Raw genomic sequence first — 138,460 nt, 5'->3', positions numbered from 1 at the left:
AAGGTTGCTTGGTGGCTTGCAAGCACGAGTCTAGATTCTTCTTGGAATTCTCTACCAGGTTGTGGATTTGGGCTAGCTAGTGATTTGGATCTTGTGAGATCTTGCTGAACTTTTATTGTAATTGTTGATGTATTTGGCTATAACCTAGAAGGCCTTATAGTCGGGCATGTTGGATAAAAATCTTATTATAAGAATTGGCATTGTGTTAATCTAAATCTATGTGTTATTGTTTATATTCCACTGTGTGGTTGTTTGTTGGGGGCTAGGACATCTTCTTTGGGGATTCTCATGTCTTGCACTGCACTAGTTGATTTGTTGCAAAGGGTTTGCAAAGATCTTGGAAAATGTCTTTGAGACAATTGGACCTTAAGGCTATTGAAGATCTCTGTGATGTTGTGGAAGTGAGGATCTCAGAGAAGATTAAAGAAGAATTCATATATGAGCTAGCGTTGATGAAGAGTGACATGATTGTTGAGATCATAAGTTCTATAGGTGTTGTATCTCAGCATATAGGTACCGAAGATGGTTATGAGGAAGTTGTCGAAGACTTTGAGGTTGTTGGATCGAGTGGTGAAGGTAGAATTGATTGAGTTGAGAGGCTTATCAGAAATAGGGCTAGTTAGTTTGATAGATTTGGATCTCAGTTGAAGTTGAACCATAAGATGGAGGTTTCTAATTTCTTAAGTACTTTGAATCCTGAAGACCTGATTGATTGGATTGGTGAATTAGAAGACTACTTTAAGTTAGAGGATATTAAAGATCCACTCAGAGTGAGGTTGGCACAAACTAAGCTGAAAGGACATGTTGCTTTATAATGGAAGGAATTACACCGAGATAGAGAAGAGGAAGGTTAAATGAAGATCACTAGATGGACATTGATGGTGACTAAACTGAAGGCTAAGTTCATTCTTATTGATTATGAATTTGAGTTGTTTAAGAACTTACAAAATTTGAAGTAGAAAGATATGACTGTGAAAGATTTCATAGAGGAGCTTTACAAGCTGACTATTCAGTCTGGGCATAGAGAGTTGTCTAAAGAAAAGATGGCTCAATATATTAATGGTTTGAGATTCAATATTTAGGATGAGGTTGGTATGCTGAATATTGCTTTGATTGAGGATGCTTATTAGTATGCTTTGAGAACGAAAGAGAGGATGAAGGAAAGACATCAAGGTAATCCTTGAGGGAAGGAGAAAAAGGATCACTTGGTGAAGAACAAACAAATTGTTGAAGATGAGCCAAAACCTATTGACCAGACGAAGATGACAGATAAAGGTGCATTTAAGGGTACTTTCTACGGATGTGGTGAAGAAGGTCACAAATATTTTGAATGTCCTAAGGTTGGTGACAGAAGAAGTGTTGTGGTGCAAGAGGTCGAAGACTTGATGAATGAACCTGAGTAGGATGGGGATAATTTGTTGATTCTAAGAGTGTTGCTTGGTAAGAGGGCATTGGAGCCTTGTCAAAGAAGGAATTTATTCAGACTCTTTGTAAGTCTGGTGGTAAAATATGCAATGTGATTGTGGATGGTGGTAATACTGATAACCTAATTGCTAAAGAGATGGTTCAAAAACTTGGTTTGAAGAGGGTAAGACATCCTTGTCCTTATAGGATTGGTTGGTTACAAGATGAGCATGCTTTGAAAGTGAGAGAGCAATGTCTTATTGATTTCTAGATTTGGCAGTATAAGGATAAAGAGTTGTGTGATATTGTGGACATGAGTAGTTGTCACATATTACTTGGTAGACCTTGGTAGTATTATTGTAGGGTTGTGCATGATTGTGCCAAGAATGTGAGTCCTTGTCCTATTGAGAAGGGTGGCAGGAAGTATTCCCTGATTCCTTTGCAAAATGGAGAGCTCAATAAAAACTTGAGTTTTGGTAGCTAACTTGAGTTGGGATATTTTGAAAGGGTTAGAGATCAACGTGGAAAGCAAACCAATTGTGCACAGAAGAAAAATGTGAAGACAGTTGCAGAAGAAGGACAAAGGCAAGAGTGCACAAGTTGATGTGGTGGACATGTATGTGAAGAACCAGTTTGGGGTTTATGTGTTGAACCCTGAAAGATGTTCTTCCATTTATTAAGAACACCTTTTCTTCTCACCTAGGGTATTAGATGTAGGAGCATCCTAGGGAAGTCAATAATTATGTAAGCAGGGCTTTGTGCTTAAGTTTGTGGAGTTATGATTCGCATAGTTGGGGATCTGTTCGAGGCATATTGGGGAACCTTTCCTTAAGTCCGTGTGATGTTTGGAGTCATCATCTTGGAGTTAGAGCCATTTTAATAGTTACTGGTAATATGTTCCTATTTATGAGTAGAGCTTTCAAGATTGCATTTGTGAGCTTCAATCCGAGGGAGTTGGTGTGTGCGCTCTTGGATTTGGATAGTTGTTTGGCACATGGACCAATGTCTAAGTGTGCATACTCTTATATTGTCATATGAGTTAGTTATTCATTGTAAACTTAGGTCCTATCCTAAGTATTTAATTTACTTTCATGTATTTAATATTTGTAGCCAAGCTGACTTGTGGCTTGAGGGTGTATTTAAAGTGAGTGTTTATCTAATGTAAGGGTTTCTAGGCTCGCTTGTGGCTTAGTTTAGTTTAAGTAGAGGGTCTTATGGAGTCTAGAATCATTTTTCAACATGGAGGAGATGAGTAGTTGAGAGGAGCAAAGTTTTGATAGAGCTAGTAGTTGTGGCTTGGGAAACAAGAAGGTTACTTGATGGCTTGTGAGCACGAGTTTAGATTCTTCTTGGAGTTCTCTACCAGGCTGCGGACCTACGCAAGCTAGTGATATGGATCTTGTGAGAACTTGATGAACCTTTATTATAATTGTTGATGTATTTGGTCGTAACCCGGAAGGCCTTATAGCCGAGCATGTTGGATGAAAATCTTATTATTAGAATTGGAATTGTGTGGATCTAAATCTCTATGTTATTGTTTTTATTTCATTGTGTGGTTGTTTGTTGGGGGCTAGGATTTCTCCTTTAAGGATTATCCTACCTTGCACCGTGTCAGTTAGCTTCCTCATAAAACAATTATTCATTGTATAACTATTCCACTTACCCAAGAAATGAGGAGAATGGTTTAATGTAGAGGATTGTAAGTAATAGATCATAAAAATCAGCACCTTAATGTTTAATTTAGATATTAAAATGGTTTTATTTCATTCTATCTCTAATGTGTTTTTGCCTGTGAAATAAATGAGAAGTCTTCGATGCATACACTTAAGAGCTTTGAAATTGTAAGAATTTAAAAACTTGAAGGTTTTTCAAGCAAGATTAAGCTTAGATTGAAGCCAGCAAAGAAACGAAGATACTAATATTAAACTGCAAGCATAAAACAATAAGAGTTTAACTAGAAAGTTAATAGATCACAGTTCAATCAATTAATTAACTATTTTGATAGATTATCACATAGATAATACAAGATCAATAATATGATTGCATGGAATACAACATTCTTAAAACTTTGAAAATGAAATTAAATAAGAAACCTCAAACTTCTAAAGATCCAAGGAAATTAATCTAACCTACCAGTTGAAGGTGGATTCTGATTAACAAAAGGATATAAAAGTAAATGCACATAGACTAATGGATCACTTAGCTATATTCTATGATTTAACAAAAGAAAATACATCATTGTGTATTATGAAACTGATTCATTAGCATAAAAATGGGAATAGCTCAACCTGCAAATGCTTAAGAAGTTTAATGAATTTGAATAGCTCTATGTCATGTTTCATAAGTAACTTTTTAAATTGTCGATAGCATTAGATGCCATGTTATAAGGTTTATCAACAAAGATAATACCTAAATTTATCATAATACTGAATATTAAACTTTCTCCTCAATGCTTCAAACTTGGTCTCATTCCACCTAGCCTAAACTTTTAGCGTCCTAATAAAGAATCATCTAAGAAGTGATACTGACTAAGTTTTAGCTTAGGCATGAGATTGTCTTTCATCAGAAAGGAATGGAACATGAATCTAACACTACCATATCAATAGCTTCACTATTGTGCCATGAGTAGTTCTTAAATAGAGAGGTTAGTTGTGTTGTTTATTTTATAGACCAGTATAGTATAAATTGACCGATAGCATAACTTCTCTCTTTATTTATGAGTAGAAGATAAATATATGGATCGGTAACTAGTAGTTCTTTCATTTTCATTAACAATTAATAGGTTCTTTTTTACATTTAATCTCTAACAACAATCTTGGACAAGGAAGAATGCATGCAAGCCTATTTAAGTGATCAAACAAGGTGTATAAGTCTATCAAACAAAGAAGGTTATCGACTAGCTTTAAGTGTCTGCAAAAATATGTAATAAAAGAGGAAAATTCATCAATGTAATCAAGTTTGTAAATAAATGGGAAATGCCTTATTGATAATTTCTATAAAAGAGGGAATGTTTTTATTTATAGTATGCAGACTTACAAGTGGATGATAGTCCGGGCAAAATTCCGCTCTTTTCTACTAGTACTCGTTTTAGTTTTTCATCTAAAAATTATCAATTCAATTATTTATCTATATATTATAGCTTTCTATTTCTTTCTTTAAATTAGACTTGAAAGTGGAAATAAATACTTTCATACAATTCATCTTACAATAATCTATACAACGCATTGCTAGATATCAAAACCATAAAAATATTTCATGCTATTGAGCCTTATCTTATTGAGATCTAGCTATTTGTGAGACTGAGCGAAATTGATGGTCTCTCCCTTCGATTTTTCAATGAATTATTACAGAACTCACAGATACAATAATCTTAATTGACATTTTTTTCTTTTTCTTTTTAGATATTGGTATTTAAGTTGCAACTTGGCAAGCCATGAAGTTCGCTTCGTTTGCAAACTTGGCAAAAAAATCATTATATCCATTGAAATAATATTTAATTGGATCCTTAACAAAACATTGGACAGCATTGGACTCACGTTCAGTGCAATAGAAAATAAGATCGAAATCTTTTAGGAAAAATAATAAAAAATTACAAACATTATTATTATTAAAACTCTGGAAAGCTCCAGCAAGCTTCGACAAGAGCCATCCACACAATAAATAACTATTCAAGAAAAGTGAAATACAGAGCATTACCTAATCTGATAACATCAATTGAAGATGAAATATACCACACCTTACAATACATAAAATCTACCAACTTTAAAATAAAAGCAATTTGAACTTAAAAATATTAGCATAAGAGTATTAGTCATTTCTATTTGGGATTTTCTGTATCCCTAAGATTTACAAAATATCTGAAAAGAACCTTTTGGGGCGTTGTTTCCATGTCAGGTGTAAGACTACTGGTAAGTTCAAACAAATTAGCGGGATTCCAGTACTTAAATTTGATGAATAGTTTTATCACACTATGCCAAGATATACTCATTATTTCTATCTTGTGCTCTTCATATTTTTGTTATTTGATTGATCGTGCAAGTATTTACCTCCGTTTGCAACTTCCCAATATCTTAAAAACCCCTCTTCACTATTTTATCAATAGAAGAGTTTCGCCTCAGTTTTCCTTCTTCCCTTTTTCCTTTATTGCTTTTGCAAAAATGGGCTTATTTAATCTATCTAGTGGAAGAATTTTGACTATGTGAAACACAAGTGCAACAACACAAAACATGGTTTGTTGAGGTATTGTCAAGCTTTCATGATGGATTTAATTATCATGCTCAAACAAATTTAATTGACCATCGTTGTATGAGAAGATCGCATAAAGGACAAGATAAATGTATACCACCCTTACATTTTGTCGGATAACAAGTGTGAAACCATTTTCTTTAAATTATATATATCCATACAAAATCTAACAATTGCTATTGATTGTGAAAATATCCACCAATAATTTAATTCATATTGTACTAACTACATTCTCAACTTTAAATTACATTATATAAGTTGAATTAGAGTATTCTAATGTATGGTGTCAATTTATAGCTTTACTATTTAGAAATCATTTTCTTAAGATAAAGTTATGTGTTACTATCAATCACAATATATAGTCAATTACATAAACAACTCTGTATATAAAGTGTTTCATCTCTCCGTTGAAAAATTGCACTCTTCAACAATTTATAGTCAATCTTTACATTCCATCCCTATCATTAATTGCAATTAATGAAGCTTGTTGAGCAAAATTGTGATTGCTAAAGAAGCAAAATTAATGAATAGGGATGTAGATCCATTTCAAAACCTTAGAATTTATGTACTCCATATTGTAGTGCCTACCCCTAGTTCGCATTTATGTTATCATTGTCAATTTGCTTTAGGTTGATTTTATGCATTGATTAGTTTTAGAGATATTGGATTTACAATATTATGATATTATTTCATGTTTTGGATTACATATATACTTGTTGATTTCATTTCATTCATGTGTTGTTAATGATATCTTAATGATTCCCAATTAGTAAATGTGGTTTCTTTCATAAAAATGTTAACATGATGTCTTTAATGATGATTATGTTGTGTTGATAGAGATGCATTATTATATGTACGCATTTGATCTTAGATTTGTGATTTTATACTTACCCCATACTTGCATGTGTATGGTGCGCGTGTTTATTTTATCTTTCTGTCTGAAGTGTTTGATGTGGTTAGGGGAGGGAGTCGTAGTCACCTGCTAGTCGGGATCTACATGATGAACCACTCCCTGCCATTGTCTGTTTAGTTTAGATATATTATATACATGTACATGCTTGTCTTTTATGCAGGTTGCAGGAATCGGGCATCGACTTCCCTGAATTGCCAGGATGAGCGTGCCCTATTACAAATACTCAAATAGTGAGAATGGGAAGATAATGATCAGGTCCAATCCTAGCCATAAGCCTATAATACTTGTCCTACAAGGAGGACTCGTAACAAACTGTCTACCCTTTTTAAATCCGTGAGTCCTTTGTGCGTATGTTGTTTTGTGAGTCTTTGATGAATTTCTATTAATTAAGTCTAATTATTAGATTAAATTAATAATTTAATTTAATGAAAAATTATTATGATATTTTGAATATTTAATTATATTTAATTAATTGAGAAATTAATTAAATATAAAGAATTAAATTGAAGATAAAAGTTTTAAGATTAAATTTAGAACATGATAATATTTATTTAATTTAATAATAATATATTTAGAGTTCATTTTTAAATAAATGCTAAATATTATTGTTATTTAAGTTAATAAATATTTATCAAATTAAACGTTCTAAATATATTAAAAAGTTAAATAAAGTTTAAATTTAGAACGTGATTATATTTATTTAATTTAATAATAATATATTTAGAGTGCATTTTTAAATAAATGCTAAATATTATTGTTATTTAAGTTAATAAATATTTTATCAATTAAGTTTCTAAAAAAATGAAATTAAAAGTGAAAAGATATTTAATTATCATAAAGATTATAGTTCGCATGATTTATGCATGAGTTGAAAATAAAAGAGATTAATTAAAAGATAAAATATGTGAACTTAATAAAGATATTCTAAGCAAGTGTGCATGAGATTTTAAAAGGTTATTAAATTAACTTAAAAGTAAAGTGGAAAGTTAAATAAAGTAATTTAACAATTTACTTAAAGTGCATGAAGGAATAATAAAATAATATTTTAATTTAAAAAGAAAATTAACTGTGCATGAATGAATTAATTAAATAAAATAATTATAATTTTTGATTTGTGGAGACAGAAGCCCTAAAAGGTAATTAGATTCTATATTAGAGGGTTTTGGATCATTATTGCACACACAGGTTTGAGGGAACACACTTTTGGAAGGGGAACAAAGAAATCTTTGGAAGCTTTGAAGGGTTTGGATTAGCAAGGGTTTCACCAAATTGTTAGCATCAGATTAAGGTAGGGTTTGTGAACCATTGTAGAAATATTTTCGGATCTCTGTCTTCTTCATGCTTGTTGAAAATTGATTTCTCAAATTCCGTTGTATGAATCTTGCCACCCTTCGTTCTACATCTTTTGCTTTTTGATTCCATCTGTGAATCCGGATTGAAAAAAACTATTTAAATAACCTCATTCTGCAATTGAAAGAAATTGGAAATAAATCGGGATATGGGCTTTTGAATTAAATTGGGATTTAGAAATTTAAATTTAGAAAGGGTTTGTTGGTGGAAATGAAAATCTTATATTGAAAATTCGAAGGGTTCGATTTGTTTATTTATCTTCCTATCAGGCTAATATCATAAACGTTCTTAAAATATATATATATGGAAATTATTTAATAAAGTTTATATAATCATAAATCTTATAAAATAAATCAAACTCTTTATATAAAAAAAAAATGTCTTACGAAACTTTTTAATAAAAATAAATTTTAAAAAAAATACATATTATATATGTGGGGGGGGGTTTTGACCACCCCACCACCTTCCTGTCCGCCGTGCGTGCGCAAGCTGACTGTTGCCCGCGGCAGCAGTTAATATTGCTGCCGGCGGCAGCAGACAAGCCTGTAGTTACGCAGGCAGCCGCACGGCTTTGCCATTATGGCCGACAGCTTTCAAAAAGCCTTCCAGTGATTTTTAAATCGCTCAAACCAATCTTTTTGTATTTTAATATATATTTTAAAGTTTAAGTAATATTCTTTAATTAATATTTATTATTTAAGAAATATTATATGTTATGTTTTAGTTTATAAAATAATAATGAATTATTATTATTAATTTCAATTATGTTTTAAATGAAATTATTATCATTATTATTTTTTAATAAATTATTAATTAATCAACAAATTTAAATTATGGTAATATTTAATTTAAAGTCTTAATTAGTGACGAAATTAGAATTAATGTGAATGTCTTATATTTTAATTAATTTAATTAAATATAATTTAATTAGAATTAATTAATATTGGAATTTGTCCAATTAATTTTTAGATTTATTTAATTATTATAATATTGATTATAATAAAGAAAAAGAGAGTCATAGATTATATCTTTGAGAGAAACAGCAAGTATTAATTTAATAATTTAAATAAATTATTCTTGGATTGTTTTTAGGAAATTGACTTAAAACAGTAAGGGTAAATTTAGAGTTAGAGTGGGTTAACTTGTAAGGGTGAATTCTGAAACATTTTACTTGAAAACGTATGTTGAACTGAAACTATAACCTTCATTTAACTCAGCTATATGCTTTCAAATCAAATCAACTGTGACACTATGATGTTTTCTATGTACCGTCTATCCTTCGTGAATTTTCGAGTTGATTAGATGTTGACCAGTCTAGGATGTACACCAGAGGTTTTGTGAGTTTTCTTGGATACTATTTATGGGACTAGATGTTGTGATGTGTTTTGTGATTCATATTGGAGATTATATCTATGAGGTTTATCTTGTGGAGAAATTATGTGTACTTGGGTGGGAGAACCATCTTGTTATTAGGTTGCCTGTTAAAGAACCGAGTTTGATCTTTATGAATGTTGTGGTATGGGACACAACTGTGTTTTTATGTGCTTAGGAGAGGTTGTCTAGGTACGTGACTTGGGAGTGGCTTGCATAGGGGTCCGGGACCCAAAGTGGTCAGTACCAGGGTAACCTAATGCAAGTTATGTAATAAGTGATAATCTAGTAATTAAAATTTATGGTGAGGAAACACACTAAAAAGATAAGTTAGAGATTTGATCCACCCATGCCTTGAGTGCTTGTATAGGCTAAGGATGGGAATGAGAAGAGTGCCTCGTCTTCTTGAGAGGGCTTTCTAGTTTTCATATGTGTGATGTTGAGGGTCCGGGGTTCAAAGTAACCAGTCCAGGGTAACTCAACGCTTGAGGGTCCGGGGTCTCTTAAGAGATCAGTCCAGGGTAACTTAAGCAGCCATGTGATGACACTCCCTAGTATGTAGCTGAGTCTCCTCTGTAGATTTTGTGTATCTCTGGTGGTGTACTTATTGTTGGATGTGGTGTACTTATTGTTGGTGGTGTATCTATTGTCGGATGTGTTTATTATGGTTATTTACTTTCGTTGATGATGATTGGTGATTCATGAATGTTGTACTTTTGACATGTGGCTTTTGACTTGAGATGATTATCTTTCGTTGACTTTATCTTATGATCTTGGTATTTGGTTTATACTTGGTTCGTGTATGATGTTTGGTTATGTGGTGTCGGTATTGGTTTGAGTGTTCTTATTTTTGGATTATTTTATCTTCTTGAATAGCATGTGTTATCTTTGAGGTAGTTTTGGCTATTAGGGGTACCTTGCCTAGGAATGTTTTATGTTTGATAGTCGTATGTGGATCGTTCATTATCTTCCCTGCACGGTGGGAGTGGAAGCCTGACTAGGTAACCACGCGGTCGGGAGGTAGTGCCTTCTTACCATTTGGGTTCCCCCTTCACATTGCCAGCTGTTGGATGTTCGTTGCAGAAGATGTACCTTTATCATTCTTATTTCTTATCTTAGAGACTTCTTTTCTGATGATGTATATATGTTATCATATATCCTAGTGTATTGTATCTATTTTCACATACCCTGCGACATGTGCAGTGGATGTTATTTAGTGGATGTACTTTCATTGTATTAGATATACTTATGCTTTGCTTATGCGATTATGTATCTATTACTTCTTTATGATCTTGAGACATTGTACTTGGAACTTAAACTAATTAATTCAAAATTATTAAATGTGACTCAACGTAAAGGAACTCTTGAGGAATTGAAACTGTATCTATATTTGCATATGTGTATTTGATGTGTATGTTCATATTGCTTCCGCATTATTGTTATCTTGATATTGTTTAAAACTTTTTTTAAAAAAATAGTTCAGTAAACATTGTAACATGTTAGGTTTAATTCTCTTGGGTTCCCGAGCAGGGCGTTACACATATTTTTATCCAACTTTTAATTAAAAATATTTTTGTGCTACTGTCATAAAAATTGTATATTTCTCATTGGTTATCATTCTAATGATATGAGACATAGATATACCGGAGAGATGGCGATGGAGGTTCCCTAGCTTGGTTGCAGTTTTGCATGTGGGGGTTTTATGGAAGTGTTTTAACAGCAGAGTAGTTTTTTGTTTATTGCAGTAGTTTTTGGTTCTGTTTGGCGTCTGCAGGGACTTTTTCAATTTGCTGGCACTTGTTCTAGTTTTTGTTTATTTTTCTGGCTTCCATCTTTGCATGGCAAATATTTCTATGGCATCAGTTGTGGATCTTTTTCGCATGGACAAAGCTCATAATGGGTCCTCTTCAAGAAGGTTAATGGGTGTCTTCCTAGAACCTAGGATCACCCAGTTTTGGTCATTTCTCTTGATTCGGTGGAAGAAGATGTCTCATATTGGAGTAGACATGCTCTAATCTGTAAGTTTCTTGGTATTCGCATTCCTTTGTCCACTCTCGAGGCTTGGATCCGACATTCCTGGCAGATTGAAGGAGATGTGGACATTATGCTTGCAGCAAATAGCTATTTTATGGTTATTTTCTCAAATATGGCATATTGCAATAGAGTTTTTGAAGGTGGCCCATATTTTTATAATCGAGTTGGATTATTTATTAAAGCATGGCATGCAAGTTTTAATTCAGCTAAAGAGATGCCTTCTCAAGTTCCTGTTTGGGTTCGTCTACCTCGCCTCCCCTTGGAGTTTTGGTGAGAAGACATTTTATATAAAATTGCTAGTCTCTTAGGAAAGCCTACGACAGTTGCTACACAAACCCTTGATAAAAAGGTGATTTCTTTTGCCCGAATTTGTGTTGAGATCTAAATAATCCCCTGCCGGATTCAATAGAAATTTGTTTAGGATCTTCATCATGGAACAGTTAGATTATGAATCTATACCTTTTCGATGTCGGTTTTGTCATGAGTATGGCCATCTCCTACGACATTGCCCTAAAGTTTGTAAGGAAGCTCATTTCCTCTCTTCGACACCTCCTCCTCTGGATAAAAAGGACAAAGGGAAAGCTCCCATGATGGTTGAACCTCAGGGAAAGGACAAGGAAGAATTTGTACCTGTTAAAACTAAGGCTAAAGGACGAGGTTAGAAAAGGCCATTCAAGGATAGACAGACAGATGGAAGCTTTAACAGGTTTGAGGTGCTCGAGAATTTAGCTTTGGAAGAAGGGGCCCCGCATGTGGTCACTTCTAATAGTGTTGGGGTCAGTATGGAGGTTGTACTAGCTCTTGAACTAGAACCAATTCAAGCTATTCAGGAACAAGTGGCTCACGTGACTTTAAATAATTCCATAGAGGATGACATTGTTTTGGTAGATTTAGCTAGAGAAGTTTTAGTTTCTTCTCAAAATAGGGTTCATCTCATAGATTGGGAGCGCAACAATGACCCCTTAAGAAAGGTCCTACTGATAGCTCCTTAAAAGGGCGGAAGATAGACCTTGAAAAGATAAAAATGATTGGAGATCTGTTGGTGGAATCTGGGTTTGTTAAACCTATTGATGCTCACTTTTCTCAAACCCCTCAATGATCATTCTCTCTTGGAATGTGAGGGGTTTGAATAGCACCTGTCGTCAAAAAGCTATTCATGATTTGATTGCAATTCATTCTTCGGATGTCTTTTGCGTTCAAGAGACTAAGGTTTCTGTTGAGGTTATGCATCAGCATGCTCCACGCATTTGTATGTTGGTCATTGTCAAAGTGTTGGCTCGCAAGGAAATTTTGGAGATTTGGCTCTGTTCTGGGACCCTCGAAAGATTTCTCCCCTTTGGTGGATTTCTAGTCATTATTCAATCTCTATGTTGGCTACTGCCTTGGACTCTGGTGAGACTATTCTTGTGACAAATTTTTATGCCCCTATTAACATTTGTGGGAAGATTCATCTCTAGGATCACATTAGGTATGTGTGTTCTTGTGCTCCTTATTTTCCTTGAATTTTATGAGGTGATTTTAATTCTATTTTAAGTCTTGAGGAGAAAAGAAGAGGTTGGCCTAGGCTTGGCCTTGCTTCTAATCTTTTTCAAGTCAAGGTGGATGTTCTTTCTATTATTGATGTTAAGCCTTCAAATGGGGTTTTCACTTTGAATAATAGACGGAGTGGTCAGGAAGCTATCTCAGAACGTTTGGATAGGTTTCTTGTTTCATGTTATTGGGTCGGCGGTGGCCTAATTCCGAGTTTTGAAATTCTTGATTGGAGAGGTTCTGATCATTGGCCGATTAAGTTCTCTTCTTCTCTTGTTGCCCTCCCTAAGAACCCTTCTTTTAGATTCCAACTTATGTGGCTCTGAGACTCATCCCTTTATGATTTGGCAGCTAAGTGGTGGAGAGAGGGTGGCCCAGCTTATCGCATGACTATGTTTGTCTTTGAGAAAAAACTTAAATATGTCAAATATCATCTTAAGAGATGGAATACTTCTTGCTTTGGGAACCTTCAGTCTAGAAAGAGGAATACTCTAGATCATCTTACAATGATTACTTGCCAAATTAGGGACTCTAGGTTTACAGAGGCTCTTGGCAAGGTAGAATCCCAGGCTATGCAGGATGTGGAAGAATGGGAACTTCGGGAAGAGATTTACTGGAAACAAAAGGCTTGCATTGATTGGCTATAGGAAGGGGATAGAAATATTGCTTTTTTTCATCATTTTGTTTAGGTTCGTCCTAATAAAGGGTATATTTCTTCTCTTGTTACTACTAAAGGACTTCAGATTTCTTCTCAGTCTGCTATGACCAAGGATGCCCTTCAGTTTTATTCTAACCTTTTTATCAAGGATTCCCAGCCTGCAGCTAAGGAGGAGAACTTAATTCTTTCATGCATTCCTTCTCTTATCACCAATGCTATAAATGATTCTCTTCTTTGTCCAATTTTGATATCTAAACTTGAAGAGGTTGTGTTTGGGATGAATAAAGATAAAGCTCCAAGCCTAGATGGCTTCCTTGTGGAATTTTTTCAAAAATTTTGGGAAATTCTTAATATGGATCTCTTTAGGTGGTTAAGGAATCCCTTCAGAATAAGAAAATGCTTCGTGCATTGAATTGCACTTTACTGACTCTTATTTTCTAAGAAAGAAGGTGCTAATAATCTTGACTCCTTTCATCCCATTGGTCTTTGTAATGTTGTGTATAAAATTATCAGCAAACTGATTGCTGGCAGACTCAAGATATGCCTTCCAGTTGTGATTTCAGAGGAACAAGGCAGTTTTGTGTCTAGTAAGCAAATTCTTGATGGAATTGTTATTGCTTCTGAAGCTATTCATTCTATGCATACATCAAAAGAGCGAGTTATGTTCATTAAGTTGGATATGGCTAAGGCTTATGACAGAGTCAAATGGAGTTTTCTCCAAAAGATCCTCTTGGCCTTTGGTTTCTGCCAACAGTAGGCGAATTGGATTATGAGTTGTGTTACTTTAGCTTCTTTTTCTAATTTTGGTGAATGGTGTTCTTTCAAAGCCCTTTGGTTCCTCTAGAGGACTTCACCAAGGGCATCTTATTTCACCTTATCTCTTTATCATTCTAGCTGAGGGTTTGGGCCGCTTTCTTAAGCTTCGTGCTCACCAGGGTTTGATTCATGGGTAGAAATGGGGTGCTGGCTTGCCTCCTATTTTGCATCTTTAGTTTGTGGATGATACTTCATTTATGGGACAAACTCGTCTTTAGAAAGCTACTTCTTTTAGGCATGCTTTGGATGTGTATCTTGCAGCTTCGAGACAAAAAGTTAATGAGAACAAATCCTCCATTTTTTTCTTCAATACTCCCCAAGCTATTTAGAGGCATATTGTTGCTATTTTGAGGTTTTAGATTGGGTCTCTTCCCTTTGTTTATTTGGGTATTCCTCTTACTATTAGTAGATATACTAGATCTTCCTGGCAAGTTTTGCTTGATAAACTACAACAAAAGGTTAATCATTGGACTCATCGATGGCTATCAACTGTTGCTCGCCTAACTCTATTAAAACGGTTATTCAAGCCCTTCCTATTTATAAATGTTTTGTTCAGGCTACTTCTATGTATTCATGAATTTGATGCTCTGTTCTGTCAATTCCTTTGGAGTGGGAACCTTTCAACTTCGAAATGGAGTATGGTTAAACGGGAAATAGTGTGTAGACCTCAGAAGGAGGATGGCCTTGGCTTACGATCAGCTATTTTAAATGGATAACTTCTCGTTGCAAAACTTTATTGGCATTGGTGTACTAACCAACATCAACTTTGAACTCATATTCTCACCCATACGTATTTTTCAGATATGATGTGGTTGAAGTTCACCACCTTCCTCTAGAAGGGAGAGGATCCATGATTTGCAATACACTAAAGTTTGGAGCTCAATTGGTTAAAGAGGATCTCTTTTGGATTTGTCATTCGAGATCACAAGCTTTATTTTGGCTTGACTCTTGGGATGGGCACCCTCCTATTCTTACCACTCATCCTCAATTACATGCCCTCTATCAAACTTTTAGTGCTGCTAGTTGGGACATAATTGATTTTTATAAGATAGGGTGTGTTAGAAGTTTGGCTCCTTCCTTTTGTTGGAAACACCCTTCTGAATGGCCTCCAAGAGGATCGAAGGAGGATAGAAAGGAGTTGTTTCAGATTTTGTAGTCTCGTGAGTGTACCACTTTGGTTGGTAATGATGTTCTTGCTTGGGACAACAAAGATTTGTCTAGAAAATTTTCAGTGTCTGCAAGATATGTTGAGCTTTTTCGACAACGTTGGGGGACATTCAGATGCCTTGGTGGAAGCAAGTCTGGTACAAGTTTTCTTGGCCCAAATTTAATTTTTTTATGTGGTTGGTGGTCCATAGCCGATGTCTTACGTGGGATAATTTATGCAAGTGTGGCTTCTAAGGACCCTCAATGTGTGTTCTATGCCGAACTAGTGAAGAAAATATCTCCCATCTATTTTTCCAATGCTCTTTCACTAGACATATTTGACACTCTTGGTGGAATGTGTGGTACCAATCCTGTTGGCATGTTTCCTCACTAGTAGAATTCATTGCTCGCTGGGGTAAGGCTTCTGTCAAGACTTCATTTCTTCAAATTCCCCGGACTCTTGGACACTCCTTTATTATTTGGCATATCTAATTGGATAGGAACCGTCGTATCTTTAAGGATGAGTTTTTAGAGGTTCCTCACTTATGCTGAAAAATTCTCCATTCTTTGGGGAAGTTCTTTTTGCAAAATGTGACACTTATGAGGCCATGGAACCAAGGGAGGATATTTTCAATAATCATCCGAATATTCCTCCCTCACATGGAAAACTGCTAAGAAAGATGTGTAAACATCCCTTGCGAAAGATAAATAGGGTGGGGAAGTGGAGTGCCCCCCCGCAAGGTATTCTTAAAATCAACACGGATGGATCTTCCAAGGGAAATCCAAACTCTGTTGGCATTGGTAGAGATAGTAAGGAGGATGTCCAATTTGTGTTTTCTAGTTATAAAGGTCATCACACTAACAACTTGATGGAGTCCATAGCTATTTTGTATACTGTGAAAAATGCTTGTGACCTTGGTTGGAGAAGGCTTATCTGTGAATCTGACTCACAAGTAGTGATGTCTATTAAATCAGCAACATTCTGAAGTTGTTAGTTGGAAGTTAGCTTTGATTGTGGACCAGATTCATAATTTGTGTACTTCTTTGGAGTCTGATGCTTTCACTCATATTCTTAGGGAATGGAAGTGTTGTTGATTGTTTGGCAAAATGGGCTTCTGACCATATGTGTAATTGAAACATTGTTGATAAGCCTCAACTTCCAATGAGCTTGTCCCATCAACTTGATCACTTGGTTGATCTTGATAGGGCTGTCTGATGCCCTTTATCTATTTGTTCTTATTTCTCTTTCAACTTGAATAAATTTTCACCCAAGAAAACAAAAAAATACCTGACATTCAAACTTGGCACCTATTTGTTGCTAGTAAGATTTTCCACTGCTGATCCACTTGCTTTTTCTTAATGGAAACTTCTAAATTCTATTGAGAAGTGCAGCTCAAATCCAACACACCCTCTAGAGTGCATTCATGTAGAAAGCATTTCGTAATAAATTATAATTTTCGGACATTGTATATTTAATTGTAATTAATTTTAACCAGGATAGAATTTCAGCTATAATAAATGCTTACTAGTTTTACTTGCTTTTAGCACTTCGCAACATAAGTTATTTCATTGTGTGTATGTTAAAGATAATATACAGCTTCCGTATTATATACCGTATCATTCACCGTGTAATCGAGGATTTGAATATAAAAAATTCTCACAAATTTTTGCAATATTTAAAAACTACTAGTGTATCCATTGAAGGATTTATTGCATAATAACTACACTTACATAAGCATACAAGTACTGTAATTTTAATACATTTTGTTGAAAATTTAGAAAACAATTTTGATGATTCTCTACTTATGTTTTTGTTTAAAAAGAATTATAAATATTATAATTTACAGGAAATTTTTAATAGTTCCGTTTGTCAACCATAACAAGATTTGAGTTATTGTCAACCTGACATGATCATGCCATTATGCTCCACCACCTGCTGTCACTGTAAATTACAACTCTTCATGTACTTGTACAAAATAATGCATGACCTTTCCCTCTTAAATGTCATGTTCAACCTCTCCAAATGATAGGAGACAATAATGTGTATCAAAATTGGTGGCACTGCAAAAATCACAATAGAATAGAATAGTGTCGTAGTATCTTGAATGTGAATTGCCGATATCTAATACTCCCAAGAGATTCCGCCAAATGAAGCAAAACCAGAGGAACAAAAAGCATTTCAATTAAGAATAAAGTGAGGTTGCACAATAAATGGCGATATCCTGAAATTTAATCCATCTCATATCATCGAGGACAACTGAGTAAAGATGCCGACAGTCAAAGCTCCTTTATAACTTCAAGAATGATGGATGTGGTACATCTGTTTTTTTCTGTGATGACTTTGGTCCAACTTTTTCCTTTGCCAGATCAAGCTCAGCAAAGACCTAAATAAAAGAGGCAAGCAATAATTCATAACCTACAGAATCTAACTCTTGAATAATATTAAAAGAAATTGTATTAAAACAAATAGACCTCAGAAAGCTCACTACCTTGGATGACTTCCCATAATGTGTTCTAGCACGTTTTTGATCCTTTTGTTTACCATTTTGATATCCTTTCTCTTCGTCACCACCCTTATGATGTATCCGCCTTTTCTTCTCAACTTCTTTGTTTGCTTTCACAGCTATACCGCAGAAGAAAAATGTGTCAGACATATTTTCCTTATCTGTTATCTGACTCACATAACAAACATCACATACCATACTTCATATCAAATACCTTTATGCTTCCGCTTCTTCTTTGCTCGCAAACGTTTTCTATCCTCTTGGGTCAACTCAGCTTCTTCTTTAACAACCCCTTCCCCAACAAACAACTCCTCGGGTGCAAGCATAGATGCTTCTGATACTGCCATAGGAGCAACCTGTCCATAAAAACAAAACAAAATGTTAGCACTATCATAGACCATTAACTCCTCTCAGATACTTTCAGCTAGGAGAAATAATCGGCAACCTCTTCCATTGCAAGTGCAGGAACATTTGCTTGTACAGACATATCTTCGATCACCTGTCCAACAAGTAATTTGCATATTAATTTATATAGTAGATATGTGTATCCTTAAAATAAGTAGGAGATAATTTCCACAGCTAGTCAAATTGTGATGTGAATATCAGGATTTAACTGTGTGATTTTTGAGTCAAACTCGATGACCCATGTTTCATGAGTAGTGATTCAACATGAATCCATCTCTCATGAGAATAAATGGAACACTTAACACTCATTGGATCTAGGTGATGCTCACAGGGGTGAAGCACCGGGACTTCCCGGGAGGTCACCCATCCCAGTACTACTCCAGTCTGAGCGCGCTTAACTGCGGAGTTTCCTTCACAGTTAAACCCAAAGCTTGCAAGCTTTGGGTTTAACTGTGAAGGAAACTCCGCAGTTAAGCGCGCTCAGACTGGAGTAGTACTGGGATGGGTGACCTCCCGGGAAGTCCCGGTGCTTCACCCCTGTGAGCATCACCTAGATCCAATGAGTGTTAAGTGTTCCATTTATTCTCATGAGAGATGGATTCATGTTGAATCACTACTCATGAAACATGGGTCATCGAGTTTGACTCAAAAATCACACAGTTAAATCCTGATATTCACATCACAATCCTTAAAATAGTTTCAAGAAGTTGCTAACGAGAAGCAAACACACAAGGATAGCATAACCTCGTGGATGTTGAAAATTATATCTTTCTTTCATACCGGTTTTGGTGTAAACTGGAAATGAGAAAGTGCATCCAACTTCACACATAACTTCTTAAACAAAAGAGCTGCCTGAAAATCAAAACAGCACCATTAAACACCTATATGCAAAATATCTACTTCTAGAGCGCCAATTACATAGATTAAACCATTGAAAATCTTACACAAATTAAATGAATGAGCCCAGGGTATAAACAAGCAACCAACACGTTTCCTCAAGCATTCAAGTTCACAGCAAGAAAGCTGGTTTCCTTTTTTACTTACAACTTCAAATCCACAAAAAGGCATATAACACGGATCTTTCGTAGTAGCTTGAAGTCATGAAAGCACCAAAAGTCAATAATTTACAGGAAGAAAACCCCCACGACATACTAAAATATTAGTGTTTGCTATGAGTACCAGACAGCAAAAGATTTCTAATGCATTAATCTGGGAACCTGTAGCCCACAGAAAACTTCCAGAATGGCAAATCATTGGTGCATTGAGGACCTCGAAAGCCTCCCTTGTCTAATAATTGTTGACAGTGCAGGTTTATTATTCACACTTTACAGACAAGTAGAAGTTGGGATCTTAACACGAATTGAAATCCTTAACAAGAGGTAAGTCGTTATCTATTTTAGTGGCCAACAAAACCATTAATAATGTAGAAAAAACATGCTAACATGAAGAAACGTGCAAAAATTTGAACTCCTGGTGATCTGTGAGAATGCCTAAAGGTAGTAATAATAAATAATTAAATAAGATTTCAACCAATGAATTATGTTGCCAACATTTCAAGTGGGGTACACTAGATTCAATACATAATTAGTGGCCAACAAAACCATTACTAGTGCAGAAAAAAGACTAACACGAAGAAACGTGCAAAAAATTGAACTCCTGGTGATTTGTGAGGATGCCTTCAGGTAGTAAAAATAAATAATTAAATAAGATTTCTTTTCTACATTCTTGTCAATACCTGACAGGGTTCTTTGGCCTAAATTACAGTGAACAATTGACTTGTACAATCCAGCTCACTTCATAACAGAGACACAAAATAAACCCAAATGATAAATAAATGGGCTCTCCAAGTCAACAAAAATGCAACATACTAAATAGTTAAGGAATGTCCGCCAAAGAGAAATGAGAGCATTTATTTAAGAAAATTGCAGGGAAGGGTAAGGTCCCACGAAGAGAGCCTTCCTAAAACATTCAGTGGGCGTTGCTGAGATTTTTGGATTATTTTAAATTAGGAAGTCCCATGAATTTTCCAGTGGAGTTCCTGCTTAAATATCTAAGCTCCGCAATTATGGAAGCTGGTGATGTCATCAATTTTTTATTTAGCATACTGCATTCAATTGTCTAAATCAATTTAAAATAGGAAGAAAAACAATTAATAACAAGATTTTATTATTTTCATATGATTAATAAGTGGCAGGAAAAAGCCTATAAAGTGTGCAGCAAGCATTAGCCCCCCACCTTTCAACCCACTAAATATGCAGCGAAAAAGTAGAAGCTGCTACTTTTGTGGAAGAGATTCAATTTAATCCTGTAGCAATATTTTGTTTTAGACTTTTAGTTGACAGGAACTCCTGCTCCATAAAAATAAATCCCAAAGTCCCCCCCTCATGGGACCACACCCTAAGTCAATAAATCTCAAACATTCAATAAAAGAAGCAAATATTGAACTTGGGGACAATTGTAATGGTATGATCATAAAAGCTGGGGAAAATATTACTCTTTAACCATAATTTAAATTTCCTTCCAATGCTCAAATATGACTAATATATCATAACATTGTACCTGCTAGCAAAATTGTATTATCGTTTTTTTGAAAATTCAATAACTATAAATTGTGCACATAACAGAAGTTATAGTTATGAGCTCGGACCGTGTTAAAAGGCTAGGCAAGTTCTAAGATGTAAATTAAAAAGAATCCATAGATTTGCTTTGAGACTATCCAGAGTTGATTCTGTCTCTGTATTTGTTCCCAATTTTCTAGTGGCCAGAATGCTGCCAAAATACAGGTGAAGAAAGAATGTCAATTTCTCCGGTAGCAGAGGGAACAGCTGATTGTGTAGCATTAAAATTTTTGCTTTCCCTAGTATGTAAAGTCCCAGTTTCTTGGATTTACTAAGAATGTAAATGTCAGTTGGATCTAACAATTAAATCAGATATCTTGGCAAATTCTGATCTCATGTAATTAATTTTATTCAAAGAGATTTCAATGTATATACAGGAAATATTATTCTAATTGAATTTCTGATATCAATATTTATATTTCACTCAACTGTTTTACCACAGAACTGAGAATGGAAATATTACAATATAGCAAAAGATGCACCTGTTCACTGTATCTGGAATTTAACCAAACTCGTCCTGCAATTCCATCCATACTGCTATCTTCAGTCTCAGTTGTTGTTTAGACAATCATTGAATTCTGGTATTCTCTCTTCCGCTAACCACAATTGAATATATTTCCACATACGACAGCTTTGACAATAAATATTGATATAGATGTGCTCGCTCTCTGATTCCACTAGGTCAGAAGGATCTGACGAAAGGAATAATTTATTCACCACCTTAGCAATCGAACTTCTCCAATTCCATTCCCATAATCATGCCTTCCACCTTCTTGGCAATGCCTTTATAAGGGAAGAAATTCCCGTAATATAACTTCCTCCAAACAATTCTTATAATTAATGATTTAAATATTAATTTTTTATTTATTAACTAATATTAAATAATAATTAATAATATTAGTTTATAAAATATTAAACTAATATTAGATAATTATCATTATTTATTCCATCTCTTAATTTAGGGACATTACAAATCCTCCTGTCCCATGATTGCTTGTCCTCAAGCAATCGAATTTCTGAATCTATTGTTTTCTGTACCAAGATACCTGGTATGCACTTCATTGTAGAATACGCTATTAATCATGCAAACTCCAGAATCCCAAATCTGAACATCATCTTCAGAATCAATCATCCAGAGGATAGGAGAATCGTCATTCATCAAAGTTTCAACAATGAGCATTTCATCAATTATCCATACCTTGTAATTATTTGTGTAATCAGTTATCCTCAGTAAATCTATGTATGATGAAGTTGATTGTTTTAAGTCATAGATCATCTTATCCTTCTGAGAATGAAATCTGGAAAACTCATGGAAGTGTGATATCTGTGGTACCACATGTACCGAAATCACCAACACTGTCTGAGACACTAACTGTACCAGTAATTCTGATTGTTCAGTTTTTGACATACTATGATGATCACAAGTCTCAATCTGGGCATTCATCTCTTGCTCTTTGGAAGCTACCTGGGATTCAATTACACATTCCTCATGTAAGAAATTGTTCTTTAATGCCATCCTTTTGCTGCTCTTCTTCCTTCAGGAAACACTTAAGCTTCTGTTCACATTGACTGAAGACGTTGCGCACCAAAGTATATGCAGATGAAGAAATTGCACATTCCTGTTCCAACACAGCACGAAGCATAGATAAAATAGACTGGGGAGTTGTTTCACTTTCCTGGATGGTTAGAACCATAATATCCTTCATAACTGTATTGATCTCTTTTCCGTGTGCCCTTTTGATTGTCGCTAGGAAATAATGAAACATATCATAAATCAAATTATGCAAACCCAAATCCAATAGTAGATTACTTACTCTAACTTCTGCAAATATTTTTAGTATAGCCAATCTTCTTGTAGCATGAACAATACTGACATCATCAAGTCCCTGAAAACTTTCAACCATCAAACCCAATACCTTCTTCATGGTAACATCATCATAGGGAATGTGTGGTGCGAAGATTCTCAAAACTTCACAGAGGCTTGAAGTAACATTTAATCTAATTCCTGTATCTGAATGCATCAACAACCAGTCTTGCTTCAAAGATATTTTCACAGGAATGAGAGAAGAATATAACAAGTGTGAAGGTGATTGTTGCATTAAACTCAAAAAACCATCAAGTTCATTTAAATTGTCAAAAACAGCATTTCAGGGTTGATGAGGGAGTAGCTTGTCACTGGCTTCTAGCAATTGCTTTAACCAACCAAGGTCTTCCTTCCGATTCCATACTTGTTTTCATATTTTACTTTTATACCATGTAAAATTCCTAACCCAGAATTGAAGTTGCACGGCAATGACTACCTTTAACTTTTTAATCTGTTCCTACTATTCCAGAATTTATTTATTCAACATTGTAGATGGGCCAGTATTGAAATACTCCAAACTTGACTTACTCCCGTAATACTCCAAACTTGACTTGCTGGAAGTCTCTTCGCTGAAGGTATATGGTCTTCTTGGATGTTCTTGTAAAATACCGGAATATTTTCTGAATGTCGGTTCAATCTGAGTTTAAGAGACTTCAAACTTAACTCATCCGATGCGTGATTGTTCTCCTCCTATGTGACAGAAGGTTATGACCAACCTCTGAAACTGCCTTTACATGCAAGTATCGATGCTCACTGGTTTTGTAACCAATAATGACTTCAATTACCTCGTGATTGCTAATTTGAATTTTCCGCAATATTCCTGGTGCCTCCGTTGACACTTGAAATGGATGGCCGTCCAGCCTCTGCCTACAGTGAATGTCAAACAATGTTCCTGAGATATCTGCAATGATTCCTGGTGCCTCCATTGACACTTGAAATGGATGGCCGTACAGCCTCTACCTCACATGAATGGCAAACAATGTTTCTGAGATATCGTTGATATGATTTATAACAAGATTATTGAAGCCCACCGGTTCTTCTCCTTATAGAATACCAATTTTCTGTGATGCGTCTTCCTCTCCTGCCGCTTCAGACAAACCGTATATTCTGAATTTCTCCCTGAGATATACAATAACTCCAATCACCATTGATCAAACTTCCCATCCCCATCCATATAGTTACAGTTCTGAATGAGATGGATGTGTTTGGATCGTCCAAGGATACACTACTCTGCGTTCCAATAAGTCAACTGAAAGTTGACAAAAGGAAATAAATAGACTACCTTCAACAAATTCTAGAGATTCGATAATTCACCTCCCTTTGTCGTTTCTCTGTCTGAAAAAAGGATTCCAGTAGTTATTTCTTCACCCATAGGCCAAGATTGATTTCAATTTCCAACCCGAGAGGATTTCTTCAGTCTATTGACAATTGTAACCATCCAATACAAAAGGATTTCTCCAACCCTTGATAACCACCAACTCACGGTCTCCATAGATCCTTTACTTCTCAGGAATACTTTATGTTTGCTCAGTATTGTGATTTAATCATCTTTCGATCCACTAGGTCAACATTGGTTGACGAAAGGATTTATTCACATCAATTGTTCGATCTTCAAAACATTCAATTCTTTTTCTTTTCTTTTTTTCCTTTTTTTTCCCGTTTGGCATATGTGCGTTTGTACCCATGGGCTGGCAAGATTGAAAGCTCTGATACCACTGTAAAATCCCAGTTTCTTGGATTTACTAAGAACGTAAATTTTCAGATGGATCTAACAATTAAACCAGATATCTTTGCAAATTCTGATCTCATGTAATTAATTTTATTCAAAGAGATTTCAATATATATACAGGAAATATTATTCTAATTGAATTTCTTATATCAATATTTATATTTCACTCAACTGTTTTACCACAGAACTGAGAATGGAAATATTACAATATAGCAAAAGATGCACCTGTTCACTGTATCTGGAATTTAACCAAACTCGTCCTGCAATTCCATCCATACTGCTATCTTCAGTCTCAGTTGTTGTTTAGACAATCATTGAATTCTGGTATTCTCTCTTCCACTAACCACAATTGAATATATTTCCATATACGACAACTTTGACAATAAATATTGATATAGATGTGCTTGCTCTCTGATTCCACTAGGTCAGAAGGATCTGATGAAAGGAATAATTTATTCACCACCTTAGAATCAAACTTCTCCAATTCCATTCCCCTAATCATGCCTTCCACCTTGGCAATGCCTTTATAAGGGAAGAAATTCCTGTAATAAAACTTCCTCCAAACAACTCTTATAATTAATGATTTAATATTAGTTTTTCATTTATTAACTAATATTAAATAATAATAATTAATAATATTACTTTATAAAATATTTAACTAATATTAGATAATTATCATTATTTATTCCATCTCTTAATTTAGGAACATTACATAGTACAACCCATTAACTTTCTCTTTTCTTTCCCATGTAATTTGTTTAATTAAATTCTGTTGGTTTCCTATACAATTCACAGCATATTCACAAGGTGCCCCTAAAAGATGCAAACAAGGACTCCCATATCACAGCACATGTTGTAGCATACTGAAAAATCAAATTAAAAAAGTGCACTTTTGTAACTCTTTATACTTCTGAATCTCATCCACCTATTTGAGTCATTTGTGGATATCAACATTAATCCTTGTTAAATGGTAGCATCGATCAGATTAACAGTATATATGTGTGCATGTATACCCGTTCGTCCTGCGAACTAGTATACATACACACATATATATACACTTATATGTATCTCTCCTTAATCTGCTTGGCACAAGTATGACTATTCTTCTCATGAATCAAAATCAGACCAGCACTATTATGTCTGCAATCATAATGATAGTGCAATGATCTTAGAAGACTATTGGTCATTTAAGTCAATTGTGATTTGCCATAATCTGGGCAATCTTATTCACCCGATCCTCATTAGGAATATTAAATGAAATTACTATAAACTAATCTTGCCTCTTCACACAAGTCTCTTCATCCAATAGACACATCTATTGATATTGTGCCCAAATTGACTTTATATAAATGATGATCGAATTCTTGAGAAGAAGCATGGAAATCAATTAATGCATTCTTCTTGGTTGGGCAGTTACAGACAAAACTACTTCAGTATTGGCAATCAAGTCTCACAGTAATATTAACTGTTTAAAGACCTGAGAATCAGATACAATACAGAAATCAGAATATACCTTCTGCATCAGCCTGTGATAAAGAATAACACTCAGCTAACTCTGATAATAAGTTTAATTACAATAACAATCCTTTTAACTTAGTTTAATAATATTTGGCTCCGAATGCTGTGAGTACTTAGCTGACTCACCGCAACTTGCTGTGCCAAGTCAAGTGGAGAGCTGAGCAATGTTCCCTGTGAGTCAACCAAGGTTTCAAATGATATAACTTTCTGGTGCAAAATTGCACGGCAATATGTTGAAAAAAAAAACCCGTATCATTTCACTTCATTTTTTTGACATTTATGATGATTTATCTTAAAGACTAAGTTGCCGAATCAGGAATCAGAACCGGTACAGGTACTTGGGTACGAAACGCTGGTACAGCAAAAGTCTGTGGAGGGGGGTGGGTACATCTTTGGTACATTCATACAAATATATGTGTGTGTATGTGTGTGTGTGCGCGCACGCGTGTGTGTATGTATGCATCTATATATAGTATATACAGATTGAAAATATATTAAATTTAGAATGCCATATACCTATAGATATGCTAAACAAAACCAATACAATTCTCAAATTTGAAACATATTCATTCTAATTTAATTGAGGTTTCTGCATTAAGAAGATCAAGCCAGAATCTCATGGTAGATAAGTTCAGAGTTCGTTAATCAGCAGACTATCTTAAAAATATCTAAAATATCAAACAAGAACACTAAATATTTTAGCATTTAAAAACACAAATCCCAGATGTGTACCCACTGGAGATTTGCTTCAGAATCAGATTCCTGTACGTTTTGTATCCAGAAATGCCCAGAAAAGTCTCATGATTCAGCAACTTAGCTTAAAGACTTACGTTGTCTAGTGGAATACATCTTCAACCTCCACATAACAAGAACATGTTGACAGAAGGGATTGAGAGAATTATAATTTGGTTAGAAATAGTATGGACTTGGTGTTGGAGAAAATGGCAATGGATTAAAATAAAACCCATGTGATTTTCACCATTTCATTTCTTTTTTTTTGACATTTATCATCATAAAGACTACATTGCCTAGCAGAAGACATCTTCAACATCCACATTACAAGAGCACATTGACAGAGGGGATTGAGAGAATTAAAATATTGTTAGAAATAGTGAGGACTTGGTGTTCGGGAAAGTGGCAATGGGTTAAAATAAAACCCATGTGATTTTCACCATTTCACTTCATTTCTTTGGCATTTATCATCTTAAAGACTTATTTTTCCTAGAAGAAGATATCTTCAACATCCATATGACAAGAATACACTAAGAGAAGGGATTCAGAAAATTAATATTTTGTTAGAAACGGTGAGGACTACTTGTAGGAGAATATAGTGATAAAACAATGAAAGATGATGTGTTCTAGCAAGGTCCATTTGGTCTCAAATGCCTTAAATTTGGTATTGGTGGAACACATCAAGGTTGCTTCCCCACACCCCATTAGGGTCACTACCCCTTGATCCTAATGGGTAAACCCCTACGAGGGACTCTGCCACTCAACCCCACTAAGACTTTGCAGCCGAACCTTCCCTTGTGGTTGTCCCCTTGTTCTCCATAAATCCAAGTTGTCGGTCTCCCTGTTACAAGCATCCCAAATTATTATTCATTGATTTAAGGGTCATATAGCTTGTAAGATTTTAATTATGACAAGTTACCGAAGTGATTAAATTTGTTTTCTAAATGCATTAGTTTCTATTTCTGTGTGTGTAATTACATCCTTTTTGCCAAGGTGCAAGTTCAATTCAAAATTTTGGATTGCCAAGTCTATGCTATGTCCAAGTTTTCAAACTATTAATAGAGTATCTTCATAAATAAATACTCACAATTGAAGAAGCCATCACCAAAATTAAAGAAATTGAAGAGATTATCTCTAAAGTAGTTCAAATATAGGCAAATATTAAAGCACATAGGTATGAAAGTATTCTCTCAGGATCTCTCTTTACTGAACCCTGGCATCTTCTAGAGCCTAACCATTTCAATGTGGAGCAAAGGACTAGGTTGTTTCACAAATTAATGCAAAACGGGAACCCCATCCACCATGTTTTATCAAGATAAACTCCATTGGCATGTCTAAAGTAAACTTGGGATCATCCAAGACCAGATGTGTTTTAAGGTATAATTCGTTGCAGCATATAAGAAGCTGCCAAATGGAACAAATAATGAAACTCAAGCCCAGTGATTCATCCTAGGCCTTCAAATGGTTTCTTTGAGCAACTCTATAAAGGCGTGCATTGATGCATAAGCTATGATTGTAATTAATGCAGCCAAGAAGTACCCATCCCTAGATTGGAAGATTAATAACATTCTCCAATAAAACTAATTGATTTTGGATTCTTTCAAAATCCTCTATATTCAATACTACTTCAGAAAGTCAAATCCTGACTATTTTTTGTCTAATCCAGGTATTGAGCTTAATTCAAATATTAAGGTAACAGATTTTGTGCACCAATGAGAAGAACTAAAAAACGAATTCAAGATGACTCTTCTCAGTTCTAAGTATTAAATGTTCATTCCCTCCCGTGAGACATGGTTCTCTAACTTCCACAATGGAGCCATTTTTTTCACTATATGTGGACATCAGCAGAAAATTTACCATGGTTCAATCAGAGAATCTATAGGTTAAAGAGAGGTTTTGATAATCAGACCAACCTGGTGAAGGATGCCACCAAGGATATCCGAGGTCATGATTACAGCAAGATGCTAATAAAAAGAAAACTGAACTCCCAAATTGTTTCTTCTGCTGGTGAAAAATAGGGCCATATTTTAAAAAGTTGGGGATTCTTTTTTTTTCTTGAGCTGAGTACTTAGGGTTTGGATGAAGATTTAGACTATAGGTTGACTGGGACTTTTCCTAGGATAACCTCCCCACTTCAGCATGCAGAATTGAAAGGTTCCTCTAACAAGGAAACTTTTGGAAAGCAACTCACCAAGCAAGTTCCCTAAGACCAATATTTCCTGATCTCTAGATATATAACAGAGCATGTCCTCAAGATATTTTCTCTAGATTTTACCAATGTCCGTGAATTTAAACAAACAATTTGCATGCAACTAATTTTCTTATTCATCCAACAGACTATTATATAATGTCTAAGTTGCTGGAATCTGGTACGGATGCAGGTTCAAGATTTGGGTTTGAAATTCACTCGATTATTTTGGGGGTTGGGTTCGGGTTCGTTTTATGTTCGTCCGTATAAGGGTTTAAAAAAAAATCATATATATATATATATATATATATATATATATATATACTAATATTAAAGCAACTTAGCAAAATATACCACCACATATATTAACCATTTAGTTTGAACAATGTTCTACTATCAAAGTATTCACATTTGGAATATTTTAATAAATGTGGTCAAATACTGTTGTAATACTGTTAAGAATTTCTCTAAGACTGGTTCTCTCAATTGTTCCACAGGGTTGTTGGCATACAAATGCTATGGAAAACTTCTTGGTAATATGATTGAATAATACAACATAGAGCTATGCAGAATAGAATATGTAGCAGCAGTATAAAATGGGAATGCTGGACAATGGCTATCGTGGATGGCCGTTCGACCACATTTATTAAAATATTTAAATGCCAATGCTTCAATAGCTTTGTTTGAGTATGCCATTTGACACATGGCATATTTAATATATGAATCGCCGCTTTAATTTGAGAACTGTCGACCTCAATACATACATGAAAGAGAATTAATTGCATCCATCAGGAACCATGTCAGATGTGAGACATGTCACTAAACCTTGATGCCACATTGTGCTTGCGCAGCAATACAAAGAAACAAATAAATAGGAAGGCAAATATATCTCCCGCACGAACCATAAATGGTGACTAGGATATAACCGATGCAGCAGAACATTAATGTAAAGTTTCTGCAAAATTCTTATCTCTTAATCAGACTTTTAATCCAGTCTTATATGCTGAGAATGATCTTCAAAGTAGTATGAATATTGATGAAATTAGTGCTTATTATAATGCATATACAATACTGAATATTTAACCTTTTATTGTGATAGAGAATCTCAGATATAAATTGCAGGATATAAAATGCTTATAGGAGCAGACTGCTGTAACTGTGTGTCCTATAATCTGCATTTACAACCTACTTATATATCCTTTCTAAAGGGTTATGTCCCTTGAGGGACATAACCCTTCCTAACTTGGCACCTATAGGAGAGATATATATATCATTAAATGCCAACATTAGAGATGTATTACTATTAAGAGGAAGTACAGTCTATACTGTCAGACCTGTAGGTTTATCTTGGTTAATATTCTTAACACTCCCTCTTAACCTGATAATCCGACAAAGAGATATTATATCTAGCAACACCAATACAGATGAATAAGCAAGAATTAATACTCTATATCTGTCTGTCTCTTCTTAGTATGTGGTATCATAGAACACATGATGCAAAGTCATATTACTAAACCTGTGATATGACAAATCACTGCCACTAGCGATATTATACAGGATAAATCTAAAGAGTAATCTCTTCATTTATCCAAGTTATGATTTCATAGAAACTGGTATTTCCATATCACAACATGATCCTGAGTTTTAAGATCTACCAGAATACAGGATAAACCTGGAGAATACTAAGATTCTTCCTTTATCCACTTTGTGACCCATAAACATAGCAATGTCAACATCACAATATGATCTTGAACTCATCTAGATCTTAAAGTAGAACTCTATTATTTAGCACATTATCTAAGAGATCGTCACCTCTCATAATGTTTTATACAAGTGTTCATTATTTTCAGAGATCATCACCTCTTAAAATAATGAATACAAATGGTGGAGCCCATAACAGTCAATAGCCTGACAAAATAAAATTATTTTATTAATAGTCAAGAGAGTACAAATGGATTACAACTCAACCATACCACGTCTCCTCCTGAAGTGTTCTACCTTCACTCTAGATAGAGGTTTGGTGAGTATGTCTGTTGTCTGATCTGCAGTGCAAATGTATTCCAATTTTACAAAATCCCTATCTACCATATCTCTTACATAATGGTAAGGAATTTCAATATGCTTGGACCTATCATGGAAAACTGGATTCACTAAGAGCTTGATAGAACTCTAATTATCACAATGAATAATCGTGGGATTCATAGCTTGCCCAAATAATCCCACACATAACTTCCTCAGCCATACTGCTTCTCGACAGGCATTGCTGTTGCAATGCATTCGGCTTCTGTGGAACTCTATGCTACTGAAGACTGCTTTCTACATATCCAAGATATCATTGCTGATCCCAAACTAAAACAACATCCTGAAGTACTTTTCTTGTGTTTAAGACTTCCACCCCAATCTAAATCAGTGAATCCATGTAAATCTACAGCAACTTTCTCATATTTGAGTTTGAGATTAAGAGTGCCTTGTAAGTATCTCATAATGTGTTTAGCTACAACTAGGTGAATCTCCTTCGGTGCACACATAAACTGACTTAAGGCATTAACTACATAGCAAATATCTGGTCTTGTATTTACTAAGTACATAAGAGACCCAATCATTTGTCTGTAGAGAGTAAAATCTATGGATGGTGATTCTATAGCTGCTTCCTTAAGTTTATGTAGATTAGTCTCCATTGGAGAAGACATAGGTTTGCAATTCCACATTCCAAATTTCTTTAAAATATCTTATGTATGCTTCCCTTGATTTAGTATGATACTGTCAAAATTATGTCGTACTTCCAGTCCTACGAAGTAATGAAGGAGTCCCAAATCTTTCATCTCAAATTCTCTAGTTAGATCTTTCTTGCACTGATCTATGAGATGATCATCACTTGTTATTAGTAGATCATCAACATACAATATCAAAATTACCATATCATCTTTATCTCTTTTATAATATAAATTTGGATCAGCTTCATTCTTGGAGAATCCTAAGCTGGTGAGATACTTATCAACTCTTTCGTACTAGGCCCTGGGAGCCTGTTTAAGCCCATAGAGAGCTTTCTTGAGCCTGCAAACAAAAGCATTAGGATCATGACTTTCAAATCCTTCAGGTTGCTCCAAATATACTTCTTCTGAAATCTTTCCATTTAGGAATGTTGTTTTCACATCCATCTGATGTACCTTCCATCCCTTTGATGCGGCAATTGCTAAGACTGCTTATATCTGGAATCAGGAGCAAAGGTTTCTTCATAATCAATGCCTTCTTTCTGAGAAAATCCTCTGGTTACAAATTTGGCTTTATACTTCTCAATACTACCGTCAACAGCATGCTTTATTTTAAATATCCACTTGAAAGAAACAACAAATTTTCCTTTAGGTCTTGGAACAATTTCCCAAACATCATTTTTCATGATAGATTGGTATTCTTCTATCATAGCTTCTTTCCAAGTTGTATGTTTAATAGCATCAGAGGGATTGGTTGGCTCTGTTATGGATAAATCACTTATGTTAGTTGTATAACCAAAGAATCTTTTAGGTCTTTTACTTTCTCTGACTATTTTGGAAGGTGCAGCAAAGTCTTGAGCTGCTTCAATTATTTGAGTGGCCCAAAGTGGTCTTTTCTTTGAATTTTCTTCAAGGTTCATATTTTGAATTTCATCTTTGATTTCCTCTAAGTTCTCCGTTTAGGACCCAGATTCACTATTTCTTTCAGAACTAGATAAAGGAGAAGGTTCATCACAACTTATGGCTCTTTTGAATGCAAGATCTTCTTCAAAGATTACATCTCTGCTAAGTTCAATAGTTTTCTATCTAAGTATGAAAATCCTATATGCTTTAGAAGTTTCACTGTACCCTACAAAAATACCTTTCCTCCCAGAGGGTTCTAACTTGGTTCTCTTTTCTTTTGAAACATGGATATATATAGGACATCCAAAAATTCTAAGGACTTACATTCGGTCTTAACTTATTAAATACTTCTTCAGGTGTTTTATCTTTAAGATAGGAGTGAGGACTTCTGTTTTGAATGTATACAACAGTATAAGAGGCTTCTGCCCAAAGATAATATTCTAGGTTTTGGTCAAAAATCATAGCCCTAGCAGCTTCTATAATTGTCCTATTCTTTCTTTCTGCTACCCCATTTTGCACTAGGTTATAAGGAACAATGTACTCCCTCTTAATCCCTGGTTCTTTACAAAACCTTTTAAACAAGTCTGAGGTATATTCTCTTCCGTTATCAGTTAGTTCTAAGGGATTTAATTTTATGTCCTGAAAATTTGTTCAGTTAATGCTTTGAATTCTTTAAATCTTTGTAGGATTTCTTCTGATTCTTTGCATTTTAAAAAGTAAATCCATGTTTTCCTAGAGAAGTCATCTATGAACAAGATATAATACTAAAATCCTCCAAGAGAAGGAATAGACATAGGTCCACATAAATCTAAATGAATTAATTCTAGTACATTATTTGTTTTCCTAGTACTATCATGAAAGGGACTTCTGGTGCTTTTACCCAGAGCACACCCTTTGCAAATACTAGGGTGGTCTTTATTTAATTTGGGTAATCCAGTAACCATCTTTTCCATAGTTAATAAAGTTTTAAAATTTAGATGCCCTAATCTTTTGTGCCATATTTCATTTGAATCTTCAGCTTCGTGGACTAGGGCTTGAATGGATCGACTAGATTTTGTATTCAATTCATACAAATCTGATGGAAGAGTTCTTAGCCCAAGTTAATACTTTGCCATCCACGAATGCAACATTGTGTCCATCATCTTCAAGTGTTGCAATTGAGATTAGGTTTCTTTTAATCCCTAGTACATAGAGTACACCTTTAAGAAGAGTATTTCCTGATTTTAGTTTCAAAGTACAATTTTCAATTCCTTCAACGGAGTGTGCTGAGTTATCACCAACGGTAACTTCACTGTTAACCTTCTTTGATGAAGAATCTAGAGTTTCTTTGTATCCCGTTATATGTCGAGAAGATCCACTATCAATTACACATGCTTTATTTGAAATTTTATTTGATAGAGAGGAATACAAAACACGGTTCTCAAGATCATAAGTATCTTCTTCTCTAATGACATTTGTACAATTTGCCTGTTGTTTGGAATTTTCAGGACAATAAGATCTATAGTGTCCAAATTTTTCACATTTGAAACACTTTATTTTAAATAGATCTTTCTTGGGCTTTCCATTTTTTTGATTTCCCTTGTTCTTCTTAAAATGCTTCTTCTTGCCTTTATAGGAGTTTGTATTAAGAACGTGAAGTTCTTCATCTTCTACTTTTGGTTTCCCTCCTTTCTTTAGTTTTCTGGATTCCTCTTGAAGACAATCATTCTTGAGTCTGTTAAAGTCTGAGAGCTGATCTCTGGCACTTATTCCTTGTGTGAATGTCTCCCATGAATCTAGCAATCCATCTATAGCCATAAGTGTTAATTTTGTGTCACTAATGATAGTTCCTATGCTTGATAGTTCATCTATAATGCCAGTAACTCTTAAGAAGTAAGAACTTATCAATTCTCCTTTCTTTATCTGAATGTGATTCAGTTGCCTTTTTAGTGCAAGAACCCTAGTTGCATTGTTTACTTCATAGCCATTTCGTAATGCATTCATCATATCAAAGGCAGTTTGATGTTTTGTAAGCATAGGTACAATATCATTTTTAACTCCATCCAAGATGATTTGAATAGATTTTCTATTTCCTCTATTCCAGATAGATTTGTGAAGTTCAACTGAGGGTTGTTTGGATGCTCCATCAATGAATTGTTGTACATTGTTCTCTTCAAGAATCATCATGATTCTGAACTTCCAGGCTTCAAAGTATTTTTTCCCATCAAACCTGTCCTCGGGTCTGATTATGTAAGCCATGGAAGATAGAAGATTGTTGCTTAATGTCTACAAAGTCTGATTACTGAAATTTAGCAGAGCCTAGGTTCGATTACCAGAGCTCTGATACCATGTAAAGTTTCTGCTAAATCCTTATCTCTTAATCAGACTTTTAATCCAGTCTTATATGCTGAGAATGATCTTCTAAGTAGTATGAATATTGATAAAATTAGTGCTTATTATAATGCAGATACAATACTGAATATTTAACCTTTTATTGTGATAGAGAATCTCAGATATAAATTGCAGGATATAAAATGCTTATAGGAGTAGACTGCTGTAACTGTGTGTCCTATAATCCGCATTTACAACCTACTTATATATCCTTTCTAAAAAGTATGTCCCTCAAGGGACATAACCTAACCCTTCCTAACTTGGCACCTATAGGAGAGATATATATATCATTAAATGCCAACATTAGAGATATATTACTATTAAGAGGAAGTACAGTCTGTACTGTCAGACCAGTAGGTTTATCTTGGTTAATATTCTTAACAATTAATATGACATAACCAACATAGAATCGCATAACATGATCAGGGCATGACACAATCATTTAAGGAGGCATATGAGCATATACAAAATGGTAGCCAGAAGCTTGTGTGGCCCCAAAACACAGTTAAAAAACTATAAAAATAAAAGGCCAAAACTTTATAGAAATTTCAAAACATTATTAAAAAGTCAAGTTGACCCAACAAGGGAACAGTAGCTCCAAAATTGCTGCCATTTGTTTTGGATTCAAATTGGGATTTCCAAATTCGACAGAAGTCATTAAAAAGTTTCAGGGTCCTGCTAACTGATCTGGCAGCAAATTACACACAGAAAAGCGAATTTGTAACGACTCTGAACTGCATATGAATTTTGACCGAACCGACTACTGAATTCAGGTTCAACATACGAATGTGGTAACTGAGCATAATATCAGACTGAAGTAGAGATCTGAAATATGAAGATAAATTATTGCATCCTCATTTTTCAAAATGATGTAAAATACCTCCATTACTAAAGTTTGTCTTCAAATAAGACTGCACAAAGTTGCCTAGCTGTGAACTCCATCGTGAATCTACCTCCAAAGATGAGTTGGGTTTTCCATCCAATCCACCAAGAAATTCTGAAGGTTTTTGTCCTCAAGTTTTCAAAACTGAAACCAAAGCTTCCCAGAATTCTCCAAGAGAAAACAGTAATCAAGCATAAACCAAGCATGCTGAGAATGAGCCTCTCAATGTTCTTTAATAACATATCCCTAAACTTCTTTGTTCACCTTCTGCCTATCTTTTGGTATTCCTCTTCTTTGTCTCTTTATTGTCACCTTTTATATTAAAATGACTTGATTAATTATTCACTAAGCTCCATTAAAGTCATTTTGACACTTAATTAAATAATTAAATAAAGTCATCATAATCTTGATATAATTTGACAACTTAAATTTTAAGACATTGCACACAAGCGCATATGTACGTATCCACACACATGTATCTAACAACTGATGCTGGAAAATAAGCCACTCAAACCATAATCAACACCCTTGGCACCCCAATATCCTGACAGGTATCCCACCCTGGGGCAATTCCCAGTTACTTCCAATGGCACTGTTCCTTCAACCTACAGCATTATCTATACAAATACATATATCTATATGTATGTACATACACACAGACATGTATATATGCATGTACACACACACATGCATATATGCATGTACACACACACATGCATATATGCATGTACACACACACATTGTATACAAATGTAGATATATGCATATGTATATATAACTATGGATGTGTGTATATAGATATATACATACGTATAGATATATGCATGGATGTAGATATATGTATAGTATATAAATTATTATTAAATACATATATAGATAAATGCATATAAATATATATATACATGTATATATGTGTGTGTGTATACATATATGTCGGTGTCTATATGTGTGTGTGTGTGTCACATTTATATGTACACACATACACACGCACACACATATATATACAGCAGTACCCCCAACTGTACCAAACCTGGGAGAAAATTCTACCATACCAGCCAAACTAGACCACCAACATGGAAAGGAATGCAATGTAGATGGTTCGAATCATCTTTATGTTAAAAGATCTGTTTCCCCCTTCTCTCTCTTTTGTCATAAGCGTTGGATTCAAAAGCAATTTTTCTATCATTTGCATTCAAATTTCAGTACTTCAAGACTGCACACAAGGATGTCAATATAGGTGACTGTAAGGCAGACCTATAAGAGTTTGCTACATGAACAAAATAGTCAGGATATGTGAAAAGTTGATTGAATAAGTAATTGCTACCTTTCATTGTAATATATATAAACTCCTGTTTTTTCATGAACAAAAAATGGTATTCCTCTTGAATATCAAAATTAGACTCACCTCATTTTTCAATGCATCTGATGCAGATGTTGGGGCAGCTGCTAAGCCTGTCCTCTGCATATACTCAGCCTGTAAAAATAGAAAGAAACTAGGAATGAAATTAGGAGAATAACATGTAAGTTTTGAAATTAGAAACCTCATTCTCAGCCAATATCCAACACAAGATTAGAAGAATATATAAATAGAAGATCACCGTGCATATCCTCACAAAGAAAATATCTGTCAAATATAGGGCATGACAGCTAGACCACTATAACTTCTGAACCTACTAGCTAAAGCTCTATAATTTCTAAATATTCTATCTCCTCATGCAATTCTTCAGTGAACAAACCTCATATAGTTCTGCAAGTCCCTTTTCACTTTTATTTTCATCCTGCACATATAAAGCCTTTTTCAGTGAACTAATAACATATGAAGAGAACAGATCTAAATTCATATCCACATATATAAAATTTGGATATTCAAAACGAAAAATATAGAAGCAAAACCAATCAAAGCCTTCCAAGGATATGAAGGACTAATATCCAATAGAAAACATGCAGTAAAGCCTTAGTTAGTTCATTACAATCTAAACTTGAAGAGCTTCAAGAAGATACCACATACCAACTCCACTCGCTCCCTTGGTGTTGTTGACGGTAAAGTGGGTTTCTTTTGCACATCATCAAACTGCTCCTGGAATAACAATTCACAAGCAAAACTACAACCAATTATTTGTAATCCCATTTGAGTTGATTCTAGCAAATAAAACATCTACTTCATCAGGCATCAAACATGAGATACACCACAGTAGAACACCTTTAAACAGTATAAAGATTAAACGTGGATGATAAATACATGAATGTATACCAGAACTCCTAATGAAATTGTTAAAATGACCACTTTAAAAGCCTATACTACCAAATACCAACTTCTCAACTAAGCTGGTGCTCTCTGTTGCATAAGTAGCTGCCAGATAAAGAGCTAAAAAGTACATGCTTGGTATTCAACAAGCAAAGATGGCTTAAATTGCTAGAAATGGTTGAAAACACATTTAAAGCAGATCTTAAACCACTCAAAGCACTATTTTACATGCAGACAAAAACGGAGGAAGGCATAAATTTCCAGTTGAGCATGATACAATGTCATCACAATATCCACGATATCAATCTAATTAACTTTAACATTGTTGTATTGCGTGGCTGAACAGTACTTCATCCATTATTATAATCTAATAAATTGTATCATTGTCGAACTAAATATTTGATCCATGCTTTTTACAAAGGACTGCAGTACCCAAGCCATCTACAAGGATAAAGGACAACCCATGATACACCTAAAGAAATGATTAGGAAGAGCAAAAACACAAACAACAAAGTATCATGAAAAGAAAAACCTGTGAGCAGTGAAGATAGCACATTTGACATGACAAACTCGTGTCAAAATCACTAGTTTTTGCAATTGACTTCACAAAACAAGTCGAAAACATGAAACTGTAACACCCCTTTGCTAAAAATAAATTAATTTGGTAATTGAGATATTTTAACTCCTTCGTTCACCAAGGTGGTGAGTCTGGTGACAACTCAATGTCATACAGTATGCTTACAATTGATAGCATTTAGCTTCCATAATTAGGGCCATCCCTAGACCCAAACCTAAGCCTCGAGGATTCACTCTTGACGACCCTGCCTGCGTACCCTCTCATGGGAAATCAGAGGCTTTATACTTTGCACTCAGAGGAAGTCTACTCTCTCCTCTTGATGAGATCCCTGATCTCTCTTTAATCCTGACTATTAATTAAGGGATTCTATGAACTGGGTCCCATCACAATGAAAAATATTGTTTTCCATTAGGTGTTGCTTCCATACTCATCATTTTCAATCATTAGTTTACTTAATTGTACATGCACAAGGTTCAGAGCACATATCACATACATAATGATTATCTCTAGCTTACGTCACATATAACAAGGACTAGCTCACACATATCAAAGGTACACAAGCTAACTAGCTTTTTCATGCATTGAATACACAGTGAGTAGTTCCAAGATGCATCACAAAAAAATAGTGGCTGAATCATAAATGAGTCACAAAGACAATTGTTATTGGCTAAAATAGAATGGTACCATCCCCTATCCGTAGCACATTGGTAGCAAGGTTGTCGCATTGTGCATTGCACTATGGGTCCCATTCCTTTTCTTGGTCATTTGCACCAATAGATAATTGGGACATGAAATCAATACACACTGTACTACAATGAGTATTTGTTTTGATCCAAAGGTGAAGTAAAACATTTCCAAATCAAGCTATGCCCAAAATCATACTATGAGGTTGGTCAAATTATCACCTACCTATTCTTCATTAGAAATTCTCTACCCTAGAGTCCATCAAACAACGAAGCAGTGAGGACATCTATTGCTGATATGTAGTTGGCCACCAGGCACACATCCTACCGGTGAGATCAGTCCAATTCCTTAGATTAATGTGGGTATCCCTCACCTAAATGCAACCGGCGGTAACCATCCGCTAGCTGGGTGATACAAATGACAATCTACACTCCTTGAATACGATCAATCTTGAGCAGATGAGCTTATTGTAAGGTCATAAGATTTATCCTCCGGTGATCACCTTGGATAGAGAGGACTAGCCTATGTGCTAGAGGAACACAAACCTCTACCTATGCCCTTGAAGGACCCAAACTCCATCTATTGCCATAAAAGTTGGCTTAGCATTATAACTAAAAGAGAGGTTCCTAATTTAAAACAAGTACACCACAATAGAATGATTGAGGACTACCTACACATTCCAATAAGTTTGGGATTAAATATCTCAAACACATAAAAATTACATAGAACCAACACATTACAGCCTCGACTCAACATGTAGCATTAAGTGGATACCTACTATAAATAGTCAACCCAATTCATTCCCTTAGCCTTTCTATTCAAGAATATAATGTATTAGATATTATTTATTAGTTTTTCTTAACTCTTCATAACCATTATTATTTGCTACGGCCTCAACTAAATACTACTATAGAGGAAAGGTTAAACAAGAAAAAACCTAATCCCTAGAGTTATCCCCTCCTAAATCATTTCTATGAACTTGAGGTCACAAGGGTATCCTTCACCCAAGTGCCACCTACATTCCAACTTCTAAACAGGTTGAAGTTACATAGTTCTCATTACAGGCTCTCAAAGGACCTAAACATAGGTTCCCCTAAACCTAGGGTTTCATAAATATTTTCCTTATTTCAAAGGACCTAAACATAGGCTCCCTAAACCTAAGGTTTCATAAATATTTCCCTTATTTCATAAGACTAATTTTGCAACTTATCAATCCCATGAATAACACTTCCTCTTCAAGATTATTAAGGTCCCGATTATTTTGAGGACATGGTTTAAAGAAAGATGTTCTCCTTATGACAAAGGATGAAGTGTATGAGTTGGAAGCGAATTGTATTGGATTCGTAAAGATTGGTAAATGCAAGTAAGCGATCAAAGGGGCCATTATGATGCGAAGTTGGAGATCTAGTATTGCGATCTGAAAGATAGTTGGTGCAGTATTGGCACAGCAAGAGGACAGAGCAAGAGTTTGAGTTGCTGAGATTAGTTGCATTTCTATTATTTTGAAAGCAATAATACAGAGGCCAGTTGGACAGTGAGTTCGGTGGTCTTGCCCCTAAAGCTATTTGGACAGTGGGTCCTTCTGTCTTCTACAAATCCTAACAGGGTTGGAATCTCCTAACAGGGATTCAAAGTCTCCTAACAAGGACTGATATGTACTGAATGTATTTCATTGACTCCTAATAGAATCCATCTTCTTACAAGGAACTTATTTATTAGTACATCATTTTGTGGGTACCATCCCCACCGAGGTTTTCCCTCTTATCAAGGGTTTCCATAGTTAACATATATGATGTTATTGTGTATGTGTATCTTCTTATGGTTGCTAATTATATTAATCACATGTTTATGGTTTAATAAAGTTGATAACAGTTACATTGATTAGATAACCGATTCACCCCCCCCCCCCCCCCCAGTTATCTTGGTGGGCTTTCTAACAATTGGTATCAGAGCATCAGGTCCTTGAAGGAAAGGCTTAACAACTTATGGAGATCAATGGCGGGTCATTTCAGAAAAGAAAGTCCTAAGTTTGATGGAGTAAACTATAACAGTTGGAAAGAGGAAGATGAGAAGCAAGATGAAGGTATGAAAATTTTTGTTTGTTCAACATGTAAAGAATTTGGTCATTTTTCATCCAAATGTCCTAAGAGAGTAAAGAAGACAAGAAAACCTTAAAAGTCAAGAATGCCTAAGAATTGTCCTTTTGATGATGAGATTTTTTTTTGCAAGATTAGAAGAATTCTTGAATGATAGTGATGATGAAGGTCATGAGCTTGGATCGGTTAACAAAAAGGAAGTAATGGAAGAGATAACTTTAGTAACTAATTTTGATGATTATAATTCTGATGATGAAGAAGCTAATCCTAAGCCTATTGAAGAAAATGTTGAGACTTTCTATGAGACTAACAATAATTTGCAAAATGACATTCAAGTTGTGTAATAGAGAGAGGAACCAAGATTTGAACCTAGAGAAGAAATAAGAATTGAGGCAGTAACACCTACACCAAACAAGAATTTGACAAAGAATCACCTTGCTGATCAGATTATTGGAAGCAAATATAGAGGAGTTATGAGAAGAAACAGAGTTCATGAAGAATTATGTTTGATTCCTCAAGTTGAACCAAAGAGTGCAGATGAAGCACATAAGGATGATCATCGAATTCAAGCAATGAAAGAAGAACTAGATCATATTGTGAAGAATGAAACATGGGAATTGGTCTCTAGACTTAAAGATAAGAATGTTATAGGAACTAAGTGGGTCTTCAGAAACAAGATGAATGAACAAGGTGAGGTTGTGAGAAACAAAGCAAGATTGGTATTTAAAAGATATTCACAGCAAGAAGGTATAGACTATGACAAGACATTTGCACCTGTTGCCGGAATTGAAGCAGTAAGGATGTTTTTGGCTTATGCAGCAAATAAGAAGTTTAAAGTGTATCAGATGGATGTGAAGTCAGCGTTTTTGAATGGGGAACTTAAAGAAGTCTGCACTGAGCAGTCTAAAGGATTTCTTTGGACAGAAAAAGGAGATATGGTATGCAAGATGAAGAAAGCATTGTATGGATTAGAGCAAGCACCTGGAACCTGGTATGCGAGGTTGGACAAGTACTTGGCAAAATTAGGATTTGCTAAAGGTACTGCAAATAGTAACTTATACCTGAAAGAAATTAATGATGACTTCTTGATTATTGTGATATTTGTGGACGACATAATATTTGGAGGTAATGATGAAGCAAGTGACATGTTTGCTGATGAAATGAAGAATGAATTTGAGATGAGCATGATTGGTGAGATGAAATATTTCTTAGGTTTACAAATTGTGCAGAACAGTGATGGTATTTTCCTATTAGAGACTAAGTATTTGAAAGACTTGTTGAAGAGATTTGGCTTGGAAAGTTGTAAGCCTGTTGGTACACCTATGATAACTAGTCACAAGTTATCTAGCAAAGATAAGACACTTACAGTTGAGCAAAAGAAGTACAGATCCATGATTGGAGGTTTGCAATATCTTACTCAAACAAGGCTAGATATAGCAAATGAAGTCGATATAGTAGCAAGATTTCAAGCGGACCCTAAGGAATCACACAATGCAGCAATAAAAAGAATATTCAGATATTTGAAGGGTACATTTGATTTTGGGTTATGGTATAATAGATCAAATGACTTTATTCTATGTGCATATATACTGATGCAGATTGGCTAGGCAGTATGGATGATAGAAAATACGAGTGGTGGAGCATTTTTCCTTGGAGGAAGATTGGTTTCTTCGCTAAGCAAGAAACAAGATTGCATTTCTCAGAATACAACAAAAGCAGAATATGTAGCAGCAGCAAACAATTACAATCAAATTATGTGGATGAAATAAATGTTGAAGGATATCACGACAGAGTTTTCAAAACCTGTTATTATACATTGTGATAACACAAGTACAATGAGTATGTCTAAGAATCCTAAGTTACATTCTAAGACTAAGCATATATCTATTAAGTATCATGCTTTGAGAAAGAGTTGCAGAGAAAGAGATTAGATTAGAGTATGTTAATACAAAAGAGCAAATTGCAGATATTTTTATGAAGCCTTTACCTAAGGATACATTTGAGTATTTGCAAGGTATGCTTGGGGTTATGCCCCTGCCTACTTCTGAATAGAAGATGTAGAGATTGCATCAGTCCAGTGGTGTAGAGTAATATTGTTTATTTGGACTGAATGTTAATGCTTCCTCAATGGGGAGGTTTCTGTGATTGAGTAGAGCCATGAAGGACTCTTGGTAGCTAATATTAAACAGTGTCTTTGGACACTTGAGCTGGTTGAAGACATTGAGTAGCTGATTGCCATAATGTTACTTTTAACATTGATGTCAATGGGGAAAGAGTGCATGAAAAACATCTCCTGAGTATTGAGGAGAGAATGCATGGAAAGATAAGTATACACAATGGTGGAGAATTATGAAGAAAAGATAGATTTGATGTCAATGGGGAGAAAAGAAGTTTATCAATGAGGAAGCAGCAGTTGTTCCTGAGAGTTCCAGATTTGATTGATGAAGAGGATTTGAAAAGATTAGAGCAGCAGCAACAGTAGTGTTGGATTTGGTATTCTTGGAGCTTAGATTTTTTTTATCTTTTGCCATCAATGCCAAAGGGGGAGATTGTTAGCATGAATGTTGATGATATTCCTATGGGGGAGTATTCTAGCATTGCTACAACAATGGAGAGACAGTTAGCATGATTGTGTGTTGCATTCATGACTATGTTTGTTATTGATGTCAACATACTATGAAGACTGACAGAGTAGCAGACAGAGAACAAGAACGTACGGATCGAGTATTGATGACAAGGTCAAGCGCAGTTGAGGATATGTTCTTCAGTGTGTCCTACTGACGTGGACAAGTGCGTGTGTAGAAAGTCAAAGACATATGAGTTATTTGTGATTTACAGAAGACAGTGTGCAGACGGAGTACCTAAGAAGTGGATTCTAGTGTTCGGATTGTATCTCCTAACAGGGATAGAATCTGGATAAGCGAAGTAAGACAGAGATAGTAGATTGCCTAATTATGACGTCAACAAGTGCACAAAGTCTGAAGTCGCACGTGTAAGAAGTTTTGTATACTGTGAGCCGACAGTGTTTTGTAACTGTGAAAAGATGAAATGAATTGTATTATCTTAATGAGGTCCTATTGTAATTAATTGGGAAAGCCTCAAGGCCGACTCAATGAATTACTTTGAGGACATGGTTTAAAGAAAGATATTTTCCTTGTGACAAAGTATGAAGTGTATGAGTTGGAAGGAAATGGCATTGGATTCGTAAAGATTGGTAAATGTGAGTAAGCGATCAAAGGGATCATTGTGATGTGAAGTTGGAGATCTGGTATTGAGATCTAAAGGTATTTGGTGTGTATTGGCACAAGAGGACATAGCAAGAGTTTGAGTTGTTGAGATCAGTTGCATTTCTATTATTCTGAAAGGAATAATACAAAAGCCAGTTGGACAGTGACTTCGGTGGTCTTGCCCCTAAAGCTGTTTGGACAGTGGGTCCTTTTGCCTTCAACAAATCCTAACAGGGTTCGAATCTCCTAACAAGGAATCAAATTCTCCTAACAAGGACTGATATGTATTGAATGTATTTCAGTAACACCAAATAGGGTTCATCCTCCTACAAGGAACTTATATTTTAGTGCATCATTTTCTGGGTACCATCCCCACCAGGGTTTTCCTTCTGATCAAGGGTTTCCCTAGTTAACATATCTGGTGTTATTGTGTATGTGAATCTTCTTATGGTTGCTGATTAGATTGATCACATGTTTAAGGTTTAACATGGTTGATAAAAGTTATATTGATAAGATAATTGATTCACCCCCCTCCCCCACTCAATTATCTTGGTGGACCTTATTTACTAAGAGGCGGCAACCTTCTTCATTTTTTGCCTACTCTCAGCCATTGACATTTTGCAGATCTAGGGAGAATCTCAATAGCAAAATAATGTTTTGAAGGGCTTTCGGCTACAAGACATGTACAATCTTTTCCAAGGTAGTTGATAGAATGACAGTTAACTTATTAAGGGAGCGTCTTAGATTATTTTTAGAATCCTAAGTTCTTGCTATATTTAGCTTATTATTCTAGAACCTTAGTTAATGGTCTTTTAGGCTTTCCTTTTAGTTGTCTTAATTAGTTATATTTTTAGACATCTTTATTTAGACAACTTTGCTTTTGACTTAACACTTTTTATAGGGTTTGTAAACTCTATTTAAGAGTGTGCATCGTTAATACAATCTATTCTGGTTTTTATTTAAGTTTCAGTAACAAGCTATTTCTACCAAAACTTATGTCCCAAGCTTGCTCCTTGCCCTCTCCATTAACATCCTATTCAATTTTTTAAAAGCTCAATTTTGTTAAGGGGTATATGAAATTGTCCTATGTCTTTATAGAATCTATGAAATTTTGTAGAACAAAATGGGTTTCCATTATTAGTCATCAAAACCCTAATCTTATTACCTATCTAATTTTCCAATAACTAGTTAAACCAGCTAAGTTTTCAAATTTACTCCTAAGAAAACATACCTTTGCCCTACAATCGTCATCATATAAGGTATGCATAATCCAAAGACTTGGAAGTGAAGGAACATTCATAGAGCCAAATACATCAAGAAAAATCAAAATCTAGCACGCCAAAAGATTTGTGAGAACTAGAATAAAGTTGAATGTGGGTCTACTGATCATATATGCAATTTTTGACAAAAGTCAAATCCATAGCACAATTATTCTACCTATCAAGAAAAGATTTATTTTACAGGGTCCTTGGACCTTTCTCATTCATATGGAACATTCCTTGGAGCCAAAGCATTGTTCCTTTGCAAGTATCTTGCATCCAATAGGACAAGATTGCTTGAGTACCCAAAAAGTACAACCATCCAACGTAGACACAACACTCCTATTCATTGCTAATTCCAATGGTCAAGGTGTAGAATTTACAAACCTATTCACTATAAGTAAAGAGTTGTTGCGCAAGATAGTACATGAATCTAGCTGATTAAAAGTGCTGACAGGAATGTGCTTAACAAGGCCAATAGCTCCTCCCACCATCCTACAATAGCCAATAGAGAAAACAAACTACACCTACATCATTGAGACAACAGAATAGTAACAAATTTTGTAGCTAACTAGAGATGTGCAACGTATCATTGATCCCCTTCACTCATCCATATTTCTCTTGCACTTGCCTATTGGAATTTTATTTTTTTCAGTCTTACAGCTACAAAATAGATTCACTTTCAATTGTTTTATTTGCAAAATAATCCTTTCCTTCATTCGCCCACACCCCTCTATTTTTTGCTTTTTCCACTCTCTTTATTGCCATATTTTCTTTTCTCTCCTCTACGCCACTCTCAAGTTCTCATTTTTTATTCAAAAGCATATCACCACCAACAAGTACCCAATTGTTGCCTACAACATACTTGTTCACAAGTGCTAATATGCTCTAATTCAATAAATTGATCGAGTAATGGGGTGGTGGATGGACCTCGTACCTTTGTATCTCCTATCTATGTATCAAACACCATACTGTCGGTACCATGTTGCTTCTTCCCTGTTAATCTTTAGATGTCTTGTGAGATTCGGTATGACTCGCATAATGAGTTCAAGGTCAATGTTACAAGAGTTTGATATCTTTTTGTAATGTCCCTTTTTGGACTTACTCTTTAATTGCTTCAAATTCTTATTTGGGGCTTCCCTGTTAATCTTTAGATGTCTTGTGAGATTCAGTATGACTCGCATAATGAGTTCAAGGTCAATGTTACAAGAGTTTGATATCTTTTTGTAATGTCCCTTTTTGGACTTACTCTTTAATTGCTTCAAATTCTTATTTGGGGTTTGGAGAAGATCATACCAATGCTGTTGAATATATTTTTTCTACATGAAAATATATTAAACTTGAATAATATATATTTGAGGCATACTTATTTCATATGCAGGACAATATGTATTAATATTATAAGTGTCTTTTAATAAGTTGACAACTTATAATATACTATGTTTTATCCACTATTATTTCTCTCTACCTTATTTACCATTTAATATTCATTTGGAATGCCCTTGCATATATGCCCAACTTACTTATTTACCCATTTAATGGCCTTGACTTATTTTGAATTATTTTGAATTCCTTACCTTTAGAATAAGCTACGTATTTTATGTTCTTAGCCTCTTATATCTATGGGCTGTTTTTGCACTCAAGTTATCTTTTTATCTCATATATATTGCTGCATGTTTTTTGGTTAACTTTATCTACTTTATTCGTTTCGATGCTTATATCTTTTATCTTATTTCTAAGCTTGTTTTATCCTCCTACAAATCTATCTTTTAATACGTGCTGCCTTATCTTTTCAAATAATCACCCTTATATTTCTTTATTTCTGCTGTATGTCCCCACTAGCAAGGACAATAATACCTACAAAATCAATGTTAGAATTTATACGATAATAAAATATATTTCACTATTCTACCCTCTATCCTAACCCAACCTTAAAGATGTCTCCACATCGAGATCAATAACCCTCTTGAGGATCCTTAGATCCCCGATTACTTCTCCATCTTCTATGAAGAGCTCCCTTTAAGGTCCTTCCTAAAAGAGACATTCTCTATCCAGGGCCCTTGACACATATGCATATGTTAACATCTATGGAATATTCCGGCCTTATAACCATATTAAAAGCACTCTCTTTCTAAAGGGACTCTCATGATCTTAAGCTATTAACCACATTACGATCACTCTCTTCCCAAAGGGACTCTCTTGATCTTAAGCTATTAACCATATTAAGATCACTCTCTTCACTATAAAGGGACTCTGTCGATTTTAAACCATTAACCATTAAGTCATGTGTGTTATCCATTTCAAATTACATCTTTACATATACATATGTATATGCATAAATAATCCACAAGTATCATTCATTAATATAAATAAAATTGTAAACATAATTAAATAAATATAATCCATAAATATACCTTTCTTACCTTCTTCTTTGCTTGGTCTATATGGCTCTTTTGTTTCTTCTTTTTCCAAGAGTCCCAACCTTTCGAAGGTTCACATCCTTTCAATATCATTGATACCTTTTCAGAAAGTCACTTCCTTATTTTCTTCATATTACTTTCCTCTTCCATTTTTTCTTTTTGAACTCCTATCTTCTCCTCCTCTTTTTCTCCCTCTCTAAAATAAACTCTCCTCCCTTTAATGTCTTATTTTTAAGGAGTTGGGTCTATTTGTTAAATATCTCGACTTTTCATTAGATTTAGTTAATTTATAATATTTTACACTATATTATTTATTTACTTACTTATTTGTGTTTATTATTATTTATTATTAAATTCTATTTAGAAAGTTAGCATACTTTCTACAATTTAGAAAGTTAAAATACTTTCTACAATATTGTCACTTCCTTATTTTCTTCATATTACTTTCCTCTTCCATTTTTTCTTTTTGAACTCTTATCTTCTCCTCCTCTTTTTCTCCCTCTCTAAAATAAACTCTCCTCCCTTTTATGTCTTATTTTTAAGGAGTTGGGTCTATTTGTTAAATATCTCGACTTTTCATTAGATTTAGTTAATTTATAATATTCTACACTATATTATTTATTTACTTACTTATTTGTGTTTATTATTATTTATTATTAAATTCTATTTAGAAAGTTAACATACTTTTAACATACTTTCTACTTTCTTATTTTTATTATTAGTATTAGTTTTAATATAACTTTATTATCATTATTTATTTACTAACATTGTATTATCTAATTATTATTAAAATTCTATCTTAAAACAGGGATACGACACTTTCTCTATGCAACATATTACAAGGTCCTTATTGCAGCCACTCTGCTCACAAATGAGCCAGTCATTAGCTTTCACAACTACTTCTAGACGAGGTCCAATCTCTCTCCCATAAGCCTCAAGGTCAATCAATTTTCCAATTCCTCATTAAGCTCTATGTCTTGCCTAGTTTTAACCTCAGTTCTCTTGTTTTCCACTTCCTTGTCTATATTGTACACCGAGTATCCTTCTCGCATGCCTTCATAGGTGTTATCCATTTCTAGTAACCACCCATTTGCCTCCATCTACAGGTGTGTCAAAGTAGGCATTTGTTAGATGTTTCTGGATTCATGGCACACCAATACCTTCAACATGTTCCCCAACCCGCCTTTACTCATTTGTTCGTCTCTCTTTGACGCAATTTTCCTCTGGTGCAATGTTATTCCCCGATAACCGGATATTCCTTCAATGTCTGATCTTTCCCCACTACCCATCCCCCTTTACTCGTGTATACCAACATGTTGACTCCTATGGTAGGTCTTTTGTGCTCCTGATAGATTTTAAGTTGAGTCATTAATAGGTCCTTGAATGGGTGTATTGTCTATAGTTGTCAACTTGATTGCCCCATTTTGGCCAACCTCTTGATTTCATAAGGTCCAATCCAAAGAAATTTGAACTTCCCAAGCTTGATTTTGTTGCTACCGTTAAATTTTAAAGTTAATTGCCCTAGCCGAAAGTTCAATCTCTAGAGATACTTATCGTGCCAAAATTTCTATTGGTATTCATCGCGATGTCTATTGAGTGCAACAAGTCATTCCTTCAAGCTTGTTGTGTCACCAAACAATTTTCCACAATGGCTCTCAAGCTTAGCACCATCTACTCGGGAAGGAGCACAACTTCTTGCCCATATATCAATTGAAATGGCGTTGGACCAGTGTCATCCTATACGTTGTATGGTGACCCACAGTACTATTGGAAGTAATTCCTCTGAACCGTCATCCTCAAAGCCACGTGACTTGTATCTGATTGAGGCCAACATTTTGATGACTTTGTCTAGCCATTGGCTCTCATGTAGCATGGACTCGAGATAATGAAAAATCTTGAACTCTCTCATCATCAATAGAATGACATGGTTGGCAAAGTGCACCCCTTTATCACTTGTTATCTAGATCGAGAAGTTGTACCTTGTTACTATCTTTTTTGTATATGAACTTTGTCATACTCATAGCAATATTGCTAGGTAGTATTGTCACCTCTGCCCATTTGTTAAAGGTATTTTAAGGCTACCACAATGTATCCACACCTATGTGTTTATTACTTGTACACATTGCATATGTCAATGAAGGAAATATCTTTCTCAAAACTGGATTTTGATTGACATTGTTACATTTAGTTATTCTATGTTTTGTGAGTGATATTTTTGTTCACCCTACATATTAAACAATAAGTTCTCTAGGAAAGTGAACATCCATTCTCAAGGTGTAAAGATTCTTTCTTAGGAAAAGTTTGTTAACCAACAATTTAACTCAGTACATTATGATGCAGAGGGAGGGTTTTAGTCAACACAATGTAGGCATATTTGACAACAATGGACTTGTATCTTTCTCTTAACCCAAACAAGCAACCATGTAGAACATTCCCCTTTTAAGGACAAGCTTCTTGACACTTCAATAATTTAAACATACATAGACTTTTCTTGGTTAAGTTGTCAACCAACATTCCATTCTTACCCCTTCAAGTTTTAGGTTCCTCCAAAATAATCCAATGCTCCTATAAGATCACAAGACATCCAACAAAACATTCCACTTTTAAGGACAAGCTTCTTGACACTTGAATACTTTAAACATACATAGACTTTTCTTTGTTTAGTCACCAACCAACATTCCATTCTTATCCCTACAAGTTTAAGGTTCCTCCACAATAATCCAATTCCCCTAAAAGACAACAAGACATCCAAAAGTGCTTTAAGGCTTCAAAGCCTCAATTCAACCATTGAGACATTTTGGACTGAGTGCAAATAACATGTTCAAGCCCATAAAGACTCATAAGAACTCGGATTTCCTCACACCACTTAGCACACCCTCAACTACACTTCTCTACTAGCCCTTACAAATGACAAAACAAGGCTGATTTTTCAAGACATGGCAGATATCCATGAACCAAACACATACTCAAGTACCCTTTTGAAAATTCTAAAAGATATGTGCAATGATGATATGGTTGTTTTGGAACACATCAGTAAATAAAAGACTAGTAGTCTATTCATTAAGCATGATTAGCCCTCTTTTTTAAAGCAAGTATAAGATATATTTCTCCCTAACAGCCAATCTCCACTCCAAGGCTCTAAACACATCACAAGGGGTCTGAATCAACAACTCTCAACACTAAAAATAGTTATTCACTCACCTTTTTCCCAAACACTTCTTCTATCTACCAATTCTAGGCCAAATACAAGAAAACACTATGCTAGGGTATCCACTAAACCCAACCAAACTCAACTCCCTAGCTTTGAAACTTTGGAATCATTAGAAGTACTCATTGAGCTTCCATTCTATAGATTTTGGGATTTCTCTACCAATGGAATGGCTTGTTATTCATATTTTTGTTCACTAGTCTTAGAAACCCTTGGTTTATAGTTTTCAGTAAAAATTCAATATCTTCCTTACTACTAAATGGATCAACCTCAAACCATCGCTACAAGGAAGCTAACCCACTCCTTTGTCGACTCCAATTGTTGTTGGTGCATATGTTGGTCATAAAGAGTTGTACACGGGCCACAGTGGATGGACACAAAATTTGTAGAAAAATAGTGCATTTTTTTAGATTTATCTTCATCATTACATTAGATCAATCATTGGTCGACGACTACGTTACCAATCTGAAGGGCAGCTGGATGCAAGTTATGATGCATTCAAATGCCCGAAGCACGTAGGAAGCCCTACTGATGTACGCAAGAAGTGCTTCCTAGGCATTTAGATGCTCAGAGAAGCGCATACAACGTTTCCTAAGTGCATCCACAAGGTGTTCAAATGCATCTGGAGGCTTCCACTAGTCCAAACATTTTTTCGGCTTCCAAAATCAATTAAAATTTAATTTTGCATGTTCATAATGTTGTTTTTTATTCTTTTTTTGCTCTTAAACTCTAAAATAGCCCTAAAAGCAGTTATTCATTCTTTATTCTTCTCATTTTGTCTACAATTGGGCTTTCTTCTCATCTGGACTCCACTTTTGCATTTTGAAGGCAAGGTGAATATTTTTCAAGAGGATTGTTCATAAGGTGTTAGATAGCTTCCCCAAAGGAGTTCTAAGCATCTAAGGTAAGCATTGATCCATTCTTAAGTCCTTTTATTGAATTTTTTAAAGACTTTGATGAATGTTTTCAAGTTTGGGAAGAATTTTTACAAGTTTTTTTCCAATTTTTTAAGAAATGAAGAAACAAGTTTAGCTATCTATTTTAATATTTTTGTATCATATTTTCACACTTCTATGCTTCATATTCATAGTTTATTTCTAATTTAAATTTATCTATTTTCTTATTAGATTATATTGTGCAAGAATGGCCACTACCAGTAGTCAAAGTTCAGTTGCAGGGCAAGGTGAAGGAAGTTATAACTTCAAAATTAATGTAGGATCTCAATTATGAAGAAATGCCACAAGATTATCAAATGTTTCAGGAGGTGGGTCATACAATTGGAAATGTAATGTATGTCATTGTAAACCATTCAATAGCTCATATTCTCAGCTCAAACATCATTTTATAGGCCCTTCTAGTAAAGGAATGGGAAGCAAAGATGAAAAGGGCATGATCGATGCACAATTAGTAGAATTTACAAGAGAACAAAAAGTTGATAATTTGGTTAAAAGATCACAAAAAATGTTCCCATCAACCTCCACTGGAAAGAACAAAATGATATTGCCTACTGATCCAGTTGTATCCTCCAAACATCCATTCTTGTAAGTACTTGTACGAGGAGAGGAAGAGGAGGTAGTAGTTACAGCCTACAAAAGAGATGCATTAGATTCCACATTTAAAATGGAGGCAACAGATCTTCTTGATCAAGCCATTGCGAGTTGCCTCTATGCCAATGGTCTTCCTTTCAACTTGGTGAGATCACCACATTGGAAGGAAATTGTGGTGGCCCTCAATAAAGCACCGACTAATTACAGTAGTCTTGGGTATGAAAGGGTGTGTACTACTCTATTTCAAAAAGAGAAGACTTCTATAGAAAAATCTCCTCAACCAATTAGAATTTCTTGGAATACTTCAGGTATATCTATTTTGTCTAATGGATGGAAAGTTACAAGAAACTTGTCATTGATTAATGTGATTGCAGTGTCCCCCAAAGGCCCCAAAGGGGCAATGTTTTGGAGGGCAGTTGATTGTGAAGGATAAGTGAAGGACTCACAGATCATTTCTAGAATTCTCATTGAGGCCATAGAGATGGTGGGTAGTGACAATGTGGTCCAAGTAGTTGCAAAAAATGCCAAATATTGTAGGGGTGCAAGTGCTTTGGTTAAGAGTCAATATGAACATTTTTTTGAATATCGTGTATCGTACACTCTATCAACTTGGTCCTACAACAAATTGGCACCCAAATAGATTGGGTGAATATACTAAGAGGGAGAGGAGATACAAATGTTTGTGACAAACCACCACATCACTAATCCATATTCAAATCATTCTCTAAATCGTTGTTGTTGAATGTAAATTGTAATTAGTAAAATTCATTTATTTATTTAATTTAAATAAGGTTTTTATGTTCATGTTCAATTATCAAATTGAACATAACTTTGCTTAGTATTTATTGACATACTGTTAACTTGCTTAGGTTGTTGAGACCCGATTCGCATCTCATAATAGTGTTATGAGAAAACTTGTCAAGGTGCAAGGGGCGCTAAGCCAAATGGTTATTTTTAGCCAATGGAGTATATGGAAGGTTTCGAGTTCAGAGAGAGCCCAAAAGGTTGAGGCTTTGGTCTTGGATGGTAGTTGATGGGCTTTTGTGCAATTTATATTGGATTTCACTAAGCCTATCATCACTATGCTCCCCTTCTCTTATACAGATTTACCTTGCTTGGGGGATGTGTACGATGGCATGGACAGCATGGTAGAAGAGGTAAAAATCTCCGTACAAACAAATGAGAATGACCCCTCAAAATGTTAAGCCTTGTGCAATAAGGTGGAAGCAATCACTCATCATCTTTGGGAGAAGATGACTACCCCATTACACCTCCTAGCATATGCCTTATCTCCAATGCACTATAGCAAGGAAATACATGTTATGCCATAAAGAGTTGCAACATATGCGGATAAAGAAGTTACTAATGGGTGCAAAAGAGCATGTGCAAGACTCTTCCAAGATGATGAAATGCAAAAAAAGGTAAGGCTAAAATTTGGTTTATTTGCTTCGAGATTAAAATGCAATAAAGGACCAAAATGGCATGGAAGCTATCACATGGTGGGACATGTACGGTCAACCATACAAGCATCTACAATCTCTTGCAATAAATATCCTCTCACAAGTTTTTTTTTTTTTGTTTTTTGTTTACCACTTGTATTCTACAATTTAGTGTTTGACATTCTTTAATTTGCTTTTCATTTGTATGTTTAAATTTTTAAACACTATCCAGGTTGCAAGTTTTTTTGGTGTTGAGCAAAATTGGAGTACATACTCCTATATCCATTTAGTGAAGCGCAAACAGTTGAGCTCAAAGAAAGTTGAGGAGTTGGTTTTTATTCATGCCAACTTGCGTCTTTTGTCATGAAAGGAGGATGAATACAAGGAAGGGTCAGCTAAGCTTTGGGAAGTAACCCCTGCATGTACAAACTTGGATGCAATGTTTCAGGATCATGGCACATGGTGCATCTAGCACAAGTGGAACTATTTTTGGTTCAAATACTCTTGATCTTGCAGGGATTGTAGATGATGAGAATGTGGATTTTCTTGAGAATCCTTATGCTTATTAGTGATTCTTAAGTCTTGACTCTTGATTGATCAACATTGAATCATGAACTAAGTTTTGACTTTGTAGTTCAAATTGCATTGGAATCTTGAACATGAGTAATTTTTAATTTACTAATCAGTTATTTCAATTTGTACATTTGTGTTTCTAAAGTTTTAAGTTGAACTATCAATGGTGAAGTATCATACTATGGAATGATTTACTTTCGTATATTTCTTGCATTTCTTTCCGCGTGCACACATACACATATAAATGCATCAAAAAAATAAAAATAGATAACTCATCCGATCATTTGATTCTTGCATCCACATCTAAATCAATAACTTAGGTCAACGGAAACATCAATTTTATATGTTTCCCCGCCTTCTAGAAAAGTTTTAAACTATATAGTAAAATCCAACTAACAAGAATCACCATTTGGTGAAGGATGACAATTTTTTACAAAAAGTGTAACTTTTTAAAGTTCGCCATATGACCCCCCAAAAGAACATCTAAGATTCAACTAAGTTTAAACAAGCATGTAAAGACCAAAAGACCCTAAGGTATGGTTAACATGCCAAGAAAACCATATTGACAACTTTTTTGCAAGAGAAGTTACTTGACAACTTTCCTTGCAAATTAGACCCCAAATGAACTAGGATCCTTATAAATGGTCCAGATGGACCTTATTACACCCAAAACAAGACTCACAAATGGAATTTGCATAATTGGCCCATTTTGACCAAAAGTTGACCTTGGTGCTCCTACACCAATGTCCCCCAACTCTTTCTAGAATTTGTATAGTGGCCTTTTCGTATACATTCTCAACAAAAAGAAATCCACCATGAAATGCTTACGAGGTCCTTTGTTTATTGTCCAAGAGATCATAGTTGGCATGGCAAAAGGTTTAGACCCAAATACAGCAGCCCATAGATCTCTATCTATAGGCATATCCTCCATTTAACTTCCATAACTCAAAATTAGTGCTTGTAACTCTCCATATCTATTTCTGAAGAGCTTCTCATTTTCTTACAGCAAGATCTCATTCTGCACTACTCCCACTCCATCTAATATTAGTATGTAAAACATTGTCCCTAACACCTAAGAGCTTGTAATCTTTTTTATTTTAACTTTAAACTAGATTTAGAGAAGAGCTAAATGAAAATATTTACAAAGGAGAATGGAATATATGCTTCTAATATTGGTAAGAAAGCAATTGTCCCTAACACCTTGGAGCTTGAAATGAGTAGAAAAGCAGGTTTGAAATAAAGCCCCAGTTACCAGATTCTCTCTCCCCCAACCCGGATGCGGATGCTGATGCATCGAGAGGCAGAGGCAGAGGTGGATGCCCCCTGGAGGCTCCCAGGAAATGCATAGCAGCGCTGTGGATGCACATAACAGGGTTGTGGATGCGCTGGAGCACATCCACATGGTATCCACAGCGCTTTGATGCACTTCCTGGGCACCTCCAGGGGCATCCAAGCACATCAGGAGGCCTAAAAATCGAAAACCTTAGCTTTGACTTTTGACCACCATTAAAATCGTTCAAACCTGTGGATGCTGACTCTGACTTACAGACTGACCTGCCATGCATTTAGTGTTCTCACAGATCTTTTAATTTCACCAAATTTTATTGAAGAATGAGGAAATTTCATGCGGACATGCAATGAATTGGAGGAAATTTCAGATGATCAAGTAATGAAGAAGATGATTCAAGCTAAATCTCTGCTACTTCTGGCAGTCTTGATCGTTATAGAATTGTTCAAGCTCATTGAGCAAGACCAAGCTGTGCTTCACTCAATTCAAGGGTTTCTGCTGCAATACAATCCAAAATCCACAAATTTAAAGCAGTGACTTAACAATTCAGGCAATCCCTGTCTCTGTCTTGGGATCAAATGCAAATATGGAAGGGTGAGAGAGCTAAATTTGAGCAATTTTAACCTTTATGGACTCCTTCTGCACACGCTTGCAAATCTAACAGTAGTTTCTTCCATAACCCTCTGCCATAACTACTTAAGTGATGCCATTCCCCAGAAATTGAGCAGGCTGTTATCATCTTCCCTTCGTCATCTAGACCTGTCATTTAACCATCTCACGGAAAAATTTTATTGACATTGTTCTCAAATTGCTCGCAGCTGATGTTTCTTTGTGCGCGTGCACGCACACGCACACACACATATATATATATACAAATCCAAAAGCATCCAAACCCAACCCCCCCGCCCCCCAAAGTATTTTGCGCACCTGATTCCTGCACCTGACTTGGCAACTTGGGCTTAAAGTAACAAGATTTGTTGATCTAATATTATTGTGAACTGTTTTTTGGCTGTACAAAACTCATGGATTAAGATATTGATAATATCAGAAACAAATATTACTAAATGGAGTCATGAATTACAGTAGAGAGGAAACAATATCACTCCGTTCAGCATTTCAAGCTCTAAAATTGCGCCTACACTCATGTCTCAAGCAGGTCCTCGATGCTGCTGCAGCTATATTAGCATTATTCAAGATAAGCACTGACTTGGTAAACCAAAAGGATAATTCATAATTGTAATTCAATTACTTGAGAAAACTTGAAGATAAAAGATGCTGAAAGAATCATTAAAATTGGGAAGCAACATTATTTTCTTCTTTCATGCCAAATAAAGGGGAAGAATTCTAAAAATCCCATCTAGTGCAGCTAAAAAATTGCAATATTTATTTTTTCACTTTTCAAAACCAAAGTGTGTCTAGGGGTAGCATTCCCCAGTGGGTTTGAAAGGTCGTGCCCCTTTTGTTATATAGGGTCAGCACCCCTGGCCAAGCACAATTTAAGGCTTTCAAAGACACAGAAACCTTTGGGCATGTTCTATTTTTCATAATTTTGCTCCAAGAGTCCAACTTCTGAATCCTTCCAAAATGTGAGAAACAGGACCATAAAGGAGTCAGTGGCCCCTAACCAAATGAGAAAGAAACAGACATTTGCTTGAGAATGGATGCACTTGAGTGTGCCTTTATTAATCTGATGTTTGGTTAAGTTAAATCTAAAACTTCTCAATAAAATTCAAAATTTTGTACTTGCGTGGGAGTCTTTTGGGCAGTCAAATCTGCTATGCAAGTCCCAAGGAGTCAGCCTGTCAGAAACTTGCCAGTGAGTTTGTAGGTGTACTTTGGCCTGCCTCACCTCACAACTCAGAAAGTCTATGGTAATCAACTAAACAAAACTTCTATCAATATCTAATCAAACCCAACACGATACAGCCACAACCTCAAATAATCGGTTCTTGTCAGGGAACTCAGCTGTAATTTTAACTACACTTGAGGTAGACAATTTAATTTACAACTGTATTTACTAAGTACATAATTATGTTGAGATGCAATTTATTAGTAATGCAATTCTTCATAATCATGCAGCTTACTTAATATCCACTTGTACTAACAAAATTTCACAGAAAAAATGTCAGTAAGGCAAATCCAATATATTTACTGGGCAACAGCAATACAAAAAGGTGATCCATTATAATAAGGACTTCCGTGTAGGAATTATAAAAGTTCCCGACAATCCATGGAGAGGAAAAAAGACAACCTGGCTTTACAAGGGAGAAACAGACACCTAATGAAATCTCTTCAAAGGCCACCTTAACTAAAATATGATTCCTCCTGTATGAAGCAAACAGGGAAAAGCTTTATCATACAACCAAAAAGAGGAAAAATAAAATAATACTGCTTGATGACAAATCGGTAAAATTGTTCACTTCCTAATGGAAAAAGCTCCTGTCTTTGTGAATTAGAATAAAACATCAGCAACAACAGTAGACAATCTATGCCAGAAAAATTATGTCCACCATTCATTCAATTAAATTTCACAAGGAAAAGCAAGGAACAATAAGTATCTATAAAAGCACTGTCACCTCTGATATATAACTTGAAGTAGTTAAAATAAAAATACATAAAGTTCAAAAATTCCAAATGCTTGAATGAGACAATAGAAGTTGAACATAAAAAATTAAAAACTAAAATAGGGTAAAGCAAAGTTGATTCCAGATATGGAAAAACGATAATACCCTGATAAATGCAAATTAACAGTAACAGAGCCCCAATAACAAATGACAAACTATCTAGTATACACAAACTAAATTACAAAAACAGCTGCAAACACCAAATACAGTACTCTATCATCCAAGATAAACCGCATTCAAAGTGGTAGAGATCTACCTCAGCAATCCGGTGCTTGATGATGTCTTCAAGGGATGCAGTAACTTCTTCTGTGATCACTGGTGCAGGCCTCATATTATGATCAAATTCTAACTCTACTTCAAGTGCACTGTTCTTGGGTCTTTTGGTAGCTGTAACCTATTGTACAGAATATCAGATACTAACACTCAGAAGCAACAAAAGTCAAATTGATATAAAATGAAACAACAGTAGAACTAAATAATATGAAATCCCTTAAACAAAAATATTTTCTGATTCAACCCATCTGTGGCAGATTTAATACCTCTCCTTGCATGGTCCAGGACTTTGTCTCTAGATTTGCCTTCTCCAGTTCTTCTATTTTCTTTTGAATCTTTTTCATGCGTCTTTCATGTGTAGAAGAATTCTGTTTTGACTGTGGCAGGTGTCAAACAAAACACATGCATATTACATAAACAATCAATCTCGAAGTGTGAACAAATATCAGTAAGTGACAAAGATTAAACTCAGTGATGTGCAATACAGGAGAAGTAAATAAAAAACTCAAAGGACCCTGTTCCACTCTGTGTACACTTGTAACTAATAATTTTCTCTGTATAAAACCTATTCCCACTGCCAACTGAGAGTTAAGTGATTGGTAAGCTTGACACACATCAAAAAGAGATATTGGGGTTAGTCAGATTTACCAAATCAGGAGCACAAAAATCCACTTAAACATTGATAATTATTGATGTAATAATGTAAAACATGCATTTATAATAAATAGTTAATAACCTAAACATAAGCCCTACAAAAAGTGATTTTGGAATAAATAAATTTAACACAAATTTGGAGCATAAAACCCACTGAAAATGTAAATAGTCATTGATTTGGTTATTTATAAGTTATATTTAAGGTAGCTATCTTGTCAGAGAAAAAGACCACATAAATACTAGGTGTTTTACGCTAAGCAAGTTCTTCAGTTACCATGATTATTTAATAATTGTAATCTATTGTAAATGCTGGGTCTTTATGAAAAACTGTGCCGTACATGGAGAGAATCTAGATTCCTTAGTTGGCACTCTGCCAAGTTTTATTGGTTATGTGATTGTAATAAGTCTTTGAAGAGATTACAAGTCAGTTTATGACTATGTCTTTGTGCCAATTTTTAGCCTTTTGTAAGAAGCATGGAAGAGGAATAAAGACACTCACGTGGTGTGCTTGGAAGTTACACTTGACCCCCTTGGGTGTAGGAGTCAAACTGTTAAATTCAGAGATAAAAGTTATTCTTAAGGAGTGCATGGATCCAACTTGGGCTAGTTGGACCAAGGTCTGGCTCATTATTTTGAAAATCAGTTAGCGCTTTAATGGGTCTCCTTGGCCTATAAATGGAGGACTTGGGATGGAGATTGTGCAGTCAAACTTATACAAGATTATGCTGCTAGAATTCCTAAAAGAATCAGAGTGCTGATCTTCATTGAAAAACTGTGACGCTGACATTATATTGCAAATCGACTGAGAAGATCAATATATTGAGTATGCTTTGTTGCTGAGTTTTCTCCCTGTCCAAGTTTTCCCAAGGAATCTCTAGTGTTTATTTTCATCTGTTGTCAGTAAATTCTATATTGTAGCCGATAGGTAGAATTGTATCTGAAAGGGCACGTGACGGTTGAGTCAACCCTTCAGGAAAGTATATGTACATCGTCCGAAGGGACAATTGGATCATCATCATAGTCAAATTGTAATCATTGGAGTGCATATTGCATATATGAATAAAGTATTTGTTTTGTGCTATATCTTACTGTACTACATGTGATAAGTATCCTTTCACCCAGTACGGTAAACATTTGGCGTCGTTGCCAGGGACAATGGGCCACAGAAGTTACACAAAACAGCCATAAAGCATGACATGACAAGCATTTAAAATTGAACAGATTTCAACCAAGACAATTAGTTTTGAAGTATAATGGGCGTAACGAGATCAAACCAAGAAAGTTCAAAGTGAAGTGGGTAGGACCATACAAGATCCGCGAAGCTAGCAATAATGGGGCAATCAAATTATGGACGCTCGACAGGAAGGAAGTAGCCAATGCAGTGAATGAGTCGAAGCTAAAAGTCTATCATGGGAGAAATAACATGCCTCTGTGGACGAACACTTTAGAGACAATGTAAAAGGGAATAAAAAACAATAATGTATATATGTAAGATAAGTAGATGTAAATAGTGTATAAAGATTAAGCATTAGTAAATATAAAAGAAAATTATAATATGTATTGGACCAACGATAAAATATAAGTTGAAGGCTATATGAGGTATCGTACGGCCGAAAAGACTTGTCTACATGAGATAACCATACCGTACAGCTGCAATAAAACATATGTATGAGTGCAGGAGGAGATTAGAGTCACCGTACGATCACCAAGGAGAAAGAAAATGATACCATACTGTCCTTAGAGGAAGTAAAGCTCATCGTACGGTAATAGGGAGATATAGCAAACCGTAAAACCACACAGTATGAGGGAAGCATTATAAACTGAACAACATATAAACACCATACGACCCCCAATGAAAAATAGAGGACACCATATGGAAAAGCATTATTAAGGGTAAGAGACAATTCATACGGCCAAGCAGAAGGAGAAAGTCTTACAGCCATACACCAGGAGAAACACTTGTCACCGTACGAAAGACTGAGTAAAGAAAAGAATACCGTACGAAGGGCTGAGCAGAGAGAAAACACCATGCAGAAGAGGAGATCATCTATAGGCAAAGAATGGATATTGTAAGACCCGAAAGAGGTAAAATAAATATCGTACAACCAGTTTAGATAGAAGTGCAAACTGGGAAGCCGAAGTTGTAAGTGTTCCTCGGTCGCCAAAGTATACCATATGGTCGTAAGGTGTCCATTGCAAAGAACCTAGTGGCGTACGGACACACATGGAGAACATGAAGTACCGTACGCACTTAGTGGTTTACTAAGCATGCGGCCTGCATATAGAACGAAACACCACTGTACAACAGGAGGAAATAAGGCAAGATGGAAGGAGAAAAGGTTACCATACGGCCTTGGAGGTGCGCGTCATACGGACACTTGAAACATCGAAAGAAGACCTACGTATGGACTGGAGAGTGTCATACACCAACGACAGCTACAAAGAAGTTATAAAACATAATTGCACGGTCATACGACATAAATTGATACAAGGGACAACCACCATACGGACACAGAAGAAGGATGATAGAAGGTTTAAAAAAATGGACGACAAATCAAAATAGTTCACAATGAATAACGTATGGTACTAAAAGGAACGACATAAACAAGTAGTGAAGAAAACATAAGCGATTGGCAAAAAGAGTATGGAATCAAAAGAAAATCACAAAAATGGTGTGTTCCATGGACTTTTGTGTGGGTTTGAGGGTGCTAATTTCGTCTTAGTGGCGGGGGTGCTGCCCCTAGACCCCCGATCAATCCAGTTATCAGTCTTAGGAAGTGTGACCAATTGATGAGACCTAGAGCTACTGCAGGCATGGAGTGTCTATCTGTTAGAGGTGGAGAAAGCACTGGAGCAAGCCTTTCGAGAGGGGTGCTACGCTTTGAGGCACTCGGTGTAGGTGTTGGACGTGAGGCTATCTTGGTGGATGCATAGAGAGCTCAGGAGGAGCTGACCATCCAATTGGAAGCAGTAGAGCGACACTTGGTTCAGCATGCCCAAGAATTGGAAGCAGAGAACACAACACTAATGGCTATCAAGGTCAAATTAGCTAAGAAGACAGTACTGTGTTCGCAGAGGCTATAGATGCAACGTGTTTTGAAGACCAGTTTGGTGCAGGCACAGGAGGAATGTGAATGTAGAGAGGGCTATGGGTGCTCAGCAGCAGCCTCTACCAATGCTAAAAACAGTGACGAGAGAGGCATTCTTCGCTAATATAACGACTCTAGCGACTCGAGCTCGCCAAATAGTGGCTTCTGCAGAGATACAAGCCTTGGATTCAGCAATAAAGGAGCTAGAGAGTGTAATATCCTTCATGAGATCAAGATGTCCGATGGCCTTTACAGTTCATTTTGAGGAGCGAAGGTGGCCGAGTGTGGAGACTGCAGAGATGCGCCAGGATTGGGCCACTACGAGAGATCCTGGTATGGAGAGCTAAGCAGAGGCTTTAACTCAAGAGATAGTCGAGATATACAGGGATGCATATTACACCCTTCGGAGGAGCCAGGCAGACCAAGTAGTAGCAGAGAGGGCTCGAGAGGTGTCAGCTACCAGGCTAGCTGCAAAGAGGGCAGCCTGGGAATTCAAGAGGGCAGCACTATTAGCCCAACAAAGTTAGCTACAAAAGGTGGCAGCGGAGAAGGAACAATTAGCAGCAGAGGAGCAGGTGGCAAAGGAGAAAGAGAGAGAACTTGGAGAGATTGCTGAAATGATGCAATCAGCTTCGAAGCTTCAGATGGAGGCTGAAGCAAAATTTGAAGTACAGAAGGAGCAAGTGTATAAGCTACAAGCAGAGCTAAACGAGCTTAGGGCACGGACGGCTACTACACCAGGGACCCATCCCTCTTCTTAGTATCTAAATATTGATGTAATTATTTGTTTTGGTTTTAAATTGAGTTTTGTTGTAAGGGTCATCACTATTTTGTCATTCAAAGACGACTTTACTTTTGGGGGGGGATGATGTTGTCGGTAAATTCTATATTGTAGCCGATAGGTAGAATTGTGTCCGAAAGGGCGCATGACGGTTGAGTCACCCCTTTGGGAAAGTATATGTACATCATCCGAAGGGACTATTGGATCATCATCATAATCATATTGCAAGCATTGGAGTGCATATTGCGTATATGAATAAAGTATATATTCTGTGTTATATCTTACTATACTACATGCGATAAGTAGTCGTTTACCCTGTACAGTAAGCATCATCATCATGCTGATATTACTTTAGATCTATATCTAATTGTATTGTTTCTCTCAAAGGCTAATGTGGATCTAGAATTAGTTTCCTTTCAATTGGTATCAAAGAACAAATATTGCAGTCTATTCAGTCCATGGGAGGAGAAGCTATTATTATTGAACCTTGTTCAAGTGAGGACTTTGTTTAATTTATCTAGTGTTTTCAGATATAGATATTGGCAAGTACCTCTAAAATGGGAATCAAGAAGTAAAATTACTCAAAATTTGAGCTTTGGAAGATAAAGATGGAGGGTCTTGTTGATAAAGATCTACGACCTGTTGTTTATGGTTAAAGCTCTAAGGCATGTCTATAGAAGACTAGGCAATAACAGATGGGAAGGCAAGAAGCTTGGTTCAGCTTTGCCTTTCCAATCCACTGCTCTAAATGCACTAGGAAAAACAACCACCATTAACCTCCCGACAAAGTTAGGGAATTTGTATTGGGCAAAGTCCCTCATCAACAAACTTTCTCTTTTCGAAAACAAATATTTGTTAAAGATGAGCAATGCCAATTTTGTGATAAAGCACTTGATTGCCTTCGGTATTATAGCAAACCAATTGGAATCTATGGGTGTACAAAATGTATGAGGAAGACCAATGTATCACTCTGCTATGCTCTTTTCAAATTTGTGAGACAACCTAGTTATCGTAGTATCATCTCAATGCTAGAAATTATGTAGTTAGTGACTTAATATAATAGGAGATAAGGTAGGAAAAATCAAAACTCATAAAAAAAATATGAAATGGTCGTCAAAGGTTGAACAAAGTAAAAGGAAAGAACAAGTTGGACAAGAGATCTAAACTAAGAGGGGGTCTAAGTCTCCTAACAAATTGAAGGGGAAAAAATAGAGAAAATAGATGTGTTTATTGCACCACTTGCCACACATGCATGTGAAGATGCATGGTTGATTGACTTTGGAGCTTCAAGGGGGAAATGCTAGAATTAAGGGAAAATCGGGCACATTAAGGAGTACAAGGAAATGAAGGCCAAGAAAGTATCTATAGAGAATTTAATTTCAAGGCTCCAACTAGAGACAATAGATGTGTTTGTTGCAGCCCTTGCCACACATGCATGTGAAGATGCATGGTTGATTGACCTTGGAGCTTACTTAAGCATTACTCTTGGAGGAGTGGGTTTCCAATAATGAGGGTAGTGCTAGGGTGTAAGGTCATGATTTTAGCTAAGAGAACCTGTGGACACTGAAATAATCATTCCTTGATCTATCAATATTTTATAATATCCATTAAAAGTATTCATCATTATTATATTATTTATCTTCTACTATCATTCAAAAGTTAATCATGGCGAGACAACATTATCTATCAAGTTAATAAATTAAATTCTCATTATCCACAGATTATTGAATCAATTAATATCAAATTCCACAGAATATGCACTGATTATCCATTTTATTAAAAACTAAATCCTAAAATCCACTTCATCTAGTTAATCACCTAATATAGTTAGTCTACTCAATGATGCTCTCAGTCCACTCATCAATCTTTTCACTTTACTCACCCATGCTTTTATTAACACTCTTTTGTGCACATAGCTAATTCCCTTTCACTTCCTCCAAGAATTTTGTTAGTTATTTCATGCAATCAGTTAACTCATCAACCAAATTTATCAACTCCCCAATCAATGATGTTGACTATAATAATTATTTAAATTAATTATTAATATACTAATAGACTCCATGCCCTACTAACTGTCCTCATCTCCTCCACAATCTTGGATCAGACTTAAGACCCAACATTGAATCTTAATCATTAATTATTTCTTCAGAAATACTATAAACATATTATTCATTATTTCATCATCAGTCTCCCATGCATTAATGATTGTAATTGCAATTTTATCATTTAAACAATACAGCCATTATGCTAGTGAAATAAGAACTCACATCTATTACTCAAAATTTTCCACAGCCTTTGATCTAAGGTTTGTCTGAAATAAAATAAAGCATTTTAATTATTTGGTTTTCATGCTTGTTGATATTTTATTTTCATTGCTTGCATAGTCTAGTGATGTGCACCATTGAATGCAACAATTTTAAGGTTCCTATTTTCAAGAACTGGATGCTTACTACAAAGACAAATATGTCATGGCATCAATGCATTGGCCACATTGATGAGAAAGACCCTAAGGCTTTTAAATCTAAGAAACTTGTACAAGGACTGGTTGACCATTCCCTCAATTTTGACTTTCATGAGCATTGTAAATATGGAAACCACAATCATATTAAAAAAAATTCAAGCTCTTTTAGATTTTTTAAATATTTCAGCTTTAATTTATAGGGAAGTTATTAAACAAACAATTGGTAAAATATTGGAAGAATTATTAACAAAGAATGAATTCTTCTTATAGAGTTTACAATCAAGATGTTTTTTAAAAGAAACATACAAATAATAAAAAGAATATGTTATATTTCAATGTCCCCTCTTTATTGACACTTTAGTTGATAAATAATTTTGCAAAGTTGACTTTTATTACATGAAGCAATTAGTAAAATAATTGATGTCTTAGCAAATGATCAAATAGATTATAAAGAATTTTACAAATGTACAAAATATAAAGGTTTCTAATAAGAAATTTAAGAAGACTTGAGTAGTAAATCTTCTCTAAGATGATGACCATTAAAGAAATAAAAATAATAACTACATTATATAGAAAAGATGACCATTAAAGTAATAAAATAATAATATTCTAATACCCTCCCTTAATGGTCAATTTGTCCACAACACCAAGTTGTTCCCTGAATTTAACAAACTTATCTAAACCAAGAGGCCAAGCCATTGTTGAAACATACTGCAAGTGAACTGTCCCGTCTTCAACAATTGCTGAATGTGATGAAAATGAACATTGACATGTTTGGTTCTTTCATGGAAGACCAAGTTCTTGGCAAGTTTGAGCACACCCTAATTATCAGAGAGCAAAGGAGTCAAGTCTACTTGAGAAAAGTGCAGCGTTTGACAAAGCCAAACTGCCTCACAAGCTGCCTTGACAGCTCTTTCATACTCTGCTTTTGTTGAGGAAAATGAGACTGCACGCTGCTTCTCACTAGCCCAAGTGACTATGCTAGAACCCAAATTGAAAACATACCCAAAAGTTGATGTCTTATCATCAACTGAACCTGCCCAATCTGAATTTGTAAAACCACTGAGTCTAGAATCATGACTCCTGGTGTAACGAAGTCCATAATCAAAGGTGCCCCTTATTAGAATAATCTTTATGTTTCTTTTTAATGCTCACTATTGTATCTTGTTGTATCTCTGTAAATATTAGAATGTCTCTAATATTTAGGTGTAGTCTAGAATAGAATGTTTCTATTCTATTCAACTCTCCTCTTTGTATATATAGATCATTTGATCTCCGATTAATCAGTCAAGTATTCTGCCATTTACGTTTGTAACATGGTATCAGAGCCGATTTTCGAAATTATTCCGTGATCCTTGCTTTCTAAAAACCCTGAAATTTCGACTAGGGTTTTTTGTTTGAGGTTTTTTGTCTAAAAGAATTTTTTTTGAGATTTCAACCAGTCTGCCCTAAAAACCGCGACTTTCAAACACGTTTTCTGCAAAATGCGTGTTTCTACCACATGATTTTCTCTCCAATCACCTTTTTTTCTTTGGCTGCCGGATTTGTGACTGGAATCAACTTACTTTTGGGCCACATTCATTTGCAAAATTGCGGAACAAAAAAAAGGGTCTGCATTTTTTTGTTGCCATTTTTTCAGAATGGCTCTGCATGTTTTACAAACCCCTGCAACAGCAATATCGTCTGACGGCTCTGTGTTTTTTCTCAACAAAGACCTACCACTGCAAAATCGACCATTTTCTCAACGAAATCACCATTCTTTTTTGCAAATTCGACCTCCATGGTCGCTGCCTGATTTTCTGCCCAAAACCCTAATTTTTGGGTCTGAAAATTTTTTTTGATCAAATATTCTTCGTGGGTTTTTCAAGATCTCAAATGGGTCTTCATCAGATTTTTGTGGGTGCCTTGATTTTTGTGCATTGATTTTCGAGCCAGCGGATCCAAATTCTAACAACGTATTATTTCTGAATTTTTCGAGCTCTCCTCTGGGTACTCTGATTCTAGGTCTTTCTTTTTCTCACCTCGAAGTTTGTGCCATTTGAGATATTCACATATTATGAGCATCTGTATCAACAGCATCAGAAGTTAGACTCAATTAAAAAGCAAGCCAATGCTTCCCAACACTCAAGAGTAGAAAGAATCTATCTACATTGCCTTTATGGCCAGTATACCTGCAAATCATGTGAAATCTTTTGCCTGGTACATAGATTCTGGTGCCTCCCGACATTTCACTCACAAGCGTGATTGGTTTGTTGAATTCACTCCCTATTCTGACTCAATAATCTTTGAAGGCGCCAAAGAATACAATATTGTCGGCAAGGGCAATGTTCAGATTCAGTCTGGAGGAAGTAGACTCATGTTCCTCAATGTATGTTATGTTCCTGGCATGAAACATAATCTTTTGTATGTTAGTCAGATTATAAAGCACTCCCCTCAGTTGGATGTCATTTTCAGTGTGAACAAGTGTTCAATTGTTGATCGTGCTTCTCACACTACACTTGACCTTATAGACCCATTTACAGCTAATGGGTTTCTTCCTATGCTCCACGGAGTTTCCGGGATGGGGACGTTTTAGGGGACGGGAACGTGTTTCCAGTACAGGTACGGGTCGAAGCCAAAATTTAGGGGACGGGACCTCAGGGGACGGCTATAAAATATAGGGGATTTTAATTTTTTTATATATGGAGAATTAGACTTCTTTAGAGATATATTTCTGATATGCATACCATAACAATGATAAATCATAACATTGATAAACCATTCACCATAGAATACATGGAAATTGAAAACTATTAAGATTAGAATCAAAATGAGAATATGATATGATGATATATCCGAATATCGCATACAATTAGCAAAAATGCCCAAAGGCTCCAAGTATCAATCTATCATCATCATGCATGAAATGAAAATCAAAATGACATAATGAAAGTAAATACTAGAAGTGTAAATGAGATGTCCAACTCCATAATAATCAAAAGCAATAATGTATCTGAGTATCTGAAAAGCAGAAAGCCAAATATATGGCTGTCCTCTAGGAATCTAAATCTCTATCTAAATCAAGATCATCATCAATCTCATCCTCTGAATCACTAGCAGGGGTAGGCAGAGGGTCCTCATCCAATGGAACTCCAAGCAGCCCTGGGGGTGTGTTATCCTCATCAATCTGCAATGCATCCTCAGGATTAACATACCAACTTAGTGCTGGAGTCTGTCGATACTCAAGACTCTGTCGCTCTTGTAGTCGCAATACACTATGAACAGCCACAAGCTTCTCTGATTGTCTAGAGGTAAGGTTGTTCCTCTTGACCGATTGAATGAAGCTATATGTAGACCAATTCCTCTCTGCAGCAGAGGAACTCGCAACCTGTGAGAGAAGACGGGTGGCAAGGGCTTTCAGCTCAGGTGCATCTCTACCATGCCATGTCCACCATCCAATCGGGTCCTTTTGAGCTAATGTAGCTCTATCAGTCCTCGCCTTTGGTCTACCAAATGTTGGACCACAAAGATTGGCAAAGTCAAGCCATTGCCCTCGAATTTTTGCAGCATCCTCTGCACTATACATTTTTGAAAGGGCCTTGAAGAAGCCCTCCTTCACCTATATTGAACAAACAAAAATTAAGAAGTGAGAACTTAGAGTTTATAAACTTTACAAATAAAATAAAATATTTAAAAATGTATTATAAAATCAGAATTCTTTAATAAATTAAACTCACCTCCTCATCATTAGATGGAGGCACTCTCCCAGGCCTTGGTGCATACCATTTTGGATTGACTGCATAGGCTGCCATATGAAGTGGGTTGTTCATAGTGTTCCACCTTTTCATTACAATGGGCTTAAGATGCTCCTCATAGAACTCCAAAGTAGGTTCCTTATCTTTAACAGCTTACTTGATCTGCCCAAGCATGCTATCAAAGGTCTCATAAATCTCTCCAAGGCTAGGAGAGTCAGTATCAGCATATCTAATGACCTGCACAATAGGGTCAATGAAGGAGCAAATGTATCTGCAAATGAAAGAAAATTGCAAGTGAGAAACATAATATTTTAAAAAAATCAGCAAGTGCTTAAATCAGAATTTTTTTTTATTAAATCAGCAATAATAACAATTATGATATCCACCAATTCTTAAGTTTCTTACCTCATTGTGGTCCACCAATTTTCATCTAGGATTCTTCGTTTGACAAGTCTTCCATCTGGGGTGCTTGATTCATGCCATCTATTCCACTCTGCATTGACCACCATGGATTGTAAGGCCTCTTGGACCTCAAGCATCCTCTCCAACAAAATGAAGTAGCTAGCATATCGAGTCTCCACAGGCTTGAGGAATTCTTTTTTGGAAAATGTCCTAAATAATGCAAGAGATGTGTGATGATTGCAAATAAACATTTGCACGTCTCTAGCCTCAAACACCATAGTCTTTATCCAATCAATTTTCCCAAAGTCCTTCAAGGTGTTATTCAATGCATGTACACAACATGGGGTCCAAAAAATGTGTCTATAGGTGCTCTCTACTATCAATCCAGCTGATTTACACACACGGGCTGAATCAGTGACTACTTGCACAACATTTGAAGTCCCTACCTCTTCTATAGCATCCTTCAAAATCTGAAATTGGAAGGATGCATCCTTCTTTTTTTCCGAACAATCAATGGCTCTAAGAAAATAGGCCCCTGCTGTACTAGTGACAATAAGATTGATGAGTGGCCGATGTTTGATATCGGTCCAACCATCCATGATAATAGAACATCCATCACTCATCCATGTTTGCCTCATATCCTCCATCAAAATGTTTACTTTTGAGTACTCTTTGTCAAGGATAGTGGTGCGTAATTTAGTCTCTCCTGGTGGTACAAATGAGGAACCAGCAGCATAAATATCTTTGCACATTTGTTTATAGAATGAGGAACGAGAAACATGGTATGGTATGCCATGAGCAACAAGAAATCTGCCAATGGACTCTTCAGCTCTATCTTTTGCTTGTATGTTAAATAAATCAGCCACATTGGTATCTCTCTTAGTCTTGGCCTTTCCCTTCCCTTTACTAACAGTGCTAGTGGGAGTCAATGAGGGTGTGGGTGTGCTACTCATAGGACCCCCGGATTTCAATAACTCCCCCTCCACATACAACCTATTGGCCTCAAGTTTTTCTTCCTCCGTAATTTTTTTGCAACCTTTCACCCCTTGCCCACCTATCCATAAAAGATGGCAATACACTCTTGTGTAGCTCCCAAAATAATGCTTCTTACATAAATGACACTCTCATTCCCTACTACCCCCCGAATTTTTCTTCTTATTCTTGTCTACTTTTGTGGCAAATTGTAGGAGAGGTTTCTTAGGGTTGAATGGACCTTTGGCATATTGTTTTAGGGCTTTGGAAGGGCACTCAAATGGATTAGGCATTGCATCTTCCATAGGGACATCTACATTAGGCTCATCAATGGCTGCCCTAGGTCTTTTTCTTGGTCTTTGTAATTGTGACACTTGAGTTTCTTGCATGGCAACTTCCATGCTATCACTACTTCCCTCACTCTCACTGCTGCTCATGTTTTTGCCTTTGGATTTTACAATGATTTATAGTATACCGCTGCAAGTTATAGAAAAAAAAAATATTTCAATGTTCCATTAACATGCCCTCTCTATGTCATTGAAAAAAATGAAAAATGACAACAAACAACAATGAAGTTTGAATCAAACAAAAAGAAAATAAAAAACATACCTGGAATGAAGTAGAAATGAAGGCAAAACTTTCTCTTCCACCTCCAAAACACACTCCTCTTTTGTTGTTGTTGAATGTTCAATGTTTTCCTCTTCCTCTTCCCAACTTGCAAACAACTTCAAATGAGCAATGAACTCCAACTTTAACTATTTAAGAAGACACATTAGGGTTAACAACTTAACATCCATGTGGGCCCTAGGCGGAATAGAAAAGACTAAATTTTTTTTTTTAAAAACCATTTTTTTTAACTTTTTAACTCACCCGCAGCCGGCTGGAAAATAGGGGACGGCGTGGGCAAAAGGGTACGGGCGAGGGACGGGAACGCCGTCCCCGGTACGGAAATCCGTACCCAAATTTCCTATGAAACTTTCTTTGGCGTTTCGGGGACCGTCCCCTTTCCCCTCAAAAAGGGACGTCGCAGGGTACGGCCAAAATCCGTACCCAAATCCCCGTTTCGTACCCGGTACGGGTACTAGGGTACAGAGGCAGGGGACGTGTCCCCGTGGAGCATAGGTTTCTTCCCAAGAGGGATATCTGAAAGAATCCAGATGTGATTATTTTGAAGACTTTGAAGCTCAACTTCCATTGCCTGTTCCCATTCTAGAATTCCTTTGGCCTCTACATATGTCTGGGGCTTAGGGATACTGTGGATGTTGGCCATAAGAGCAACATTAACTGTGTTGTGTTGAATGATCTTATTTCTGGAGGTTTTACCCTCAATGAGTTCATCAGGGCGAAGATCACTAATTGTTTGAGCCTACCATTTTGGCCGAAGAGTCGAGGAGCCAATATCAAATGCTGTCAGAATAGCTGGATGAGGAGTAGGAGTAGGAGTTGTATTATCCGGAGGTGGCTAAGCTGGTGTATCAGTTGCATCAAATGACTCATATAAAATAGAAGGACCCAAGTTAGAGATTGCTGAAGATTGAATCTCAAAATGCGGCAAGGAGGCAGAGAGTTGAAATGGTTCGAATTCCTCATCAAACACAACATCACGACTGAAGATAAAACGATCAGTATTTACATCAATCAGTCTGTAGGCCTTATGTGTGTGACTGTATCCTGTAAACATGAGTTTCTAGCTTTTGGAATCCAACTTAGTGCGTTTGGCATCAAGAATCCATACATATGCTAGAGAGCCAAAAACTTTCAAACGGTTGATCCTAGGTTTGCGACCAAACCAAGCTTCCTCAAGAGTTTTATGGTTAACTGCAAGGGCGGGTGACCGGTTAAGAAGCTAGACAGCTGTGGATACTGCTTCTGCCCAATATTTTCTGGGAACATTTCTATGTTCTAGCATAGCCCTAGCCATTTTTGTGATGGTACGGTTTCGATGCTTTACAACACCGTTTTGCTGAGGGGTGTGAGGTGTGGTGAACTGACGTCTAATGCCATGAGTAGTATAGAAGGCAGAGAAAGCAGAAGAACAAAATTTCCCCCCATTATCGGTCCTAAGAGTACGAATGGGGGAACTAGACTCTTTTTCTACTAGGGCTTTAAACTGCTGAAATACAGGACAAGCATCTGATTTTTGCTTAAGAAAATATACCCACATTTTGCAACTAAAATCTACCTCTGGCTATGTGTTCAGTATTGGATCTGCAGCAATTACCTGGAATAGTAAGAAGCAACAAGCACAGGCACTCTCCTCTACAGAAGCAGAATATCGAGGAGCTGTCAAGGCAGCTTGTGAGGCAGTTTGGCTTTGTCAGATGCTTGTAGATATATATATTCCTCAAGCAGGTCCGACTTCTTTGTTTTTAGACAATCAGGGAGTCCTCAAACTTGCCAAGAACGCAGTGTTTCATGAACGAACCAAGCACATAGAGCTTCATTGCCATTACATCCGACAGTTAGTAGAAGATGGATCTATTCAGTTACTCTATGTCCCTACCTCAAAGCAACTAGCAGATATTTTCACAAAACCCCTTGGTCCTGACAAGTTTGTTAAATTCAGGGGATCTATTGGTGTCGTAAATAGATTGAGCACTAAGGGGGGGTATTAGAATAATCTTTATGTTTCTTTTTAAAGCTCACTATTGTATCTTGTTGAATCTCTGTAAATATTAGAATGTTTCTATTCTATTCGACTCTCCTCTTTGTATATATAGATCATTTGATCTCTGATTAATCACTCAAGTATTCTACCATTTACATTTGTAACACCTTTCACATAGTGTCACGAGGTTCATAATCAAAGGTGCCCTTCAAAGGCTAATCCTTAGAATACTGCTCAAACAAGGAAGAGAGAAAGGGCCCTTGTTCTCCATCAAAGACAACATCTCAACTTAAGATAAGACGATCAGAATCTACATCAATTAGCTGTTAAGCCTTGTGGTTTTCATTATATCCTATAAACATGAGCTTCAAACTCTTAGAATCTAACTTGGAGCTTTGGGCATCTACAATCCAAAGATATGCTAAAGAGCCAAAGACTTTCAAGTGGTTGATCCAAGGTTTATGGCCAGTCCAAGCTTCCTCAGTAGTCTTCCCCTTAATAGCATGTGTGGGAGAACTATTGAGAAGATAGACTGCAATAAATACTACTTCTATCCAATATTTCTAAGGACCATTTTTTTGTTCCATCATAGACCTAGCCATTTCTATAATGGTGTGTGATTGCGACGCTCTACGATGTCATTTTGTTAAGGGGTGTATGGGGTGTTTTACTAACGTTTTATGACATCTGTATCACAAAAAGTGAAGAAAGCAGTAGAACAAAACTCCTCCCCATTCTCCAACCAAAGTAATATAATAGAACAACCAAACTCTTTTTCTACTAAGGCCTTACATTTCTAGAATACAATAAATGCATCTGATTTCAATTTAAGAAAGTACACCCACATTTTCCTATTGAAATCATAAAAAAAGTAAGAAATAACCAGCACCGAATAACATGAGTATTCATTGGACCACATATATCACCATGGACCAACTATAGTACCTTTGAGACTCGTCATGAGTTACCATCCTTGAACAGCTACTTGTGTTGTTTTTCAGCCTCACAAGCTCCACAAACTCATTGAATTTGAGTTTGAATATCAGGTAGACCAAGTACTAAATCATCCCGAACAAGTTGAGTAAGATAATGAATGTTCAAGCGACCATATCGTTGATGCCGAAGACTGTTGATAGAAGGTGATTTTGTTGCAAAGGCATGCTAAAGAGAATCACCTATATCCACAAGTCTATATAGACCATAATCCTCAATGCCAACAACAATATAGTAGTGTGTCCCACACAATCAACAATCAGGCACTTGTGTGTATTGAAGACCACATGAAGCTCAGGAGAATGTTGTGTGATCCAACTCACTGAGAGTAGATCTAGTTCCATACTAGGAACATAGTATATATTGAGCAAAATGAGATTCCTCCCACCATATTGTATTTGAACGTTGCCCATGCTGACATCTTTAGCTTCTCTAAATATAACTGAATCAATAAAGTGAGAAAAATATATAAACCAATCACGGTTATTAGTGAGATGTTGAGAATCACTCGAATCTATATACCAAGCAGAAGATTTCACATGGTTTGCATGTCTTTAAGACATGAAGGCATAAAAAGCAAACTCATTCTGCTCTGTGTGCTCAAAAACATTAGCTTTAGGCTGAGACCTCTCTGCTTTCATTGTTCAAAAGTCAACTGATTGCGACATTCCTTGAGCAAATGGCCACGTTTGTGATAGTTGTTACCCTAAACCTTCTTCTTCTTTGAGCCATACTAAGTCTAATTGGATTTGCCTTTATCTTATGGAAGGATTTGGCTGAAAATCCTTCCTCTAAGGATAATGAGGTGGCACTACTACCAAACTGTTGTTTCCAACGATCATGTTGTAGAAGTTTGGTGCATAACTCCAAAAAATTTAGATCAACATTAGGAGTAGTGTTGAGTTTCTATTAAGTGCTCATAAGATTTTGGTAGACTCTTCAGTGTGATGACTACCATATCTTCTTCCTCCATTCTCAAACCAATAGCTTCAACTGCTCCGATAAGGACATGTGGTGCATCGATCATGAAGGGGAACAAATGGTTCTATAGAAAGAATGCTCGACTCTTGTCGGATGTCTCATGCACCTCCTTCAGAAGCTTCCAGATGTCTGTTGCAGACTCCCCAGAAAGAATCTGAGGCAATTGATCATCTGTCATAGAGAGCTTGAGAAGCATGGCAACTCCTCTATTCCGATTATCAAACTTGCCTTGGTCTGCTTGAACTGAGCTAGGACAAGTCTCTGTACCCAAAACGATTGTATCGAGTTATATCAAGGCGACGATATTCAAAGATTGTTAGGCATGCACTGCTTCCAAGCGTTATAATTTATGTTGTTGAATCTTTGATTGCCCTCCAACATTAAGTTGGTCAATGATGCAATCTTGTACACTTTCCAATGCACAAGAAATAAAGAAGAGGTAATAGCATGAATTTTGAAAACACAAATCCTGATGCAAAAAACTGAGACAAATGTGGGTACAAACTTCAAAAAAATGAAATACTCATGAAACATGGGTGAATGAGTTTGACTCAAAATCACACAGTTAAATCCTAATAGCAATATCACAATTTGACTTCTTGTGGAAATTATCTCCTACTTATCAATTGATGAGCTTAAGGGCTTTCTAATGTATGGTTCATAAGGCACAACACTTGGTGAAGGTTTTGCAAATGGGGTTCCAAGCTTTGGGTTTAACCATGGAGGAAACTTTGTAGTTAAGTGCGCTTAGGCTAGAGTAGTACTGGGACAGGTGACCTCCCGGGAAGTCCCAGTGCTTCACCCTCATGAGCATCACCTAGATCCAATGAGTGCTAAGTGTTCCATTTATTCTCATGAGAGATGGATTCATGTTGAATCACGACTCATGAAACATGGGTCAAGGAGTTTGACTCAAAATCACACAGTTAAATCCTAATAGTGATAGCACAATTTGACTTGTTGTGGAAATTATCTCCTACTCATCAAATGAAATACAGCTGGCACAACTTTCAAAAAAATTGTTGACCTAGAAAAATCCGAAAAAGACCCAAAAAAGATCTCAAAAAACTAGAAAGAATTTGAATCTGAATAAAATTCTGAGTGGTACAAAAATTTGAGCCACAAAAATCGAGGTACCCACAAAAATATGCCGACCCATTTGAGATCTTGGAAAACCCACAATAAATCTGCAATAAAAATAATTTTTCAACTTGAGTTGAACAAAACCCTAGCCAAACATGCAGGAATCCAAAGCAGCCATGAAAAAACCACGAGCTTTGTGCAAGAGAAGTACCAATCAAAACACATGATGGAGGAGGCAAGATATTGTATCATGCAGAGAAAAAAACTAGGCCATGTTTGTAATTGACCAAAGGGTCATCACAACAAAGAAAAAACAACCAAACAAGGGTCATTAGTATAGTAAAAGGTTTGGGAAAAAACGCAAGTCCACGTGCCCAAGTTGTAGAAAAAATGGCATTTGGATGAGATATAATGACATCATTAGCAGCAGAAGCAAAAATGAAAATCATTTTTAGCAAAGAATGGACGCAGTATTTACAGAAAGATCACATTGTTAAGCTCTCAAATAAATGCAGAGAGAGGAAAATATGGTCACACAGTTTTCAGAAATAGAAGCCACGCGAGTTTGCAAAAAATGTGACAAAATACCGACGCGTGTTTCAGACAATGAATACGCCTAGCGAAAACTACAACGTCCAAGAAATGAGTCGATTTTGACCACGAGAAACCCTAGTCAAGTTTCAAAGATTTCTTGCAAATGAATCCCAAAAAGATTTTCGAAAAAAAATTAGATAAAATTTCATTTAAGAAAATAAAATTTTTTTTTAAAAAAGATTTGCTTCATCACTATATTGCACTAAGTAATTTGTAAAATAATTGATGTATTAACAAATGATTGAATAGATCATTATAAAGAATTTTGCAAATCTACAAAATAGAAAGTTTTTAATAAGAAACTTTAGAAGTTGAGTGATCGATCTTATCTAACTAAATTACATTAAATACAAAAGATGACCACTAAAGTAATAAAATGGTAATTATTAATATAAAAGGGGACGTTGGCTTTCTAAATTCAATCGAGGCCCTATTTTTCAGTCATAATCGGGGCCATTTGAAGTTGCCAATATAAGTCATAATTACTGTCCTTGAAGAGATTTAATCCTTTTAAGGCAAATCTTATCTTCTAGATCAGATTGCCTAAAACTTAGGCCTTTGGAGGTGTACACAGCTTATCTTACTTTCCACATTAGATTGCCTGAATTCTAAGCCTTAGGTGTACACAGATTTTTAAGTTCAGATTCTTTTTGAAGAGCAATTAAGGAGTTGGCAAGGATTATGATTGAGTTTTAGTTTTTATTATCCTTCTCTACAAGCAGTGTGAAGTCTTTCCAAGGCGAAAACCCTTGGATTGCCAAGCTTGGATGCCAACCCAAGTTGTTCTCATTCATTACTCTGATCAGTGCATGGCGCTGCTAAAGAACCACAGCAGCTACAGGTGATGACTTCAATATAAAGTTCACAGACCAGTGCATTTAAAAGCCACAATTTGTAGGGCAGATTCCTGTGGTAAGGGTTAAGGAAGTTGTTTATTCAGAATCTCAAGTTCATACTTGTCAAGGTTGCAGATGGATAGTGTTGCTTGCAGTCTCAGGAATAAAAATGATATTCAGAATTAAAAGTGGTGATCAAAGCTTTTTCTGCTTCTATCCTTTCAGTGTAACCTCTACCCTCAAACTGCAACAAATTGATAATTCAAATATCTTCTCAATTATGTTTCCAATAATCCAGCATCTGTAATTTGATAAAGTTGAAACGTTTAGATTATTGTTCAATGTCCATTTGTGTCTTTAATAAATTATCCAAAACACTTTCTTTTGGTGAGGATTACTAGCAAGGATATTTCATATACAAGATATTTACAATATCTAGAAGTAACCATTAAAATAAAAATAGAATAAAATAGGAGATAATATCTCAACCATCCCTTAATGGTCAACTTATCAAAAACACCAAGCTACCCTTGAACTTGACAAACTTCTTTGGAACTAGAAACTTGGAGAGAATATCAACAGTCTAGTCAGTTGTCGGAACAAACTGCAAATCCGGGGATCCATCTTCAACCAGCTGATGGATAAAGTGACAATGAACGTCAATATGCTTAGTATGCTCATGGAAAACTAGGTTTTTGGCAAGTTTGAGGACCCCTTGATTATTGCAAAAGAGGGGTGAAGGGCCTGCCTGAGGCATATGGATGTCAAAAGCATCCTATGAAGACAAACAATCTCACAACTTGCTTTGACTAGTCCCATATATTCAGCTTCTGTGGAGGAAAGAGATACAGCTTGTTGCTTACTACTCATCCAAGTCATAACACATGTTCCCAAAGTGAAGATATACCTAGAAGTAGACTTTTTGTCATCATTTGAGCCTCCCCAACCCGAGTCTGCAAAACCAATAAGTTAGGCATCTTTGGTTTGTTTGTAGAGGATACCAAAATCAAGAATGCCCTCAACACAGTGAACGATCTAAATTGGGAGTTGTCATGTAGCAAGATGTGTAACTGCTGCAAAGCTGAGATCAAGTCTAGTGGAGGTGAGGTCTGAATTTGGATTCATTCTCAACAAGAGAACCAGATTTGGTTGATAAATTGAGACCAAATTCTATAGGAGTAAATGCAAGTTTACAATACTGCATTATGAATTTGTCCAACAGAGCTCGTGAATACTTAGACTAAGAGATGAAGATGCCCTGTGACTGTTGCCAAACCTCGACAATTAGGCAATAATGAAGAGGTCCAAGGTCAGTCATGTCAAAAGACAGACAAATATTCTATTTGATTCCATGAATCAATGATTAGAAACCACCAATAATAATCAAATCATCAACATAGATAACTAGAACGATGATATCATTGCCAGTAGTCTTGGCATACAAATTTGAGTTAGAAGGACTCCTCTGAAAACCCTGATCTATGAGGTACTTATCAATTTTCATGTATTGTGCCCAAGGAGCCTATTTGTACACTTCTTCTAAATCACCATTCGACAACACACTCTTGATGTCTATTTACACCATGGCAAGGACTAATCCGATGGTGCTCATCTTTGCAGTGGGAGCAAAGGTCTCTTCATACTCAATTCCTTCTAACTGAGAGAAGTCTTTGGCAACAAAACGATTCTTGTACTTATCTAAAGTACCATCAACTTTGTATTTGACTTTGTAGACCCATTTGTAACTGATGGATTTCTTTCTAGACTGAAGGAAGATCTGACAAAACCCAAGTGCTATTTTTCAACAAGCTATGATGCTCGATTTGCATAGCTTCTTGCCACTCAGATATTCCTTTTGCCTCTGTAGATGTTTGAGGTTCATACATACTGTGAATGTTGGCCATGAGAGCAAAATTTACCGAGTCAAGAGGTTTGCCCTTTTCCCAAGCAAATCTACCTTTGATGAGCACATCAACATGATGATTGCCAATCGTCTTAGCCCACCATTCCATTACGATAATAAATAACTATCTATTATTAGTTAATGGTAATCTATTGTAAATATCTAATTAGCTTTAGTTAGTTGTAGCTTTTTTAGCTTTCTCAACTTGAATAGAATGTTTCTATTCTTTAATATCATTTCCTAAGGAAACATCATTTTATTCTTTTGTATATAATGACCTTAAGGTCTTTCTTAATAACAAGTATTTTACCAATTACTTTGTAATATGGTATCAAAGCCAATACATCAAATTTTTCCAAAAAAATTATAATTTCTTTTGAAATTATTTTTTTTAATTTTTTGAAACTATTTCTAAGATTTTTCACATAAACCCGGCTAGGGTTTCCATTTTTTTTGACGACTTTCATCTATTCGAATGTTGAGGAATTGCAACTAACAAAAATTGCACCAGTAATAGATTTGGCTAGGGTTTCTAAGCGAAACAAATCAGTAAATTTGTCTGCAAATCGTCTAATTCCTGCTTCATGGTTTGTGGATGCAAAGTTTCAGTTTTTTTACTGCATCCCGTGCGATTTCCTCCACTCACAACTAGACAAAAATGCATCTAACCTCTACACCTATGCGACTTTCTCCAAATCGTGTCTGTTGTGTGCCGAATTGGTGTTTGTTCTTGTGTGCCGAACTTTGGCACCGTTTTTCTGCTTGTATAAGGCAACTCGTGATTTTGCATTTCTGCGATTTTAAGGTGAAAAATTTGTTCGTTTTGTGTCCATTCTTCATCTGTGCTGTCCCTACAAAAGAACACCTCTATTCTGAAAAAATAGGCATCTTTTTGCCTACAAATGTCCTTTTTCTGCCATTTTTTACCTACATTGTTGCTTACTAGGGTTGTCTTTGAAACCCTAATTTTTGGGAACAAAAAATTATTTTGATTTCATATTTTGTGGGTTTTTCGAGAGCTCAATTGGGTTGTCGTCAAATTTTTCTAAGTGCCTTGATTTTTGTGCCTCAATTTTCGAGCCAATAGATCCAAAAAACGACACCATATTCTTTCTAGGTTTTTTGAGCTCTATTTTGGGTCACTCCAAATTTTCTAAGTCTTCCATTTTTTGCCTTGAAGAACGTGCCTTCACAAATTTTCACAGTTTTCATTGAAAAACGTGCGATGACATCTCTGACAAACATTTTGCTTAAGCACAACTCAAAATTCAATGGTTGAAATTATGGCACTTCAAAGCAATGGATCATCGCAATTTTTAAATATTGGAACACCAATCAACTTGCTCTGGGTGTTACGAAGCATTTGACTACTCCTGATCCTGATCAAGATACATGGGATTTGAATAATCGAGAGGCGATGATGGTTCTCAAATTATGTGGTTGATGATTAGTTTTCTCAGATTCCAACTGGCAAGATAGCTGTCGAGATCTAGATACATCTCAAAGGTCTTCAAGAGACTTCTAACAAAAGCAGAGCTTTCTTTCTGAAGAACACTCAGTTTTCTACTGTCAAGAATGAGTGCACCTCACTCTAGGCACACTTGAATCAGATTCAGGAAATCTATGATTAGTTACTTGCAATCGGTTGCAAGATGGAGGAAGAGGACGTTGTGGTTATCACTCTTCGAAGTTTACCAAAGTCCTATGAGCATTTTATCGAGACTCTCAACATCGTGTCTTCTAATGTTGATCTGAAGTTCATTGATCTTTGCACACTTCTACTTCAGCAAGATCGGTGGAAACAACAATTCGGTAGCAGCACCGCCTCCACCTCCATAGAGCAAGCCTTTGTTGCTAAATCCTTTCAAAAGGATAAAGGCAAGTTTCAACAACCATCTCAACAGAAGTCTTCTACTCCAGCATCAAATGGTTCCCAAAAGAAGAACATTCAATGCAACTCCTATCACAATCTAAGCAATCAGGTTCGCAACCCAAAGCAAAATGTACAGAGCACATTGAGCAGACGGAGTCTGCCTTTTACACCTTCATGGCTAAAAGACCTGCAGATCATGTGAAGTTGTCTGCCTGATACATTGATTCAGGTGCCTCTTGTCATTTCACTCACCGCAAAGACTGGTTTACTAACTACCAACCTTATTCAAACTGTTATTTTTGGTGGCGGAGAAGACTACACAATCGTCAGCAAAGGCAACATTCAGATTCAGTTTGCTGAAAGGAATCTCATATTCCTCGATGTGTTCTACGTTCCAAGGATGGAACTAAATCTACTCTCAAAGAGTCAGTTGCTGTGACATTCTAGACACTTGGATGTCACCTTCAGTTCACATGAGTGCACCATCACTGATCGAGCGACTCAGTCTACTATTGCAGTGAGTCTTGAGGACTATGGTCTTTTCAGACTTACTGATTCTAGTGATTCTCCGGACTTAGCTATGATTGCATGGCAGTCTTCTGTTAGCACACTTTAGCATCAACAATATGGGCACTTAAATGTGCATTATCTCTCACAGCTTGCTCGGGATGAGCTTGTTCTTGGATTGCCAGAGATTCAGACTCAATAGCTTGGAGTTTGTGATGCATGCCAGATTGGGAAGCAAAATTGCACACCTTTCACCAATGGCGATTCATGGCAAGCTTCTCCAATACTTCAACTTGTTCATGTCGATATCTATGGCCCTATGGCCACTCCTTCTGTTCTTGGGTCTAAGTATTTTCTATTGTTTGTTGATGATTTCAGTAGAAAAATGTGGGTGTATTTCCTTAAAAAGAAATCAGATGCATTTCCTGTATTTCAAAAGCTTAAATCTTTAGTTGAAAAAGAGTCTAAGAAATCTATTATTACTCTTAGATCAGGCAATGGGGGCGAGGGGGGATTTGTTCTAATGTTTTCTCTAGCTTCTTGGATACACATGGCATCAAATGCCAATTAAGCACACCCCACATGCCACAACAGAACAATGTAGTTGAATGTCAAAATCGGACAATCACTAAGATGGCTCAATCAATGCTCGAACACAAACGTTCCAAAGAAGTTTTGGGCAGAAGCAATTAACAGTGCAGTTTATTTGTTGAACCAGTCACCCAAAGTAGCAGTCAAAGGTTAAACTCCTGAAGAGGCTTGGTTAGGTTGCAAGGCCAAAATTAGTCACCTGAAGGCTTTTGGCTCCCTTGCTTTTGTTTGGGTCCCTGATGCGTCATGCACCAAGTTGGATACCAAGAGTCAGAAACTCATGCTTGCTGGATATAGCACTCTTCACAAAGCCTGCCACCTAATCGATGTTGAGATATCTCATCTCATCTACAGTCGTGATGTAGTCTTTGATGAGCAACGAAGACCATTCATGTCTGTTTCTCTTGTTCCTAATCTAGCAGAACAGCCTATGAAGGCTCATGATTTGGGAGTTCGGCTTCCATTAGGTCGACCTGATGGCAGGGCTCCAGTAGCTCCTGCAGCTCCAGTTATACCAGTGATCCCTATACAGACACCTTCGGCTTCTCCTGCAGGATCACCTCGATTTGTAGATGCTTCGCCTAAGTTTGATCTCGATTCTTCTGATGAAGAACCTGAGCACCAAGCATCTCCTAATACTAATGTCGGTCGCTCTCCTCTCTGGCCTAAGTGGTGGGCTAAGACACTGATCTTCGTGATGATGAGCTCATTGATAGGAGAACTGCTCAAAAAAAAGAGCAAACCTAGAGACTCTGTTAACTTTTCTCTCATGGCCAACATTCATAGTGTGTTTGAACCTCAAACATATTCCGAGGCTAAAGGCATTCCAGAGCGGGAATAGGCAATGACATCTAAACACCGGAGCCTACTAAAGAACAAGACTTGGGTCCTTTCTGATCTTCCACCACGGAAGAAACCTATTGGCTACAAATGGGTTTAGAAAATCAAATACAAATCGGATGGTACTTTGGATAAGTACAAAGCTCGTTTAGAGGCGAAGGGCTTTTCTCAGCTTCAGGGCATTGATTATAAGGAGACTTTTGCTCCTACTGCAGAGATGAGCACCATCATGTTAGTCGTAACCATGGCAGCACAGTTTGGCTAGAAGGTCTATTAGATGGACGTCAAGAGTGCTTTCCTGAATAGTGATCTCCATAAAGAGGTCTACGTGACATAGCCTCCTGGTTTCAAGAATGTTGGTAAAGACCATCAAGTTTTCAGATTGGTAAAAGCTCTTTATGGCTTGAAGCAGACCCCTCGGGCATGGTACATAAAAATTGATAAGTACTTCGGTGATCAAGGCTTCAAGAGGAGTTCTTTAGACTCAAATTTGTACATCAAGACTACTGACAGTGACATAATCTTTTTGGTTATTTATGTGGATGATTTGATCATCACTTGCAATTTGGCATCTTTGATTCAAAGAATCAAACAGAATTTATGCCAGTCTTTTGATATGACTGACCTTGGGCTCATGCATTATTGCCTAGGTGTTGAGGTTTGGCAACAGTCTTCACGTATATTCATTTCTCAATCTAAATATGCCAGAGCCCTATTAGACAAATTTCTTATGCAGGATTGCAAGCATGCATCTACACTTATGGAGAAAGGTCTCAAGTTATCTGCAAAGTCTGATTCTCCTTCCGTTGATGATACTACAAATAGGCAACTAGTAGGCAGCCTCATTTACCTCTCTGCTACTAGGCCTAACATCAACTTCGCAGTCAGCTACATTTCCCGATTTATGATAGCTCCTAAGGCTGATAATTGGATGGTAGCAAAGTGTGTGCTTCGCTATGTAAAGGGCACTTCAGATTATGGACTTCTGTACTCTCAAAGTTCTAATCCTAAACTCAATGGGTTCACAGATTCAAATTGGGCAAGCTTTTTTGATGATAAAAAGTCAACTTTTGGATATGCGTTTAGTTTAAGATACGGTGCAGTCACATGGACCAGTAAGAAGCAGCAAGCAGTTTCTCTCTCCTCTACATAGGCCGAATACAGAAGGACTGTTAAGGCAAGATGTGAAGTTGTTTGGCTTCGTCGAATGCTTGGGGATATACAAATGTCACCAACAGGACCGACTACTCTGTTTGTTGATAACGAAGGTGTTATCAAGTTAGCACGAAATCTAGTCTTCCATGAATGAACCAAGCATGTGGATGTCCACTGTCATTACATACGACAGCTAGTTGAAGACCGAACTATAGATTTGCAGTATGTTCCTACCACAAATCAAACTGCAGACATTCTCACCAAGCCTCTTAGTCCTAATAAGTTTGTCAAATTCATAGGACAACTTGGTGTTCTAGATAGATTAACCATTAAGGGAGGGTATTACAATAATAGATAATTGTCTATTATCAATTAATAGTAATCTATTGTAAATATCTGGTTAGCTTTAGTTAGTTGTAGCTTTTTTAGCTTTCTCAACTAGAATAGAATGTTTCTATTCTTTACAATCATTTCCTAAGGAAACGTCGTTTTGTTCTTTTGTATATAATGACCTTTCGGTCTCTGTTAATAACAAGTATTTTACCAATTACTTCGTAATACATTCAAACTAGAGGATATAAGTGCTGGAATCTAATGCAAGAGGTGCAAGGAGATCATCATCATCAAACAAAAGGTTGGATGAATCCTCAGCAAAATCAGGTGGAGTGGCAACATGTCTAGGTGAGCCTGCTCAAGAAGGAATTGGAGGAGAGGCAAGAATAAGAACAGGTGGAGCCTTCTTAGCTAAAACCTTCCCATTAGGTGGACCTAACGAGAGATAGATATCCAAGTCTTGAACTAAGAGAGACTGATACTCTGAATTCATAACTAGAGGAGCGAGAGAGGGGAGAGCTCAATGGCCCTCGCGCCACACCAAATACCACATCACAATTGAAGATGAGATAATTAGTCTTGATCTCAACCAAGTGGTAGGCTTTGTGATTATTATTGTAGCCACTTAGCATGAGTTTCTTGCTCTTGTCATCTAACTTGGTGCATTTAACAAGAAGGATCCACAAAAATATAGTGGAGCCAAAAACTTTGAGATGGCCAGTTTTGGGCTTACAGCCTGACCAGGCCTTTTTCCGAAGTTTGTTTCTTGATAGCCATTGTAAGAGAGCAGTTGAGAAGATAGACAACAATGTAGACAAATTCAGTCCAAAATTTCTTGGAACGTGCTTGTGTTCAAGCATAAACTATATCATTTCAGTGATCATGCAATTCTTACTATTAGCCCCTACTGATAATGTTCTTAATGTATGTGTAAGAGTCATATCAATTGTTATGTTGTCATTGATTTCAAACCTTAATTGGTTAGACATTATGCTAAGTCAGTAGAGTGTCATATTGTTTGATTGATGAAGAGGATTTGAAGAAAATATGATGATGTAAGTGTTGATAAGTGTATGGTATTCAATGGGCACTTAAATGAGTTAGACTCTGATGGTATGATGTTGATTTGATTGCTTTACATAATCTCAATGTATAAGAAAGACAGTTTAGTCGATGAATTAAGAAATACAATATTAACCAAGCTACTATAGTTTTTACCGAGCACCTGACAAAGAAGTGAATGATCATAGTGTTAACCGAGCAATTTCAATGATAACCGAGTAGAGTATTGACCGAGTGAGATGTAGTGTTCATCGAGTATGAACAAGAAGAACAAGTTTAGAAAAGATTAAATCTGAGGCCGACATTTGATGAAAATTTAGAATGCTTCGAGAAGTTTCAAGGATAAGTACGAAGTTAGTTATGAGATCAACGCTGGAGAAACTCAAAGAACATCTGATGAAGGAGATTTATCAATTTGAAATGGAGCACAAAGTTCAAGGTGGAAATCTATTTCCCGAATGTCTAGATTCAATGAATTTGAACCTAATGAAGATCTAACGATTATGATTAAGTGGCAAAACCTAGAAGATTCTGGATCGGCAAAAGTTTTCTATTTAAAGGGATGAACAAGATTTTTTTTGCTACTAATGCAAATGACTGTTGATTTTTGTTGAGGAAGAAGATGATAGTCCGAAGGTGAACTGAGTAGAACAATATTGTGAAGATCAAGCAAAGGAAGTGTTAAGTTGATGTGTGAAGTGTAGGAATCAGCCAGAAAGGGATCAGAAAAGAGTGATTGAAGGAAGCCGAGATCTGAACAAGCAAGATAGTGCTAAAACCTAACAGATCATTTCATTGTTACTTTCTAACCATTATAGCAAAAAAATCTCTTAACCGAGTGGACCTAACAATCTTTTGAAATCCTATATGGTAACATTCAATAGTAATGTTTTGTAAGTCCTTTAGAGCAGGCCACTCTTTAGAAATGTCAAGAAGTGATAAGATCTAGACGATCTTTAGTGGTAATCCTCTAACAAGATCACATTAAAAATGTGTATGTAGCCTTTAACAAGGTTGGCTCCTAACAGAGTTCACTTCAGAGGAGTGAGAATATTTGGGTTGTTGGTTCCTAGGAATTTTTTTTCCCTTGGCAAGGTTTCCACGTTAAATACTTGTGTCAAAATGTGTGAATGATTATTGTGTTGCATGTTTATTTCATGTTAACTATTGAATATTGCAACTCGGTATAAGCTGGGTGTTTACTTTGATATTCGGTATATTAAGGAACAATAAGTTGACAGTTTGATGCAAAGTTTTATAAGGTTGAAATGTGATGTTAGATTGTATTATCGAGTTAATGATCTGAAAGTTTAAGTATAAGCTGGTGAAAAATGTTTTTAAGGCCTGTAAGATAATTGTTTATAATTGATTCACCCCCCCTCAATTATTTAACGAGGTATAAGGTGTTGTTAATTGGTGCTTTATGTCATGTTGGCCATGGAAACAGGAGAAGGCATAGGAACAAAACTCTACCCCATTGTCAGTTCTAAGAGTACTAATGTGTTGATTGGACTTTTTTTCTACAAATGATTAAAACTTTTGAAATACAACAAACTATGAATTTACGAAGAAAATACACCCATATTTTGCAACTGAAAATTGTCACCAAAAAGTAAAAAAAATTGGAACCAAGTAACAAAGGGAGTAGCCATAGATCCACAAAGATCAATATGCACCAATTGTAATACCCTAGAAAGCTCTTCAGGAGTCGCCATTGGAAAAAGGAGTGTGATGTTGCTTCCTAGCCTAACATGCTCCGCAAACTCTAAGATGTTGGGTTTGAATCTCTGGCAGTCCAATAAAAAGATCCTTCCAAAGAAGCTGAGAAAGATAGTGCACATTTAAGTCCCCAAACCATAGAGGTCAAAGTGTACTAATAAAGGAGTGATGGGACACCATAACAAGCTCTTGAGAATCCCAAAGTCAAGGAGTCTAAAAAGACCATGATCTTCAACTCCAATGGCAACTATGGATTGAGTTTCCTTATCAATGCTCTTGTACTAATGTGAGCTGGTCATATCAAGCCGACTAAAATGTCTCAAATTTTGAATAAAGGAGAAAGGATTAAGTTTCATGCCTAGAACATAATACACATCAAGGAAAACCAAGTTCCTTCCTCTAGACTAAATCTGGATATTGCCTCAATAGGCAACGATGTACTCTTCTCCTCCAAGAATTACTGAACCTGGGAATGGTTGGATATCTATGAACCAATCCTGGTGATGAATGAAGTGGCGGGAGGCACCTGTATCAATCTACTAGGAGAGGACTTTACATGATTTGCAGGTCTTTTAGCCATTAAGGCATAAAAGGAAAATTCACCTAGCTCAATATGCTTTGCACCATGTTCTTGAGGTTGTGAACTAGATTGCTTGGCTTAAGTAGCTAAACATTTCTGACACTCCAACTACATATGACCAAACTTATGGCAGTAGTTGCACAAAATTTCTTCTTCTTCAAGCTTTCTAATGACTAAGCAAAAGGATTCTACAAAGAAGACTAAGAGATTTGATAGTTGCCTATGGATTTAGCTAAGAAGGCTTGAGCGGTAGAAGATGAGTTGGTACCACTGTCGAATTGTTGTTCCCAATGATCTTGTTGTAGAAGCATTATACAAAGATCAAGAATGAGTGGAAGCAAGTGGTGTTTGACCATGTGAAGTCTCATGTCTTATCGCATGAATGTTTCTCTTATTGATTTTAAATTTTTCACTTCAAGCATTTCTAATGGGTTTTCATAAATTTCCCCTTGGAAATTCTCTTTTGGGTTTACTATTTCAACCTAAATATTTATTGAGTTTATAATTTTTTCCCAAAACTTATCTGGTGGGTTATTTTTTTCCTTAAAGATTATTTGTTGGGTTTTATCGTTTTTCCTTAAAAACAAAGCTTTGTATTCTCTTATCCGTGTCTCTGATTCTATTATCTAGTTTTGATCAATTTTTCACCTCAAAATCATGTCTAGTTTTATCGGTTTCTCTCCTAAAAAAACTGTGACTTTTTGCAATCTCTTTTGGGGCATCATGCTCATTTGCAAAGTTTAGAGGGTTTGTCAATTTTTTCCTCAATATTGTGTTAGTTGTTCTCAGGGCTTGTCTTTGTCTCCAAGGAAGAGCAGCTCTATTATCCAATATCAGGTTGGATGTTGTGTGACTATTTCTGGTCAGATATTTTGCTGATTTTGGGAGGGTTTGTTGCAAACCCGTCTCAATGGCAAAGTTAGTGTTTAGGGCCTAGAAAAGAGTAGGCGATCTATTATTGCAAGCTCTTGTTTCTTTGTGCAAAGTTTTTTGAAGGTGGCACCCATCTCTGCTCTTCCCTGGATGGATGTTAGCTTCTTGGTCATTAACAATGTAACACCAGTACTAGAGTACGTCGGGACAGCAAGACAATGGGACGAGTTTTTGGGAAGCGGGGAAAATGGGCCTCACTTTTGGGACGGCGAAGGGACGACGGCAAGGGGAGGATAGGGCAAGGAGGGGTGTTGTATAGTACAAATATAGAACTTGAACTGCTAGTTATGAAATGATGTTCCAGTAGAACATAAATGATGTTCCAGTAGAACATACCAAATTAAAATACTTGAATATAGCAAAATTGCAACATGAACTAGAACCATTAAACATACAACATAGTAACATTCAAAAATCGAAATTCAAATAGAGATTCAAGTACCCATCCCAGTGGTAGAATGGTTGTGGAATGGCAGAGGTGGGGGTACTCAAGTACTCAAGTACCCAGTGCAGGGACATCTCGGGGAAGGGTACATTGAGGTTTGGGAGGGGGTGCGAGTCCCCCTGTTACACTGGTCATTAACATTTTACAGATCCACGGAGTGTCTTAGCAACAGGATAATGTTTTGAAGAATTTGTGACCAAGAGAACACTTAGACAAAGACCATTAAGAGAGGATATTAGAATATGGCAATGTTTCTTTAATGGCCATCTTAGCTAGTCTTCAGTTTAATAGGTAGTTTCTATTTTTGTTTTTAGTTCACAACTGCTTTATAATAGAAACATCATCTTTGTAAATCAATATAAGGAGCTTGTAAATCAATATAAGGAGCTTTCATCTCCTCTGTTTAATACGACAACAGCATCAATTTACCATAACAAGAATGAAATGGAAACTTTCTAGAAAGCTGACAACAGGAAAGTTTCCATATTATTTAGAAACTCACTAGAAATCTAAAACTTGCCTAAAAGACTAATTGGCCACTAATATTAAGTAATTTATTATGCTCTTGTCCAATATGATCATCTACTGGTACTTGATGATATGCTGGTACTTCAATCTGCCTTGGTATTGATGAATGTTAAAGGATTGCTAATCTGCAGATCCACACTTATATTTCTGCAGATTCTGTCTAATGCTTATGTCTTCTGAAGACGTATTTGCTAACTTGTGCTGCTGATAGCCTGATACTAAGATCCGGAGATATATTGGATTGAGACTGATATCTGAAGATGTATTTTTGTTGATTGATTGGATGATTGCTGCTTCAATCTGCTTCTTGTATTCTTCAATGTGATTTTCAAATTACTGTTGTAATGCATCATGGCTGTAGAATTCAATCTGATAACTTTAGATCTGTATCTAATTGCATTGTTTCTCTCTGAAATTAATATAGTGTGGGCATAATTGTTGAACACGAATATAATTACATATTATAATCATGAAGTAAATTTAATAATAGTAGGGATGTACATGAAAATACCTGATTTGCATCCAGCTCATCACCGTTGTCATCATCATCACTACACTCCATGTCATGAGAATTACCAGGAGAAGCTAATTTTGCTCTCTTTTTACCACCAAAGAAGTCTTCGTACCTTGATATCAGAATGAAGTATCAGTCATGAACCAATTTATAGTAAATGAATGAAATCAACAATTAGTACCAAGGAACTGTACTTTTAAAATCTGATATTAAAGGCCATAAACCCACAATATTTGTTTTGAACTTTTATCGTGCTGACCACGCTTCCCATTATCACCATCTATCTGTTACACATCACAAACTTTTACATTAACTCTCAAGCTGAAACTCAAAGGCCACTAACTACTTCAAACAAATTCATTACAACTCAGGTCCAAAGAAATATTTTAGATGGGTCGTCCAAAGAAATATTATTCTAATAAAGGCAATAAACATTTATTTAAGTGGTAGGTTGTCCCTTTAGTGTTATGCAAGGGACGATATTTCTGCATGTGAAATATTTTTCATTAGTGTACATTGTTTTTTTTTTCACTTCAGAATATATGGTTTTTTACCAAATGTTATTGTAAAACAAACTTTAGAAGGTTGAGACATTGACAATGCAAATATATGTGTAGAATTCCATCTCCTTAATATACTATTTCACTTCCTGCTTTTTCACATAAAAAATTTTTAAGTCAGAACCACAGTTTCTCCTATGCATAGATGGAAAACTCACTTGGCAAAAACTTTCCAAGCCAAAAAGGGAAAAGAACTCAGGAAAAATTTGGCCAGTTTTTGAAAAAGCTCGGGAAAATCTTGGGAACCTAAAAAACAGCTTAAACTTTTTTAAAACATTTTTTTGCAAAATTCAATAAGAAGATGGATCCAATGAGTAAATTAATGAGAACACAAAATAAACAAGCAGTATATATATATATATATATATATATGCAAAGTGGGTACAAAATCGCACTCTCATGCGAAATGTTGATGGCAGGAAGCAAAATAGTAAATAGTTTCTATAAGACTTGAAGTAAATACATCATTGCGGTTGATTTTTATAAAACTAGAAGTAAATACATCATGTAAAATGTTTCTATATAACGAGAAGTAAATTCATCATAGAAAAATAGTCCAAAGGTGAGTTTGAGCAATTTTGGCCTGCTGGAAAGTAATGCTTGTCTTGGGTGTGAGCAAGTGGTTGAGCTAAGTCTGTCAGGACAGAGGAATATAGAATTGAAACCAAGTGATTTGTGAGACAATGAGTTAGAATCATTAGAAAATCCTTGTTCCAATTTCAATTTGACCTCAAATAGCCAGGATAGATTGTGGGGAGTAACACTGTTGAAGGCATTACTGAATCCTGAAATTTGGCTAAGCCTAGAATTTTTTAAAAACCCCCAAAATCTAGAATCTGCATTTTAGCTCCTATGAAACTGAAACCTATCTCAAACATCTTGACTGTATTTATACAAATATAGCTTAAAGTATAAACTAAAATGTTATATTTGTATAGATCCTCTACCCCCGAGCTAAAAAAAAGACTAGATCATCCTGCAAATAAGTAATGAGCTTCAAAATGACATTTTTTTGAGTTTTTTTTCCCCAAAAATTCGTGATTTTTTACTGATTTTTCAGCGAGTTTTTTGTGAGTTTTTCTAAAAATTCGCCCTCCTTAACCTGGGAGTTTCGCCAAGCTGAAAAACTCAGCAAGTAGTCTGCGATTTTTCCATCTACGCTCCTTTCAATAGAAAGTACTTAAATTTCAATAGAAAATGACAATAGGATTGTTTAAAACAATTCTGAACAATTGAAGTTCTCATTTTTGCTACTATAGTTAGACATATTTAAGTTTGGACAACTTGGTTTGCATGCTAGGGTTGATTTGAAGTAACATATATTGTTTTTTCTATACAGTGTAAAAAATAGCGCATAGTGTTCACAATATGGTCAAACAGATGGAGGGAATGAATAAAAGGCTGTTACTATGAAGAATTAGCCAAACGAACCAAAAACTACAGATACTAACTTCTAGTAGAAGAATAAGGGTTTTCAAGATGAAGACCAGAATGGTGATAAATTTCTACAGATAATCTGTACTATGCTCGTCAAGGTTTCTAATTCTTTGCCTATGGGTTTGGATGATGTCAGTGATTTTGATAAAGGAGATTTTGAAAATTAATAATATAATTTAATACAATATATTGTAATCACGTCGTAGTTTCCCTGCTTTCCTCTTCCAAATGAGCATACTGTCAAGTCATCCTGATAATTGCTATCGATGATTCATCTGGTCGACCACCTTGGGAGGTTCCAAGAAAACTGACTTTCTAAACTACATAATACATATGCCCCTGCGCCCCTTGGAAAGTTATATGCATTCTACAAAATTACAAATAGTTGCCATTTGCTTGCTCTCGGACTGACATAACCTTGAATAGACTTTTATATGGCAATATATATTGAGCTTTATGAGGTCAACGAATATAAGCTTCTCATTTATGATTTTATTGTTTCCATTTGCTTCTTATATTACATAATGATAATTATACATTTCCCATAGACTGTCCCTAGTATATAAAGGTTTGGATCAATGAAAGTTACCTAATCTCTTCCCAATATATTAATATTTCTTGGAGCAAATTCTGTCTACTGTTCTTGAGTTTCATTTGAGGCCGTATTGTTGAATATTTTGTCATTGATGTCAATGCTAGTCAGATTACCATGTCAAAAGTCTATGCTCATATTCTGGAGTGATTTTCTCAGTTAATGCCAGCTTCTATAATAGTGGTTTATTCTTTTTTTGGTGTAACAGTTTTTGGTGTATCACGGCTGCGCGTGCATTTATGTTCTGACAGCTTCAGAATTTAATGCTTGGCAGTTTTATTTGAAACCAATTCATAACTATTATATCCTTTTTCGTGTGTAACAGCTTCAGAGATTGTGAGTGGGACGGCTGGTGGCTAGCGGCTACAGATTCTTCCACTGATTGTGCAGCGGCTTATTTCTCACAATGGCTGTGTCACATTTTTCAGCATTTGCAAACCATTTTTGACTTTTGAAGAAATATATAGATACTTCAGCCGATATATACCTTATATGTAGGTGATGGAATTGACCATGATGATGTGCGTTGAGCTTATCAAAAAACAAATTACTGTTATTTGCTATCTTCATTTTGGCACGGGATACTTTTTTATTGCCTTTTTCGACATACCACTTGCAAGTGACAAGTGGTCAAGAACTGTTTCAGGTTTCAGTGCATTTTGAGTTTGTGTGAAAACTGAAGTTGGTGCTTCGAGAAGGGTTGGTGCCTCTCTGTAAGTTGGCGCTCACTTATGTAATATAGATTAATGCCTATTTGTTTAATGAAAGCTATTGATCTGCTGTGTTTTATCCGCCGGGAAGGGTTTTCCAAGGGAAAATTTGGTGTTCTGTTTTGTGATGCTTGCTCTCTCTACTCTATCTCTCTTTTATGTGGTTTCATGTGTTTAAAAGTTCCAAATACCGATACACCCCAAATTGGCCTATCAATTCAGAAGATTTCATTACTTAAAACTTTTACAAGCACTTACCTCTTCTCCATCCATTTCATCTTCACCTTCATCGTCGTCGTCGTCGTCTTCTTCTTCTTCGTCATCCTCGTCCTCGGATTTTCGTTCAGGAGGGTCTAAGCTCTGCTGTTCGGCCTCCTCCAAAAACTTTTCCAAGTCATTAAGTTTTAGAAACTTATCCTCGACACCTTCGCTTTTGCCATCTTCTTCTTCGTCCTCGGGTGGTGAGAGCTCCTCTTCCTCCCTTTCTTCCTCTTCCTCTTCCTCTTCCTCTTCCTCCCCCTCTTCATCTCCTCCTTCCTCCTCGTCTTCATCCTCCATGTTCACAACATTTTTCCCCTCCTCTTTTGAGAGCTCTTTGGGTTGGTCTAAGCCGCTAACAAGTTGCAGGCTTTGAGAGGTTTTGAGGAGGTTTTTGAGGCGGGATTTGAGAGAGGAAAGAAGGGGCTGCGCCTGCAAATCGATCTGTTGCCATATCTGCTCTGCGTCGAAATTGTCCGTTAAGAGATCACTGAGTGGGCATTTTGGAGCGTGGGGAAGTATTTGGGAAAACAGGAATTTAGAAGCATTTCTCGCATCCGCAGAGAAGTGAGGAGGAGGAGCCAACCATTGTGGAGCAGACGATTCTTTGATGTTGTCTAGGGCTTTCACCCCTTCAGTCCCCATCCTCTTTCTTTCCCTCCAGCAATCTTGGTCTTGCAGGGGTTTTGGAGGGCTGTTGGAGCTGAATCTCTGCAATCTTGTACTAATATTTACTGTAGGGGATTTTCCTTAATAAAACTTCATCGACTGTTTAAAGATGGGAGAATTGAACGAGTATAGGAGTGGTTTCCCCGTAAATACGACGATTCATCATTGAATAAAGATGAAACACTTTGTAACAACGCTCCCAGCGAAGTTCGTGGCAAATAGTTTTAAAACAAGACATGTATTTTTATAGATTTGAAACCAAAAGTGTAAACTTATTATTTTTATTAATAATTTTTTTAGAGAAAATTCTTACTTACAAAATAAAAATTATATTAATAATTTTTTTAGAGAAAATTCTTACTTACAAAATAAAAATTATAATTTTTTTTTCAAATTAACATTCAATTGTAAACTAATATATATAAAAACTTTTTATATTTCAACTTTTTAAGTATACATATAACATAGAGCCACAAAATAATTCAAATTCAACCATGAGATAAATAAGATATAAATAGAACAATCACTTGTATTATATAAATTAGACATTACTTTTAAATATATAAATATTTTAAGATATTAAGAGTTGTACTGATCCATTCATGAGTTTGGTAGGGCTAATCCTAATCTGACAAGGGGAGAGGTATGTTGAACTCCACCAGAGGAAGGATGGGTTGAAATTAATTTTGATGGGGCAGCTAAGGGAAACTCAAGGGTTTCGAGGTGCGATTGAGTAGTGAGAGATCGTGAAGGCAACACTATTGCCTTTGTGGTCAAACGTCTGAACGATGACACAAATAATGTGGCAGGATGTTGCGCAACAAAAGAGACTCTAGTGTTAGGAGCTAAATTGGGCATTCGAAGAATCCACCTAGAAGGGGACTTGGAGATAATCATTAATAAAATAAAGAAAGGGAAGATGGAAGCATGGCAACTTGATAAATGTACTCAGCAAATCATAGGATTGTTATTGGAATTTGAAGATTTTAAGGTTTTCCACACCTACCAAGAAGCAAATATGGTGGCGGATAAGTTGGCCAACATGGGGGAAAATGCAGCTTTGGGGATTCAAAATGAAATATAAGAAAACTTTAGACTTCTTGGTTTAGATTAAAGAGAGAAAATTAGTTTTCAATTGCCAAACATAATAATTTTTATGCATCCTTGTTGATCGTATGGGGAATGCAACTTTAATTATGACTCCATCGCCCGACAACATTCATCAATACACAGCACCTAGAGATCATAATCTCCAGTGTGTGTCAGATGGTGAGATCATTATTTGGTACCCCGGCTTATGGTTGTTTCCAAAGTGTTTGAAACAAGATCTTGTAAGGAGGAAGCCAGGGCATAACACAAAGATTCAAAAAAGGGTGACAAATATGGAGGCGAATATTGCGTTGGGCTTAGATAACCAAACACAATCTTATGATGGGAAGATTTCAATTTGGTGATTGAAGAACATATTCAATTTTGATGATCTAGATTTCTTGGAGGGCATACAGTAGATGTATGGGCCGGAGTACTTGGATGTTTACTAAAAATAGCGCTCAAACTTGGATGTGGTTTTACTTTTTGTGGCATTCGCTTTAATGGTGGGTGAAAAAAAGGAGGGAGTATGTAGGGTGGTTGCAACTTGTGTCGACCTACAATGGCTGCAAGGATTGGAAGAGATAGTGGAACGTGTTATTTTGGGTGTAGGGATAGAGAGGGGAGAAGAGTCGTGGAGATTGATTGGTGGCGGGAATCTTTTGTTCAACCCTTGGTTGTTTGGTCTTTTGCAAATCCAAAAGGAGTGCACATCCCAAAAGCAGAGTAGGGCTGGAGGATGATTGTGGACTTTCTACAAGGAATGGTTTGGGTGTCGGATGAGGACACGCGGAGTTACATGAAGGCAACATCATGTAAGAGCATTTTGGCTCCAAGACAAATCCTGAGACATCAGCTTGTGAAGAAAAATTGGAAGGAAGGGGCATATCCATGATGAAGGACATGTGGGTGGATGTGTCTTTGCTAGATGAAGCGAAAGGAAGCAACAACAACAAGCGTCATCACGTGTTGCAAGGGAAGCCAAGGACGAGGCCTGAGTTGGACAATCAAGTAACTCCAACATTCACCTAGGAGGAGGTGGCTCGCTGGTTCAAGGAGTAGCAATAGGTAACTAGTGGAGGGCGTCAATGACTACTCTTTGAGCACTCTTTTGTTTTTTCCCTAGGTGGTCTAGTTGGTTCAGGCGGCTAGTGTTTATGGCAGGGCGTTAATACTCTAAATTTTTGTTAAAACAAATATGAATGGATGGGGATGGGTACATATAAGGTAGTAAGGTGTTTGGCCAAATTTACATATGGCAATATTGTAATTTCTCTCTTTAATATCGATACAAAATAAAATGTTACTTATCAAAAAAAAGAGTTACATAATTTTTTAAAAATATTTGTATATGTATATAACTTTGGTTTTTTAATTTAGACACATTATATTTTATCATTAACAATTAAAAACAAGAAAAGTATTTCAATCTTTTTAAATGAAAAAAAAAAATCCACTCAGAATCCTATAGCTCTGCTATGCTCAAAAAAGCGAAAATGCCGAATTACTATAGACCTGCAAAAAAATTTGGGCAGACTTTTCATCATAAAAAGAAAAAGAAAAACCCTTGAAGCTCATTTCCAAATGGTAATCGATGGCAGAATGTATCTACTGACAGACTGAAGATGGTTCCACAGGGCCATCCAAGATTCGCATAATGCCAGATTTGCAATAGGAACTGCAAATAGATTTGTTGTCTGGAAAAACCCGCAAGCAATCTCCACAATCAGCAACAGAAAGGAGGGACTCAAATGTATCAAAAGGAAATTAATTGCTTGGAAGCCATTTTTGAAATTCCTCTCGCATGCGCAGACCTGCCAAGTACCCACATTCATCAATCTTTCTTCACAATTGAACATTTAGACAACCAAATTAGGGTCTTCAATCTAACAAAGTACGTGCATCTTGATCTGCTCAAGCCCTCTCCGATATCAAAATGCCACACTCCCGCTGCGACACCCCAACTAGGAAATTCAAAGAATCAGTCTCCATCTGATTTGAAATCCTTGACTTCTTACATCCCTCCACATCGTTGATAAGCACCCTTAAATCTCTCCACCCCATCAAACCCTAAAATATCTTCTAGTTTGATCTCCCCGATTAAACCCTCAGATAATCCCATTAAGATTACCATTAAAGAAGTGGAGGACACCCGGAGTGAGTACCTAAAGGGAGGAATTTTCACAATTTGGAATGGCCCTGTGCAAGATTTGCCTCTTTTATCCGATTGGCTGGAAGAAAACTGCGAGGAACAGGTAAGTATTTTTCACTATTTTGATAGAATTCTTTACTTACAATATGAAGAAGAATCTATTAAGAAAGAATTTATTTCAGTCTCTAAGTGTCTTTTCAATGGTCATAGCATCAAATTCATATAATAGTCTCATGATTTTTGCATAGAAAAGTTAGAATGTATGATTCCTACATGGTTTAATATGCCTTCTCTTCCTCTGGAGCTGCTTCAATTAGATATTATTAAGTCTATAGGATTAGCTTTGGGAGAAGTCATAGGTATTGATTCCTCTTTTCATTGCTGCAATAGTGCTAAATTGCTTATCATTACCAAATTCAATCATCCAACAAAGTTTCAAAAGAAAGTAATTATTAATAAAGCCTCATATGATCTTAACTTTCACATCTATGAAGGCAAAATATCTGAAATATTAAAATTAGATGATATCCACAAAATTAGACCCAAAACCCTCCCTCTCACTTCTAATTTCAGAAGTAAGTTTCCTTGGATGAGAATAATGAAGAACAAAAGGAACCAAAAATAAATAGAGCAGAATCTTCCAGCAAACTCTTAGGAGGAGTATGTATTCCAAACAGAGTTGCTTCACACAAAAGAGACAAGCATCAGAAGGATAGAAGATCCTCCAACAGATAAAGGAAGGCTTAAATCAATAACAGTGATTGATTACAAGGAAAAAATAGATATGGTTATTGATGGCCTGTCTCGCAAAAAATAGAAAGGAAAAAAGGAAAGAAAAGCATCTAAAAGCAACAAGGAATTAAGCAAGAATAGAAATAGAGAGTCTCTACCTTCTCAGCAACAACAAATAAATAAAGAAAGAGAAAATGGAGCCTTGAAAAAACATTCTATACCTACCTCAAATCTTGCAAATAAAGGTGTTGAGCAGGAGAAAATTTCAAGCAGCAACCAAGAAGAAACCAAAAGGGATAATAAAGGGATTATTATAGAGGAATTGGAGAATCATTTACTATTTAACTTTGAAGAAGAAATTATAGAGGATTCTATAATACAAAAGGAAACAAATGAATTAGAGAATATTCAAGCTCAAGACATGATAGACAAAACTCCATCTCTAGCATCCAGAAAGTTATGCAAATTTTGGCAAACACCAACAACTTCAAAGAGCTCTCCATTCATTCCTAGCAACAACCATCAGAGTAAAGAGATGAACTTAAGAATAGCACATAAGGTACCATTAAAAGAACTCTAGAAATTTTTGAATAAGGACAGTATCTTGGATTCAACAATGGGGGAATTGAGCATATCTAAATTAGTAGAAGACAGGTTGAACCATCGTACTAATCAACTGGTTCAGGTTTTTTGTGTCAAAAATATTGATGAGAGTACAGATGCACAAGAAGAGGAATTAATTAAAGAAATCCTCAAATTAGGAGGGAGTAACTACACATATGAAGACTTAAGGAAAGATTTATTAAAATTTGAAAAGGAGGATAATAATCTAAGCCAATCTCAAATGAAAGAGCAAGGTGCTGGACAAGAGCAAAAGGACAAAGATGGCAACAAAAATAGCATAGTGTGATCAGATGCAGACTTAGAGAATCATTTTGGCCTAGTGTATCAACTTCTTAAAGAACTAGTATAGAAAGAAAAAGATAGGAGCCCCGAAGGAAAAATTGGTGCAACTAAGACATGAGAAGCTAACCTAGATCAACTGGGAATTCACATGAATCATGAAGGGTTTAAATCTCCTATCTATGGCAAAATGAAAGGCAAAAGAGGTAGAACATCACTAAAAGAACTCAGAGAAGCAAACAGGCACAACAAAGAACAACAAAAGATTGATCATATTTTTAATGTGGGGAAAAGGAAGTGCCTTCCCGAGGAGACATGAAGATCATGACATGGAATGCTAGGGGCCTTAATGCCCCTAGCAGAAAGAGGTTATTAAAACATAACCTCAAATCCTTTGATTCTGACATTATTCTCATTCAAGAAACTAAACTAAATAAGTTAGAAATTCCTAAATTAGATAAAAAGTTAGGACTATGGAACTCAGTATTTCAAGAATCAATAGGGGCTTCAGGGGGTTTAGGAATCCTCTAGAATCCTAGGAAGGTAGGTATAAATATCATTAATTTAAGTAACAATTGGATGAGTGGCTGGGTCCAAAGCCTAAAATCTGACCTCAAATTCATCCTCATTAATATCTATGGGCCTATTACCAACCTCAGTGAAAAATTAGTCTGGGAAGAAATTGGCTCTTTTATGAATAATTTTAAAGATAATTTATTCTTATTGGGAGGAGATTTTAACACAATTTTAGATATTAATGAAAAAATAGGTGGTAATCAGCAACTATCGCAAGCTTCTAAGGATTTCAAGGTATAGTGCAATTCTCATAACTTGATAGATATACCTATTAGTAATGGTGTTTATTCATGGAACAACAGGAGACAAGATTTTGCATACATAGTGGAGAAACTAGACAGGTTCATGATTAAAGGGGACCCTGATGCTAAGAACCTGAATTTTCACTCTTCCATGCTACCTGTCACTGGGTTTGATCACTTTTCGGTTAGATTTGAATTTTCAGAACCACACAAACCTGCTAGGAATCCATTTAAATGTGAGAAAATGTGGTTCTTAGATTCTGGCTTCATTAACAACATCAAAGAATGGTGGGCATGGGACAATTTTGAAGGATCTAAGATGTACATATTTGTTGCCAAAATGAGGATGCTCAAGGAACGAATCCTCAGATGGAACAAGGAGCACTTCAATGATATTTTTAAAGAAAAATTAGATATAGAAAAACAATTAAAAGACTTAAATTTAGAAGTGATTAAGAAAGGGATGGACAATGCCAGTTATATGTGAGAAAAAGACTTACTGGCAAGGCAAGAGGATATTCTAACCAAAGAGAAAATCTTTTGGAGACAAAAATCTAGAGAAAAATGGTTAGATGAAGGAGACCGAAACATGAAATACTTCCATAATTCCACTTTATACAACAGATCTAAGAGCAAAATAATGGCTATCAAGAATCATTTGGGCATTATAACAGATAAACCGAGTGAAATCGCATATACCTTCGTTAAATGTTTTCAAAATACTTTAAACAACTATGAAGGGTCTAATAGAGCAGCACAAGCTAAGCTACTTAAAGTGATTTCTAAAATTGTCACTACAGAAGATAATAAGGCTCTAAACAAACCTATCTCTTTGGAAGAAATCAAAAAGGTGATTTTTTAAATGAATCTGGATAAATCCCCGAGCCCAGATGGCTTCCAAGCCTTCTTTTAGCAAAAATGTTGGGATATCATAGGCACAGACCTTTGGAAAGCAATTGAAGTGTCTAGAAATGGCGGTGCTCTTTTATCAGAGATCAGTCATTCTTTCCTCACCTTGATTCCCAAAAAATCATAACCTGAAACCCCTAGAGACTTCAAACCCATTGTGCTATGCAATGCGATGTATAAAATTTTCTCTAAAATTTTAGCTAACAAGTTAAAGGAGATACTCCCTAAAATTATATTAGAAGAACAAACAGGCTTTGTGTTGGACATATCTATCCTAGATGGTATTATTACCATCCAAGAGACAATCCATTCCGCACGTATGAACAAAGAGCCATGTATGTTCATGAAATTGGATATTCAAAAAGCATACAATATGGTTGATTGGAGATTCCTCTGTAAGCTTTTGGAAGCTTTTGGCTTCTCTCATCAATGGATCAACCTTGTCTACAAATTCATATCTACTACCAAAATCTCGATTCTCATTAACAAAACACTAGAAGGCTACTTTGATATATCCAGAGGCATTAGACAGGGAGACCCTTTATCCCCCTCCCTTTATATCATCATGGTTGAAGTGTTTGGGACAGTAGTGGGCGATGCATATAATAGGCAAAAAATATTAGGTATTCCGATCACAAAAAATATGCCCAATATTACTCACCAACAATACGCTGACGATACTATATTGCCAGGCAGAAGTAGGATAGATGAGGCTATGGGTCTTAAATCCATCATTAAAGCATATATGGAAGCTTCTGGTCAAAAAGTTAATGAGCTCAAATCTGAGATTTTCTTTATGAATACGAAATCAGCATTGGAACAACAGATCTGCAAAATCATGGAATACAAAAAAGGTTGATTCCTCTACAAGTATCTGGGAATCGCTCTAGAAAAAGGGATGAAACCTAGCACAGTGTGGTGTAATACTTTGAAAAAATGGACGCAAAACTCAGCTGTTGGAAGGATAGATGGTTAACAAAGGTCGAAAAATGCACTAAGATCAAATCAATATTATAAGCCATCTCGACCTTCCCATTATCTTGCTTACCTTTGTCCAAACGAAACCTCCTTAAATTTGAAACCAAAATGTGAAATTTTCTTTGGAAAGATTGTGAAGAGGAAAAAAAATTGGCACTCATTAAATGGGAGAAAATCTGCAAACCTAAGGACTTGGGTGGTTTAGGGATCAAGAATCTACAATGGCAAGATGAAGCACTTGGGGCAAAACTTATCTGGCACCTCTATAAGGAAAGAGATCACAAATGGGCCAAGATAATATACAATAAATACTTAAATGAGGAGGATCCCCTATCTATTTTTAGGATGAAGCACCCCCCAAAAGGGTCAAAATGTTGGAACTTTATGCTAAAATGTCGGTATTTGATTTCAAAGCACTTGACTTGGGTTGTAGGTAAAGGTGATGAGGCTTTTTTTTGGGAAGATTCGTGGGATGGTCACCCTCCTTTGCATAGGAGTTGCTCTATTAAGGATCTCGAAGACAAATTAAGTTCTCTTTGGGGAATCAGAGTTTGCGACTGTAGGACTGTGGTTTATGAAGATGGTAATCCAAAATGTGTGTGGAAATCTTTGGAGGACTTGGACATGGATGTCGAAATAATTAAAGTCTATCAAAAGCTGTTAGAAGATAGAAGGATTAAGCAATCTCAAAAGAAAGATGAACTTATATGGGCAACCTCTAACAATGGTAACTATAGTGTGAAAAATGGATATAGGGCTATTTTAGATTCCCAAAGATGGGACAATGTGGAAATTTTGCTCAAGCTGTGTTGGGATTCTTCGTGTCTCCCTAAAGCAAGTTTCTTCTTATGGTTAACATTCCAAAATATAATTCTAACCATGGATAGGATGAGGAAGTTTAGCTTGCAAGGTCCTTCTAGATGTGTTTTATGTAAGCATAATAGCGAGGGCTCTGATCACATTCTATTCAGCTATCCCTTCTCCCAAAAATGTTGGGAATGGCTTAGGAGAATGTTGGGATGGTCGACACCATTCCCAAATTCTTTGACTAACTTGCTTAAGGGATGGCCCACTAACTTGGTCAAGGGTGTTTACAATAAACTATGGAACATTTGTCCGTCCATTCTGATATGGGAAATCTGGAAGGAAAGAAATCAGCATATCTTTCGCAACCAAGAATTGGAACCTGAAGAATTAATTACAAAAATTGAAGCTAGTATTGTGGAAACTACCAACTCGCACCTTAAAAATACCCAAAAAGAGGAAGGTTCATTTTCCATATGGGATGAGCAAATGAAAAAGAATTGGGCTAAACTGATCAACCCCCCACTTTTTTATCTTAAAAATAGTAAGGAGGGTAGATGCCCCCCCCCCCCCGCGAATGGGTGGGCTAAATTGAACTTCGATTGGGCTACCTAAGGAAATCCTGGAAAGGTCAGCATTGGATGCATCATTAATGATGAGGATGGTCATTAGATAGCCAAAAAAGCTATGTCTATTCAACCTACTTCTAATAATCTTGTGGAATTAGAAGCTTTGAAACAAGGACTTCAATTATGTTATAAATTGAAATTAACCAAAGTCATTATTGAGGGAGATTGTCAAATCATTATAAATCCCATTAGAAAATGAACAACCCCCAATTAGGTACTCAACTCCAATCTAGAAGAGGTCCTTGCTCTTCTTGACAAGTTGGTAGAATACAAGATTTGTCACATTTATAGGGAAGGCAATCAGAAAGCGGATAGTTTAGAAAACTTGGGAGCAAATGGGGTCAATTCAATTATCATTAAGGACAATTTGCCTCTGCTAGAAGAATGATGGTTTTGCTTATTCTGGTTTGTAACTATAGACATATAAATATATTCTTCTATATATATATATATATATATATATATATATATATATATATATATATATATATATATATATATATATAGATTCTTTCCCCATCATGAATTGGGATGGTCCCTCATTAGCCTTTATATACATTGTTGGCTTCGGTCTATTCAATGATGTTTTCATCATAATGGAACCAAGGCTAGATAATGTTGAGTTTAAGTAGGCTACATCACTAGATGACATCATTGATTACACCTTCTAGAGGCTTCTTTTGTCTTTATATGGGCTTCTCATGCTCACATTGTTGTTTACCGACCTCATTTCTTAAATATGGAAACAAATATCTATCTCTTTCATGCATCCAAAAATCGAACTATGGCCTTTTGTGGAAATGTAAAATCGAAGCGACGGAATAGGATACTCTACCCGGTAGATGACATGTCACGATTGGCCATAAGTAGAGCCATCAGAGAAGGGGTCTTCGATTACCAATTCACCTAGAGGACCAATAGTGACATCATCAGTTCCTTCATCGATTGCATGATAAGGGCAAAGGTGGAAGTTGAGGCCATTATAAGACTATGCTCTGATATTTTTGTCCCAACTTGGAGGAAGGGCTTGGAGAAAGTTGTTAGAAGTATTGATGATAAATTTTGTATCCCATTGCCAGAGAAGTATATGAAATTGCCACTGGGTGACCCTAAATTGGCAACTACATTTAGGCATCCATCTTTGGTAATTCGAGAGAGTGTGGCTTTCTATCGTGAATGGCCGAAAATGGAGGCTAACATCTAGTTTCTACTCTACTAGTGAGGAATCATAGCTGAAGAAAATAGGGAATGGTTAATGAAATATCTCACTCTATCCAAGGCCTACATTCAACCGAGAGTAAACTTCGACAACTTGGATGCCCTTGAATTTCGCACGCCGAACTTCAAAAAATCTAGCAAGGCCAAGAATGGTTTCGAATTTCCTCCTGAATGTCATGTTGAGAACCCCAATGAAATTTCTGAAGTCATCATGGTGGTCTAGAAATGAGGTGTGGTCTCTGGTGTTTTTTGTGGGTTTTGTTTAAGCATAGTTAGGGTTTGTCTTGTAATGCCCCGCCCAGAGATCCTTGGAAACAAGGATGAAAAACAAGTCAGAACAATTTGTTTTTTACAAGTGTAAGTGCACATGATACAACCTACACAAACCAAAAGATTGCAACGGAAGACTGAAAGACAACCAAGCACCAACGGATCTCCAAACACCACTACCAACTAGAACACAATCACGAAAACCAAAAAAGCCTACCAAGCTGAAAGACATAAGCTGACTCTTGAAAACTGGCTAAGTCTGAAATCCTAAAGCCCTGAAATTTGGCTAAGTCTAAATTTCTGAAGCCCTGATTTTTCCTAGAATCTACACCTTAGCTCGTAGAGGTCTGAAACCCATCTCAAATGAATCGTCGACCCAAAAAACTGAATTTCAAAAGAAACCTCCTGAATTCAAAATGCAATAACATAGGCTTGAAGAACACCCAAAAGGGTATCCAGATCAACTCTCAAAAAGATCAAAACACTACAAAAAGTGCCCATTGTTGGCACGCACAGGTTTTTGCCAAAAGGCATGCGACACTTTTCACTAAGGGAGGGCGACACTTCTCCCTTACTGCGTGCGACACTTCTCAAGAAGGCATGCGATACTGGAAAAGTATCGCGCGACATTTCTCATAAAGTCATGTGACACTCTTCTAGTGTCATACAACACTTCTTCAGTAATGTGTGCGACACTTTATAGTATCGTGCGACATTCTTTCTATGGGCGTGCGATACTTTATCAATGTCGCACAATGCTAAACAAATGTCGCCCATAGAAAGTAAAAACACTTCCAGAACTCAAAAACGAGGAAAAACTGACAAAAGAACCTCCACACCGGAGAGTACCGGATCCACATTTCGAGGCCAAAACACTCAAACCAAAATTGAGTAACAGAAAACAAAATCTAACCATCTATCAAACAAAGAAGGGAAAGTACAGAAAGGAAACATCACGACAACTGAAATAACATCGCAATAACATAGATAACATTGCAATGAGAAAAATAACCAACTAAGTACGCGATTCCTCCCAACCGTCAATGGCGTCATAAGACCATCGTGGGCCCTAGCCATCCCCCGCGCATAACATCCCAAGCCACCGATTAGATCATCGGTGTTGTCGTGATAGGGACATCACTACTAAACATGCTACAATATAAGTAATGAAATCTAACATGCTAGTAGTAACATAAGATAACCCTGTAATCAGATAACATCATCTACTACATGCTAATCATCATAATGAGGAAAGCGTTAAAACTAACATCATCTAAGCATGATAACATCATAATGAGAGCATAAATCACAAGAAGCATACTCTATATACCGAAGTACCAAGTGACACATCCAGCAACGATCATGCTAAAACAATAGACCGTCTCTGTACACCGGTCCCTAGCAGTGGTGAAGGTAGCTACGCCTCCCAACCACGTGGCACCCGTAGGTCCACACCCGTCGTGCTGATGGAGATAATGATCCAACCACACACACACAAAACAACAACCATGGCTAACACACACGCCAAGCAGTATGATGACTGAATCCAAGACAAAGACAATGCATAAGCTATAGGTCCTGGTCAGACACCTCAATGGGCTACTACGTAGGGACTGACATCATGGAGAGTCGCTTGGCATCAAAGCCCAAGCTTAGATATGTGTAGCTCAACTCCCTCAACGGAAGGCCAATACACAAAAGTACCATTTATTATCTTTAATGTTATTACCACCCCAAGTTTTAATTTAATTATCACTTATATAAAACTTCCTCTGCCAACCGGGAAGTAGTCACCAGGTTACAGGATAGAAGCCCCCTCCATATGCTACCTTACCCTACCCATGTTCATCCAACGATGAGTGCCCGAAGGCATGCAAACTCCCAATGCAACCCCAATGATCACAACTTCCGAAAGTACCACGGAAGATCGAGCCCCACAGGTCACTCGACAATGTACATGTGTGTGGCACACCACCATCACAGAGATCATACACAAGGACATGATGAGAATGCAAACAGAAGTCAATCAACCGAACCAAAATCGGGATGACGGATGCTACACGCATCCCAATGCAACAAAAGAAGCAAAAGTGTTTCGACTGGTATCCAAATGGATCATCCAGGTCCGCGAACCACAATGTGCCAAGAAAGCCCAAGAAAAAAGGGCAGCACACAAAACGAGGTAAAAACCCCAAATTTTGGAAAAATTCCAAAATTAAAACCCATTTGGCCTTTGGGTTCAAAAACCCCAAAAATCCAAAAATAATCGAAAACGGACACCGTATGCAAAAATGGCCAGCATAACGGCCCAAAAACCCAAACCCCCATTTCAAAAATAGGTAAAACGTTCATACCCGACCAACCGGGCAGAACTAGCAAACAGAAACGAAGGGGAACACTAGTTCACAGCCTCCTAACATATTGCTACAAGAAATGGAAGCAGAAATAGAGAAAAAATATTAAAACAGGAAGGCCCTACTTGACAGCAAAAAGGGTCGAAACTGAAACCCGTAGAATAAAATAAATACTCTGTCGAAACTGTCGGCAAAGCGAGAACTCCTCAAGCCGAATCCAACGAGACCAACCTCGCAAAGATCCCATGCTCATAGCTCCCGCAATGAGCAAAACAATAATCCTTCAGAAGAGGATTTCCAAATTTGCTCTCAAAACTCAATTTTCCAAAATGTGAGAAGTGAATAATGAATTCACTTTTACAATATTTATTCATTTTGAGTGAATAACTAAATATGGAAAATAGCTAGCTGGAGTAGTTAAACTCCGAAACAACCCAAACAAAAATAGGTTATTATCCGTAATGGAAATTCACCTAAGGCAAAGCTGCTAGAAATTAAATCCAAAAGATTAAAAAACCCGAAAACCCAAAATTACAGAAAAACACTTAACACTTTCGTGACGAATGCGAACTTCTAAATGCACAGACATGTTCACTGGTCTAATCACATAATGCAACTAAGTTCGAATTTGCTAATCACCGAAAGGTTTTAATATAAAACAACTAAATAAGGATACGTCGACCATATAGGAGCGACATTGGCAAAATATGAACAGCTGGATCACTAACTCCATAGGCCACTGCCAGGGATATAATTCCTGCACACTAAAACACACGATCAAGTGCAATGACAAATAATATCATAGCCGAAGCAACATGTATTAAAATACCTATTTAATCCATTTACATCACTCACATTCACATAAAGCGTGAAGATACAAGAATGAAGTAAATAACCATAGCATAGAATCCATCTCATAACATAGTCAACAAATAGGTCCAATACATCATATAACCAGATAATTAGTTATCATAGATCTACTGTCATCTCAAAATAACATCAACATGAAAATATGATAAACTGAACAGCATAGTAACAAAGCATCTATGGTACGAAAATCAAAGTATAACATTCGACCCTCAGGTCGTCTCAAGGTACATTTATCAAAAGAGTATTAAGTATCTCTCGAATCAAAAATAGACGAGGTACAAACTACAAACACGAGAGGCACTACATGTCTATTAACGGATATATAAGGTACCATGTGTAGTCTGGGTGGGTTATAGTCTGTCACAAAGCTATTAAGATGTTTGACAAATGATAATATATACCTTCTACTATATATGCGTAGTTTATGTATTTAGATCTGGTTTGTAAATAACAACAAATATACTCTCTTCTAAAATGTACTAAAGACTTGGCTGAACATATGAAGTATGTTTATTAATAAGTGTTTGTTTGTTTATCTTCATTTGAATGTTATGGGTTTTAAAGTGATTCAGTTTCCTATTTCTAATGGTAATTATTATAGCATTATTTCCTTTACATCTGTATGGTTTATATTTAAAATTCAAGTTTTAATTAGCTTTTCATTATTCTTTACTAGCATTACATTTTGCTGACATTCCTCTAGTCAATTCCTTTTGATGGTATTAGGTTTTAGACTCTTCAGGTCTTTGTCTCTTTATAGTGATGATCTGTAGGTAGGAAAGTGTTAAGAATATTTAAGACTTGATTAGCATGTAACTGTTCAAGCTAAGAGTTTGTGGATCTCTATCCGGTTAAAGGAGGGGATACAACTTCATCATTTAGTCTCATATGCCTAGATTGTAGACAGATTAGATAATATTTGTTCTAAGCCTCAAATTAGGTTTTGTTTTATAAATCTAGGGTTTGGTACTGGGTCATTTTGTCTCTATAGATCAATGTTTAGAACTAATCCCTATCAAGCTCTCTTGGTGATTAGTTTCAAAAATGGATAGAAGAAGGTTGCCTAGACTGATTGTTTATCCTTGTTTAGTGATATTGGTATGGTAATGTAGCTCTGGTTGACAATTGGATTACAAACTAGATTATGGTGTTAAGGGTAATGCGAATCCAATTTGTACTCATCCTGCATTCCTTCAGAGATCTCTACTAGAGGTTAGGGATTCGGTTGGATGTAGCTCGATTGTCTCTCTACATGAGATTTTTTGTACTATGTTTTGTGTTATGCATAGGCTTGGAGGAATCCTGATAATTGAGTACTCTATTTTTTATTTACTAACCATCTTCTTTTGAGTACAGGTTTCTTCTTTTTCAAATCCATTTAGGTGGTTTTCTAATGATTATTATTTATATACTAACTTTGATGATCAATCAAGTTTTATGTAAGAAGTGTTGCTCTAGCCAAGAAATCTATGTGCTTAGAGGTGATTATGGACATCAGACTACACAAATTTGGACATTCCCATTGGAAGTTATTATCCATAACGGATACTATGTTGGCAAGGGTTTGCCCCTCACTATGTTGTAATTTGAAACTTGATAGGTTAGGTTATCTGAAACTTTATATGATAGGTTATGTTCTCACTAGGGTATGCCCCTTTTAAGATGTAATTATATAGGACATTTGTCCCAGGCGAGACTGGAGGTTTTCTTCTCTGTTCTTTCCTACCAATGCCTATTTGATCAGAGTCAAGTTGATGTAATTTTATTTTTAGTTAATAAAATCAATCAAGGCCTTGGTCATTTACTAATTTAAAAAAAAAAAACTTTTTAAATGAAAAAATAATAACTATTTTAAAATATTGTGAGCTCAACAAGATATATATAAAATGTAACTATATATATTTTTATTCCATATTTTAAATGTATATGATAAAAAAATAGACTTCAAGAACAATTTAATTTTTATTTATTAATATTTTTAATAATAATAAAATCAATTTTTTTTTAATAGAAAATATAATTATAGTATTATATCATACTTATTTAATAATTTATAATTATTTAAAATTTAAAAAATATATTTTACACATTAATAAAATAAATATCAATATAAACATCGTACTTATAATTAATAATAAAATTTAATTTAATTTTTTTTTTTTTTTTGCATAAGACAAATAAAAATATATCAACATTACATGAAAGTAAATTTATATTATTATACTATAGTATAAAATTTAAATCTTAGTTAAATCTGCTATTATATGTTTGACCAATGGAATGAAAGATAAATCATATTATAAATTTAAAAAGTTAAATATTGTGTATTTTATATGAACTAATATTTAAATGTGATATATTAAAGGGAAAAAATGAAATTTGATTAGGTGAAGTTAGCCAGTTCAATCACTAGTTAAAAACAATACAATGCCTATAATTCTATAGCCTATGGGAGGAACTAACAAAGTGGTAAATAATTTTATGTAATTGATTTTTCTTAGTTTTTTTTTTCATTTTTCCCCACACTCAATCTTTATATTTAGTAGTTAAGTGTCTCATTCGAGAGTGTGTTTTACAACTAGCATTCCCATTAAAAAGAGGTGTAATGGTTATGCTTATAGTGAAATATACTTTATCGAAACAAATAAATAAATTTTTATTATTGATAAGAGTAATTTCTTGCAATAAAAGTGAGGGAAAATAAAATTAGAAATGTATACATATGAAATTTAATTTCAATTGGTAAGTTGTACTCATATGGTTTTACAGTGTTGAGCTTAGCTTTAAGATCGCTCTAGCACTGTTTGAGTGTATATGTTTTCTAAAGGTTCTTGTACGTATATTTGAGAATAAGCCAAGTAGAGGTGTGTCCCTTCATGGGACATGTCTATTCATTATTATATAATTAATATAATGACAATTATATATATATATATATCTTCAATAGTTTAGTCACTACCAAACATCAACGTTCCCTCTTAGCTAATGTCAGCACTCCCTCTTTGCTAAGTACTATAAACACATAATTAGCTCAATGTAAAATCAGGAATGGCAAGATTTAAGGATATCTTTGATCAGAAGATATCCACCATTTAGATTTCATCTCATGATATCAAGAGTAATGGCCTCCTGAATGTCAAGTCACATGACATTCACCAAGTACTACAAGTAATGTTCATATATAATGTATCCCTAATAATACTTATCATAGAAACATTGATGGTCTATTCAAGAAACTTATTCCACCATGCAAGTTATCATCTATCATGAACTGCTTATACATCGTAAGATGTCCATCACAACAAATGGTCGTGGTCTGTTTAAAGAACTTAATCCACTACACAAGTTATCATCTATCATGATTTTCTTAGACATCCTAAGATGTCCATCACAATAGAAGGTTGTGTTGTATTTAAGGAACTTAATCCACCATGCAAGTTATTTATAATCGTGATTTGATTGGACATCGTAAGATGTCCATCACAATAGAAGGCCATGGTCTATTTAAGAAACTTAATCCACCATGCAAGTTATCATCTATCACGATCTACTTAGATATCATAAGATGTCTGTCATAATAGAATATTAAGTTATTGAAAGATCACCACCTTCCAATAACTTTTACAAATACAAATAGTAATCATTTGGAATCATGGCATATTCAAAACTAGTTAGCACATATTTGATTGTAGATGCTAGTTTTGAATCTATCACGATTTAGAAAGTACAATTATCAGGCTATAATGAGAGTTTTGAGCATTGTGCATGGATGGGCCATTATACAAGTTAGTATTCCTTGAAGATTATAATGTGTCATTACAGCGTCAAGAGGACATCAACACTCTTTGCTAACTATTAGGAGAAATTCAGAGTAATTTCTAAGTTATTTTGTGTAACGCCCCACCAAGGGATCCAAAAGAATTAACCTAATGTTTTACTGAGTCTGCCAAACATTTTTTTTTAACAAGAAAGAATAACATACGCATCAAATATAAAGTAGCAGAAGCAATAACATACAATCATACAGAAGCAAATATCATAGATTACATTCCTTAAGGATCCCAAGACGTTGAGTCACATTTAAATTTTAATTAAAACTAAGTCTAATAAATAACACATCCACATGAAAGAATAATTAAAAGTCCAAAGTCAATTTAAATAATATACATTTGTTCTGAATGCCACTTGGCAAATAAAATTCAGAATGCTCAATCATCCACTGTACATGTCATAGGGTATGAAAGGCTAAAAGAATATACATTTATAAAAATAGAATTACATCCTCCTCCTCAGATCCCTGATACAAAGTACAATACCATAAATGAAACCATCCATCATAAAACATATAATCATCCATCATAGAAGATATAACTATCCATCATAAAAGATATAAACATCCATCATAAGGTATAACCATCCATCATAATGATACAAATATAGAATGAAATGAAATGCAGACAAAACTCTAGCCTTGGTATCAATGGTATCAATAGACGGATCTTAATGGTAAGAGTAAAAAGCACTACCACCCGAACTGCGTGGTAACTCAAAAAGGCCCACTCCTACTGCGCTAAGGAGATAGTCTCAAGTCCCAAATAGGATATCAATCAAAATATCAAAAGTACTCTCTAAGTCCAAGAAGTCCTAAAAGTAATCTAACTCAAAGGTTCCAAGATAAATCGACATCTAAACCCAGAGGCACACAAAAACACGTAGGAAACCTACTATGTAAGTGAGCAAGTGTCATCGCAGGAATCATGCTAGAGTTACCTTGGCAGTCTCTCAGGACTCCAACCCCATAGTGATCCCTATGCGGCATTCATATCCTCTCATATTGACAAGGCATACTAATGATGCAAGGTTGCAACCAAGCGTTCTCTCTACTCCCATCCTAGTTTGCAATAGCACTCGAGGCATGGGCAAGAACATACAAAGACTCTTATTAGGTTCATTTTACTCTCATTTAGTGTAGTGTTTTCACTTATTAAACAACTTACAATGGGTTACCCTAGCAACCACTTAGGGCCCCGACCTCTATTGCAAGCCACTTCCCGACATTACATATATATAACCTACCCTAGGCTCATAAAAGTATAAATTAGAGAATCATATAAAATCACCTCAGTCCTATGCAAGTGACTAGAAAACATCAAAAGATAATTCACAATAACACATCAGTTCTCTACGAGCAACTAGAAAGCATCCCAAAAAAAAATTGATCGAAGACTCAAATGGTTAAGTCAAATATGTCATAACATGAAATCACCAAGAACAAATCATACCAAACACCTCAATACTATAAAAGTGACTAGAAAGCAATCCAAATACAATTGATCGAAGACTCCAGAATTGTTAAGTCAAGTATCTCATAGCATAAATCTCGCTATCCCACAAAGATAATGAAAATAGTAACCAAAAATATAATCACACTCATCATAGAGCATACCAACACATTACCATGGTTGAGTTAAAATAATCAAGATCGAGTCAACATAATACCACAAACACAGAACTCCCAAGCCTCTGGTAGACATCCTAGAATTGGTCAACACTCTAGTCAACCCCAAACCCAAGACATAGACATCACACAGAAACCAAGATAGTCTCATAGTTTGGTTTGATTTATAAACACATAGTAGAGTTAAAAGTAAGGTTTCATTTTTTGTTTCAATGTATGTTTCAAGTAAAAAGATTCTCAGTTTACCCTACAAGTTAACCCCTTCATTTATTCAAATAGAATATAGAATTTACCCCCATTATATTTTACATCATTTACCTTAAAATATTCTAAGGTAATCATTCATTTAATTAAATTATTATAATAATTCTCATTGATTTTAAATAAAATAATTGGCAATTTCATCAAAATTAGAATTACTAATAATTAAATAAATCTACAATCATATCACATAACTTCCATTATTAAATAGATTAATAAATTTTAATTTAACTAAACAAATTAATAAGTATAAATAAAATAACTATATAATTAACATTTAATTAATTATTAAAATTTAAAACTGTTAATAAATTTTATTAATAAAATTAATATTTAACATTAATAATAAATAATAATTTAAAATACCGATAATAAATAAATAAATTTAAAACTTTTAAATGAAATTAATTTTACAACTTTAATTTAGACATAGGTTTGAACTCTGCTCTGCTTTCTAGCGAAAATGCCTAAATCTCATAAACCCATGAAAAACCTAGGGCTGAATTACATGCTAAGAAAAAAGAAGAGAATCCCCAGAAATTCATGCCCCAACAGATATGGATGCCAGAGTATTCCTCTAGCAACAGATCGTAGGTGGTTACATAAGGATTCTCCATAAATTTGCAATGATAGCTTTGCAGTTAAAACGACAAATCAATTCGCAGTATTAGAACAATCCGTAGGAAAAAATCTCCAGTCAGCACTAGAACGGAGGGCATCAGAGCCATCACAATGGAAATGACTGCATGGAAGTTAGTTTGGAATTCACTCCCGCATTCACAAGTTTTTGTGAAACCCCTCCTCATCTCCCATTCTTTACAATTGAATAATTAGATAATCAATTTTGAGTTTTTAATCTCACTAAATACACATGTCTTGAGTTCCATAAGCCATATGCATTCTCATTTAGTCATCCCCCCTCGACAACACCCCAACCATAAAAGTTGTTATTGAATCCAAAGCCATTTTCCTCTTATATCCCTCCACATTGCCAAAAAGCTTCAAATTCACCTCCATCGAACCCTAAAATAACTGTGGGTTTAACTCTGATCAAGATCTTAGATAAGCCTATCAAGATTTTGAACAAAGTGTTTGAAGACACCTAGAGCGAATGCCAAAAGGGAGGAGTTTTTGCAATTTGGAATGGCCCTCTAAGTGACTTCCCTCTTTTATTTGACTGGCTGGAGGAAAACTGCGAGGACTAGGTAAGTATTTTCCATTATTCGAATAGAATTTTGTTTTTAAAATGTGAAGAAGAATTGGTTAAAAAAGAGTTCATGTCTGTCTTTGAATGCTTTTTTAAGGGTCATTGTGTCAAATTCATAGAATGGTCGCATGACTTTCATATAGAAAAGGTAGAATGCATGATTCCCTCTTGGTTTATTATGCCTTCTCTCCCTCCAGAGTTGTGTCAAGTAGATATTATTAATGATATAGGTTCTGCTGTTGGTGAAGTTAGAGGCATTGATGCATCTTTTTACTATTGCAATAGTGTTAAAATGCTTATTAACACCAATTTTAACCATCCATTCGTATTCCAAAAGAAAATTATTACTAAAAAAGCTTCATATGATATTAACTTCCAAATCTATAAAGGGAAAATTGTGGATGTTTTAAAATTTGATGAACTCCATAAAATCAGACTCAAGATTCTCCCTCTAACTTCTGATTTCAAAAGTGAATTCCCTTGGACGAGAATAATGAACAATAAAAGAATCAGGGATCAAAGAGGGTAGAGATATCCATTAAAGAAGCAGGAAAATCATGTTTCTCAAGAAAAGTCACCCTATATTGAAGATACAATTAGTAAAAGATCAGAAGAGTGTCTACCAGATAAAGGAAGGCTTAAATTAGTAGCAACAATTGAATCCAAAGATAAAACAAAGTTGAAGGTGGGTGGGATGTCCCACAAAAGCCATAAGGGAAAGAAGGAAAAGGAAGTAGTTAAGAACAACAAGGAAACAAGTAGAAGTGGATTTAGTGGTTCTACAATGCAACAACAGACAGATAGGGACATGGTTATTGAAGGTGTAGAGAAGCCTGATACACCGATCTTAAAGAATTCAAATAAGAAAGCAGAGCAGAAGAGTATATCAGTTAGTGGTCTAACAAAACCTGATAAGGAGAATAAAGGAAAGGCTAATGAGAAGTTGGAGAACTAATTATTATTGGGTTTAGATATTGACAGCACAGAGGGTCTTCTTACATAGGAGAACCAGAATGAGACAACAAGTCATGCCATGGGATCTTTAATTGTCTCCCCCTCTAGGACAACTCAATAAGGAGATACGGTTCAAAACAAGGTGATATTAAGTAAGAAAAGAGAGGTAGATATAGGGGTAGAGGATTTAGGAAGAGTGTAGGTCAGAGTAGCAAAATTATCAAAGAATCTTGAACTAGTTGAGGCTGAAAATGATTTAATTTTTTCTACAACAAAGGTTGGGGTGGAGGAAAATTCCTTTAATGAGGAAAAACAAGAATCTTAGTAGCAGGATTCAATTATAGATGTAGAAATAGAGATATCTACTCCGAGTCCTTTAGGTAATTCTAAATTCTGCCAAACTCCAGATGAACATAATACTTCTCCTTTTACTCCAGTATGTATTCAGTCAGTTTTGTAGGATAAAGTTAAAGGCATAGAAGGCTCCATTGTGAATGACGTTCAAAATTTTTTGAATAAGGAAATAGATTCCCCTCTAGAGGAGGAAGTACCTTATGCAGATGATAAAGATTTAGAATAGATCTCTGAGGAATTCATTCAGGTTTTTAGCCTTGAAAATATAGATAAAAGCTCTGTCTACCAGAAAGAGAAGTTGATTCAAAGAATTATCAAGATAAGAGGTAAAGATTATACTGCGGAAGATCTGAGAAGGGATTTGTTAAAAATTGAAGCAAAGGATAACTTGTTGAGACAGTTAGAAACGTAGGGGATAGGATAAAAAACTGATCAAAAAATGAACACCCCAAGCTTGGATCAAGTATCAGAACCTAATTCGGAGAAAGTGGACATGGGAGGAATTGAGAATAAGGTTTTCAGAGAATTGGAATGAGGAATTTGACAATATGGGGGAACTCAAAAGTTCTCCACCTCTTCGTCTGATCAATTATCAGCAGGATCTTGGGATTCAGATGAACCAGGAAGGATTGAGTTCTCCAAGATACGATAGATCTAAAGGAAAAAGAGGAAGGAAAACTTTGAAGGAATTAAGAGAAGCTGATGGTTTGTGCCAAGAATAGATAAAAATTGATGACCTACTCAACAATGGGAAGCGGAAGTGCCTTCCCAAGGCATCATGAGGATCACTACATGGAACGCCAGGGGCCTAAATGCCCCTAGCAAAAAAAGGTTAATTAAACAATACTTAAATAAATTTAATTCAGACATAATTTTACTCCAGGAAACTAAACTAAGTTTTTCAGACGGTTCAAAATTTAATAGGTCATTAGGAGTATGGGATTTGGTCTTCCTTGAAGCTATGGGAATGTTGGGTGGTTTAGGTTTAATATGGAATCCTAAGAAAGTAGATTTACATTATTTAAAACATAGTTGCTACTGGATGTGTGCCAGTGCATAGAGTTTAAAATCAGATTTGAAATTTATTTTATTAAATGTTTATGGCCCTAGTAGCCTTATAGGAAAGAGGAATGTTTGGGATGAGTCAAGTCTTACTCTTCTGAAGTATAAAGATAGTTAGATTGTTATAGGTGGGGATTTTAACACCAGTGTAAGTTTGGATGAAAAGGTAGGGGGTCTGCAACACCTCTCTCTCGCCTTTTTAGAATTCAAAGCATGGATAGTTAAACATTGTTTGATAGATATCCCTTTAATAAATGGATCTTTTACATGGAATAACAGAAGAAAGGAGCAAGATTATATCGCTGAGAAACTTGACAGGTTTTTTATTTCAAAAAACTGAATTATATGCAATAAAAACTTTCATTCATCCATCCTACCCTATGCAGGATCAGATCACTTCCTTGTCTATTTGGAGTTTTAGAACCCTCAAAACCAATAAAAATCCATTTAAATGTGAAAAGATGTGGTTTCAGGATCCGAAGTTCATTGAGAACATTAGGACTTGGTGGATGCAAGCAAATTTTGTAGGATCTAAGATGTTTATATTTATTTCTAAATTAAAACTATTAAAAGGAAATATTATAAGGTGGAACAGAGAACACTTTAATAATATCTTTAGAGAAAAGATAGAAATTGAAGAAAAGTTGAAAATTCTAAACCAGGACGTCATAAAGAATGACATGAATTATGAGAGTTACTCTTTAGAAAAAGAGCTTCTTGCGAAACAGGAAGATATCCGCTCCAAAGAAGAGATATTTTGGAGACAGAAATCTCAGGAAAAATGGCTAAATGAGGGTGACTAGAACACAATTTTTTTTCACAATTCAACTATATATAATAGATCCCAGAATAAAATCACTAGTATCACTAATCAACTAGGTATTTGTACGGATAATCCTCAAGAAATAGTTGATACGCTAGTTGCGCATTACCAGAAACTATTGAACAATTACAAAGGTTCAAATAAGAAGGCTCAATCCAGGATGCTTAAATATATCCCTAAATTGATTACATCAAAGGATAATAAAAATCTTAATAAACCTATTACTTTGGAAGAAGTTCAATCTGTTGTCTTTAGTATGTCTCGAGACAAGTCTCCGGGACCCGATGGTTTTCAGGCTTTCTTTTTTCAAAAATGCTAGGATATTTTGGGAGAAGATTTATGGAAAGCAATTGAAGGGTCTAGGAAGGGAGGCTCCCTATTGGCTGAGATTATTACTCCTTCTTGACTTTGATCCCTAAAAGGAGTGGGCCAGAACATCTTGGAGACTTTCGCCCAATTGCCTTATGTAATATGATATATAAAATTTACTCCAAAATTTTGGCGAATAGACTGAAGGGCCTTTTGCCAAAAGTAATCTCCAAAGAATAGACAATATTTGTCCCTCGAAGATCTATTCTCGATGGTATTCTCACCATTCAAGAAACGATTCATTCGGCTTCCAAAGACAAATTACCTTGTATGTTCATGAAATTAGATATTCAAAAGGCATATGACATGGTTGACTAGCACTTCCTATGCAAGGTCCTTAAGGCTTTTGGTTTCACACATCAATGGATCAACCTGATCTTTAAATTTATCTCCATGCCAAAAATCTCTATTTTGGTTAATGGTACATTGGAGGGTTTCTTCAAAATTTCTAGAGGCATTAGACGAGGAGATCCCTTATCTCCTTTCCTCTTTATTATTATGGCAGAAGCCTTTGGTAGAGCGGTGTCTGATGCATACCTGAATAAGGAAATCTTGGGTATCACTATAACTAGAAACCTTCCAAACATCACGCACCAATAATATGCAGATGATACAATCCTACCCAGCAAAAGTTCTGTCCACGAGGCTTTGGGTTTTAAGAATATCATTCAGTCCTACATGGATGCTTCTGGACAGAAAGTAAATAAAGAAAAATTAGAGATTTTCTTTATGCATACGAATCCGATCTTGGGAGACCAAATATGTAGGATTATGGGCTACAAAAAGGGGCTTTTTCCATGTAAGTATTTGGGTATCTCCCTGGAAAAGGGATTAAAATTAGATAAGGTATGGTTGGAGTCATTGGAGAAGGTAGATAGGCGTATAGGTAGTTGGAAAGATCAGTGGCTCTCAAAGGTCGGTAAAATCACTAAGATTTGTTTGATTCTTTAAGCCATCCCAATTTTTCCTATGGCTTGCCTTCCCCTATCCAATTGGATGTCTGTTAAATTTGAATCCAAACTTGGAAACTTTCTTTGGAATGATAAGAATGATAATAAGAAGTTGGCTCTTATTAAATGGGATAATTTATGTAAGTCGAAAGAATTGGGGGGCTTAGGGATCAAGAAACCACAATGGAAAAATGAAGCCTTGGGGGCCAAACTTCTTTGGCGATTATATATGGAAAATAATCACAAATGGGCCAAGATCTACTATAATAAATATTTGGACCCGTCTGATCCTTTGTCACTCTTTAGGATGAATAGGTTACCTAAAGGGTCAGAATGTTGGAATTTTATGTCTAAATGTTGGAAGTTGATAAGTAAATTTTTGGCTTGGGATGTAGGGTTGGGGGATAAAGCCTTGTTTTGGGAAGATTCATGGGATGGGCTTCCTCCAATCCTATCTTCTCCTTGTCATGATAGGCTAAAAGCTGTGTTAACATCTGTATGGGGTGATAAGGTAAAGGATTATAAGGTTAAGTATTTTGCTGATGGGATTCAACAATGGAGATGGTGACAGGTGGATGGATTAGGTTTAGATACTAATTCAGTTAAGGCATATGAGAAGATTGTTTCTGAGAGATGCATCAAATAGTCCAAAAGACTTGATAATGTAATTTGGGCTGGCTCTAAGGATGGTAATTATAGTGTAAAACAAGGTTATAAGGCCTTAATCCAATTGCAGAGTTGGAAGATGGTGGAGATGCCACTTAAACTATGTTGGGATGCAACTTGCCTTCCGAAGGCTGGGTTCTACTTATGGCTTACCCTTCAAAACAAAGTTCTAACTACTGACCAACTTTCTAAATTTGGTATTATGGGCCCTTTTTGGTGCGTCTTATGTAAACAAAGCTATGAAGATGTGGACCATCTATTTTTTAAATGTCTGTTTGCACAGTCCTGTTGGGAATGGCTCAGATCATGACTTATGTGGGCTACACCTTTTCTGAATTCGTTCCAAGCTTTCATCCTCTCATGGCCCACAAATCTGGATCATGGGATTTATTCTAAGCTTTGGAACATTAGTCCCTCTATCATTGTGTGGGAATTGTGGAAGGAAAGAAACTGGCATGTTTTCCGAGACAAAGATATGAACATAGAAAGATTCCTTTTAAAATTAGAAGCGTCCATTATGGAGGTGTTAAATTCACATACGAGGAAATCTATTAAGGAAGAAGGGTCCTTTTCCTTTTGGGATGGGCTTATGAAAAAGAACTGGCCTAAACTCATTAATCCACCTCTAGTTTATTTGAAGAAAAATAAAGAGGCGCGTGCTAGTTGCAAATGGGTTCCTCCTCCTCTGGGGTGGTTTAAACTCAAATTTGATGGTGCAGCTAGAGGCAACCCGGGAGTGGCTAGTATAGGTTGCATAGTTAATCATGATTCTGGCATATGGGTAGGAAAGTTAGCATCTCCTCTTCCTCCTACCTCGAACAATTTGGTAGAATTGGAGGCGTTAGATAAAGGTATACTACTCTATATTAATCTAGGAGTATCTAAGGTCATCATTGAGGGAGATTCTTAGATCATTCTGAATGCATTAAGGAAGCAAGACACTCCTAACTGGATCCTTAATTTGAAACTTAAAGAAGTTATGACTGGCCTTGATAGTTTCAAAGAGTTCCAAATTTGCCATATTTTTTGAGAAGGAAATAAAAAATTGGATTTGTTAGAAAGTAAGGGAGCTGATGGTGATTCACTTTTAGTTTACAACAGACAATAGGACTTCTTGGTCAATCTAGATATAGGCCTAATTTATCATGCAATTAAGTATGCATAGTTTAAGCATTTCATAGGCAATATAGGGTAATTTGAGAAAGGTCTAATAGGGGCAGTAGTGATTGGCATATACCCATACTTGCTAGCATTTGTTTGCCTGGGTATACAGATTAGTTGTGGTATCTTTGGTTGGACTTATTTGCTAAGTCTGATATTATTAAGATTGGGCATCTTTCTTCAACAAAGAAGCTCGAGATGGGATGGCCATGTTATAATTAGCAACTTTGTGGAGTTGCCCTTATTATGATGCTCTCTTTATACTTAATTTTTTTGTCGAGCTCGTGCTGATTTAGAAATACTTGTCATGATTAGAAAGAGAGATCTAGAAGGATAATGAATATGGTCATTTAATGACAACACATGTTGTCGTTAGAATTTAAGAAGACAACTGGTTTCAACTTCAGAATCATGATAAAGCTATTTAGTTGGTGGGTTGGAGATTGTATCCAAAATTGATTTCTTTCCAAGCAGTTCTGATGGAGACTAATGTCCATGTCTTCCACACGACTAAGAATAGGACCATGGCATTTTTGGGGAAGGTAAAACCAGAAAGATGGAGTCGTTTGCTCAAACCCGTCGATGACTTGACCCATTTTGTGGTGAGCCGAGCCATAGGGAAGGGTGATTTCAATTATAGTGCTACATGGAGGACAAACAACAGTATAATAAGTTCATTTATAGGTGTTTCAGTGCGAGCTAAGGTAGGGCATGGGGATATTGTCAAGCTATGGTTTGACATTTTTAGCCCTGTATGGTGGAAAGGGTTGGAGAAGGCGGTTTACAACATTGATGAGAAGTGCCAAATTCCCCTACTTGAGAAGTACATGAGTCTTTCCTTGGGTGTAGAGGATTTGGATACAGCTCCTCGGTGGCAATCATTGATTGTAAGGGAGAGTCTGTCCTTTTATAAAGAGTGGCCTTGCATGGAAGCATGTATCCACTTCCTACTATGCTGGAGGAAAATTATTGCAGATGAGGGTAAAGACTGGATAATAAGCTATCTAACTCTTTTCAATGCCTATGTCAAGCCAAGTGTGGTGATCAACAACCTTAACGCATTGGAATTTTGTACCCTCAACTCAGAGAAGACTAGCAGGATGAAAGTGAATTTTGAATTACCACCTAACATCAATGAAGATGACTCCAACGAGGTTCCAGAAATAATTATGGTAATTTGGAAGAAGTAGGTTTGAATTAGGGGTTGTAAAATTTTGAGGATTGTAATTAAAATTAGGGTTTATGTATTTGGATACTCCTAAGGTTTCAATAGCTCAGTATCGGCTGGTTTTAATACCAAACTTTCAGGAAGTTTTGATTAGTATTTTGTAGCTTCATACATATGAAATAATAGCTATCTCACATAATGTAAATAGCATTAAATGGTGGGCATGTGATCGTTGGTATATCTAATAGATGCTTTTACAACCAAGGGTTGCAATGTCTCTTTATTTGCTATTTAGCTATTGATCTTATTTAGGATTCAAGTTTAATGAATTGTCTAGGTTCCCTTTTGAGTTCAGTATGATTAGATTCCCATAAGTTTGGTTTAGATGGGTAAGATGGATATTTAGGGAATTTGGTCAGTTTGATATGTTCTATCGATAATGCCTTTTTTAGAATTCTATTTTTTTTCATATGGTAAGGTTCTGGATGCAATAATATAAGGATTATAGGTTTAATCCCCTATCTCTCCTTAACGAAACTTTGGTTAGTTATCATTTGGCATTTTGCAAAATGATAACAAGCACATGTGATAATTGATTCAAAAATTAGCCATGGCAATTAGGGCTGGGCTTACTAGTTCTCAGAAGTATTTGAGTTTACATGATTTGGGAGAAACTAGTTTGTCATAGTCTAGAAACTAATTTATCTGCTGTGTAGCTTTATTAATTGTATTTTGAATCATGGTTAGTAATGATCTGATATTTAATTATTAGATTGCTGAAAATTGGCATCTCTTTTTTCTTGTTTCGGTTTCCTTATTATGTTTAATCAATTACACTCTATAGATCGACTTAGATTGTTTATTCTGTTTTAAATAGGTGAGATTCATGTACTGTTATAAGGGATGGTATGTTTATGATCAGGGATACCATAATTGCAGTCATGAATCTTGCTTTTCAGTTAAATAAAGTTCCAGATTATGTTTTCCTATATTGAATAGGTCATATATTGTAATATGTAAATGCTTCTTGAACTATGGGTAGAAGCGATCTGACATTCTATTATCCGAATGTTGAATGTTGGTATCTCATTATACTCTATTCCATTTTATTGGTTATTTTAGATCAATTTATTTCTATGGCATGACTTATATTGTTTATATCATAGCTCATGGGTTTAGATTTATGTTTTGTAATAAGGATTGGTTTGTGCATGGCTGGGGCTACCTTTTTTGCTGTCATGTATCGTTCTCTCAATGTGCACTGTTAGATTAGGACTTGGCTTAAGCTATTTTATATGGATTACTTATAGTTTTATAGCATGATCCTAACTATTATTATAAACCAAGAAGATATTTGAGTAAGATTTGTAGGTGTATTTCAATCTTGACAATGTTCGAGCACCTTGGTAAGGCATATGAGAACAATATTTTGTAGATTTCTTTCTTTGAATCTGCCAATTGTACTTCAGAGCTTAGGTCAGCAATATGATTTTTTTAGTTTATCTTCTATACTATGTATGATGTTATTATACCTACTTTAACATTCTCAATAGGTTAAAATAAAGTAGTAGAGGTTTTGACTATGTATGATCATTTCATATTATAGTAAGTAATTGGTTCTTATTTTTTAGTTTAAACCAATTTAAAGGATTAGGTAATTCTCATTAAATTGTGTTAAGATGGAATTGAGTATTCCAAATTATCAATGAATTGTCCATTGTTATATATATGGTTGCAAACTAATCTTGTTTCATTACTAGCTAGCTGGCTTGTTTTTATGTAAGATAGATTTGTTTCTTTGTAGGTCGTGGTTTTAACTCAGGTCGACTATAATCCAGTAGCAGTTTTCGAAGATGCGAGATAATTGTAATCATCAGGGGTATGCCCTTGTATGTATTGTAATTTAATGATAAGACTATCTAAGTCAGCAGTTCACTGGGGTATGCCCCTTTTAAATTTTTGTAATAATATAGGACTTTTGTCCCGGGCAAGATTGGAGGTTTTCTTCTCTGTTCTTTCCTACTAGTGCTCGTTTGAATGGAGTAAGCTTCTGTAATCTTTCTTTTTAATTAATAAAATTTATCATGGCCTTGGCCATTTACCGATTTTTAAAAAATAAAAAAAATTAATTTTAATAAAAATAAAATTGAAAAAATAACAATTAAGTGTACTATTAAGCTCGCCGATTTTTGAAATGGGTCGTGACCCACTATGACTGCCGTAGGGCCTGCGGCCACGACAGGTACTATGACAGCAACAGTGGCCACATTTATTAAAAGTAGGGGGAGGTTGGGTAAAACCCCTCCCACCTTTGCATATGTTTTTTAATAATTTTTTTAATATAAATAACATTTTTTATTTAAATCCTTTTTAATAAATTAATTTATTTTATAAAATTTTATGAATATATAACATTTATATAAAACAAATCCTTTTTTTTTAACACACATATATATATTTTATAACAGTTTTTAGCATTAATCTGATAGAGAAAATACGACCAACTAGCCGAATTTTCTCTTTAAATTTCCTTTTTAATTTCAAAACCCTCCCAGTTTAATATCCAATTTGCAAAAAATTCTGGACATGGTTTTCTAAGAAATTCCAATCTCTACGTATATAGAGGGTTAACATGCATACTAGAAATTTATAGAATTGAATGCACCAATCATAAGAAATATTCAGATAGTCATTCAATAGACATGATGAAGACAGAAAAGAAAGAGTGTAATAAATTGAGCAAATAATCACAAATGTCTATCTGGACTTTGATGCTAATCACTACGCCCAAGAAAATTATGAGAGAAATTTATCCTCTCAAAACCTTCTCTCTTTCGAAATCCTTTTTCTCTTCACCAAATTCGTGGTCCTTCAAAAATGAACCCTTAATTGGTGATAAGAAGTTCTCTCCTAAGATCGGGGCACTAATTGTGCGTTCACCCAAGAGGACTCCTTGCTTACCAGACATTATCTCTTTATTATCTTTCCTTTATCTTTTTCATGCACGTTTATTGAATTTTAAAATAACTTTATTTAATTTTCACTTGACTTTTCTTTTAATTAATTTATTAAATTTTAATCTCATGCACACATCATGCAATCTTAAAACTTATAATAAATTAATATCTTGTTGTGATTTGATTTCTGGATTTGATTGTGTGAACAATTTTTTACATCAACATTTCAGATCACACTCCATGATCCATCATCGGGATGCATGCAAGAGAAGAGAAGGAGATCCTGATGATGGATCCTTCTCTTCTCCTGCATGCATCTTGATGATGGATCACAGAGTGTGATCCAAAACGTTGATGTAAAAAATTGTTCACACAATCAAATCCAGAAATCAAATCACAACACTGATGGATTGTGGAAATCTAATAGCTCTAATAAATTAATATCTTTTTCACTTTTTAATTTATTTGTTATATTTTAATCTCATGCACACTTTATACAATTTTAAAACTTTTAATAAATTAATATTTTTTCATGCATTAATTAATTCTCGAAATGTTAATTGATAAAATATTTATTAACTTAAATAATAATAATATTTAGCATTTATTTAAAAATAAACTCTAAATATATTATTATTAAATTAAATAAATATTATCACGTTCTAAAATTAAACTTATAACTTTTATCTTTAAATTTAATTCTTTTTATTTAATTAATCTTGCATTTAATTAAATATTAAAATACCATAATAATTTTCTATTAAATTAAAACATTAATTTAATCATTTAATTTGACTTAATTAATAGAAAAATCACCAAAGACTCATAAAACAAAATATGAAAACCCATCATAGAAAAACACAACAAGATCAAACTAAAGTGTTATAATCATGAATTAACGTCATCCGACACATTTGGAAGGTAAACAACTCAGATACTTGTCCTAATTTTCTAGGACAAATGGCTTGAAGGTTTAGGATTTGAACTTAAGAATTTATCTCCCCTCTCTTACCATTGAGATAATGCGATAGGGTACACTCATCTTGGCAATTTAGGAAAGTCGATATTTGGTACCTGTAATCTGCATAAAATCCACGCATGTACAAACACATATATACTAAGCTAAACAAACAATGACAGGAAGTGGTGCATCATGTAGATCCCGACTAGTAGGTGACTATGACTCCCTTCCTTAACCACATTAGAAATGCCATACATAAAGAAAACATAAATGCACACCATACACATGTGGTATGGGGTAAGTATCCACAAGAAAACACATATGATAATCCATCTAACTAATCATAATTAATAACTGAAATCAGTGTAATAATCATCATAAAATCAATTGAATATGAAACGATATCAGATAATAATCATCATTAATAACTGAAATCTCTCAAACTTCTGTGCATCTATAGCTTGGCTTTGATACAATGTTGAGCTTTAAGATCATTGCAAATGTAATAGCACTAGTTTATTGTATGTGTTTTCCAAAGGCAACGATCTCTTGTATTTATATTTGAGAATAAGTAATGTCCCTTCATGGGAGATGTCTATTTATTATTATGTAATTAGTACAGACACACACACACACACACACTTATTATATTAATTTTCTATGTGTGTGTGTGTGTGTGTCTATGCATGCATATATTTTTATCTCACATGATATTAAATATATGATATCTTTAATAGTTTGGTCTCATAAGTTTATCTAATTGAAGCTACCAAACATCAACACATTGTACATGCAATAGTAAGTTCAAGGATATGTAGAGTTATTTAGCCTTTCTTGTGTCTAATAATATATTTGTGGCCTTTTTCATAGTTTATATGTTTCAAGGAGGTTTATTATTTATAGCTATATAGATGTTTAAAGTAGGTGTGCAAGCAACTAGATTGGAGAAAGGTTGCGTCAATTGTTAGGATTGGGCATCTATTTATGGCTTGCAAATAGTCATGTTAACATGTCTCAAATGTTCTCTTTAATTTTGTTGCTTATTTTCTAAACTATTTCAAAACAAAGTGCATGTGAGATAACATGTCAATAGTCTATGTTGGCTCTTAATGTTTAAATCATCCTTGTATCATGTATGTTTAACATGTCATTGTTTCTTGTTGGCTCTTTTTTTTTCAAAACTATCACGTGATAGGGTAGAGGCAATCTATTCCTTCCATGGAGCTTTCTATCTACATTTTTTTGCTTCTTTATTTTGTAGTGCTCCCTATTTTCATTTTGTGGGCCTATAAACACAAATGACTATCTCTTCATATTTGCATGAGTGGTATTTGTTCACTTACCTAGTTTGTGAAAGGTCTATAAAAATAACAAGGGGTAATTTTTGTAGCATATGATATATTTCTTGTGCTCTATTTTAAAATCTACCATAGTCTTCAATATGAATTTTCAATATGTTATCATGGTTAGGTATTGATTTCTTGGTTCAGTGAAATTCTTTTTAGCATATCATGCTATTTCTGCTTGTTTGGTGTTGTATTGGTGTAATCGATTTCGTTAGGCATGGCTTTCTAAATTTGTTAAATGTTTGTGTGCATTTGTTTCCTCTATACGATGTGTGCATTGCTTCTAGTATGCTATACAAATTTGTAGTTATTTTTTCCTTATTTCCTAGTATGTCAGTGGGCAACTATGTCCTCTTAACAATGGACATAGTTGGCTCAACTACCTCTTTTGATTGTGTTGTTTTCCAAGTTCTATTTATTTGGGATTAGCTTAAATTTTCTTACTACAATGATCCATATTCAACATCCTAAGATGTCAAGTTGAATAATTTATTTTTTCTAATATTAAAGAAATGTACTTGAAACCAATTTAATATAAGTCCAAATTGTAATAGCGTGAAAACTGAATTTTACATATTTTTTGACATAAGTAATTTTATAAGTTAATATTATATATAATTTGGATAATATGTTATGTAAAATTATAATATATAATATAATATTAACAAATTATATTATTTTCCTAACAAATCTCTAGATAAATGTTATTAAAATTATACAATATTGTCATTGTATTAAAATAATAAATATATTTAATATATTCTAATATCATTATTTGTATAATATAATATAATAATATAAGTATTACTTATCTAACTCAATTCACATTATTATAAAATAATAATAATTTATTTTCTTCTTTTGTAATAGATTTTTTATATATCAGTAAACAGGAGGGCCTTTATATTATATTGTATTAAAAAATAAGATTTCATTTATTAAAAGGGACATTCCCCAGTTTTACATTTTGATCATCCTAATACTAACTTATGTTATAAATTTGTTTTAAAAAAATACATTCGGAGCATTGAGGATAAATTCAATTCCCTTTATTCCTTTTTATTCAAAATATCATTGACATCTCTTATTCACAAACTGAGGCTTTTCTTAATATCCTTTTAAGCTTTTTGCTCTTACAATGTAGAGAGTGGCAAATTGAAAATTTGCGATCACAAATTGTACTACAAACTTGATCTTAAGAGTTAGTACTATACATTAATTTAGATATTTCTTAGGAAAGGATAAAAGTTAGACAAAAAACTTTTCTAATTTGTAACTTAATACTTAAGGACTAATCCTCTTTAATTTCAAATAATTTGAAATCAGTTTTATCTTTTATCTACAAGATGATTGTTAAGTAGATTTGATTAGTGTATATAATTTCCTAAGATTAGTTAGTTGTGATTTTGTTATTTTTCAATACTTTACCACTTTTATTCAAATTACCTACCATGTGAGTATGAAGATAGAGAGTTCTAAAGTTTCTAATTTAGGGTTTAGATTTCTTTTAATAAAATCTAATTTTATTTTAAGATCTATGTTTTGTTCCAATGTTGATAGTTTAATAATGATCCTATTCCACCTGTACACTGAGGGCTCTACCATTATAGTGAGTTGTGATGATAGACCTACCAGAAGATACCATAACGATTGCTAGAAAAGTTGCTTATCAATAATGCATTACTTATAACATACAAATAATTGCATCATTAGGAAAGATAAAGAGAATATAAGGCCAAACCATAATGATGGCAAAACCGTAAATGAAGGTGGAGACAAAGGAGCTTGCACAGACCAAAATTCAAGAAACATATGTTATATTTTTATAGTAATATCTATACATGCATGTTCGAAAATGCAAAATATTTCCATGAAGAGTAGGTTAACGATAAAATCGAAAAGCTAGATACCAAAACACCATGCCAAGGGAACCAAAACCAACAGTGTCAGAAAGCAAACCAAATTTATGTAATAGATCTTTATTAACAATGTTGAATAGAAGAATCTTTTTAATTGTATAATAATTAACGTTTAAAAAATTTAAAATCGTTATATACATATATTTTAATAAAGACCACCTTAAAGAATATTAATTTAAAAGGTCCCTATATTATAATAAATTAATGACTAACTAGTCTTTAAACTACTCTTCTTTAGGCCTATACATGAGAGAAGTAATATTATTTCCTACTAGCAAAATAAAAAGCTAAGTTTTTTTTTAAATTTCAAATTAGAATGGTCTCTAATTTTTTTTTCTAACTAAAAAAAATGTATTCTTCAATGTACTCTTTATTGAGATTTTGATTCAAAAAAAATACTCTTCAAAAAAATTCTTTGTTTATTTGAATCATTTCAATAAAAATAATGTTCCTTACTTATCTTAGAGGACTTGAGACAAATTCGTAACCATGTTTTCTCATTGAAATATTCCTTAGAATTTTTCATGTAGCTACACAAAGGGAAACAAAAAAAAATGATAATGGTTAGCTAAATTAAATTTGTGTTGCAACCAAAATTTCCCTTGACAATACAACCATATTTTCTGATTCTATATTGCAATCTCTTGTAGACAAGTAAAATATTTTAGAGGAATCAAATTTGGCACCATTTCATTTACTTCTTTAGGATATCGAGAGTAACTAGTCTCTAAGTTTAGAGGTTTTACATCCACTTGGCAATGTTTTCAATATTGATAACAATGATTTTCTATTGCCAAGGAAAGAGTGATTTTTTTTCTATAAAACACACAAAAAATGGGGCTTATTTTCCACCAATACATAGCATTCTTTGTGCACCATCTCTTGTATTTTGGAATAATGTTGTTGATTGTAACACCTCCCAAAATTAAGATACCTTTATAGTTCCAAAAAATTTGACACAAATGTTAATTCCAATTAGTTTTAGTTTGTTGACATCAAAGGCAATTTATCGTATCAGACATCACGTATCTCAAAGATCTACCAAGCTAGGAACGCTGCCATAACAAATTACCATAGAGTTCATCAAAGAACAAAGGATAGAAACTATATTGCCGACAATCAAACTTGTTGTTGTTAGTATCGATAGAAATGACATCGCCATAATTAATGAAGCCATGTTAACTTTTAGGCAAGGTTCCAATGACTGTATAAATATGTCACATGAGATATTACACTTACCAACCAAAGTCTGTGAGGCATCACCTTGACCCATCATAGCATAGATGATTTAGTCACATTTTAATACCTTATGACTCGATGTTTTGACACACTTTTGATTGGTTAGATAGTGACTCACATTATCCATTTACTTGAGATGTTTACATTTTGGTGCTCTCTACTTATGTTGTGCACTAGGACCTACCTTATATGCTTTGATGATTTAATGGATATGTTTACAGTGTTTCATTTTTATGATAGAAACTGAATCATGGTGATACTCTGGATGTTAAATTGGTTATGGTTAAAGTAGAAATTAATGTTGATGTGTAGATCATGTTATTTTAATGTTGAAAATATTTTAGATGGTATTGGTTAGGAAGGAAAAGCTAATTGAAGATGAATTAATAATCATGTTTAACATGAATGCAATTATGTAATGTTGATCTGTTGCACACACACATGCACACATATTCTTATATGAATTTTTCTTTGGAAAACTAATGCTCTAGTTTAGTGTGCAAGGAATTTGACCATGTAATTTAATCAAAGAACCAAGGCCCAAACTTATGTGAACATAGTAAAACCAAGGTTGAATCTATTGGAAAGATTCAAAACCTTGTTGTTATGTGTTTTATTTTGTAAATGTGAATTGTATGTGTGTAATAGATTTAAATCCATGTTGTAACTATAGACATGTCATTGTGATGTGTAATGTGACTTAAGGTGTCACTTGACACTTATAGTTTCCATGTGTGGATGACATGTCGATTAGGTTTTTTTGCAAGAAGTCACTTAACCTAAGATTAATCCCAACAAAGTACTCAAGTTAACCCCACTTGAAATATTTGTTAGGAGAAGTCTCCATTGAGTTAAATTTTGAATTCCAAATTCCTAGTGACCTTAGAGGACTTAAATGTTGTCCTAAAGTGTCATTTTTGTGGAAATTAGGTACCCACATGATAGTATTATATGTTAGGGGTCTAAAATTCACCATTTAAAGGTCTAGATAACTTTGGAGACCCTCTAAACAAGCCATTTTCTAAGCATTTCGAAAATGGAGTTGTCTCATAACACTTTCCTTACCCTCATACTTGACCAAGCTTATATTTTTGGAAGGGACAATAGTGTAGGAGAAAGGGGGTTTATGTCTTTTCCATATTGTGATAGTGGGTGGGTTAGAGGTTTTGGAGGCCTTTTTAGAGGGCTTGAGACAAACTAATTGAATGTTCACACACTCTCTAATTTTAGGGACACCAAGGGTTTTTGGAGAATTGGAAGCTAAGGGAAAAGGGAGCTCTTCTCAAATTTCATTGCCATTTGCATTAGATCAAGGTTGGTGCTTCATGACATGAATTGTTTCTTCATTTGATTCTTGAAATGATGGTAATGGTTTTTGACACTTGAGTGCCAATACACTTACCTACTTTCTATATTGGAGCCGAGTACACCATGAATGTTGAGCCACAACAGGAGCCGAGTTAGGAAAGACTTCAGGTGCCGAGTAGTTTTTAGATGTTGAGTGAAGATCAGGTGTTGAGTAAAGTACAAGTGTCGAATGACTTTAAGTGCCGAGCAAAATAAAGTGCCGAGTGATATTCAAGTCCCGAGTCATAGATGATGTTGAGTAATATAGAAATAAAACAAGTGCTGAGTAAGCCAGTTTTGTTTAGATGCTGAGTTATCCAGGAAACAGCATGTGCCGAGCATCAGTAATGCTTCAGGAGCCGAGTAACTTAGAATATCAGCATAAGAGTTTGTAATTGCACAAACTATGATGTAAACAATTTTTGTAGCCGACATAAGGTAAATCTCAAAGGATTAAATGATAAGATCAAATCTTTTATCTTTCCTATGCAATCTACATGCAGCCAATAAGAAAAATGATGAAGGCATGCAACCAATGGAAGAAGTGCAAACAATGAGTGAAAAATAGAGATTGAATATGGATCGAAGATCCATACCTAACCCTAAATCCTCAAATGTCTTTATAAGGAAGACAAAATTTCATTGTAAAATACGAGCGGATATACAAGGGTGTATAAGGAAATCTACTTTCAGAACAAGGGTTATCAAATCACAAAGGATCAAGATCAGAGAAAGCAGAACAAGTGCCTGCATTCAGCAATCAAGGATTGTAATCTATTAGGTTCATTGTACCTAATACTTTCTAGCAATTGTATTAGAATGAAAATCCTATGGTGATAGGTTATCTTAACAGCTATTTCGTAGATCCTTTAAATAGGTGATTAAATCCTTTAACAGGGTGACACTTCATGTAAAGTGTTTGTAAATCCTCTAACTAGGTCACTATTGACACAGTGTAAAGCCTTTAACAGGGCAGACCATCATAAGTGGTTGAACAATATTGCTGCAGTAATTTTTGTGGGTATCATCCCCACCCCAGTTTTACCTTCTTATTCCTGGAGGGTTTCTGGGTTGCCAAATTCCAATGTTATGTGTTGTTGATGCATGTCTTAGTTTCATATTTACTTGTTTTATTTACATGCATGCAATTTACTTCCACCTAAAAGTTTTATTGGTTAAAGTATGATACTTTTGATTCACAACCCCCCACCCTCATAAGTATTCTTCCTATTTGAATATTCCAACAATTGGTATTAGAGCATCCAAGTTCTCACAAAGGAAAAGTTTGACAGCTTGGAGAAAAAGATCTAAAGATGGAAGTTTTCAAACTTGGAAAGATCATTGAAAACTAGGTGATTGATGTGCATCTCGCTCTACAAAAAGTAGAAGAAGCAAGAGTGGAATTAAGAAAATCTTTAAAGAGAAGAAAGGAGATAGCCATAGCTGAAAATGATATACACTACAAGGAGATTGATACCACACAAGTGTTTGTCAATGGAGACACTAAAGAATTTGATGCAGCAATAGCATAACTGATGGAGAAAAACAAAGTTCAAGCAGAGGAGATAAGATCTCTCAAGATGGAACATGAATCACAAGCCATAATGATATGTGAAATTACTGAACAAAAGAAAAGAGCAGTTGAGGATAAAGTCATGATGGAAAATGACAAAAGAAATCTTGCAAACAGACTTGAAGAAAAATGTACTGAATTGACAAGGATCTCAAACATGCAGATGGATACACTTGCCCAAATGATGAACCTTCATCATGAACTCAATGTGAAAGATATTTTGATCTCTACTTTGAAGATGCAGAATGAACAAATACATAATGAATTGAATAGAGAAAAAGAGGTAGCAGAGAATCTCAACAAGTCAAGTGAAGCCATCAAGTATTTTGAACAATTGATGAAATTCCCAAGATCCACCCATGATACATCAGGACTTGGATACAACAGCACTGAAGTTGGAGAATCATCAAAGAGTGCTAAACAAAGAAGTGACAAAGGTAAGGATTCAAAACCCACTTGTCATTACTATAATAAGAAGAGGCATACAACTAATGTTTGTAGGACTAGAAGATTCAATCAATCAAACACACCCAAGAGTAAGAACTTCTGTCACAAGTGCAACATGCAAGGACATATGACACAAGATTGCAGATCCAATGTCACAAAGACTCAGAGATTTGATGGACATTGTTATAATTGCAAAAAGTATGGACATAGGGCATCTGAATGCAGATCAAAACCTATGTGGACATCAAATCAACCAACAAAATCAAAAGGGAATGGAAGTCATTATCATTGGGATTACAACACCAGGTATAGTTGTCATTATTGTCAAGAATATGGACATATGCCCTAGAACTGCATAAGAACACATTTCAAAGGGAACTACAAGAGATGGTTGAACCAAACCACATGTTTCAGTTGTCTGAAAACTGGTCATACCAGCAAAAACTGTCCTACAATGTCAAAGGCACCCAAGACTGAAGAAAATAAGGGCAAAGAAAAGATTGATGTCGAAAATATAAGAGGGCAAATGAATAAAACTTGGAAAAAGAAAGATGAGTGCAACACATCAAGTGAAGGGATCACTTCATCTAATGGGTCAAGTGATCACACTTCATCAAACTAAGAATGAGAAGTATATGGGATTGATATGCAAAGCTATATTACACATCAGTCCCAAGACAAAGAAGCTATGCAAAGTATAAATCTACATGAGACAAGATGTCAAGACAAAATCTAAATGATGTTGCCAAGCTATCTTTGGATGCCGAGTTAAACTCCAACACATGCCGAGCTCCTAACAACGATCGAGTTGATAACTGATGCCGAGTTAGGTCAATTTTTTTTTTCAAAAGCCGAGTTGGCAGTTGAGCATTTAATGCAATGAAAATAGGGTATATTATCGCAATTTTAATCGGTTTTACTCATCGCGATCAAGAAGCAAAGAAGAGAAAAAGAGCAGAGCAACTTCACAGCAAAAAATCCAGCATTTCAAGCAGATTGCAACGTCTCCCAACGTGTTTTCATCGATCTTGAGGTATTTTTCATTTGTGTCAAGCTACGCAATTTTATATTTCGTAAAAAGGAAACCCTAGTTTGCATAAATGGCATCTAGTTCCAAGAAAACCGAGGACAGAGAGTCATTTGAAGTTCAGTTAGTGTCCAATGAGGTCAAGCAACCTGATTTTCGTCCGATACCTGAAGTTGCATACAAAAAAGACCCAGTCGGAGCTCTCTCCCAAATACCCCCAAAAGTTGTAATGGTTCAAGACATTAGGAAATGCTACAATTGTAAGATAGGTGCCCTAGGAGATATGGAAATAAGGCAAGCCTATGAGAAATTGTGCGTAGATGGAGTTTTAAGAGATGAATTCAAAATTGTTGAAAGAAAGGGTTTGACCTGAGTTTTGAGCTTTCCCATCGTATTCAACACAAAATGGGTTAGACTTGTGCTGAGCAGAATTCATGGTGGTAGTCTGTGGTTAGAAGATATTCCCATTAAATTAACCAAAGAAATCATACATAGAGTAACAGGGTACCCAACCCTAGATCGGTTCAAAACCTTGAGAAGTGAATTGAAGGAGGTTACTGAAAAGAACACTGGTGCACAATGGAATAAGAGAGGAATGACAATTCACACCAGATAGGATCCTCTAGTTGAATTTGCTGTTAGAGTCATTGTCCATAAGTTCTACCAATCTAGTAGACTCAACAGTGTACCATGTATTGCAGTAGATGTAGGCTACAAATTGGTGAAAAAGGATCATACTTATGATCTTGCAGAATTGCAACTACAACAGATTAATGAAAACCTAGCTGCCATAAGAAGGACAAAGGGCACTCAATGCAAATTTGGAGCAATTCTAGTTTGTATATTCTTCTATGTTCAAAATGAGTTTCCCTCTTTTGGCAAAGTGACATGGAGGAATGATAGAACAATCATTGCCCAAATCAATGAATATATAGAACAAATGGGAGAAAATTTTGATACCTTGATGACAAGCTATTTCAAAGATTTCAAGAAATCCATGAAACAAAGGGTGAGAATACCAATTACTTTAGTAGAAGAACATGTTAATGATATATGTTTCTTGGTTGATATTGACTTCACATACATCCAAGCAACAATTCCAAGAGTGAGATGGCTAAGGCCATTTGGATATGAAATCAATGTTGATGAGGCATTTGCAGCAATAACTGCATTATTGGCAGAAGAAACAGATAAAAGTGCTCCATATTTTGGCACTTATGATGTAGTAAGGTCAAAAATAAACATGGAATTAAAGACTGCTTCCACATTAAAGAAGAAAGACAAATTGTTAAAGAAGATTAAGAAGAAATTTGGTGAAGAAATTGAGGCTGAAGCAGAAGAAGAAGAAGATGACAATTATGATGAAGATGAGCAAGAACAAGGCCCAATGGAATTAACTCAAGGACTGGGTGAAGACAAGGAGGAAGGTGCAGAAGACAAAGAAGCCAAGGAAGCACTAACTGAAGCCGAGTCAAAGAAAAGAAAGCCAACAGAATAGCCTCCAGCTCAGCAAAAACCAAAGAAATCTGCCATGCCATCACCTCAAAAGCCTACAACACGAGCTGCAACAAGGGTCTCCACTCAAAAGGCTAAAGAGGAAGTTACAAAGAAGAGATAAATCAAGGAAACACAGGAAGAGCCAAGGAAAAGAAGAAGATATGTGGCTCAACCTGATACTGATGAAGAAGATCAATCTAAAAAGGTAAGCCATTCTTCAGTTGATATTTTATGTAAAA

General features: G+C 35.5%; 3 protein-coding genes across 3 annotated transcripts; all 3 read right to left on the bottom strand.

The window, feature by feature from the left end:
• Window positions 1–17,253: 17,253 nt before the first annotated feature.
• LOC149543321 (U3 small nucleolar ribonucleoprotein) lies at window positions 17,254–95,806 on the bottom strand. Its single transcript, XM_089798151.1, has 13 exons — window positions 95,081–95,806; window positions 91,752–91,807; window positions 91,521–91,635; window positions 59,619–59,729; window positions 59,336–59,473; window positions 37,901–37,969; window positions 37,629–37,670; window positions 37,298–37,366; window positions 19,157–19,228; window positions 18,417–18,470; window positions 18,186–18,327; window positions 17,957–18,090; window positions 17,254–17,851 (listed from the first exon to the last, which is right to left on the bottom strand). The coding sequence occupies exons 1-13, from the start codon at window positions 95,723–95,725 to the stop codon at window positions 17,756–17,758; spliced, it is 1,743 nt and encodes a 580-aa protein (XP_089654277.1). The 5' UTR covers window positions 95,726–95,806; the 3' UTR covers window positions 17,254–17,755.
• LOC149543323 (uncharacterized) lies at window positions 69,277–70,179 on the bottom strand. The gene is made up of 2 exons (XM_089798152.1): window positions 70,054–70,179; window positions 69,277–69,935 (listed from the first exon to the last, which is right to left on the bottom strand). Exons 1-2 carry the CDS (start codon window positions 70,162–70,164, stop codon window positions 69,372–69,374), a joined length of 675 nt encoding a protein of 224 aa, XP_089654278.1. The 5' UTR covers window positions 70,165–70,179; the 3' UTR covers window positions 69,277–69,371.
• On the bottom strand, window positions 70,113–71,591 carry LOC149543322 (uncharacterized). Its single transcript, XM_089798153.1, has 2 exons — window positions 70,477–71,591; window positions 70,113–70,342 (listed from the first exon to the last, which is right to left on the bottom strand). The coding sequence occupies exons 1-2, from the start codon at window positions 71,424–71,426 to the stop codon at window positions 70,225–70,227; spliced, it is 1,068 nt and encodes a 355-aa protein (XP_089654279.1). The 5' UTR covers window positions 71,427–71,591; the 3' UTR covers window positions 70,113–70,224.
• Window positions 95,807–138,460: the final 42,654 nt, after the last annotated feature.

The sequence above is a fragment of the Cupressus sempervirens genome, chromosome 8 (genome assembly GCF_028749045.1).
Source record: "Cupressus sempervirens isolate cs-2001-9-10 chromosome 8, ASM2874904v1, whole genome shotgun sequence".
Taxonomy (NCBI): Eukaryota; Viridiplantae; Streptophyta; class Pinopsida; order Cupressales; family Cupressaceae; genus Cupressus; species Cupressus sempervirens.
The sequence above is the reverse complement of the archived record's forward strand: the minus strand, read 5'-3'. Positions and strand labels throughout refer to the sequence as shown.

What these genes read in the sequence shown, in the direction of transcription:
- LOC149543323 (XM_089798152.1), bottom strand. Translation starts at nt 70,164, where the DNA reads ATGAAAAGGTGGAACACTATGAACAACCCACTTCATATGGCAGCCTAT. An exon ending in CTCCATCTAATGATGAGGAG is followed by an intron (nt 69,936 to 70,053) that starts GTGAGTTTAATT and finishes TGTTCAATATAG; the next exon opens with GTGAAGGAGGGCTTCTTCAA.
- LOC149543322 (XM_089798153.1), bottom strand. Translation starts at nt 71,426, where the DNA reads ATGAGTAGCACACCCACACCCTCATTGACTCCCACTAGCACTGTTAGT. An exon ending in AATTGGTGGACCACAATGAG is followed by an intron (nt 70,343 to 70,476) that starts GTAAGAAACTTA and finishes TTTCATTTGCAG; the next exon opens with ATACATTTGCTCCTTCATTG.
- LOC149543321 (XM_089798151.1), bottom strand. Translation starts at nt 95,725, where the DNA reads ATGGGGACTGAAGGGGTGAAAGCCCTAGACAACATCAAAGAATCGTCT. An exon ending in AAAAGTTCAAAACAAATATT is followed by an intron (nt 91,636 to 91,751) that starts GTGGGTTTATGG and finishes TCTGATATCAAG; the next exon opens with GTACGAAGACTTCTTTGGTG. An exon ending in CTGCACTTGCAATGGAAGAG is followed by an intron (nt 18,328 to 18,416) that starts GTTGCCGATTAT and finishes TTTTATGGACAG; the next exon opens with GTTGCTCCTATGGCAGTATC.